Raw genomic sequence first — 121,896 nt, forward strand, 5'->3', positions numbered from 1 at the left:
GCGGCGTTCCATCACATGGTAGTGGAAGCAAGGTAGCTGGATTCAGGATCGTACACCGTTTTATTACAATGTGTGGTTGTGACAAAAGTGTCGCCGTGTACGAAAGGTGTCGTGCTGGTGAGAGCAAATTCATTTTGCTCTGCAAAAGTAGAACATCTACAGCATGTGGAACTAACAGCTCCATTTTGTGAAACAAAACTATGTCAGCCGACATGTTCACAGCTAACGCCGCAGCACAAATTGCTTGCACACAGCCTGGCAGAGACTGTGCTACTGGATCCAGCCTTTTTGAGTAGAAAGCCAATGGTTTTAGCTTATCACCATGATTCTGTAGTAACACGGAAGTCATAAATCCATTCCTGCAGTCTACAGTTTGAACAAAAGTTTTTTTATAGTTTGGAAGAATCAAAGTTGTTGCCTGCATTAATGCTTGTTTAAGTTCAGCAAATCTTTTTTCAGCTTCAGGATTCCAAGTTATTTTGTCAGTCATGGCCATTGGGGTGCCATGAATCAAATCCTGTAAAGCCTGAGTTTTTTCAGCATAGTGTGGAATCCAGGCTCTGCAGTAATTGCAAAGTCCAAGAAATGACATCATTTGCTTCTTAATTTCTGGTTTAGGAGCTTCAGAAACTGTCTCTTTTCTCGCTTTTTGTATCTGCTTCCCTTCAGCAGAAAGTGTGTGTCCCAAATAATTTACTTCTGCTCTGACCCACTGTAGCTTATCCTTGTTTACTTTGTTCCCTGTCTGACAGAGATGGTGCAGCAGAGCGAGTGAATCTGCTCTGCATGCTTCCTCGCTTTCAGATGCTATTAACAGGTCATCAACATAAATCAAAAGTTGACTTTTTTCCGATATTTGAAAATCAGACAAGCAGGCCATAATTGCTTCGCAAAATATGCTTGGACTGTCCGCAAAACCTTGGGGTAATCTAGTATAAGTATACCCCTGACCTCTGTAGGTAAATGCAAACCAAAACTGGGAGTCAGGATGAATGGGTACAGAGAAAAAAGCATTGCTGAGGTCAGTTACTGTGAAGAATTTATTGCTTGGTCTTAGCGAGTTTAACAACGTGTGTGGGTCTGGAACATTTGGTGCTCTCGTTTGTACTGCTTCATTGACTGATCGTAAATCTTGAATCATGCGCCAGTCTTTTTTGTTTGCCTTTTGAACAGGAAAAATAGGTGTGTTACAAGGAGAATCTGAACACTTTTTAATGATTCCTCCTTTTAACAAACCTTCGATTACTGGTTCAATCCCATCCAGTGCTTCCGTCTTTATAGGGTACTGTCTTACTCTAGGTCTCCAACTAGATTTTGCTTTAATTTGCACTGGAGGAATTGAACCAAGTAACCCAACATCAGAGGGACCTTTTGTCCACATGTGTTCTGGAAGCTTAGCTAATTCAGCTTCTTCTTTTTCTGTCAAAAATATGTTCATGTGTCACTCAAATGCATGAACTTGAGCTGTCCCTGTAACAACTTCACAAAGTGATTGTTTCCAGACATCACAGCTAGGACTGTAGCTCCAGCCATCTTCACCTTCTTTGAAATCAGTGGCTTCAACAGCCATTTTGGTTCTGTTACCCACATCTGCCCATGTATTATTATGCGGCTTATAAAGTGAAATGTATGGGTTTGCAGGTAATTTATACAGCTTTGTTTGACTAGTCGGAAGGAGCACAGTCACAGCTGCATAAGACCTCCGGTCTGTGAACATTTCAGTCACAGCAAGTGTCATAGGATTTGTTTCTAAAAACATTTGCACATAATCATCCTGTGGATCATTTAGGATGTTCATTTTTACATGCAACTGATTATAGTTCATTTCTGTTTCAGGTGAGTCCAGCTGTCCTCGAGCTTCTCTAAGAAGCTTTCCTGGGACATGAGGATTGTCAGCTGGCTTTAGATCATATGAACAGTAGATTTTTTCATCCTTGTGAACTGTGTACAGATCAGAATGTTTTAGTCTGACAGCTCTCATGCCATCTTGTACAGGGACTACTGCTATCCCTAATTTTGTCATTAGGTCTCTACCTAATAGATTTGTCGGACATTTAAGTGACATTACAACAGAAGCTTTTATTTTAATTCCTGTCTCAGGATCTTTAAAAGATGTGCCTTTTGACATATGTTCTCTATGTGTTTGTCCATCAGCAGATTTCACCCAAATGGACTCATTTGTGGGGTTTACACCTTCTATTTTAGTTTTTAAAACTGTTTTGCATGCGCCGGTGTCACATAAAAATTCAACTTTTTTCCCGCAAACAATCAGTGTGATATAAGGTTTTTCTTTTAATGCATTTAACATATCCCAAGCTGCACATACATCCACTATTTCATCAATTTGATCTGGTGTTAAGTTTTGTTTGGTTGTGGAAAAGTCTAGTCATGCTGAGGAGTTATACTTTTGTTTTTTCTCCCATCTGCCACCCTTCCGGTGATTTATTTTGTTTTCTGGGCAATGTCTTGCCCAGTGGCCAGGATGTCCACAAGTCCAACATCCATCTGGACGTTGTGGTTTTTTGAGGGGTATAGTTTCGGGGTGGCTGCTCATAGCGACCTCCTCTGCTGCTGTTTTTCCCTCGGCCTCTTGAGGAGCCGCGGAAAAAGACAGAGGTGTCTACTTCTCCAAAATCCTCCAGATGAAAAACATCTGATCCTGTTTTTGGTTTTTTAACTACTTTTTCTGCATGACGTGCCCATGTCATCAGCTGTGGGACTGAGGCAGCATCATATTCAACTAGGTGTTTTTTAATCCAGCCCTCAATTTCAGGGCGGAAACTTGACATTAAAGCGTTTTTTAACTGTTGTTGATATACACCCTCTGCTCCTGCGTCATAAGTGATCCCACTGTGAACTTTGAACTCCTTCTCAAACCGCAGACGAAAATCGTCTACGTCTTCTCCAACTTTTTGTTTAATTCCTGACAAATGACTATAATTCGCCCTTTTACGGAAATTTACTCTAACTCTCTCACACAACGGGTCCCATTGTGCTTTAAATGCATCAGAGAGAGCAGGGTTAGCTCCTGGAGGGTATGAAATTGGAACTAACATATTATTATTATTAGTTTCTTTCCCTGTATAATTTCCCCTCACTTTTGCCCAATCTTTTCCTAATGAGGACATGGCTGCTTCTCCTGCTTCCACTCCATTTAGTCTATATGAATGGATTAATCCAGTCATATCTTCCACCCACTTATCGGGGTCCTCTGATGCAGGTGTTATTCCTTCTACCGCCTTTCTGGCCTCTTTCAAGGTCCAGGGTCTAAAAACATAAATATGTGGCGACTGGGCATCTCTAGGATTAGGATTTGGGACCTGGATCATTGGATATTGTTCTGCCCCTTCAGAACTGTACATAACTCGAGGAGTTCTGTACTTTCTCAGATCATATGAATGTCCCAGACCACTTGGACCTGCACTATCTTCATTATATAATGGGGGTGGAGAGACTGGAAGAGGAGGGTAAATTTTGGTAGGTGTGAGAACTGACACTGGGTCTGTGGTCAGTTTGATACTTGGGGCGCGTGCTGGAGTGAGAGTTGGAGGAGCTGAGAGTGGTGGGGGCTGCATATTTGGAGGAGGGGTTTGAACTGCACTAAATATGGGCTCATTATCTTCTGGTCTTACAAATAAGATAGTGGCTTCCTCACTGGTATTAAAAGGTGCACTCGGCTGTCTATTCACCGAGCCTGGTGACACTGAGACAAAGGCAGACGAATCTGTCGCAGCGGTTGGGGGAGGAGCAGTCGGCCGTACCTGCTCTCCCCGTCCCACCGAGGCATTCCGCCTGTCAATATCTACTGGCCTTTTTTCTTTAACCTTTTTAATTTGTTCTTTCCGGTCTATGGCTGCTTTTAACCATAATTTGGCACACTTTAGTTCATCTTCCTTTCTAACTTTTTTTATCCCCTTTTTTCTTGCTACACTACTCTCCAAAATTCCCACAATTGCTTGCCATTGATCAAACTTTAGCTTCCCATCTATTTTATATTTCTTTTTCCATTTTTTTATATGTACAATGCTGCCAGGAAATCTGGACATCATGTACTTTTCATCCCCTTCGGGGCCCTCAATAAGTGAGGAATTACAGGAATTTGTGTTTCCCATTGTTTAAATCTCTTGCTTAAAAATACTAGTATCGCGTGCTCTCTCAGAGAAAGTGCTGTAAGTCAGCGCTCAGTGCCTCCTGAAGAACAGGCTTCTACTTGGAGCCGAGCTCTAAGCGGTTCTTCACTTTGGATTCTAATTCCGAAGGCAGAGTTTTACTCCCAGAGAGAGAAACACCATTCACTCCTTCATGCACACACAGCAACAAAACAGCAAACAAAACCAGTAGCAGCACAGCAAATAACAAACTTTCTATCTAAGTGAGGACTTTCCCTTAAGAGGTGTCCTCCTATTAAGGAAGCTCTAAGAGCCTGTCCTTTTGCCTTTAGTTGAAACTCTCTGTCAACTGGGACTCTAACCCTTCATTATTCTTTAGTCAAATTAAAATGTTAATATTTGACAAGGACTCAAACCTATATTTCTTTAGTCAAATTAATATTTGACAAGGACTCAAACCTGTATTTCTTTAGTCAAATTAATATTTGACAAGGACTCAAACCTGTATTTCTTTAGTCAAATTAATATTTGACAAGGACTCAAACCTGTATTTCTTTAGTCAAATTAATATTTGACAAGGACTCAAACCTGTATGACTTAAAATTCACCTACGTTTCTGTAGTTTTCGGGTTGTCCAGTCGGATCTCGTCACTCCGCCGTTAGCAGACAAAGTCGGATACGTCGCTGGCCCAGCGAAGAATTTGCTTCCTGGGTTTTCCTTTCCAGGTCCAATTGACTCTGGCCGTGCACGGATTCAGCGCGTCTTCCTCTGCCTGACAGCGGGGGAGGTGAGAGATCCCGGGTTTCGGCACCAAATAATGATAGGTATTTTCCTTTCGAACCTAAATAAAAGAAAGAACCACAGACAACGTATATGAATTTCATGTAGAGCTTTTGCAAAAGGAGAAGGCTCTGAGAACTCTTGGGAGAAGGCTCTGAGAACCTTTTCTCCGAGGAATCCACAGAGCATTCTGGGCTGCCCTTACAACGGCTCCTGTTTTTATTGTCAAATAAGGACAGGCAAGGGGGCAGTAAGGAAAAACAACAGAGGTCGTAAAGCTTCTAACCCAAACATCTAACAACCCAGGTCCAGATGTGATATCTGATCAAAGGTCTGAGCCCGGTTCAAATCTCGGTCAATACTGTCAAGAAAACAAAATACGACTGCTCACAGGTGGTTACTAAATTAGGAGGTGTTCTTGCAAAAGGGTTTAAAGTCTGAGAAACTCAGTGTTATCTATTTCTCGTAAAGTTGAACAGACAGTAGTGACCTCCAGGTCATTTAAAGAAGAGAACACTTTAAACAGAAAATCACAAAGATCTATAGACTTAATGTGAACTAGAGTACGAAAATAAAATGATAATATCAAAAAATCTCTAACAATCAGAGCAGTGGATAAAAACGCTGGGAGGGGCGACTGATGCAGCGGTGAACAGGTGAGTCTGATTACCTGGACATGGAACAGCTCAGGTTATGTGAAGTAAAGTGATTATTATGCAGATGATAATCTACATTATGATGTCACCAGGTGATTCTGAAGATCCAGGATGCGAAGAACAAATCAATCCGTGGAGACGCCAAAACTTTCTCCGGTTAAACAGAAACAGAACTTAAGTTATTAACTTTGGACCCAAAAAGGAACGGAGTATTAGTGCCACTCTAAGAACATCAAAAAATACAATTACCAGAATAATTTCATAAAATCACAACTTTATTCTTGTAACATTATGACTATTCTCAAAATATTGACTGTATTTTCACAGCATTACAACTTTATGTTTGAATTATTTTGCCCTTATTCATTTTTTTACTTTTTTGTTTTTCTTAGTCTGGCCCTAAAACTCCATCATACGATCAACAATCTAACACAGCTTCAGTTCCTCCAGCTGGAAACTAGAGATCAGGATGACCTCTGACCTCACAGCCGCATGAAGCCGGTTCCACAGTGGATCTTCTAGCAGCTGCAGAACATTTCGAGAACCAGAGACTAAAGTCTCGGATCAGAGAAACTCATCCAGGCTTTGATTCCTGCAGCAGCGTCTTCACAGGTCTGATTGACAACCCAACGGTCCAGAACGCTGCTGCTGGAGTTCTGACTAGAACCAGGAGGACAGAGACACCACCCAGTTCTACACCACCCGGTTCTACACCAACCAAAACTGTTGATATTTTATAAATCACTGAACTGCTGCTGTTGTTTCAAACAAACTTCCACAAACCTGTAAAACATCCGAATCACTGAGTTCCTTTAAGTTCCTGTTCAGATTTTCCTTTGATTAATAATAACTGGAGCTTTGATTCATTCTGGCAGCGTCCATGTTGAGTCCTTGGCTCATGTTAGCTGCAGCGTTTAGTTTTCCTGCTTTAGGTTTGGATATTTTTATAACCTGGTAAATGCTGGATGATTCCATCCCAAATGGATCCTTTTGTATGTATTTTTCTAAATGACATTTTTATGAAATTTGAAGACAGAACACATGGATATACATTTTGAAACTCTTCTGATGAGCGACAGAGCTTAAATATTCATCGCCTGCTCCACAGTCTGACACGGGTTTGAGATTTAGACATTTATTGTTGGAGGAGATTTCCATAATCTTAGGGATGAATGTGATGATGTTCTGGGTTCCTCTGGTGCCGTTTACCCACCGCAGGGAAAGTTATGGATGTGGGACAGTGAAGGTTACGGACATTAATCACAGAGTGCGCTGTTCGCTGCTTGTTCCTGTGCCAGACGGACCATTTCGCCGGACTTTGGCCACGTGTCAAGACTTCCCTCCATCTTTAAATTCACTCCTGGAAATGGATTACTCTGCCCTCCTCCACACCGGGAAGAAGAGCTGGGATTTATGACAGCGGCTCTGTGGGAAAGCAGACATGTTCTCTACTCTCCTCAGGGACGCCGGATTTGTAAGAAGACTGAACTGAACCTCCCAGACAGCGAAGTCCGCCGGGGGAACAAGACTCTGAAAACGCTCCACAATCTGCTTCCAGTCAAAGTGGGAAGATTCCAGATGCTAATAATTAATCACTTCACTTTCTGGAGTCTCTCTGACCTTTGCTACAAGGCATTTGAAACTGGTCTTTGGAAAATGATTAATTATCCCAAATTAGCCGACATCCTTCACTGGATCTAAACCAGGATAATCAAGGAAGTCAGCAGTTCAACACTCTTAAAGTCTCAGTTTGTGCATCTAATCTTTCCTTCTGGAGCGTTTCATAATATTCCTGTTTTCACTGGAGCCTGGACTTTCTGGGTTCATTCCCACCAGCCCTGTTCAGTCGCTTTAATCCGTTTGCAAAGAAAATTCAATTCGGTTGGAGAGGCTTGAATCTGTAATCGACCAAACTATCGAACTCTGGTCCGCCCACAAACCTCAGTCTGGGTTTGGAGCGGTTTGAATGCATATATGAACACCAAACAGACCAGAGACCGCTCAAACAGCAGGAAGTGGACTGCGGTGCAGGGCATTCTGGGTAAATACAACCAAAACAAATGTGCTAGCCTAGCGCTAGTGGGAGAAAAGAGAAATCCTCCAACCGCTCAAATCTGACACCACTCCATTTTGTGAAGAAGGAAGTTGCGCTCAGTGTTTTCTTCAGACGTCTTTGTTGTTTCCTTCAGTGGATCTTGGTGCAGCGCCCCCACAGGCCAGGAGGGGAACAGGTTGGGTTTGGTTGGTTTGACTCAGAGCAGAGAGAAAGAGAACCACAGCAGCTGGAGATGAAACAAATGATGAAGTTTATCTGGACTGTCGGGCGTGAAAACAACGTAGATCTCATCCTTCCTCTTCTAGGATTATGATTTATGAGACACGACTTCCTGTCCAGCATTACAGTGACAGGAAAGAGCATTATGTGGAAATATTGAAACCAGTTAGCATCAGGTTAGCATCAACTAGACACCACCGCCTGCCTGAGCATCGTGTCCAGAGTTTCCATCACAAAGAGAGGAAATCTGCAGCAGCCGGGTCTGGACACGGTGAGCCGTTTTCTGGTTAAAGTGTCTTTTCACGTCCCAGGAGACGCCGGCTGATGCAACCCGCCCGTCTGCAGCGTGTTGTTGTTTTCGACACGTGTTCCTGAGCGCTGTGGGGTTGTTGGGAGGCAGGCTGCTGTAGAGGTTTTGAGGAGGTTCTGTCTGTTTGTTTGATTATTGAGTGACGGGAGGCTCATGAGAGACGCGCCCCGCTCTCCCAGCTGGCGCCGCAGGGCTTCGAGGTCAACAGGATCAGCATTTTAAAACCTCTGATCTGAGGCAGGAGGGAGGCGCTGGAAGAAACGGCATCTTGCCGTATTTCAGCTGCTCCTCGTCTCTTTGAAATGTGAACAGGGAGGAGAACTTCACCTGTCTCATCAAACAGAGGGAACATCTACCTCTGCGGTTCTTTCTAACCCCTACCTGATCAGATCTGAATGTTTTCAGGAAGATGAAAAAGGTTCAGACACCTTTGGGTTCGCTCCAATCACGTTCAGTTTGTGTAAACAGCGGAAAGTGATCTCCATTTCCACCTGACTCAACGTTTCTGAGCTGAATTAAAGGAAAGCTACCGAATGTAGCTCAGTTCTGATGGCAGATTTCTTTAATAATGTCACAGTGTGAACTAAATATTTAGTTAGCAAGCTTAATATTTAGCTTTCAAACTAAATATTTAGCTCCAAACTATTATTTAGGTTATTTATAAATATTCCCAAACTAAATATGTCATCAGTTTTTAAACTAATTATTTAGCTTAATGCTAACTAAATAATTAGTTCCAATCTTAATATTTATCTGGTAGACTAAATATTTAGCTTTCTAATTAAATATTCAGTTTGAAACTACAACATGGTGAAGAAACCTGAGAAAAGACGGATTCAAACCCCGGATCCCCGTAGTTTTAAAGAGACAGCGCAGCGATTCCAGCCCAGTGTAGCGCTTCGTCTCAAGACCGACTGCATAAAGGTTAATCTAACTGGATAAACGGCAGGTAAAATATCTGATCTAATGCCTAAATGTGGTCATTTTTCAACATTTATGTCTGAGAAGAAGAGAGAAAAGAAGCAGTTCTCCTCCAGTTGCTCTAGTGAAATAAAAAGGTGTGTGAGGCTGAGGCCAGACGCTTTGATTGTCTCAGTGTGAAGAGATTCAAACCTGGCAGATTATTCTCTTTATTCTGCCAAACTAAACCCCCAGCAGCTCACATCCAGAACCGGCTCAGAGGTGGAGAACCAACCCAGATGAGATCAGATGCAATAAATGATGGAGGCAGGCAGGGCTCCCGTTCCCGCTTCAAAGTTTTACATTCTCACCTCAGAGTTGTATTTTTCTGAAAACCTAAAATCAAGCAAATAAAGTAGCTCAAATCTAAATTGATATTTATTTGTCGATCCAAAACTTTTTTTAAGACGGTGTATTAAAAAGAAAATAAAATAAAAGCGTATTTCCACCAGAAACTTCAGAAAAGTTTTTATTAATTTTCTAGAAAAAAACAAGTTTCAAAAGTCAAATATTTCCAACATTTGAAACTAAAAAATGTTCAGGTTTTTTGTATTATAACAATTTTTGAGTTTGTTTTTTTTTTTACAGAAATTTACCCTTTTTTCTCTACAATGACACTTTCCATCCATCCATCCATCCATCCATCATCCATCCATCCATCCATCCAGTTTGAGTTAATTTTACATTTAAACGTTTTTCGTCGTTCACCTGAACTGAAGAATCGTTTCTTTCCTCATTTTCTCCAGGTTTTCATTCAGTTACAGGAACTGAGGCTCCTGGTTATTGTGTGCTTTACTGATGCAGCTCATGTTTATATTATCGCTGTGTTAAACATTCCCTCCATCTGCTTATGAAGCCATTCTTATCTCCACACACACTGCACCACAAATCCCCAGAAATGAGTCGTAATCTGGGAGATCTGCGGCGGATTGAACACTTTCTGTCTGATTCGGTTCATCCAGGACTTCACCGGCTGCATTTAAATCCGGTTTCACTCAGAAACTGTCTCTCCTGTTTTCAGATCAGCCATTGTTTCACATCCATCAATGTTTCAGCTTCAGGTTTAACATAGACGTCGTTTCTCGTCTCTGCAGAGCATGATGGGAGAAGATGATGGGTTCTCCTCTGATCCTGAAGTGCTGTCATGTTGGTTCCTGTCAAACTTTGTTCTTTCTGCAGTCAGAACAGGAAAAACAAAAAAATCCCTCCAGCTACATGAAGTGTTGACGGTCCTGAGCGTCTTTGTTTGGAGTCATGGATCAGCTGCTTTAAGTCCTGAGCCTACAGACTGACAGTTTCTGCTCTCAAACCGTCACTCAGCCTCTGAAAGTCGATCTCCCTCAAGATCCAAGAGGGAGAAACTGGAGGTTTACTTCATCTCCTCAAATATTCACCTTGATGGCTGAAACCTGGACACAGTTGGTTGATTCTGAACAGTGTGTCCAGCATAAGCGTGATCTGCTAATTACTCTTTATGTCACGGATCTTGTCCAAATGATTTTATCTTTTCATTTAACCTGTAAACTGTCCTGAATTTATGAGCTTCAGAGTTTCAGCCTCTGCTTTCTTCAAAATCAGGTTTAAAATGAAGATTAAAATGTTCACGATCACATCTCGACTGATTTATCTCCCACCGACTGCACAGCAGACAAGTAGCTCCTGTCTTACAGGAGGAACATCACAAAAACAACTCTTCTTAATTGTAAGGGTGTTTTCACCCCAGACAGTTTGATAGACTCGGTTTGGTTAGCGACCAAAGTCAGAACATTTGTTACATTTTGAGCTGCTGTGGTCAAACGAACCAAACTAGTTGAAAAACCTGTTCCCCTCCTGGCCTGTGGGGGCGCTGCACCAAGAACCACTGAAGGAAGTGACACAAAAACCTCTAAAAAAAACTGAGCTCAACTTCCTTCTTCATCAAATATAAACAAAAATGGAGGCGTCAGATTTTAGCGGTTGGAGGATTTCCCTTTTGCTTTTGGCTAAAGACCACGAGCCATTTCGCCTGCTAGCGCTAGGCTAGCATGTTTGCTTTGGCTGTATTTACCCAGAATGCTCTATGCTGTAGTCCACTTCCTGCTTTCAGGAAGCAGCAGTCTCCGCTCCACTTGGCGTTCACATATCCATTAAACCGAACCAGAGTTCACTTTTATTATCCATATTAGAGTTCGATTACTCATTCACACCTCCAGAAACGAACCAAAGTTTCTAGACAAACGAACTGGAGTTGGGTTAAAGTGAACTAAACAGGGCTGGTGTGAGTTATAAGTTTTTTTCTACTTTTATCTGTGTTGCTTTCATTAATATTTATGTGACTTACATGCAGAGCCTCCTTTGCTTTCACACTGCAGAGAAATGTCAGAGTTGTTTCGCAGCGCGGCTCCTCACGCTGTGACAGGCTGACATTCGGCTCCTCGTTACCCTCATCTACGGCTCCTTATCTCTTCTTACAGCAGGTCGGCCCCACTCTGTGATTCTGTCGCCGTTATCAGGAGCCAGTCGGACTGGATGAACACGCGTGAAGAAGGAAAATATGCAGAAACAGCCTCTGCTGAGAAGGAAAGCAAAATACAACGATTCAGAAAGCTGATCACCCGTCTGGTTAAGGATCAGAAAACCTTCACTGGGAAAATAAAAGCTCTGCTTCATGGACCTCATGAGCTTTTGTTGTTGTTTTGTTATTAAACTTTATTCCACTTGAGGCCAGAACCAGATGTTTGAGTAAACCACCATCAGCTGGTTTCTCTTCTGCAGCTCAAGAACAAATATGAAACCATTTGGTTCCAGCAGTGATATGATGAGAATAAATTAAAAAATGAGTTTCATTTCTTTCGTTACATTTACTGCACTGGACTGGAGTGGCAACCTTTTCTGTGCGGAGCACCATTCGCTCTGTCTCCTAGATTTCTCATTGACGTCTTTTGGCTTTTCTTGATAAACTTCGTTAAGAGTTCATACTCCAGTTCGTTTACCCAGAAAGCCCGGTTCGTCTGGGGAGGAGTGAATAATCGACTTCTGGTGCGGGCCAAAAAAAAAAAAACTCTGGTCCAAAACGGCGGAAACGATGTTTTTCACCCGTCTGTAACTTCCTCTGGACTTCATCTGAGGACGAAAAGATTAAATCCAACTGAGCCTGTCGATACCGATTCAATTATCAATCTCACTTACAGATTCTCACGGCGTTAGGAAAGAAAATCTTTAATTCAAAATATGCATCATGTCATATTCGTTTAAAACTTGCTTAAAAGATAAATATCCTTATGTCAGATGAACATTTTAACATAAAATGTACAATTAGGCCTGTCATGATATCGAGTTTGCTGGACGATAAATTGTCCCAGAAGTTATTGAGATAAACAATAATATTGTTGATTTGAAATCATTTTCATGTAACATAAAAATGCACCAAAATATTCTCTCTAAATTCTAATGAACATTTAACACTGGATATTTTAAATATCCAAAATAAATGAACAAAACAACAAATAAAATGAATTCAGATTTGACTCTGTAAAGTTCTGGTGCTGCTGACGGCTTTCAAAAGTTTAAATCGACCAATCGGACGCCAGCCTCAAGCACAGAGCGAGTCCATCAGCGGGAGGATTGGAGGTTTTTATCACATCACAGGTTAATCATCCAACAGAGAAATTAAATGTTGAGAGAATCTACAGCAGAGAGATTCACCTCTGACCTGACAGGAATACTGTCTGCAGGTGTTTCTCTGTTTCCTCTGAACCAGCAGGAACAGCTGCGCAGCATTTAGCACAGCTGACAGAATAAACTCAACATTTCTCGAGCTGTCAATCAAAACGCCTCTTTCCTGACTCACTCATCAGACGTTATTCAACTGAATTTGCTTGGATGAGAGCTGGCAGAAACGGCAGAACGTCCTCTTTGGTTGTTTTTCCTCCTGACGACGTGCGAACCTTTGATCAATGTAAGAAATTACAGAAGCAACTCGCTGCTAATCTACTCTCTGGGAGAGTAGAGGGAGTCGGATGATTAATTAGTCCTGGCGCCTAATTACCCACGCTGCTCTGCAAACTCGCTGGTGCATGACTCGTCCTGTTTGGTGTTTTTACGCCATCGATATCGAAATGCAGGAAACACAGCGTAGCGTTAACTGCTCATTAAAGGCACTTTAATGACAACAAATTGGAGGCTAAAGAAATGTCAGAGATTAGCGTACTGCAGGCGGCTGCTAGCTTTCAGCTCTGCAAAACGTTTTCACGGCTTTCACACGCAGACCTGAAGTTTTCAGGTGTTTAAAAGACTTCGTGTGACCAAGGACGTCCATTTTCACATTTCACTTATTAACTTCTATAAATCTACTACATAGAACATTATTTATGAAAGCTCAGACTTCATATCAACCTTTCCTTACTGACTAAACCGTTAAAGCGCCTAAAGAAAACGGTCCAACACAGAGTTTACTTTTTGCACATCAACACGGATCAGAAATGAGTTCTGGCTGGTCCAGCATGAGGCGAGATGCTCCCTGAGTAGTAAACGGACTCAATCATTCTCAGACTGGCTGGAAACTGTGACCAGAGTCCAACTGCAGGACCAGTTAGAGACCCACTGAGCCAGAGGTAAAGGCACCATCAGAATGGAGCAGAGGTTAAAACCACGTTTTAAAATCAAGATTGCTTTCTGGATCTTTCCTGAACTTCCTCAGAACCTTTCTAGAACTTACCAGTAGTCTTTGGAAATGAAGGTTCTCAGAAAGTATCACATAATTTTTCCTCTAGTTCTGCTAAAAATCCAGGTCAGTAACCTAATGGACCCTGAAAAGAAAAGTCCACAAACCACCTGATAAGTTCAGAGAACTTTTTGGTAAAAATGTACTTTTACTACACTGTACTTTTTACTTTTACTTGAGTAAAATTATGTTGAAGTAGTCCTGCTCTTACTTTAATGCAGTTATTGGTACTCTGCCCGTCTGGGCGGATCTGATGTCGTTTCCCACACAACTGGTGTCGGCTGCAGTGATTAGCGACTGCTTTGCATAAAATAAATCAGGTTTAAGGCGGCGTTTTGGAAGAGGAGGAATTTAAGATGAGAAGGAATGAGCTCTGTTGGAAGTATTCACCCACGTTGAGAGGATGTTTAGAGGTTGTTCGTTCTAATGAGTTTGTTTTGCATCTGGTGTGGAGCAGGTCATCCTGCTCTGCCCACCAGGAGCAGCAGAACAAAGTTCAGGCCCGTTCACCGGCGGCCCGGTTCTGTGTGGGAGGGTGTAAGGAGGAGGAACCAACTGGCGGCCAGCTGGGAGGAAAGTTTCAGATCCTCCACTCAGACGCATGAAAACCAAATCATTTCTATCAGTAAACTTTATTCTGCAACAAGTGAAGGAGAACTGCATCAGTCCATCAATTTAACAGTTTAGAGAGGAGAAAAGGCAAATATAGAAACCGGGCGAATCAGAACCAGGAAGTAAAATCAGCAACAGGAAGTGTGAATAAAAACCTGTAACACGCTAGCAGAGCTGGAGAGTAATTAGACATTTTAATTTAGTAAATTTTAGGAGTATTTTTGTACTTTTTTACTTTTATTTGAGTAATTTTATTTTAGTATCTCTATCTTTGCTTTTACTTCAGTAAAATTTTGTGATTTTCTACCCACTGAATGACAAACAAACATGATTTAATCAAAAATTCTGCAGTTTTTAACGTTTCAAAAGTTTTTTATTGAAAGAAACTGATTTTAAATATTTTCTTTTACTTAATTTTGTTATGTTTTGTTACTGATATGAATTATTGCCACTTCGGTCCTTAAAATGCCAAATTTTCCACTTATGATGGACACTTTTTACTTTTAGTTGAATTACTTACATAAAAGTAATTCATGATTATACCAAAATTTCCACTTAAGTTTATATTTTGGTCCATATAATGATGTAAATATTAAATGATTGATTATTTGATCAGTCACACAGAGTACAGTAGTTTTTTTACCAAACATTTTTTACCTTTACTTGGGTAAACGTTTGGCACTCTGCCCTCCTCTCGCCCGATTTCATGGCAACAACAAAAAAACAAACAAACTGGCAAATGCTCATTTAGTCCAATTCAATTAAGTGTACAGGAAATCCAATTACAGTTTGTCAGCACTAATCTGGTGGCTGGCATTCTTCATAGTGTTGTTTGCCAGCGAATTATTGCTCCTTTCCAAGCTTTGACTCCCATTAAACCCTTGTTGATGCTGCACATTCAAGAGGCCACAGGCGCTAATTCAATTAGACAAATACAACCTCTGGAGTGCGCCGCGCCGCGCTGGAGGCTGGAGCCGGCCGCCGCATGGAGAGACTCTGGTGACTCCTTTCACCTCCTCGGCTGTCATTCCTACAGAAAGATGAAAGCATAATTAATGTTTTCTGGGGTCTGAATCCACTAATAGATACAAGGGCGCAGCGAAGCGCTGCGAGGCTGACGCATCAGAGGAGAGCGGCGGCTGAAACTCGAGCTTTAAGAGGTTACTGGGACTAATGACAAATATGTTTACTGCTGCTGTTACAGTACTGAGAATTACTAGTAATCTAGTTCACAATGAAACAGTCACAGACTGAGACGTAGATTAAATAACACAAACATTTTAAGGTAAATAAGATTTAATAAAGCTCATAGTAGAAACATAAACCAGTTTAAAAACTCTTCAAATTGGAGCTTATTGGGAAATATGTTGTGTAGGATGAGTATTTTAAATACCAAAAATGCTTTTGTTGATATTAAAAATGTATAAATAACGTCATTCAATGTGGGAATAATTTAAGATTTAAATGTTTGTAGGTTGATGAGAGGAGCAGCAGATCATAAGAGCTTATATTTCCAACCTGCTTCTTTTCAAACTAATTCTGTAAAATTGCATGATTACGTAGCTGGAGATGGGCACCAGCAACCCTCCCGACCCCATTAGGGACAAGGGTGAACAGAAAATGGATGGATGGATGGATGCATGATTACTTGTTTTGTTTTTTTTTTCTCCAAAGAGTTTTTGCGGCGCTAGTGGCTCCTATTTTTTCCACAGTAGGCAGACAGGAAGGAGGGCGGAAGACATGTGGTAAAGGTCGTCGGGACCGGGAGTCGAACCCGTGACGTCCGCGTCGAGGACTAAGGCCTCCAAACGTGGGGCGTGCTAACCCGCTGCGCCACCACAGCACGCCCCTGTTTTGTTATTTTTTATAAAATAAAAGATTTAAATGCAGTGGAGTACTAGGCCCATAGTAAGAAGAAAAAATAATATGTCTTTACTCTTGTATTATTTCTACTTTATTCTTATAATATTATGACTTTATTTTCGTACTTCTCATGTGACGTAACTGACAGCCATCTTGGTAGGTAGTTGCTATGACAACAATAAACAAGCTACGAACGTAGAACTTGCTCTGGCCTCATTCTTACGTAACTTATAAACAATATAAATACATCACAACTATTACTAGATCAATTTCTCAGTACTCTACCAACCTCTATGTAATACTGAGATGAATATCAGATACTGAACAAACCAGCAAAATTAGCTTAGCTAATGTAGCTTTTATCTGCTAGCCAGACACCAGAACCTTGTTGTTCACGTGAAGAGTTTGTTCGTCCTTCACAATCCGTTGAAACATTGAATGTTTTCGTCCACAGAGTTCAGGCCTGAAGCTCCTCCATGCCGTTCGCACTCTCCATGTTCACCAGGTAACTAATGATGTCATAGTAGGACATGGCGGCAGCTTCTCCACATCGTCTGACATGTTTCCATTCTCTGTCTCATACGGGTCGATCCCAGCAGCAGCCATTTTGTTCAGGTATGTTTCTTTGTACATTGGTCAGAAGTGTTGATATATTTCCTTGGCTGTTTATCGCACAAGATGGCGCCGATCATTTCCAGTTTAGTGAACTTAAGTTACATTTTCACATTTAGAGATTTATAGATATATGTTTGCTTGATGTGCTTTACCTCTTTGATTGTTTTTAGAAAGTTTTCCAGAAATATCTTTTGGTTTTAATGATTTTTACCCCAAATCTACAATTTAGTGTCACAAACCTCACTGCAACAAGCTACTGCCCCCTGCTGTCCAACCTTTCACCTGAGTTTTTAGTTTTGCTAAGTAGCTCCCGCTTTGTGTAGATGTTATATTTATTTGACATTTTAAAACTTTGAATTGACTTGACAGCTGAACAGAAACAGAGCTGCTAAGGGCGTATTTTAATTTGCTCCATCGCAGCGTGTGTGGGCGGCGCCGCGCAGCTGCAGGGTCGGACGGATCCTTTGTTTGTCTCACATCTCCTGTTGACAGCAGCGGGGGAGCCTGGTGGGAGAGAGGCCACAGCAAAACTAATTTCCTGTAAAATTAGAGGTTTCTGCTGCCTGAAAATTGTTCAAAAACACAGACTGGTTGTAAAGCTCCTGGGCTGAGAGAAAACAACAAGAGCACCTGCTTGTTGTGTTATTTCCCCCATTTTGGAGCGAATGAGTCGCCGCTCCCACCTGACCGACAGGAAGCTGACGAAGCGCTCCGCAGGGAGTCGGCCGTGGCCTCCAGAGGAAATAAATGCTAATCATCTTTCATTTGAGCCTCGTTTGTCTGTGTGGAAGAGGCTGTATTGTCGGTATGTTTCCTGAATGAGAATGTAGAAACATGGGCTGTTTTAGTAATCACCAACACAATTTCCTGCCACTGCCTTGACGGTGGAGGACCTGCGAAGATCACCTCTGCCCTCCTTTGATGTTTGTTTCAATTGCTTCCTCCTGAAGAGGAAAAACTCCAAGAAAAACAGAAAGAAAACAACATGTTTAATTTACTGGCCTGTGTATCTATTGTACTTTAAGACACTATTTCCCCACCTTAGCTTTCTGTTTTGCATTTTTGGTAACAATTAAATATTTCATTTCAAGGACAGTTTTAGATAAACTAAATAAATATATTAATCAGCCTTCAGAGTTATGAATGAAGGCAGCTGGATTTGTCGTTTGGTTTGGTTTGAACGCCAAGCGGACTGGAGACCGCTCCAAAAGCAGGAAATGGACTACTGAGCATTCTGGGTAAAAACAACCAAAACAAACATGCTAGCCTTGCGCTAGCGGGAGAAATGGCTCGTGGTCTTTAGCCAAACACTAGAGAGAAATCCTCCAACCACTAAAATCTGACTCTACTCCATTTTTGCTTACATTTTGTGTCTTCTTCAGAGGTTTTTGTGTTGTTTCCTTCAGTGGTTCTTGGTGCAGCGCCCCCACAGGCCAGGGGGGTAACAGGTTGCTCTAGGGGTTTGATTCATTTGACTCAGTGAGGTGAGAAAGATTTTTATAGAAGAGCGATGGATTCAGCCCGTTGGAAAGACTCACAGCTTTTTATGAACTGATGTTAGTGATGCTTCATTGTCCAAAAGAACCAAACAAACCGTCATCCTCACACCACTTCCTGTTGTCTTCTTTGTTTTTGTATGTAGTAACATCCGGCTGTTGATCACATGACTCGTGATGCAACAAAAGTGCTTCGGTATGTCTGAAAAATCACCCCATCCCAGCGCAAAAACTTTTAATCCAAAAATATGAGTTAAAATTGGCGTCTTTCTATTAAGCGAATTTATTTTCCTAATTCCAATTTTTACAATTCTATGGTTAATACAAACACAGACAGTGTTGGACGAGAAGCTAGGAGTTCTCTTCCAACATCAGTGTCTGACCTCATGAATGCATTTCTGGGGAAATGGTCCAAAATCCCCATAAACATCAAAACTGAAGAGCTGAAGGTGCTTTAGCTGCAGACGGTGGCTAGACGTCATATTATGGGATATCAGCTCTAGAATCAGATTGAGTTCATTTGTGCATCGGGAGATGAGCGAATAGTTTTGGGTTAGTCTGTTGCTATAGCAACAGAGTGTAGAAAAAGTACTTCTCATTGTTTAAATTAAGCAAAACTTATTTAACACTTGACGTTTCATTTTGATGTTTTTACATCAGAATAAAACAAATTCTGTTTTTTTCATGTTATTTTTATTCATGTCTGAAGCCAATCTGATTAACAATAAATCACCACCACTGTTGTTTTTAATGAATTAGCAAAACTTTTCTTTTTAATTTTGAAGTTATTCCTAAATGGATGATTTACATATTTGTGTGTTTGCCAAAATTCTTGTAAACCCACAACTTGTTTGATAAGAAACCAAGCTGAGCTGGATGCAGCCCTACATAAATAATACAACTGCGGCGGCCCAGAGCATTAAAACGATCAATATTTTTATCATTTATGACAAGAATCAATAGTTCTGTCCCAGCGCTTCTCTCCTGAATATTATTTCCAGTTACTCTCTTTCTTTTGTGGGACCAAATGAGGCTTCCCTGAGGTATCGGTGTTAGAGGAAGAGCCTATAGGTCGATGGGAATCGATCTGCCTCATTATTCCTCTGCATCGAACGCTCACCTCGGCCATTAACGGCTAAATAAAAACCAAACGGTCAGAGTCTCTAAAGTCCGGACGCTCCGCCCTGCCCTCCATCTCTTTTGTTGTTCAAAAGCAGCAGAGCTTCATTGACTTTTTGTTTAAGTGGAGGTCCTCGTGTTTGGGCGCTGTGTGAATTACCGGGTGTTTTAGTCCTGCCAGAGACGCGGAGCTCAGAGACGCGGAGCAGGACGGTCGATGGCGCCCAGAGGCCGAATCACGTCTACATGAAACTCTGAGGCACCAGGAGAGGAAAGTACAGCGGAGTGAAGGGATAGAAAAACAAACAGGGAGTTTTCTGCCAGAAAAATCTGAGATTTTGAGATCAATCTCAAAATTTGAGTCTTTTTTCTTTTTTTTAAAACAAATTCTTGACTTTTTAAGCTCAATAATTTTCTAGAAAAAAACAAGATTTCTGAGCTCCAAAAGTCAAAAATAGTGAGAACAGAAACTCAGAAATTTTGAGATCAAATTTTCTAATTTTGAAACGCAAAAATTTCCAATTGTTTTGTAGACAATTTCTGAGATTCATTAAAAAAATTCAGATATTTTTCAAGCAAATTTTTACATTTTTTTTCTGTAAAATGTATGAGGTTCGTCTCTAAATTTCAGATTTTTTTCTTGTAAATTTACAACTGTTCAACTTTTACATTATCAAGATTTTCTTGAAGATTTCTGAGTTTTTTTCGAGCAACTTTTCAAGCTCAGAAATGTCCATGATTTTTCAAAATAAAATCTGAAATTAATCTCTAATTTGTTTAGCTTTTTTTCTAACAAATTTTCGACTTTTCAAGCTCAGAAATGTCCAAATTTGTAGTTTTTCCTTTGAATTATCTTGTTAAAACCTAGGACAGGATTTGGACAAAGTCGACAGGCGTCTACAAATTTTGATTACATGTCAACATGATAGACTGAAGCAATAAATAAGTGAAAAAATTATCATTTGAGAGCAAATCAAAACAAGATATTTTTGCAGTAAAGTTGAGAAACAATGATATGATACAAAAACTAATATAAACATCAGGAGGGAATTTGAAACTAAAGCACAAATTTTCCCACACTAGTATTGATGTTTTGGATCAATCAATAAAAATAAAAAGTCAATAAAATGTTGATATATCCTTAATTTGAAGGAATTATATTTATTTTATAACCTGATGAATGCATATTTCTGCAACAGAAACAAGTGAAGCTCCACGTCGCCGCAGGGTTAAATGTATGGGCGTCTGTATTTCTGCTGCAGAGTTTGCATCATTTTTGCGGTGAGATAAAGCTGACAGCTGTAATATGTGACAAATTCTCCACTATTCCTGCAGTGTTATGTGTGCAGCAAGATAAGAAGTTTAATTTGAAATAAATCTGAGCAGCACAAAGCCACTTTAAGGTGTGGGGAGTCGGATAAACACATCTGAAGATGGGGAAGGTGGCGATAAGCTTGACGTGTTGCGTCGTGATCTGGCTGGAAAAGTAGGAGATGATAAGAAACATGAAAGGAAAGTGACTCCAGGGCAGATTCCTCGACAGGAACCCTGTCACCGGCGGAGATACTGAACATCCCCAGGGATGGAGGAGCTTTCCTGATGGGCTCAAAGTGACAAACAAACAAATAAAACCCTGAAAAAACCAACATTAAATAACTTAAATAAACACAAGATGTTTTCTTAACAAATTTGTGAGATTTACTGCTGTTGTTCCAACTCTGAAAGCAGATTAGCACTTCCTGTTTGCAGCTGGACTAACGAACTGAATAAATAATTACTAGTCTTTTATTCACCTTTTCTTTTGATGCATATGTACAGAAAAATCTAAAATATTTCAATCTATTTATGCTGATTTAAGTTGAGTTTTCATTGTGATATTGTGCAAAACGCAATTCCACAACTGCAGTGTTCCAGTTAAATAAGAAACGCAATTAAAATCACGTGAATAAGTTTGTTCACGCGACAACAAACGCATGATGACAAAGATTTCCTGTCGTCTTCTTTGTCATCTCAGCCAGTAGTAAAATCCGGTAGATAGTTTGTTAAAGTGAAACATTGTCTTTATCTGTATCCAAGTTTTGTTGTACAATGTTTCGTTGTTAGAATAAGAATAAATATTCTATTATATTCTTCAGAAAAAAATGGTGTTAGCTAACTTATTTATTTCATTTTTGTCATGATTTATGTTGACTGAAGGCGAGCCAAATGCAGAAATCTAAGGCAGGAAATGGATTTGAAGAAATAATAAAATAATAAGTTTTAAAATACAAACAAAAAACTAAATTTACAAAAAAGAAGAAGGGAGTACAGGGAGCCAGAGGAGAACAAAAAACAGAAATCCAGAAAAACTAGACAGTGGGACATCACATAGTGACGGAGAATGTTTTGTTTTTATCCTGGGGAGCTGGATCATTAAAACACAGAACAAATGACTGATTAGATTGATTAGATTGATTAGATTGATTAGATTGCTAAGGAGAAACAGATTGCAGGTGTGAGAAGAGAGAGAACGTGGCACCGGGGCGAGGGAGAGCACACAGGGGTCTAATAAATGAATCTAACACTAAAATATGACGAGACATAAGGAACATAATAAAACTAGACACAACAAATAAACATAATAAACTAGAATCACTAAGAAAGACCAAACTAAAGCAGGAACAAGAAAGAGACTAAAGAACAAAATAATAATGAAACTAAAATCAATCAATAAAACCTCAAAACAACCCAAGATCCCAACATTTTGAGATTTGTTCTGATTTTATAAACACCTACTCAATAAATCCTGGTAAATCTCAGACTTTTTGATGAGTAAACAGGCTAAAAATGCACGAAAAGACGGATTTTAGATCCTATTTGTTTTGTTTAGTCTGATTGTGCTGAAGCCCAAGATTAAAAATCAGAGTAAACATGAGGTGAGGCGAGTTAAATGGAGCGTTTTTCTTAAGCCGGTCGGCGCTTTCACCCTGAGTGGCATCCAGTTACAGACAGCAGCCTGATCCGTGCTGCAGGCGGGGGGCCTGGCGTCCGGGCAGACAGCCGCTAAGTGATGGAGCTGTAAGCTGCCAGGGTGGGGAAGCTTTTAAACTTTTAAAGAATTGCTTCCTCTGCTGCTGCACAACAAGCTGTGATAAATGAGACCTGAGCGGATCGTCGGCGGTTGGAGCTTAAATGGAGAAGTTTGACTTGTTTTGGTTCTCAGACGCTGAAGAATCAGGACAGAAAACCTAAACTTGTCATTCTCTAACTTTGTGAATCCCACTTTTCATTAGTTCTTTCCGTCTAAAAGTGTTTGAGCCGCAGAACGTGGGCGAGAGGCCGCCGACAACGCTTCGCCTTCCTGTGAATAATCTCCATCTGTTGTTTTTGTTGGTTTCCAGTTCGCAAGCAGCTTCAAGGATTTTCACATAAACACATAAAGATGAGATGAGACGCTGCTCTGTGGCTGAACGATTAAACCTTTAAAACGATTCAAACTTTCACCACTGTGAAGCGTTTCTGGTGATTAAATGTCTTACTTTACAACCAACAACAGCAGAACAGTTTTACTTCACTTCTAAATTAAATCCAATATTATAAAATACTTAAATTATTGTGCAAGTTTACTGTACAACTCTTATTAACCTGTGTCAATTCCCCACCATCTTTAAATTAATTTGGTGTCAATCCATTCTGCTACATTTGTGCAGCAAAAAACAGTTTGTGCTGCTTTTTTTGAAGATATTATTGAAAGTTTAAAGGTCAAAAGGTCAACCAGTCCCCCCACTTTATTGTAATCCAACAAAATTGGTGCCAATTTTGACACTAATTTTCAGAAATAACAATTTTGTTGCATAGAAAATGCAAGTTTTTTTTATTTGTGCTGCTTTTGCTTTGAAAATATAAATGAAAGCTTAAAGGTCAAAAGGTCAACCAGACTCCCCACTTTAACCAAATCAAACTAAATCGTTGTCAAGCATTTGTGCTGTTTCTGTAGCACAAATTTTAGTTTGTGCTGCATTCATTTTAATTTTAATAAAAGTTTCCAGAGATTATGAAAGGTCAACCAGCCACCCCACCTTCTTCAAATCAGAAAAAAAAAACTCTGCTATGTTTGTGCAGCAAAGATTTTCTGCTGAACTTGAAAGTCAAAGACTGAAAGTTAGAAAGGTCAATCTTTTTGACCTCACACTATTCAAATCCAATTAATTTTTCTAGCATTCATGTTACGTTTGGGCAGCAACATTTTTATTTGTGCTGCATTTTAAAGATATTAGATGTTTCCAGAGGTCATGAAAGGTCAACAAGCCCCTCTGCCTCATTCCTCAAAACAGACAAGTTAGGTGTCAAAAATCCCGGCTACGTTTGTGCTACGTTTGTGCCGCGAAATATTATTTTGTGTCGCCTTTTATTTTAAAGGTCAAAACCAAATCAAATGAAATTTTCAAGCATTTACGCAGCAAAAGAAATTGATGTCAAATGTTATGCAGCAAAAACTGCAGAGGTCATTAAAGGTCAACCCCCCACCTTCTTCAAATCAAACTAATTTGGTGTCAATCATCTCGGCCACAGCCATATATATAGATATAATTTTCATATTACAACTATATTTTTGGAATACTTTGACTTTACTCTTGTAATATTATGAGTTTATTCTCAGAATTTGTTTCTTAATTGTTTAATTTGTCTTAGTATGAGCCTAATACTCTGTTGTTGTTTGAACCTATTTCCACCTGTTTCCATCATCTTGATCTTTATTTATTAGAATTTGTAGCTCAGATTGTAAATATAATGAAGCATTTATGATCTGTTACCATCGACCCGACCGAGCCGCTGATAAACCCGAGGCGTCTTCGCTCCTCAGTGATATCCTGAGTTTCTGTAACTGTCCTCCTTTCTGACTCACCTCCAAAACAAATCCATGAAACCTAAAACAATCCTGGTTTCAGGAGAGAAATAATAATAATAGAAAGAAACGCCTGCAGCCAAATCCACATGTATGTACTTTGGGGGTTCGGTCTGTGTGCTCATTGATCCTCCGAGCGGAGCGGCGCAGCAACGTGGGAGCTGGAATCAATGGAGCGGGAAATTAGCCCTTAATTAAGAAGTATTTGTATTCTAGTCGCCCTTCGCCGCCGGAGGAGACACCTGTGTGCATAGCAACCACAACCTGACACAGGAAACTACATGATTTATGAGGAAATACAGATTAAAGCCCGACATTTAGAGAGAGAGAAACTCAAATAGAAATCATGCCTGGATTTGTTGGTCTGTAAATGCGTCTGTTTTCAGCTAAAAGTGTGTTAAAAAACAACTTTCATAGCAATTTCACAAAGGAAAAACTGAAAAGTGCGGTGTGCATTTAGATTCAACCTTCCTGAGTCAAACGTTTTAAAAAATGTTTTTCTGCAGTTCGAGCTGAAGGACTTTCCAAATCTAAACACTGAACTTTTCACTGATTCTTCTACTGAAAATAACATTTTTACAACATATTCTCACTTTGACTCAAGTCTAGACTTTGACTAAGCCACTTCAACACGATTCGGCTTTGAGCTAAACCGTTCCACTGTAGAATGAAAACCACTACCCAGGAAAAGCTAAACAGTTTTTACTGTAACAAGTTTTTATCAGTTCTGGTTCAGGTCTGACTGTGAAGAAATGACTGGCAGGAAAACCAGGACACATTGTGTAAACAGGAAGTAGTGATTCACCTGACAGAGGTTGTTTACCTGGAATTCCTTTACAGTGATTCGGACCTTGATGATCTTTAATCCTCTGCAGTATAAGAGAGGAAAACCTGGCCGTTTACTGGGGATTGTTCCACCCGCGGGATTTTCATACGAAAACCATAGAAAATGACATTTTAGACGCTGGAAACTGTAGGAAAGAGATTGGTCATTTCAAGCTGTTACTCTCCGAATTATCTCCCATTGTTTTTACAATGCTAAAACACATTATTTTAAACGCAGCTAAAATCTTATTTGTGCACACAGACTTAATTTAATTTCATGTTATGTTTGATGTGCTTTCACATTTTCTACATGTTCTGTGAAGCACTTTGTGATTTTATCTGTGAGCGCGTTCATAAGGTTGCTTGACAGTGTTAAGACCCGCCTCTTGGCTCTGATTGGTTCATTTTTGTTCATTTCTTCAGCAGTAACTCAAGGAGAAGATGGAGGAGATTGATTTTTTCACAGATTATCTGTCTCGTATTATACCGTCACAATATAGTGAATGTTTTAGCAAATACGTAAAGAAAATATTTTTTTAATAAAAAAATATTATTAAAAATTTTTTTTATAAAAAAAAAAAATTTGCTGTAACTGCAGCTTTTTTAATTAAAGCTGCAGTTACTTACTGCAGCTTTAATGTGTGAACTTTGATGCATTAGAAGGTCTATAGTTTGTCCAAGCTGCTCTGAATATCAAAATGAAAACAGCGTGAAGGAGAAAATGGAGGAGGCAGAATAAAGTGGAGAGGGTGAAGGTGAGAGCGCAGCAGGAAGTGATCAGTGTCAGATCTTTACCTCCACTCAGACGCCGCAGCGCAATCAGAAACCAGAGCTGCTTCTCTTCTCACGCCACAGGGGATTCTGGGAAGTCACGCTGAGCGGCGGGGGAAGCTGGAGAGCGAGAGGGAAACGGTCAGACTGGACCCTGCGGCCTGGAGACAGAGGGAAGGAGTTTAATCAGCGGGTCTGGTTCTGGTAGTCAGTAGTTACATTTACTCAGTTACATTCACTTGAGTAACTGTTTTTTGGGAAAATGTACTTTAAGTTTCTGGATATTCTATGAGTAACTGCAGTGAATGAAGAAAAAACACATTTTAGAGGAAAGAATTTGTTTTCAGCAGTTTATGCAGAAGTGAGACCTCTTGTTTATACGCCATCTTTGTTACTCCAGTCCTGTTTTCTGTCTGCTGAGGTTCGGATGTCAAGTGAACATAAGGAAAATACCATTCAACATAAATATAAAAAATATTTTAAAAATGTAAAATAAAAAAATTACAAGAATGTCGGACTGAAACGATTCCTCGAATTATTCGAGTACCTTGACTATTAAAATTCCTCGAGGAAAATTTACCTGCCTCGAAGCTTCGTTAATTAATGTTTTATTATTTAGCGCGCCATGTTCCGGCCGGAACATTATCTGCGTTGCGCGGAGCTCTGACTTCCGCCTGAGTTGTTGACCAAAGCTAAGTGTTAGCAGCATAACATACAATTTTCCAGTTCGGCCCGTGGGGATTTTATTGATTGATAATGTCCAGGTTTTCATCGTTTTTGGGGACCAATAAGCATCTTAAAATGACTGGCGCCATGCCTGCAGTACGGCAGCCTTTCTCCTCCGGGAGCTGCAGGTATTTATACAGGTGAGCAGATAGACTGAACACAGCGGGCGGCTGAGTAGCTGATGGTTACAGTGTAAGTGTAGCTTTACGGACGAACCGCACAATAAAATTCATATCATCCCGGTCTGAACAAACGGCTGGCGGAAATCATCGTGGCGGTTCATGGCTGGTAGGTCCGTTCTTACTTTCGTCCCCTGGTCTACCGGTCGTGTCTTCGGTCATTAGGTTTGTTTGTTCGTCTTTACCCCCCGGACTTCCGTTCGTGTGTCCCCTGGTCTATTCCCCCCCACAGTCTCCACCCCCATTTCTAAAATACAAAAAATATGAAAAATTGGACTGATATTGATATCCGATAGTAACACTGCTGTTATGCCAGATTTACCAATATTTCATTTAATAATTTTTTTATCTGATTAATCGATTAATCATAAGAATGATCGATAGATTACTCGTTTACTAAAATATTCGTTTACAACAGCCCTACAAGAATGAAGTCATAAAATTACTTAAGTCTGAATAATAGGATAATAAAACCATAATATTACAAAAATAAAGTCGGAAGAGAATAAAGTCAAAATAATACAAGGATAGTCATAATAATATGAGCATTAAGTCATAATATTTCAAGAATAAAGTTGTAATATTATGACTTTATTCTCTTAAAATGTGGTTCTTGTAATGACTTTATTCTCTAAATATTATGTCTTTATTCTGATTTTATTCTAACTGTATTATTTAAATTTTTTTTACTTTATTGTATTTGTATTTTATTTTATTGCAAAAAAGTCATAATATTGCGAGAATAAAATAAACATAATATGTCTTTATTCTCACAAAATGTCAACTTCATTCTCTTAATTTTATGATTTTATTCTCGTATTTGATTTAAATCCTCTGTCGTAGTTTTTTTAAATGTTTATTTGCATTATTTTGTCTCTGAAATACCAGAATTTGCACAAATCTTAATATTTTTGTCAGTCTCATTGCAACATTTATAAATGTTACTTCAGGTGTTACTCTGTACTTCAGTATCTGTCTAATCAAATACTTTTAACTCTTACTTGAGTAATTTATTGGGTGACTTAATTTTTCTACTTTTTCTTGAGTGCGTTTGTTTTTTGACAGACAGCAGCAGCGGTTTCTCCGTCCTGCTCATCTGAAGTAACATTTATCTGTTTTGAAAACCTGCAGAGGATCAGATGATAATTTCGTCTGTCACACTGAACTAAAACTGCAGAATTAGGAATTCAAACAGGCGTGTTCACCTCAACGGTTCACCGTGTTTGAACTTCAAACGGCAGCTGAAAGCATGAAGAACCACTGAGCTGATTCCTGCAGCTAGCTTCCCACAAAGTTACCTGAGAAATGAAAAGATTTAAATATCGCTAGTGGCAAACAAACAGAGGGAGATCATAGAGATACAATTCAGTTCATTCATATCACAGCAGTTCACAGCAAATGGCTCAAAGCACTTTACAAAAAATGTTAATTTCAATCCAATTATACGGGCAGATTAAAAATCTACTGCAAAACACACACCAAGTTAAGTTTATTAGTCAAACTAGTTACAAAGTTTTCTATTTAAGGAACTCAGCAAGTTGCACTGAGTTAGTTTGAGACTTTTTCAAACTAATCTGAATAATAAACCGAATTTAAGAGACAGAGAGTTAAACATTGAAAGACAGGATTGAGTGCATCATCTATTAGAAAAAAATAAAGAGTAACTAAACCGCAAATTAACGTTTGTGTTTAGCAGATAAACTTTCTAAAATTGTCTTTAAAGATACTATCTTTACATTACTGTTCAAATTATGAAATTTTTGTGTAAATTTTGTTTAATTCTGACATATTTTGTGTAAAACCAACTCAGTGCTGCCCCCTATTGGTTGAACGGAGGGTACTGCAGGTACAGGAAGTCAGATGTTGGATTAGCAAGTGGAAGAGTTTAATCTGTGAAAATGATGCAGTCATTCAAACTAACTAAATAAATAATAATATTTAAATAGAAATTATCTGACTAATGAAAGTTTCAAACTTTATTGAATTAATATGTGTAATTTAAGACATTTTCTTTAATGCTTTGTTATTTTTCTTCCTGTTTGGATTTTGTTGCCTATGAATATTGCCGTATTAATAAACTTGCCTTTCCTGCTTAAAAAAACTTTATTTTTTCTGTTTTTGGTTTTCTTCTCGCCCTCTAGCGGTCAGACTGGGTGGATTGTTTTGGATTTTTGTCCAGTTTTCCAACTGAAAACATTTCCTCTCCCTTTTCCATCTGGAAAAAAAGCTTAGACTCAAATAAAAAAACATGTTAATGCATTTTAGTTCTTCACTAAATAATGGAAACCTTTTAAATTGTAACTGTAGCCTTGAAGCAACAAAACACCATTATGGTAAATTGAATATCTTTGCCTGAGGGCAACAGCAAACCGGGAAGCGGTCTCCATGGCAACATGTGTGTTTAGGTACGGATGATGCTCAGCAAAATGTTTTATTTTTAACCATCTAATGTTAAAATTAAACAGGAACATCCCGAACTGCTGTAAAGTTCGGGATGTTCCTTAATGGTAAAAGTGAACTTTGACCTTGATTTGCTTCTGATTTCCAGACAATTTCCTCCCGTTTATGCAATGACTTTAGCTTCGTTTTGTATCAATTTAAGGAAGAAGAGGGTAGAAATCCCACTGGCAGCTGAGCAGTAATGAAGACAAAGAGCTGCAGGAATATTTACCAGAGAAACGCAGAACCAGGATGGTGAAGGTGAAACAACAGAGGCAGGTATAAAATAAAGAAGCGATGGGATTTCCTCCCTCATTAGTTGCCTAATTAGTCCACCTGGGCGTAATTTAGCCTCAGTATGAATGCAGCTGTTCAGTTTCTGTTGGATTACAACCACCTTTGGAAAACAACCTTTAAACAGGTTTTAAACAGATTTTCATTAAACCAACATTTCTGCGTTAAAGGGGCAAAAATGCCCCTTTAAAGCACATTATACTAGATTAAAATATTATGTGCTTTCCAGCCCCATACTTCAATTTTACAACACAATGTGTGCCTTCGTACCCTGTTTATATCTAATATGACTTTAAAAAATGTGACTTTGTAATTTAACAGGCATCTATCTCTTTAAAAAGGCCTTAAAACGTCAATCTGTGGGGAATTGATCTATATAATGTGTTGTGAGCTGAGTTACTGAAATACACAAACATTTCACTAATATTCTAATTTATTGAATATGACCGTAGTTGATGGTGATTGGCAGTTTTTCTCTTTTTTCAGGCTTATTTGTAAAGCACATTTTAATTTCATAGATGCTGCAATAAACTGGAAAAAACAACTTGGGAAAACAATCATTTCTCTCCTCCCTCACTTCCAGCGTCTGTCATGGCGCCTGGAGTCATTAAGCCTGATATTAAAAACGAGGTTTAATCAATCCGACCCAACTTTTAACAAGATTTAGAAATCAATAGTTATAGTTTTTATCTTTTACTTTGTCATGTTGTTTACATCTATTTATTATACATTTTCTTTCCCGCTCTCTTTTTCCTCTGTACAAAAGAAAATAAATGTTTGACTAAACAAGCAAAATTAACTTCCCAAAGTATAGATATTGAAAAAAGTTCTCCAGATTATCATATATGGCAAGAATGTCAAACTCAAGGCCCGAGGGCCAAATCTGGCCCGCCATAGCTTTCTATGTGGCCCTCGAGACTCCAAATTACAGCAATAGGCCCCTCCAGTTTTTCACAAATAACCACAAAATTCACACAGAAACCAACAAATCCCCACATTTTTCTGAGTTTATCAACATTTTTTCTCAAAATTGACCAAAAACATTTTGGTTCAAGTGAGCGCTGTCTCAGCCTGACCTGATGTCAAGTTATAGTCCATGACCGATAGAGCGATTAATAAAAGGTCACATTTAACATAATTTATTAGAGCAAATATCGTAAAAATTCCTTACAAATATTTCTAAATTAGTGCCACGAAATCTGTGATGTTGATGGCAGAAAACCACAAAAACAATCCTGGATGGACTGATTAGTGTGAAAAGATGTTCAATATGATGTTATTTTAAGGAACACTTTTAACAATTGAATTGGTTTTTATCAATACGATCCGGCGCAACAGGAACTTTATGAACATTCAGATTTTGGCCCAAATGGAAATGAGTTTGATGCCCTGATATTTGATTAAAAACGACTGAATCCTGGACTATTTTGAATGTAAACAAGAATAAAGAGGAAGATATTTGGTGGTGGAATGATGTCACTCCACCAGCAAAGGAAGATTCTGTGATGTCACTGGCGATTCAGTCTGTGATGTCATCAACTGTAGGATTGTATGCAACACAATTCTGCATATTTTTCATTGCTTGCAATATCACTGACCAGTTCAGACGCAAAGCTCTTTCAGGTAGTTTACCAATCGAGGATTTTAGCGATTGTATTTAGGAGAAAATGTCTCATTATACGCCGAGATACCACAGTGGGATGATGGGACCCCACGCGAGAAGGGGAGGCCAGCAAAACCCCCAAGGCAGGTTCCCTCCTGCACACCCGAATGCCTTACACGGGGAAATCCACAGGCTGAGTTACCTTCTGGAAATGGAGAGAGCCGGGAGGTTTGAAGACAACCAGAAACTGTCCCACCTGGAGGCCGAGCTGGAAGAGACCAAACTCCAGTTAAAAAAGCAAAAAGCTCTCAAAGAAACTTTTATCAACCAGGCCAAAGACACAAAGAGGGAACTTGAGAGACTAGAGAAGTTCAGTGATCCAGCAGTCCGTAACACTGCGGTCATTGCTTCCAAGGTTCACAACAACGTGAAGTACATGAAGAAGAAGAACTTGCAACAAGACTTGGAGGAGTTAAAGGTGGCCCACCTCCTCAGCCAGGAAGCATTTGTGGCTGAAATACAGGCTGAGAAGAAGAAAAGTCAGGGACTCCAAGAAGATCTGGACCAACTCCAGACTTCCCACGAGGAACTGCGCTCTGAGTATGAAGCAGCTGATGCTCTGCTGAGGCAGGAGGCCGAGACACAGAAGCTTTATGAAGCGAGGCTGAGTGAAGAACAACGACTGCTGGAGAACTTGAGAGCTGAGAAGGACGACATGTTTAAAGAAATGTCCCAAAAGATTTCATTCCTGCAAGATGGCGAAAAACTTTTGCAGGACGAATTAAATCTGATCAAACGTTCATACAATGAACTGACCTGCAAATATGAAAGCGAAGTTTCTTCACTAAAACAAGACTTGGAAAGATGTCGGCAGGAGGCGACAGATGAGAAAGACGCCAACATAGAAAGAACGAAGGAAAATCTGCAGCTTATTAACAATCTGAGAGCTGAGAAGATGGAGCTCTTCCATAAAATGTCCAGAGAAATCACAGTTCTGCAAAAGAGAGAGAAGCAGATGATAAAACTGGACCAGTTTAACTTCTTCTACGAGGAGCTAAAATGTAAATATGAAAGAGGCATTATGGATATACAGCAGCACCGTGAAAAATACCAGAAGAAGATAAACCAGGAGGAAACTGCTCTTTCAAACAGAGAAAAGAAAGACAAGGTTATGCATGAAAGAAACAATTGTGAGCTGCAACAACAAGTCGAAAACCTTCAGCTGCAGATAAATCAGGAGCGAAAAGATCATCTGGAGAAATCAGAGGAGGACAAGGAGCATCTAGAGAACCTGAGAGCTGAGAAGGAGGAGCTCTATCAAAACATGTCCAGAGAAATCACAGTTCTGCAAAAGAGAGAGAAGCAGCTGATAAATGAACTGGATCAGGTTAACTTCTTCTACGAGGAGCTAAAATGTAAATATGAAAGAGACATTATGGATATCCAGCAGCAGGCTGAAACGTACCAGCAGGAGAGAAAAGCTCAGCTGGAGAAATCAGAGGAGGACATGGCGCGTCTAGACAATATGAGAGCTGAGTTTGCCGTCCTCCAAGATAAAACAACAACTGAGATTCAATTCCTTCAAGACAAGGAAAGGAGTGTCCAGGCTGAGTTGGAGAAGGTTAACAGTTTGTACCTGGAGTTAAACCGGCTGTATGAAACTGATGTCACTGCATTAAAACAGGAAGCAGCAAAATACCAGCAGGAGAAAAGTTGTACGATAAATGATTTGGACGGAGAAAGAGAGGATGTACTGCTGCCCGACACTCTAACAGCTGAGGAAGAAGATCTCCATCAAAAACACGTCCCAGTTTTCAAAGAGGAGAAAGACTCACAGAACCAAGTCAACCCGGTTAAAGTCTTCAGTCCAGAGGTTTCTTCGGAGGAGGAACTCTCAGGAAAAACCTTATCAAGTTGTTCCACGGATCCAGAATCCACAGGAGAGACTGAGATCGCTGGAGAAACCATCCTGGAGGATTTAAACAATCCAGATATTAAAACCCTGCAGGATGGTCAAAAGAAAAAATCAAAATTTTCAATTTGGAACAAAGTCCGAAACATTCTGCGATTGAAAAAGCCAAAAAAAACCCAAAAGATTGAAGACGATCAAGAACATGTTTAATGTTCTTGATTTGGATATTTAGAGGAGAAAGACGTGAGAGGTCTGTGAACGGGGCGCCATGCCACGCTCCGTCAAGAGGAAATTTAAAAACCATGAAGTTTTTCCCCATCGACTAACTAGAAAATAGATCCCTTCCCGACCCGATTGGAAAAAACGTGGGCAGCACGGTGGTGCAGCGGTTAGCGCTGCGTCTTCACAGAGACCATCTGTGTGGAGTTTGCATGGTCTCCCCGTGTTTGCGTGGGTTTTCTCCGGGTGCTCCGGTTTCCCCCCACATCTCCTAAAACATGTAGGTCAGGTCAGTTGGTCACTGTAAATTGCCCCCAAAACACTTTAAGGAACTCCAACCATGTCCAGTATTATTGTTAAACCTGTAAAATGAATTGAATTAGCCGAACGTTAGCCCATTTCCCTTCGCTGGTTTAGTGGCAGACGGCTCAGTGCCGCAACTAGGCTCAGTATTTATAACAACGTATTGATTTAAGAATTAAAATTTCTTCTTTTAATAGTAATAATTTCTGTTTATTTTCACTGTACTTGTGCTTTTATGGTTTGTCCCTTAGTTTACCTTTTCTACTCACTTTTTATATTAAATTGCACTGAATTGTAGCTCGTTATTCTGTTTAAATCTGTATTTTAAAGAAGATTAGCAAAAGGATCATGCAGTGGCTTTTTTAGGGCGGCTGTGGCTCGGTGGTAGAGTGGTCGTCTTATGACCAGAAGGTTGTAAGTTCGATTCCAGCTTCCTGAGCCACATGTTGAGCTGCCCCGGGGCGGGGCACTTAGCGGCAAGTTGCCCCCCGACCTGCATGTGGGTGTAAATGTGTGTGTGTGTGAATGTGACTGTAGTGTGAAGCGCTTTGAGTGGTCAACATGACTAGCAAGGCACGACACAAGTTCAGTCCATTCACCTTTTTTCTTTGATAAATCCTGTTTCTTTTTATACCAAACATAAAAAAGCTGATTTAACAGGTTTGGATTCTTCAGGTTCCAAGATGTTAAATTAAGATTAGAGTTAATCTGTACAAAGTATTAGATTATAATTGTTATCATAATTTAATACTCCGGACCATGAAGAAGCTCAAACTTGTTATATCTGGTTTGTTTGTTATAAGAAAAAAACAGGTTTTATCATAAATAAAAGTTACTGTGATCTTTCTGTTAGTCTTTATTTAGAAATACAGATTCAAGATAGTTTAACAAACTTAACAAAAAAGTGCAATTTAACATGAAAAACTGTAGAAAAGGTAAAAAGAAGAACAATCTATGAAAGTATGAAAACAGAGAACTCAATCAGAAATTATTTCCATCACAGGAAGAAATCAATTCTTAGATGAACATTTTGTAATAAATATAAAGCTTTTGTGTTGTTGAGCTTATGTGTTGTCTGCTTGTATAAAAGAGAAGAAAAAAGGGCAGGAAATGCCTAATCCAGTTTTTCTTTTAACCAGCTTTATAGCTGGTTAAAAGAAAAAGTGTTTTATTTCTGATGTTACTTCTAGGTTTGGTTTGTCAACCTGGGTTCAATTCCCAGTTCTGGAGAATCTGCTGCATGTCTTTCCCTTCTCTCTCCTCCTAATTTCCTGTTCAACCTGTTAAATTACGGCCTAAAAAACTTTATTCGAGCCTAAAAGACTTTAAAAAACTAAAACATACATTTCACCTCACAACTGGACCAACAGTCAGAATATGCTTCCCACCACATTGTGCTCGTTTAAATAACAACTTTCTTCCTCTCTCTCATTTTCTCTCTTTCTTACATAATTAATAGGTTACTTAATATTTACACACACACACACACACATTTACACGTCCCCTCCATTGGCTGCCACCTTATCGTGGTGGGGGGGTTTGAGTGTCCCAGTGATCCTAGGAGTTATGCTGTCGGGGCTTCATGCCTCTGGTTGGGCCACCCAATGCAGACAGGTCCAAGGTGAGGAACCAGAACCAAGTGCAGCCCAAAGATCCCTTATGATGAATACGACCGTTGGAAACAGGGGTTCTGCTCGCCCCTACATGAGGTCCCACCCTGGAGCCAGGCCTGGGGGCGGGGCACGTTGGGGAGCCCCTGGTGGCCGGGCTTTAACCCATGGAGCCCGGCCGGGCTCAGCCCGAAAAGAGCCCATGGGTTCCGGCTAGAAATAGTCGGACTCACTGCAGTGCATGGCTCTGGTTCTGGAGCCGGTCTCCTTGAAAGGGGTTGGATGTTCTCCCACCCTGGAGTTGCCCCTTGTGAGAGGAGTGGGCTTTCTTGTTGCCTCCATCTTGGTGCCTGTACGTTGGGGTGAACAAGAGGATAGCCTCTCCCTCTACCTACGGGTTTGGGTCGGGTTCTGACTGTTTACCCACCTTTTTAAGTCCTTGGAGGGGGTACTGGAGAGTGCCCCTCCTGGGAGCTGCCTTGTTATACTGGAGGGGTTTTCTCCGTTGGGTCTCTGGGCTCCCTTAGAGACGGGGTGAGAAGCCCAGGAATCCAGGAGTCACTGATGTGTTTACATATATCCAGGGTTTCCCCCAGGGTATTATAAGCCCCCTGACCTCCTGCATCAAGGTAGGAGTCAAGATGAAACCCCACTGCGTTGCTCTGCTGTGCAGCTCGATGTGAACTGCAGGTATAACATGTGGTTGTGCTTGAAGAGGTGCGTTGAGTGAGCAGTGAGAATGATTTATCTTTGTGAACAAAGAATTATGTTGCCCAGCGTGGCTCTGTGTCTGCGCTGTAAACTTTATGTCTGTGTTCTTAACATCTTTTCATACAAAAACAAGATGGCGAGGGAAGAAACGCAGTTTAACCTAATTTGGTTCTAATTACAAAGACAGGAAATCCACCTGCCACACATACGGCTGAGAGAGAGCGAGACGGGGAGGCCGAACAAAACGAAGCGATTCTTTATGTGGGAGGATGACAAATAACCTGACTGTCCCAGTGTCTAATACTTTTAAAAATCATATTTTATAGGAAAGTATATTAATGTGGCAATAAATGGAACAATAATACCAAAGATGTATCTTGATTTTGACCTTGAATTTCGAACTAAACGTCAAAAATGTCACATGGACTGTTTGGCATATGAGAGATTATTTTAAATACTTGACCATTTTCCAATGCATATACTGCAGCATATCACTGTAAAAATCTTTAGCATTTGGATGTAAACATAGAAATGTACTTATTGAATACAATTTGATTCCTATTTACATGCATGTTCACATCTAAATACAAGCTGCTCTTTAATATTCTATCAATCAATCAAGTTGATTTGTTTTGCAAATTTCATCAACAAAATGGCAGATTAAAGGGCGTTAAATAATAAAAACACAAAAATATGTTTAATGTACAATTCAGTTCAAATCTTTACATTTGAACTGAATTGAAAACAAAAATTAAGTCATAAAAAAAACATATAGTCACCAACTGAGGAACCAGAAACTAATATTACATTTTGTCATCATTGAAATCATCAATACATCCGATTTGTTGGTCAATAGACCTTATAACAGGGCCGCTTTTCATTGGCTGATGCCCATTCTACCTGGTCTCACAAACACACTTAGCTTCCCGTTAGCTAAGTGCAGCATAATGGTAGAACTGATACAACTTCTACACCTTGAAGCCTGTCTGCTACACAGTCTGACGTTAGCTAAACAGATCAATATGCAATGTGTCTGTATCTGACATACACTAAAGATTTTATTTTAGCAGAAAAGGCTTTGGACTAAACTGTTACTCCTGTTAGCCACGTTAGCACCAAGTACAGCTAGTAGATCAACCATCGCTGTGTTCAGGGAAGCGCTGATTAATAATCGATAAATAAATATCAAGCCTGGAAACTTGATATCATAACGGACTGAATGTTATGTTTTTACCGTAATCTTTGCTCGTCTTGCGGGGCCCAGGCGGTTGCCACGGTAACAGGTGTGCTTAAACTACAAAGAGAGAGAGAGTAAAAAGGTAGGAGTGGTTTTGAGTTGATCACCTGTTCAGGTTATTTTACCTTTGTTTACCTTTGCTGTGGCTCATTACAGCCGCTGTAGTTTCTAAACGTTGGACTAATTACCTCGTTAGTTTGTGAGTTTACGTCATTCACAACAAACATCAAATAGAACAAATATATTTCATTAAATTTTAACAAACAAATGGCTTCTACCGCGGTAATTATGTGAAATTAAATTAATTATATCCCAACTTCAGAAGATTTGCCTTTACCTTTACAGAGCTCTTTGGTTCCTCCTATCAGTCTGTAGCTTCTCATATTGAGGTCAAAGTTCAGATCTACCATAACTGACTGACACCTGCTGGCCTCAGGTTTGCAACCAGCTTGTGACTGAGAAACCAGTAACCTCCTCCCAGATGATGACATGAACCCGTTAGTTCCTCTGTCCATGTAGTAGCTGATATATTGTGAAAATCCAGTAGAAATGATTCACTAATCAGTCATGTTTCCATAGAAACAACTTGACATGTTTCCATAGAAACAACTTGTCATGTTTCCATAGAAACAACTTTGTTTGTGAGACTTGTGGTCAGGTGGGTCGGTTGTGGGCGGAGCTTGGTAAGGTCCATTTAGCTGACCTTAATATTTCCTGTGTTTGAAATGTTGTTTTCTGTAGATTATAAACCTTTTATTTAATTCCCATGATGATTTGAGATTATTTTATAGTAATGATGAATGATTCTCCTTCCTTGGATTGTTTACATCATTTTCCTCTGGTTTTCAGAAAACCTGCGTCTCCTGCAGGAAATTACGTCCAGCGCTGCCTTTCAGGTTTTCTACTTCCTCGTGAGATTTCTCTTTTTTATGAAATGTTTGCATTTTCAACCTAAAGGAAGCCATGACAGCCGACGGGTTTGCTTCTAAAACATGAGGAGGAAAATGTAAAGCCGTGTGGAGGGTCAGCATGTCTGAGCGTTTACACCCTGTGCATTGAAAATGACAACAAAGTCAGTCTAAGTCTAAGTCGAAGTCTAAGGAACAATTGTGCAACTGTGAGATGCGCTGAGGCCGTTACCAGGGTACTTATAAGGTAATGGCCCTACTTACAGAACAAAAGCACCTGCTAGATAAAATCCTTCAGGTCATTTGGCCTATCTCTAGACTGTATAGGTAGAAATGCTCAATGGACTAACTCCAGTACTTCCAGTGACCAAAGGGTCAATAATATGGAAAAATATCTTGTTTAACTAGTAAAGTTTTAATCAGTATTAAATAAGGAATGATTGACTAAAAACAAGCTGACTTTAAGATATTGGCACTAGAATCTAGACTAAAAATATTTGGTAATATTTAGTATTTTTGCAGCATGGGCCCAGATCGCAGCCTGATCTCTAGTTTCTTGCTGTAGTCACTGAATCTGTGCGCCGACTGTAGATCGTCCCTCTTTGGGTCCAAAGATAATAACTTCAGTTCTGTTTCTGTTCTCAGACGTAAAGCTCAGTGTCATCTGTGTATTAATGGCAGCTCATCTTACTTCCTGTTGTAAGAGGTTTGGTTCAGTGGGAAAATCAGGAAAAGGAAGCGTAAATTCCTGCAGGAATGCGTCTAAAGAAGCAGAAAGTTCCTGTTGATCACTGCATTGCTTCCTGTTGTGTCTGGAGCTGACAGGTTCTGTTAAGTCCGTTCAGATCGGCGCAGTTGGACACCAGCAGAACCTTTATATTCACAGCCAGGCTGTAAAAAAACAAAGTCCGCTTCATCCGGGCCTGCGGCTCTAATTATCGGGCAAACAGCAAGCGGCCGGAGCGCGGCCTTCTGGGAGGTGTGACTGCTTAACGAGATGGATGCGAGCTGGCAGAGAGCGAACACGCATCAGAACCGGACCCGCGGCACCGGCTCTGCATCTCACGCTTTAACGCAGGAATTATCCAAAAGGGTTATTTAGAATTTGATATTCATGCCCAACAATAAACTATCCATGAAATATTTTAAACAAATAAAGTAGTTTTTTGTAGGAATGTGGAAATTATTGTAGTTACTAAACTTCATCTATTTTGGGTTTGATTGAATAAAAATGAAGATTTAATTTATTGTTAGAAATAAAAACATGATTTAGGTCATCCTCTATTTGAAAACACTTGTTATATTTAGTCAAGTTTTAATAACGTAATTAAAAGCAGATTAGATAAAACTGGTTTTATCTGCCAGGACATTAAAGGGACAACAGAAATTAATTCTTTGTTGTTTCATTTGAAATAGTTATTATAACTTTATGACCTTATTCTCATAATTTTGACTTTATTATCAACTAGTCATAAATTTGTTTCTCAAAATTTTATGACTATTATTAGTTTGACATTGTTTTCATATTACTTCATAGGAGAATATAAAACATACGTAATTTTATTATTTTATTGTAAGATTTATGGCTTCTTGTACAATTTTGACTTTATTCTCTACTATCCCCAAAGGTTTATGACTTTATTCTGATAATTTTATAACTTTATTCTAATATTATTTTGACTTTCTTCCAGTCTGACTTCATTCATGTAATTTTATGATTTATAATAAAACATTTCTTAGCCTGCCTCTAACACTCTGTCAGAGTAACTAACATTCATGTGATGATTTTAATTTTTGGTTCATACCTTTGTTCTAAAATTGAAGAAAATAATTCTCCATCGGGACAAATTTGTTTCATTCGCGGCCGCAGAGAATCCACTCTGGGGGCCTCCAGTGGCCCCCGAGCCTCACATTTGTAAAGCTTCTCTGCTACGTTTCAACACAACCAGCCTGAAATGTTTGGATCCAAGCAGTTTTATTTCCTGAGGCATCAGAGCTTGAAGGTTTGCCGGATGGATCTCCTCAGGATGAAGCTCCTGGACATGCGTCCGGTCGGGTAGATGTCGCCGCCGTCGTCCATCGCCTGGCAGCTTCTGGAAACCAAACGGCTTTGATTAGGTCACATTCGTCCCACGGCGAACCGGCGCTCCTGCAGGTACTTACTTACTCGTGTCTTGCACGGCCAGAAGCCGTTTTCAGTTTCCTGGACGGGCTCGGTCTGCTTGTGACCCAGTTGTTGACGAGCACCGGGCCCAGTTCGGCCGGGCGCCGGGTTTTGGTTGGCAGTTTGAAGCCGGTCTCCCGTATGGCGGCCTGCAGGCGCGTGTTGCTCCTCGGCGAGGCGCCGCCATCACCGCCCGGCTCGTCCTCCTCACTGGGGAGGAGCAGCAGCTTGAAGAGCTCGTCTTTTGGGTTAGACATCGTCTTCCTGGTTCTCTTTTTCACTGGGAGAGCTCCCAGTTTGGGCTGCAGGTTTTTGTTTAAATATGGCCGGAATTCTAACAACAGAAGCTTTTGAAAAATGCAACAGAATCCATGCAGAACTGCCAGCCAGGGGCCCGTTGTGTGCAAAAGAGGATTCCTGGGAGCCATTTGCATCAAAATCCACTTTTAAATAATTCATTAAACTGTCTGAAAACTACAACAGTGTTTTATAGAGAGGAAGAAAAACAGTAGGAGGGAATTTCTGCCAAAATGTCTCTGAAATTGTTTAGAAAAAAAAGACAGTTTCTGAGTTCAACGTTTGGAAATCAAAAATTTCCACATTATTTTCTCCAATATTTCTGATATTAATCAGTTTTTTTCTAGAAAATTTTAAACTCAAAAATTTTCTTTTTTTTCTAGAAAACTTTTCTTTCCAAAGTTGAAAGTTTTGAGATTATTGTCAGAATTTTCCACAAAAAATCTGTTTCATTTTAATCTCAAAAACTGCCTTGAAAAAATTTTGCACATTTCTGAGTTTCAAAAGTCACAAATTTTCTAGAAACGATGGATGGATGGATGGATGGATGGTGGATGGATGGTTGGATGGATGGATGGATGAATGGATGGATGATGGTTGGACGGACGGATGGACGGTTGGATGGATGGATGGTTGGATGGTTGGATGGATGGTTGGATGGTTGGATGGATGAATGGATGGATGATGGTTGGATGGATGGATGGTTGGATGGATGAATGGATGGATGATGGTTGGACGGACGGACGGACAGACGGTTGGATGGATGGATGGATGGATGGATGGATGGTTGGATGGATGGATGGATGGATGGTTGGATGGTGGGGGTTGAATATTTCAGGTTGCCAACTCTGTTTCCATAGCAACCACATGACATCATTTAAAGCTGTTTGCTGAAATTACCTCTTTCCCGAATGTTTTAATAATTGTTTTATTTTATTTTATTGTTTGTTGCTTTTGTTTCTGAATGAAGCTTTTTAGCTTTTTATGGTTTATTTGAGTAAAACTACCTTCAGGAAAACTGAACCGTTTTTTCTCTCAGCTTTTCTCTGTTTTTGAAGCAGAACTCTGAACTGAAGCTTTAAATATTAAATCAAAACAAACATCTTGATTCTCCTTCCAGTCATTTTACCAACAGGGGACAAAAAAACATGATCCTGACAAACAAAAACCAGCCAAGCAGTTTGTGCTCTGCAGATTTTACCCCAACTCCTCCTCTGCTGCTCGTTTCAGTGAGCACTGCTGAACTGCACTGCCATCTACTGGCGGGAACCGGAACTACAATGATGCAGAAATTCAGTGACTATTTTTAATAAAATCCAGTTTGATTCACAACAAACCTGCTAAAATATGACAAATAAAAACGTATTTTCTGTTCAGATCCCAGTGAACGAAGCTTTTCTTTATGCTAAAGGACAAATAAACCCACTTAAACAGAAATCAGTTGTTTTTTCCTTTATTGCCTTAGATAGTAATAAAACATACAACATAATGTAGTTAAATTAATACCCTGATAACAAAAGATGAGTTTACAGTTTCAGTAAACTACAAAAACTGTCCTCATAAACAACATAAAATAAATTATGATTAGTAAAAATTTTCACAGAAAACAAAAAGTGGCAAATTCAGATGTTTGACATTCAGTCGTGGTTAAAATGTCATTATTTTTAAGAAAAACATTTGAAACGTGGTTGACTTTTCATTTCCAAACTATCTGAGCTTTATACATTTGTTTTGTTCTGTTTTAGGAAAATCTGATACTTTAATTTGCATTTAATAAAATGAATTCTGCATAAGTGGAAAGTTTTAACACAAACGTTCACATCTGGCCGTAAAACCCAACCTGAATAATCAGAAAGATAAAACGCTAACAAGGACCATCCTTTGTCTGGACCAGGGGGGTTCAAGGTGTGGTGTGGGGGCCATTTGTGGCCCCAGGGCTGATCATGTGCGGCCCTCCGACTTCAGTTCAAGAATTTTCCAAATTCGGCCCCCAATAAATGGCGACTCTATATTTTTAATTAGGACATAATTATCACAAAGGAAAATCTTCCTAAGGTAGAAAATATTGGAAACATCACAATTTATTTCTTTGAATAATAACACTTTTTCCATGTTCTTGCAGGGATCAGTGACTTTTAATCAATTTAATAAAGTTGGCTGATCACAGCAAGCATTTAAAAAAAACAAAACCCTGATTTTACTGATTGATTAAACTGCAAAATTACTTTTAATAAGCTGAACGTGAATTTTTCATCTAGAATAATTAAATTTATGCTCTTCTAACAACAAATCTGACTACTGTATATTTTAGTTAAAGTATTGCATGCTTAGTTTATTGTTGAAAAAGTAGAAGAAAAATCTTTTGGACACCTTTGGCCCAAAGTGTGGAACTTAGTAAGAAATGTTGGAGAAATGCAGCTAAGAAAATCTTGATAACTTTAATATTGCACAAAGCGACAATATCTCCCTGATGAACTGCGCCGCCTAAATCCTGAGTGGATTTTTTCTGCTTGTTTTATTTGTTAATGGAGCTGACTGCACCCACTGGGGTGACATTTCTTAAAATGCACTTAAATGTATTTTTGATTGACCTTTGCTTTTAATGGCTGAGAGCTTACAGGAGAAATCATAAATCCATTTTTCTTCTTTATTGGACCTGTGAGGCTACATAATTAATATCATAATGAACTATTTGGAATGCATCATTTGTTGGGTTGTGTATTCCAAGTGTCAGGAATTATTTGCGAGGCAATTTTATATTCATGCTGTTGGCCGGAGTCAGACGGAGAAAGGAGGGAAATGTGGCCAGCGTCCCGGCAATTACCGATCAATATAATCTTATCAAAGCTCCAAATGGGACCTTATCTAATTAATTTATGTTCTATTTTTAGAACATCAAACTGCAAATATTACCTTAAAATATCTGGATTGTTGTTAACTTCCACTGTTATAAAAGCCAACAACTTCGAACACCAACTGGATTTATTTAAAAACACACAAACTGGCCACCTGAACTGGATGGATGCCTGAATGCTGCCTGCTAAAAATGCTAGCAGCAATCTTTTTTTATGTATAAAACAGGCACAAAGTTATTCTTTATCAATATATTTATGTACACACAACATCCTTCAAACTCAGGATTTTCAGTTTACAATAATTTATATGAAAGAAGTTCAAAATTTGTCTCTTTTTCAGTTAGCTAGCTGCTACATGCTAACCTAGCTCACCTGTAGTTCTGTGGTTTGAATTAGCAGCACAGCATCTGCATGGTGGCCTACTGAAGATATATTTATGCTTTATTTTTTGCAATTTAAAGTTTTAATGGCCAAGTTGTAAAATAAATAAAAACGCAATAAGCTGATAAGGTACCGTAACTGTTTAGTGTAGCTGTTTGCTAGCATGTTAGGTGAAGCTAGGTCAACACAACTTTATAACTTAGCTGAAAATAGCACATCAGAGAATACATTTATGTTTGGACAATGTTTAATTTAGTCACACAATGAGATAAACTTTAATCTGTCTGTTTTTATCTGAGATTATGCAAAGTTTCTGCAAATAATGACGATTACATCACTTAGCTGTTTGTTAAAGGCATTTTAAATCATGTTTCATAAACTGACTGGGTCGAAACTGAATTATAAATAAACACAACAATTAACAAAAAGCAGCAAATAAAACCCAGATATCTGAATTTGAGTTTTGTCTTTTAGTACAGGACAGAAGCTAACGTTTTGTTTTAGCTCTACTGCTGTGCAGAGGGTCTATTTTAGCAGCAAATCCTCATCTGTGTGTAGAAAATATGTTTTTTCCCTCTTTTAGATCTTCTTAAAGGTTTAATTTTCATTGGAAAAGTAGTTATTTACCACTTTAATAGTGGAAAATAACCGTTTGACCATTTGATAATGGTTAAATCATGTTCAAGAATCCGGTTTGAGATGATTTGAGCTCTGTGACGCGTAGGTTTGGATTTCTCATACAGAAAGGGAGTTAAATAATATCAGCTGATATTAAACCACCTAAAGGTGTGCCAAGAAAATATCCCCACAGCACTACACTGCCACCACCAGCTTTGATATAAGGCAGCATAAATATTTGCTTTCATGTTGGTTAGGCCAAATTTCTGCCATCTTAATGTTGCACCGACCAACATTTTTCAAAGCTGTTATGAATTTAGCCTTTGACTTCCCTATCCTGATCACATATCACCAATCGTGCTGCATTTAAAGTCACGTTATTTTCTGTTCTTTCTGGTTCTGAAGCTCAGTTTGAGTTTCAGCAACTCGTTTTCACCTCGTCCGGATAAATGCATCAGTTAGCTGATTAGCTAGTTATGCTAACAAGCAATTAGATGTGTCACAAACTTACTTTGGGAGTCTTTTATTTCATTGATTAGCGTTTATAGCAAGTATTTACAGTGGTGTATTTGGACCATTGTAGACAGAGAAATGAAAAGTTAATTTTTGCCAAAAAAACTCAAAATTTCTGAGTTTGAAAAGTTAAAAATTTGCTAGAAAATGTTTTAATTTTCTATTTTAAAACCCGGGAAATATCTGAGTTTCAAAAGTTTAAGACTTGGTTTTAGTTTATAAATATAACAATATAACTTTTGAAAATATATTGAACATATGTTGATATAACCTATTAAATAATACAGGTTTTGAAAGTTATATTGTGATTTAAAAAAAAAATAGTTTAATGCATAGCTGCAAGTAGTTCTTTTTTTTCCTTTTGCAAGAAAGGGATTCATAAATCATTTTGGATTTATTTGCCGTATCAAAGAAAAACATCCAGTTTGTAAAATCTTTTAGGATTTTACAAACTGGGTAAAATCAGAATCTGGGTCACATTTTCTTTAAAAAATGCACAACAGCGTATTTGGGCCACTATAGACAGAAAAAAAGACACTTAGATTTACACCAAAAACTCAACCTCTTAAATTCTCTATAAGCCAGAGTGCATCTTATCCTTAAAGGTTAAAAAAATGACTTTACAGAAATTGAATAATTTTCTAAAAGTAAAAGTTTGGTGGAATTATGTGAGTTTTGAATCTTTACTCGTTTAAAGAATCTCTCTACCTTCAGTGTTAATTTGGATTATTTTACATACAAATGAAATCATAATGGAACAAAGTGACTCGTTCTGTGGATGTATGTAGGTTTAGAGAAAGTGCAAATTAATTTAAATACGCTTTTTTATATTCAGAAGATTTAAAATTTAAAATCCTGTTTAAGACGTTCCTTAACCACCAACAAAGAAGAATCTGGACTTTCATGTTTTGATCCTAGTTTAGGTTTAAATAGTATATGCATCCAAAAAATCAGAAATATTTATAATTTATTGAATATTTCACAGGTGATGTTTACTGATTATAAAATATAATTTTTTCTTACAGCTTATTTTTCATATATTGCTAGTAAAACTATTGACCTGAGTGGAGAGATGCTGCATGTTTTTGATTCAACAGAAAACCTAAATGAAAGAATGATTTACAAATTAAACTGAAAAATGATCAAATGAGGAGGAAATATTGATGTTGCACTTCAGTTCCAGCAGGGGGCGCTGCAGGTTTGCTGCTGCTGTCTGCAGGCCTGCAGTAAATATAAAATAAATTTGCTTGATTTCAATATTTCTTAAAAAAAAGTTTACTTTTAATGCACAAGCATTTAGAGAAAAAAACAATTTCCTGCTAATAATTTGTCGTTGCTTTCAACAGAGAAATCCTTGAAAACTGTTAGGTGTAATATTTTAATTTTTTTATCAATTGTCAGAATCACTGAAATGAACAGAAATAAACTTTTTGATTACTGAAATAAAACATTTATGACATCATAATTTATTCACCTGAATATTTGTGGAAAATGGAAGAAGACATTTGCTTGAGTTCATTTTGACTCAAATCTGAGCATTTCTGAGGATTTAACCTGGAACCTGGATTAGTTTGGACATCAATATTTAGATAAATATTTAGTCAGAAATGCAGTTTATTAAATTACCTAAATAAAACTCTGGATCTGCTCTGTGTTGGAACAGCTGGGATGGATGAAAACCTATTAAAAATCTATAAAAGTACACATTTAATCCTTACCACAAAGATTATTTAAAACTAGACAATATTTTTATCTTTTAAACATTTTTACCAGAAAACAATCCAGGTTGGAGTTTATTGCTTTATAATCGTTGCAGCTTTTGCATCATAACTGAAAGGTTGTGTGAACTTTAACCTCATCTAGAAATATTTAAACACTTTTAGGAGGAGTTTTGTATGAAAATGAATAATGCCAAATGATCAAAAACATTAAAAATATTAGTAAATTCCTGGTTTTCAGATTAATTTGTTGTTTTACACTAAAAGATTTGCAACTATGACACAAAACCTATTTATTTAACTGCTAAACATTTTGAATATGCGAAAACATTTTTAGAAAAGTGGAGGGAAAATTCGTTCTTCACTCTTGCAGCTGCATCTTTGAACAACATGGCTGCTGATCTACGGAAAGCTGTTTTGGACATTTTCAGCTGCTAACAATCAGTCATCATGTTTTTCACTCACTTATATATTTCCTCTGTAATGTCACATTTTCAAACTAAATATTTAATTAGGCTAAGTATTTATTTGCTAACTAAATTAACTTCAAACTAAATATTTAGCTTGGTGGCTAAATATGTACGTAGCTCTGATTTAAACAGTTAGCTAGTTCTGCGTTAGCTACTTAGATTACTAATTAAATATTTAGCTTATGGTAGCTAAGTAGTTAGCCAACTTTAGCATGATTTTTAAGTAGCTAACTAGAGACATTTAGCTCAGCGTTAGCTAAACACTCAGCGAAGCGTAAGCTAAATTTTTAGTTAGCAAACTAACTATATGAAGTAAATATTTAGTTCAAGGCAAACTGTGACATTTAAAAATGATTGAATAAAATGGAGAAAATATAACTTTGAAAAATGAACCCCTGTTTTTCTCTCTTGGCTAAATATTGCTGTTAATTATGGAGTCGAGGAAACAGAATCTCAAAGCCGAACATGAAACCAGGTTCAGTAGGTTTTATAAAATATCCATCAGGTAAATAAATGAGCTTAGTGTCATTTCTGGGATTTATTTTTGCCTGGATTTGCATCAAAAGGGATTTGAAACTCAAAAGCAGAGAAATTTCAGCTGGAGAAAATGAATCTCCTCCAGCTGAACTTCGATACGGAGAGAGAAAGAAACTAAAACCGCTTAACAATCTGTACAAGAAACTGGGTTTTCTGTATAAAAGCCTGAGTTTCAGGATGAATCAGTAGCTCGGACGTTATTGCTCAGTCAGCGCGGTGCGAGTCAGCAGTCCTGCAGTAGTCCACATGTTTCCAGCACCAGAACCTCCAGGGTGCTGCTGCTCCCGGATCAGTGCAGTAGTGCAACCATAAAATCAGATTCCTCAGGATTAGTCCTGCTGGGACCGGACTGGTTCTGGCGTTCAGTGCAGAGTCCCGTCCAGGTCGGCAGCAAACAGCTCCTTGTAGAGCGGAGGGAAGAGCGTTCGGACCGCGTCCGGGTAGACGGTTCTGAACGCCGCGAGCTTCTCCGAGTGGAGGCCGCAGAGAGCGCGCAGCGCCGACGCCTTGCACCGCAGCTGAGCAGGAAACGCAAAACAAAACAGAAAAAGTTTTTACTGAAATAACGAGACCAGGAAGCGTAACGGAGCGTTAGGCCCAATCTGGGAAAATACAGAGATAAAGAGGAGGGCAGAGTGGAAACATGTTCTACTCAAATCAGAGTAAAAGTTCCCATTCAAGAACTAAATTACTCCAAAGTAAAAATTATGAGAGTTACTGAAGAGTCTACTCAGTCATACTGATCAAATTATCAATCACTTAATATTTAAGTGATCCATCATCGGATGGACCAAAATATAAAGTTAAGTGGAAATGTTGGTATTTAAAGGACCAACATGACAATAACTAAAAAAATAAAATAAAATCAGGCAAAAGAAATGTTTCCAAAATGTATGAAACTTTAACCAAACACAGATCAGGCGTGTTTCTGAGTCCGGTGGATTTCTGGTTAAAACATGTTTGTTTTTCTTTCAGTGGGCAGAAAATCCAGAAAGTGCAGTAAAAATACTCCAAAAAGTTTGTTTTTCAAAAACGTTACTCAGGTAAATGTATCCAGTTACTCCCCAACTCTTCATCAGACTGAAGTGATAATATTATGAGAATAAACTCATAAAATTTTGATTTTAATCCCATATTATTCTCATAGAGTTTACAGCTCCAGTTCCTGGTTGGCTATTTTTAACCATTAAAATACATATTTATAAATAAAATACAGTAAGAGTAAATGGATATTCCTGCCTACATATTAATATAATCAACCTTGCAACCTCCATATTCATATAATAAAAATTGTACATTAAACTACAAAGAATTTGTATTTGCATATTTGGTTGTGTGATCTTATGTCAATAATTCCTTAATATTGGTGGGAAACGTGAAAAAATGTCATAAATAATGAAATAATCTGAGTGAAACTTGTATTTTTCGTCAATATTATGGAATTATTGATTTAAAACAGGCTCCTATATTAGATGAAAAATTACCTTAAATTTAGTTTTGTCTCATTTGAAGTGAGCTAAAATATTTGTAGTAGAAACTGGAGAAAAATACTTTTTTGTTTTTGCAGTGCAGCAAAATCCAGTCAGTCAAATCCGATGAACTGAAGCGAACTCTATATATTGGATTATTTTTTACAGTATTTTCATGCAAAAGGAAAAAAAAAATCTTAATCTTTTAGAAAATAAACACAAAGTGTAGAGAATGTTGCACTGATTGTGTCTTTGTGTCATGTTTTATTTTAACTGGATTTTCATTTTATGTTTATTCTAATGAAACAGACTAACAGACAAATCATAATAATGATTAATAATGAAACTTAAATTGGTTGCAATTCCGATATTTTCCACTAGGAGGCAGCATAACCTCAGTTTCATTTAGCATGCAGGATTTTTCTCTTTGAAATATTTTCAGTTTATTTTTTATCTCATTCACTCAATAATAAATATGAACAGTTCAACTGGAAGAAATTATGAATGAGAAGGAGCAGGAAGAAGCATAAACCTAAAATATATTCCTCAACTTAGAAAACTATTAGACATATTTTAAAAAAACACAGAAGATATCAGATTATTTAATGACATATCTCTTCATAATAATGATTTTCACATTTCTTTTAAATGCAGAAATAGATTTTTTAAATGCCTTATTTTAAAACCTGATTGTTGGCACGTTTAGCTCTCCGTCATACCTTCTCCAGAACTCCGTCGTCTCTGCGGTTCTTCTGCAGGACGTGCTGCAGGGCCGACTCGGTTTTCCGCTGCAGCTTCTCCACCTGCAGCTTCTCCCGCAGCCACGACCGGTCTGCAACGAGCACATACACACAGATAAACACTAAAAAACAGAACGGTTGGAGAGAGCGGAGCGAGGACGTACCTGCAGAGAGCAGAACGAACGCGGAGAAGAGGGCGAACTCTTCCTCGGTCAGCTGCAGCGAACACATGCTCTGAGCGAAGTCAAACACCGACGAGATCAAATCATCGCAGCCTGACGGAAAGATGCAAAGGATTCACTCTAAAAAACTGACTTAGATTTATAATTTAACTCTAGCTTGGGCTTAATTACTTAAAGTTTCAGCACGATATTTTGTGATAACGATGAAAGTGATAAGAACTACTTATTGAGAAACATTCACTGCAAAAACACAAAATCTTACCAAGTATTTCTGTCTAGTTTTCAGTGCAAATATCTTAGTTCATTTGAACAAAAAGGATACAACTAGACCAAATATATTTGGTAAGATTTAGCATTTTTGCAGTGTACCCATTTGTAATACACTTCTTTAGTCACAAAAATAAGTGTGATATGTATAATTAAACTGCACATACTAACTCAATTTAATCATATTTTCAAATTAATTGATATTTATTGGTACTTTCATTAAACAAATAGTGGAAAAACTGTAAAACCTAACAATCCCAACAATACAGAGAGTTTAAGGAGGTTTTAAACAGCGTGACAATAATAAATCTGAATTATTACACTAAGAAATTTAACACAATAAGTGATAAACAATACGATAAATGGACAACCAAATGTCTAAATCTGCAATTTTCAACCCAGAGACATTAGAAAAACATTTAAAAGAAGAATATTTTTTACATTTTCAAAAATAAATATGAGTTACTCACCTAATGATTTGAAAACGTCAGGACTTGCAAATTTCCCATCGAAGTAGACGGTGTTGTTCTGGGAGTCAAAAACCCGACACATTCGTACGAAGATGACCTCTAAAGATCCTGTCAGGAAAAAATAAAGAGTTCAGTCCAACAAGAGGGAACAGATTTAGAAAACCTCAGTCCAACTGATTCACATGCAAAGTTGCAACAATTTAAATTGGAATAAAAAATAAAATGATTTAAAGTATCTGATAGTGTATGAGGTTTATTTTTTTATTTACTTATTCTCTTTTTAGAGCTTTATTAAGCAATAAATAAAAACTCAACTTAGGCTGAAACGATTAATCAGATCAATTGTAATCGATTACTGAAATAATCTGGAACTTATTTAGTATCGATTAAAGGTTTGCTCACCGGCTTTCAGCAGCACGATCTGGTCGTTCTGGCAGAGATCCATGAAGCCGTCGATGCGCTTGGCGAACTCCACCACGTACTGGACGGCGTCTGTGATCTTCACCGCACAAAGCTGCCACATCGCCTCCTGTGGCTGAACGGGGAACAACAGGAAGCCGTTTCAGAAAAGAGGCGGAGCAACAGTAAAAACGGGCTGACAATGGAAACAGATTTAAGACCCTCAGGGTTTTATGTGTTCAAAATAACCAACACAAATCCAATTCTGATTAAAGTCAAACTTCTGAGAAAAAAGAGATTTTTTTTTTTTTTGTTCCAGTGGCTTCAATCCTATTTCATACCATTTCAATAATCTTGGTATCAAAAAGGTTGGGAGACTCCATCAGAAGTGTATTATCACAGCATCTGCTTTAGTTTCAGAGAAAATTAGGAGAAAACAAAAGTAATTTGAATTTTGTCCTTCAATTTAGGCTGAAGGTTGAAGTGGAAACAATGAAAGACCTTGAGAATTTCTTTACATTATGCAGTTCATAAACCTTTCAGGCATACCGTAAATAAGGCCGAAAACTTTTGGAAACCATAGATCCACATTACCTGTGCAAAGATTGATGCAGCTGCAGGAGACATTAGCAAATTTATAGAAGTAAAAAGAAATACCTCTGCATCATCTACAAAAACTGGGGGTGTCCTGTGTTTTTACTTACTAACCCTTAATAAATTTATTTTTGCATGTCTAAAATTGCTTGTTTTTGATCCAATTCTAATAAAACACTAAGAAAATATACTCGTCTCCAATCAAGTGTAAAAATTATTTTTACTGCTAAAAATTAAAACCATCAAAAAAAAATTGGCACTAGCAGAGCTCCATACAATGAAAGTCAGAGCATTATCTAGAAGCTACACAACATTTCGTGGGGTCTGGATGGAGCGAACGGACCTTGTTCTGATATTTCTCCACCTCTTCCTGCAGGAAACTCTGCCAGCTCATTTCCTGCAGCTCCTCCCTCAGGTACTGACACGTCTCCAGGTGAGACTTGCAGATGATTTGAGCCAAGTGATCTGAAGCAAAACAAAAACAAAGTTCAGAATTATTCAGAGCTAAAAATGGACCGATTCTGTTTCTCTGAGTCATTTTTCGCTCGTTTTCAGTCCAGATCAGGACCATTTTCAGAGGAAACTAACGGCTCCACACATCAAAAACAACGTAGCAAAGACATATTATGACATCACACTGCAAAAGTACAAAATATTACTGAGTATTTTTGTCTACTTTCTGGTGCAAAATATCTTAGTACACTTCAAATAAGATGAAATTAACTTACAAGTAAGAAAATTTCCCATTTTACAAGTGAAATAATTTGCCAGTGGAACTAGTATTTTTCATCAATGTGAAGGAATTATTGACGTAAAACAATCTTCTATACCTTGCTGAAAAATTATTTGTAAGTTAGTTTTGTTAGTGTATTGAGATATCTGCACTAGAAAGTAGACAAAATACTTGGTGAGATTTTGTTTTTTTGCAGTGCAGATCTTCAGGATGTTTTGATATGAAGAGATTTTCACAGACATATAATTGGTTTGCAAAATATGCTTTTCTACTAAAACAATTTTTGTAATATAACCAGTTGCCTAGAGTCCATCCAACAATATCTATTTTTTTTAAGGCGTTACAACATGAGCGGCAGAAGTCGGCTCATTCAGTCAGGTCAGTCAGGATAAACTCGGTCTCATTAGGAACCAAAACTGCAACATGTTGTTTCATCTCCAGCTGCTGTGGTTCTCTTTCTCTCTGCTCTGAGTCAAAGCAACCAAACCCTTTGAACAACATGTTCCCCTCCACACCTGCGGGGGGCGCTGCACTAAAACCTCTGAAGACACTGAGCACAACTTCCTTCTTCACCAAATGGAAACAAAAATGGAGTGGCGTCAGATATTGGCAGCTGTGGGATTTCTCTTCTGCTATTTTTCCCAGCATGTTTGTTCTGGTTATATTTACCCAGAATGCCCTGCACTGTAGTCCACTTCCTGCTTTTGGAACGGTTTCCAGTCTGCTTGGTGTTCACATTTGCATTCAAACTGCACCAGAGATCACTTTTATTGGCATATTTTAGAGTCTGAATACTCCAGTTGATGACTAATCAATTACTAAATTAGTTGACGATTATTTCAAATAGCGATTAATCAATATTAATCTGATTAATCGTTTCAGGTCAGTTGTTTTGTTGGTGCAGTAAGATTGGTGGAAAAAATCCCAAATTTCTAAAATCATTTATCTTGATCTGATGAGCTGAAATTCAGAAATAAATTAGAAAATGAGTGAAAATGCAACAAAAGTCCAAAGAAGAAACTTCAACAAACCCCCCAAAAATATTGAAAATCTGCCTGAAAAATAAAAGTGACATCATTTACAATAAACCTCCATTTTTCCTGTCAGCATTATTTTAGCCTTTTTACCAAATAAATATTCATGAATGGAAATTAGAGGGAAAACTTATGCTTATGCAGTTAATTAGATGAGAATAAAGCTGAACCTGCAGCCATTTGTTGTTTTTAGTTAATATAATAAAACAGAGAAAGAGTCCAAGCTTCAGTCAGATGATGATGCACTTCCTGTTTGGTGAGTTTTGGAGTTTATCGTTCAGAAAATCTCCAGGGAAAATAAAATCAAGCTGCATTCCCCAAACGAGTCGATAACTAATCAGCACACTGAGGTTTTAATGAGCCTCGGACCTGCAGCCAATCTGAGCCGAACGGCCCGCAGTCAGAACCTCCAACTGCTTTCTTCCTCTGTGGTTTCTCAATCTTTCCTCATTCTTCTTCTTCATCTGCTGCTGCTGAAACAGATTCACTCCATGTTTGATTCCCTACAGCTGCAAAAGTTTTACAACCTGTGCTGGTTCTGTAACGGTTCCATGAGGGAGACCCAACCATCCGTCTCCCTAGCAACCATCTCCACGTGTTCTCTCAGAATGGACTCATGTTCTGGTTCTGTTCCAGTTTGGATCAGTGGCTCCAACCTGAAAGTCCTGCAGAACCCGGCCAGCCTAAACAGGAAGCTCATGTCTGCTGCTTCTGTCCAGCGTCTCGTTTTATCCTGATCCTCTGGTTCTGGTCAAAGATTCTCAGGACGTAACAACCGTTTAGTTTCTCTGAGGAGATGCAGGATGGACTCACCGTGTTCGGCCAAGGTCAGGGTTGGAGAAGCGTCTCCGTTGCTGAAGGAGCAGTAAGGGAAGAAGTCGTCGCCGTGTCCGTAGTCGTACAGCGGCTCCGGTTTGATTCCGTTGATGTCGAGTCCGGACTGGTCCGGAGACGGCTGGATGTCCAGGTAGAAACCTCCACATCTTGTGTCTCCTGCTCCCGACTCTGCCTGTTTACAGCGACATAACTGATGCAGAAATGGTTGCTAATCAGATCAAATGTGGGAGTTACAGCTGCAGACCTTGGCGGTCAGAGATACTCCGTCTGGTGAGGTCCTGTCCGTGTAGCAGGCCGGGTCGTCTTCCGGGTCCGTGAGGCCCGCGGAGCACAGCGTGTACGGGGGGGACGGCGGCTCGGCCTCGTCCGGGCTGGGGCTGCCGACGCTGAGGGAGGTCCGGCTGGGCGCCTGCTGCTGCTGCTGGAGCCGGTGCTTCTGGACCTCGGCGTACAAACTGTCCCGCTGCTTCTTCGACATGCGGCCGAACTTCACGGCTGCCAGAGAGCGGGACGAGAAAACATCTATTTAACTCATGTTTGGAACTGGGAAATATTTGGATTTATAGTTCAAACTGAAGTGGCAGAACTAAAAGCTTTAAGGCCCTTTGGCGCCTCCTGGTGGACCAGCTGCCCACGGCTCTAGGACCAAAAAAGATGGGCTATTCCTGGTGCGGCGTGCGTACTTCCCCTCCTGCTGGTTTAGGCAGGTGAGAGTGTGTTGGGTGGGTCGGTTGGTGTTGGGTGGGTCGGTTGGTGTTTAGGTGGGTCGGTTGGTGTTGGGTGGGTCGGTTGGTGTTGGGTGGGTCGGTTGGTGTTTTCAGTGTGTGTGTGTCTCACCGTCTCTGGACATGCCAGCAGCCAGGCATTTCTGCAGGCGACAGTGCTGGCAGCGGTTCCGGCTCGTTCGGTCGATCTGACAGTTTTTCTGCCGCGGACACGAGTACGAGGCGTTGCTCTGCTGACTCCGCCTGAAGAAACCCTGAGACCAGAGGCAAAACACTCAAGTTATCCTTCAGAGACAATGCTTACCGGGTCCTTCTTCAGAACCAGAACCAAAGTTTTAAAGGGGACCGATGATTTAAAATTAACTTTTTGGATGTTTTTATTCTTCCATTTGGGACTCTACTGTTTCCAAAAACAATCCAAGCACTTTAAAAAAATCATCCAGTGTTTTTTTGACAATAAGTTAAGAATGTTTGGTGTCAGGAAAATGAGCCATTTCAAAAACCTGCCGTTGTTAAGCCTCATTCACCGTTACCTAGCAACCTCATCGAAGGCCAATCAAGATACCTAGCAACCCCAGTGAAGCCCAGCCCTGTCACCTAGCACCCCAGGTGGAGTTCCAGCATGTTTGGTCAGCTGGTTTTAGTGTTTTGTTTTTGATTTACCATCCAGAACCTATTTGCTGCTCTATTGTTGGTTGTGCAGGAAGCTCTACTTCTGCTTTTCAAACATGTATGTGAGATGTTGATGTTGAGTTGGAGGGGGCGTGGACAACAGCAGTTTATTTGAATGTAAAGTGACAGATGCCCTAAAACAGCTAATTCTGAAAGGAGCTCAAAATAGATTCAAATCTCATATCTAAGGATGATTTTGTGCTAAAAATGTGAACATGTTTTATATAGACCATAGATCGATAATAACCTGTTCAAGGAAGCATAATATACCACCTTTAAGATAATAAAAGATCTGCAGAATTACACAGTTTCCATAAAATGAGAGGACGGTGTCATCCATGATCAAATTACAGCCTAAAAGTAATGAAATATCAGTAAAAAGTCTCCAAATATACCCAACCGACTAATTAATCAGGACATTGATCTTAGTAGATCATTATTCAAGCTGGATCTTGGGTTTGGGTTTGCGTGTCTCTCCGCCTTCATGGCTTTTCAGTGAAACCTCCATGAAGTGGCTGATTGTTAGATGAGCCTCCAGCTGTCAGAGTGACTGAAGCCTTGTGACTGATAATCCACATGGAAACGCCTGCAGCTGCTAACAATTCAGACCCAATTCTCACAGAAACTGTAAACAAAAGCTAAGCAGGAGCAGCTAGCTGGACGCAGGGGCGGTTTCCCAGGGCAGCAGTAGGAGGGGGAGGCAGCAATATTTTACCTCTAAGTTGCATCCTGACTGATTCTTTTATTTTATTTTATTCATTCTCCATGAGGATGAGGTGCAACCTGTTGCCAGATCACTGAAGGAACATTCACACCAAAAATCTCTGAGGAAGACACTAGCTGCATTTCCATTACAAGTGCAAAATTTTGTCGGTATTCCAGTAACGTTGAAAAATCCATAACTTATTCCCACGTAAATAAGTTTGTTTACGTGATAAGTCATTAAAAATCATCATTCTCAGACCAGTTCCTGTCTTCTTCCTCTTCTTTGTTGTTTCTGTCAGTAGTAACATCCGGTCGTTGATCGTGTGACTCGTGTTTCTGTTGCAGCTTAGCGAAACACACTAATTTTGATACAGTTGGAAAAAAAACACTTCATCCAAAACGTTTTATCGAAAACATATTTTCAAAATTAGCGTGTTTCTATTAAACAACTTCATTTTTGTAATTCCAATTTGCAACATTATTTGGTCAATAAAAATGCAGATAGTGAGCGCCACTCCTACATATAATAAAAATGAAGTAGCATCAGATTTTAGCGGCTGGAGGATTTCTCTTTTCTTTGGTAAATTACAGGAGCCATTTAGCTGTAGGCTAACACATTTGTTTTGGTTGTATTTACCCAGAATGCCCTGCACTGTAGTCCACTTCCTGCTTTTGGAGCGGTCTTTAGTCTGCTTAGTGTTCACATCTTCATTCAAACTGAATCAGAGTTCACTTCGACTGAATCCAGACCGAGGTTTGATTTTTATGATCCGAATCGGACTTTCTAAGGAAACGGACTGGAGTTGGATTAAAGCGACTGAACGGGGCTGGTGGGAACGCATCGTAGGATTATCTTCAGAGCTTTCACTTTAATTAGATCATCCTTTTTTTGTTGGAAGGAGGAAGATCTTTAACTCGCTAAGGAATTATATGCTTCTGTATTTATCTAGGAAGAGTTAGAGCAAAAGGTTCAGGATCAAATGGATCTTACCTTGCAGCCCTCGCAGGTAATGACGCCATAGTGGATCCCTGAGGATTTATCTCCACAGATCTTACAGGGGATGATCTCAATCTGAGCTGCAGAAAAGAAACAGTCAGGGACAAAAAACTTTAAAAAGCTCCCAACAGTTAATCCAACACAGTCCACATTTGTACCGTTTCCTGTTTGAAACATTGAAAACAGTAGAGATAATCAATGATTATTTCTCTTTATTGAATAAACTGAAAATACCAAAAAATCAATGGAGAAGCCCACAGCATCACTCCTCCTTTAATCAGACACGAGTGGAAGAAATTACAACACCTTGGTGTATAAATTAATGAAGTTTGACATCATCTCATTTCAAGTTCATCATTTCATGGTAGAAATCTTTAAATAAGATTTCAGCTACGATTGTATAAAAACCATACAAGGAAACAAAAAAACAAGTTTAGTCGAAAACATTCCGGCTTTAAATTCTGCAACAGATTATTAGGGCCATGCTCAAAAAAATGAAATAAAATAACAATAAATTCATATTATTATGACTTTATCGTCTTATTTTGACTTTATTCTCATAATATTATAACTTTATCTTGTGATTTTTTTATCATTTAATACTTTGTGATAAACTTCGGCTCTGTTTCTAATTCTTTTTGTTTAAGTTATATGTAGTCATTTCACATCATTTCCAACTATTTCAACATGTTTTGAGGTATTTTTATATGAGAACAGGGAGAATAATTAGTCTGGAAAAGCTGTAAACATTCTTTTAAGGCCTTGATTCTCTGATAAAGGACCCAAACGGTTTTGATAAAGTGTCAGTGCTGTCAGAGAGCTCAAAGCCAACCTGAGTGTATTTATACTCTCAGAGTGACGGCTCGCCTCTCAGATGCTATATTAAGCAGAGGGGCGTTATGTAAGAGCGCAGCAACATTAACACAACAAACAGGAACGTTTTCATCCACAGACAACAAAGAAACGGTTCATCTGACGTATCAAACGCTCCTTTTTAGCCTGACTTTACGTTCCGGGATCAGAACTTGTATGTTTGCTTTAGAGATCTAAGAAATTCAGTTTGGATCTGAGGATCAACATGCTGCCTCTAAAAAGATATAAAATGTCGTCTACAGTTACATGTGGAACGGTTCTGTGGCCGCCCCGCCCGTCCTGATGCGTCCATGCTGCCACAGCGGGTCGGTACTGCCCAACTGGCTGCCGCTAATACGCTAACAGTGGAGCTAATTATTGTGTATCGCTTTTTGCTAAATGCCATGTTGGTATAGCAATTTAACATTAGCTTCAGCTAGGTACTATGTTAGTATAGCACTTTTATCTTAGCATTAGCTTCAGTTAGACACCATGATGGGCTTTCATCTTAGCATTAGCTTCAGCTAGATACCATGTTGGTATAGCGCTTTCATCTTAGGATTAGCTTCAGCTAGATACCATGTTGGGCTTTCATCTTAGCATTAGCTTCAGCTAGATACCATATTGGTATAGCACTTTCATCTTAGCATTAGCTTTAGTTAAGACACCATGTTGGGCTTTCATTTTAGCATTAGCTTCAGTTAGACACCATGTTGGGCTTTCATCGTAGCATAAGCTTCAGCTAGATACCATATTGGTATAGCGCTTTCATCTTAGCATTAGCTTCGGCTAGATACCATATTGGTATAGCACTTTCATCTTAGCATTAGCTTTAGTTAAGACACCATGTTGGGCTTTCATTTTAGCATTAGCTTCAGTTAGACACCATGTTGGGCTTTCATCGTAGCATAAGCTTCAGCTAGATACCATATTGGTATAGCGCTTTCATCTTAGCATTAGCTTCAGCTAGATACCATATTGGTATAGCGCTTTCATCTTAGCATTAGCTTCGGCTAGATACCATGATGGACTTTCATCTTAGCATTAGCTTTAGTTAGACACCATGTTGGGCTTTCATTTTAGCATTAGCTTCAGCTAGATACCATATTGGTATAGCGCTTTCATCTTAGCATTAGCTTTGGCTAGATACCATGTTGGTATAGCACTTTTATCTTAGCATTACCTTCGGCTAGATACCATGTTGGTATAGCGCTTTCATCTTAGCATTAGCTTTAGTTAGACACCATGTTGGGCTTTCATTTTAGCATTAGCTTCAGCTAGATACCATATTGGTATAGCGCTTTCATCTTAGCATTACCTTCGGCTAGATACCATGTTGGTATAGCACTTTTATCTTAGCATTAGCTTCAGTTAGACACCATGATGGACTTTCATCTTAGCATTAGCTTCAGTTAGATACCATGTTGGGCTTTCATCTTAGCATTAGCTTCAGCTAGATACCATATTGGTATAGCGCTTTCATCTTAGCATTAGCTTTGGCTAGATACCATGTTGGTATAGCACTTTTATCTTAGCATTAGCTTCAGTTAGACACCATGATGGACTTTCATCTTAGCATTAGCTTCAGTTAGATACCATGTTGGGCTTTCATCTTAGCATTAGCTTCAGTTAGACACCATGTTGGGCTTTCATCTTAGCATTAGCTTCAGTTAGACACCATGATGGACTTTCATCTTAGCATTAGCTTCAGTTAGATACCATGTTGGGCTTTCATCTTAGCATTAGCTTCAGCTAGATACCATATTGGTATAGCGCTTTCATCTTAGCATTAGCTTTGGCTAGATACCATGTTGGTATAGCACTTTTATCTTAGCATTAGCTTCAGTTAGACACCATGATGGACTTTCATCTTAGCATTAGCTTCAGTTAGATACCATGTTGGGCTTTCATCTTAGCATTAGCTTCAGTTAGACACCATGTTGGGCTTTCATCTTAGCATTAGCTTCAGCTAGATACCATGTTGGGCTTTCATTTTAGCATTAGCTTCAGTTAGATATGTTTGTAAAGCGTTTTAGCAATAGTGGAGGTACTGTTCCTGATTCGTGGTTTCTGGGCCTTTTCCTGCGCTGGGGGTCATTTTAGTGCTGCTAGGTCGGGTTTTGGCCCAGCTAGCCGCCCACCTGGCTTTTGCTGCTCCTGGGTGCTTAGCTGTGGGAGCTTTCAAACCTTTTTACAACAACTTTGCAGCTCCAGGTGATAAATTCTTGCAGTCAACATCCATCCAAAAATCATTGCAGAGCACAAAGCCTCGTTATCTGGGTGAGATGTGGAAGGAAGATGCTGAGACCAACTTTAAAAAATATGAACAGATTTATGAAAACCCCATAAACGCAGGCGAAGCCTCAGACGTGGCAGCCTCCTCTCTGCTGTAATTAGCTCTCCGAACGTTAATCCCGCCTGAATTCAGCATTTCAACATCAAAGCAGATGTTGAACAAAGCCTCCGCCTAAAATTAGAGTGGATGTGGGAGCAGCAGATATTTATACGTACAGCTGCAGACCTCTGATTGGGCTCTAGCATCCAGCAGCCTCCCCCTCGGACGGCGCCGCCGAGCCTTGAAGGCCGCGCCGCTTTCTCTGTTCCGGCTGATAACAAAACATCCGAAGAGGAAGAGGAGTCTAACTGATGAGAGGAAGGTGGGGGTCTGAGGATAACCTTGGGTTCGGTCGCATTTAGAAAAACAAAAACATTTTTTATTCACATCTTACTGCAGCTGAAATAATGAGGGATATGGCTGGGCATTTATCAGATAATATTTATCGTGATAAATATCTTATTATGATAATAACTTAGATTTATTGTTATGATAAAATCCAGTTAATGCTGTTTGTCAGGATTGTTAGTTATTTTTTCCACCGATCAATAATTTTGAAAATACAATTAAATGCATAAAAAATTAAACTTGTAACAATAAAAAAATTTACTGGATGATAAATTGTCCTGCAAGTTATTGCGGTAAACAATAATACTGTTGTTTTTAGACCATTTTTAAGTAATAAAATGGTAATAATGCCATAATAATAATGCCAGAACACATTCTCAAGGATCAGTAAACTTTAATTGCTAATGGAGATCTAAACCTGGAACTGGAAGACAGTTTAAATATCCAAACGAAAACCTCAAAAACAGAAATAAAAACCTCTTACAACTGAAACCATTAATAAAATGAATTATGGTTTCTGTAAGAAAATTTTCCCTTCAAAAAATAATCAGAATAGAAATTATCAAGCTGATATTCATTTGTTATACGACTGATGGATTATTGCGACAGGCTTAATTATCATATCGTTTATCATTTATCTTGATAAATGTCTCATAATAATTCAGATTAATCATTATGATAAATCCCAGTTAATGCTGTTTAAAATCCCCAAATGATCTGTATCTGTATCAGGATTTAGTTTTACTATTTTCTCCACTGTTTATTCAACGAAAGCATCAGTAAATATTAATAAATTTGGAAATGTGATTATTACATCATATTGGTGCTATAAGGAAGCGTATTACAAATGGAAAAGTTTTTTAACAGTATTTGTGTTAATTGATGTGTCACAGCCATACAGCTGCCTCTGAAAGAATAATAAACATTTTACTGTCACTTTTTTGTTATTACAGAATATTGTGGTATCATTTCTCAGTGTTTATATTATTTGTTATTAGCTCATATTATTTGTAGTGGATTTCTTTCTACACTAAACTACTGTAGTATTTACTGTAGTATTCTAGTGATTAGAATAATGAATTTATTCCTTTCCAGGGTTTCTTTGTATTTTTGTACATAATTCAGGCTGAGAACATCTCTGTCTGATGTAGCTGAGAGTTTTGATTGAAAAAGTACGATTCCTCTCTGGTGAGTTTTTACACGAGTCAAACTGAAGGGAAACTCGTTTTAATGACTCGTCAGCCGTCAGAGCGCCGTCCATCAACCGAACTGAAAACTTTCATGTTCTCCTCCTGAATCTGCAGCGAAAGCACTCGTAAAACAGCGGCGCACGCAGAGCCGCCGTTTTACTGAATGGCTTTGAGCGCGGGCTGCTCCCGTTTTCATCATCCCTCCGCTCAGATCGCTCTTCCATCGAGTCTTCCCAGGCTGCTGCTCAGAGGAGATCTGAGACGGAGCCAGACTGCAGCCAGGAGAAAAAAAGACATTTTCTGAGTTTTATCTGCAGATTAAAGGGGACCTGATATGCAAAATTCACGTTTTGTTCTTCCATTTGTTTCTAAAAACAGTCGAAGCTCTTAAAAAAAACATCAAGCTGTTTTTTGGAGACAAGTTGATGCTTTTTGGTGCTTGGAAAACGAGCCGATTCAAAAACCTCCGAAATGTAACGTCACAAATCTGCTTCCTCTAAAACGTGTTTCAATGTTTTTCTTGTTTATAGTTGCAGAAATTCAGCATCGGATTGGTTTAACTTTTATTTCAGTGTCTTTTATTACAGATCCAACCAAGAACTGGGTTTGCTATTAGCCTGTGTCCACAGCCACAGCTGTTGTGTTTTTATCATGAAACATTGTTTAACATGCTGTCCTTGATTAAAGAAATTTTAAATTAATTGTAACCACTTGCGATGCACAGTTGAATAATTGCTCATCTGTTTGCAGCCATTTTCAGGTCTGAGTGTAAACACTGAGTTTGGGGGCGTGGCCAGCAGCAGCTCGTTTGGATTTAAAGTGACAGAGGCCCTAAAACAGCTCAAAATAGGCAGAACTGATCAGAATAAAATCTCGTTTTCTAAGAATGATTTTGTGGGAAAAAAAGTAACGTTTTGTACAGGTTATCCTGCATAACAGCCAGGTCACCTTTGAACAGGTGTGGAGGTCAGATCTCTGTCTGAAAGCGATGCATCGTCGACCAAAAACATCCTTTGAATCTTTTTTCTTCCCGCGCTGAAGCCAGTTCCAATCAGGACCTTCCAACGGCGGACATATGGCGGCACACACGGCGCTCCAACACGACCAGCAGACGAAGCAGCAGCTTGTTCATCCGACAGAGAATCGACTGCTGAATCCTCCAGCATCCACTCAGGAGATCTTGCTGTTTTACAGGATTAGGATTATAGATGGGGATTGAAATAAAGTCGATCAAAGTGTTTGGTGTGAACTTTTTGTTCTGACTGAATGTTAAAAGTGAGGCAGCAAAACGACATTCATGACGGTTTTATACCACAATATTAAACATAAAAGCTTTGAGTCTAAAAAGTAAAAGCTTGAAACTCAGCAATGAAAATTCTCCTCTAACGTCCGTATGCCTGTCGCAATAATCAATAAATCGCATGATAAATTAAAAGAAGCTCAATAATTTCCATTTGCATTATTTATCGTTTTTCTCTTTCTAACAAACAAAAGTCTCATCCTTTTTTCTCAACAAGTTCCTTTTTTTGAAAGACTTTATTTCAGCTGAGATTTCATAATTCATTTTATTTATTGATTCTGTAGTTTTGTGTATTTATTTTGGATATTTCCTCCAGTCTCAGTGTTAAATGTTCATTAGAATTTGAAGTTCTTCGATCTGTGAGAATGTGTTATTCCATGACCATTATATTACTGAAAATGATCTCAAAACAACAACATTATGTATTATAGCAATAACTTCTGAAACAGTTTAACCTTACAGGTCGAGTCTTTCACAGGAACATTTTGCAAAATGTTGATTCTTGTTATCTTTAAATAGTCATTTTCGGTCTCACTTACAAAATATTGCCAAAGTGATCATATTATTTCACCAACAGATATGAAAACTGTTATTCAAGCTTTTTTTTTTTTGCACATTTCCAGATCTTATTCGGTTTATATCAGTTCCACCTGTGCTCTGCTTACCGTTTCTCTGACCATTGCAGTAGAAGATGCTTTGGCGTCACATTTTGGGAAGGTTGACAGAAATTTTAAGTGTTTTTCTCCTTTTAGGATGTTTTCCCACCTGACAGTCCGGTAGACTCGGTTCAATTGGAACCAAAACATCTGCTCCATCTCCAGCTGCTGTGGTTCTTTCTCTCTGCTCTGAGTCAAACCAACCTATTCCCCTCCTGGCCTGTGGGGGCGCTGCACCAAGAACCACTGAAGGAAACAACCCAAAAACCTCTGAAGAAGACACTGAGTAAAACTTCCTTCCAGATGGAAACAGAAATGGAGGCGACAGATTTTATCAGACCACAAGACATTTCTCCCGCTAACGCTAAGCTAACACATTTGTTTTGGTTGTATTTACCCAGAATGCCCTGCGCTACAGTCTGCTTCCTGCTTTTGAAGAAGTCTCTGGTCCGCTTGGTGTTCACATATGCATTCAATTGTATCCACCTGTATGCAGATGACTAATTAATTAATGCATAAAAATCAGCTGCTTGTTTTCCTCTTAAATCTTTTGAAATAAGCATTTTGTTCCCATCATTGTATTCATGAACCTCTGTAGATTCCTTCTTTATCTGATGTCCTGCAGGCTGATAAGCCAGTAAACTGATACTGTTGCAGCGCAGCAGCTTGAAGCAGACGATTTATTCTGCATCCAACACTTGAACTTTTAAATTTGCTCCCTGTGGACGCTGCACTCGGATGCTGCTGCAGAAAGTGTAATTAACAGGATAGCGGCGCTAAGTGGAGCCTAATGAGCAGGAAGAACTTCACGACAGCCACCGCTGCTCACTCCAGAAACACTGAAGCTCGGGCGAAGCGATTCCCTGATGGATAAATTATCTCAAACTGAGCTCTAAAGAAATAATAACGTTCAGATCAAAGACGGCTGCGCAGACGGCGCCGAGGATCTGAAACAATTCGGTTTCCCTACAACAACAACAAAAACAGCCTCCTGCTTCAAATCTGCCTTCAGTTTCCGAGTCTTTTCTCACGACTGCAAACCAAGAGCTGCTGAAAACATCAGAGTAAAGATGGAAGTCAGTAAATCCTGGGTGCACTTGAACGCACCACAAGCAAACTGGATTAATTAATAAAGAGGCTTAAGAAACAAGAACATATGAAGCAAAGCCATGAATAATTCCTGGATGACAACATTTCAGTCCCATTTGTACGGGCGGCAGCGACTAATTCCTGAGCAACAACAGCTGCAGACCGATGTGGATGTGGATAAATCCTGAAAATGATCAGCTCTTCTGCACGTTTTTAGGCAACATCAGCTTTTTTTGGTAATATTATTAAAATGTGGCTTTATTTTATTATTCAGTTCATTTCTTGCACTTTAAACGTTTATTCAGTTATTTATTATTGAAAATTGCCAAACATAAAGGGATAAATTTGAAGGGGGGACATTTCTTAGGTTATAAATACATTTTTTTCATATTTCAGTTGTTGAGACTGAAATGATGTCACCTCTTCCTCTTCCTCCTCTTCCTCCCAGTAACAGTTAAATAATCTCCTGGCTGTTGTAATCCTCTGACATAACAAGCTGGCTGAACGCCTCCTGCTGCCGTTTCCCTCAGACTGAAACTCTGGACAGGACGGCAAAAAGACGAACAAAACAAAACCTGCAGCAGCAAAACTCAACGTACTCTGACTAAAACACAACGGTTTTCAAAAGGAAGTTAGTTTATCCTCAAGGGATATTTCAGATTTACTAAAGACGGCTTCCGCTGTAATAAAAATTAATAAAATAAATAAATGATGTGAGGTTTGGTTAAGTAATAAAATAAAATAAAAAGTAAAAAAAAAATAAGTGAGGTTTGTTAAGATATATAAATATATATGAAAAGAATAAAACTAAAAATAATAGAAACAACAATAAAAACTGAAAAATAAAGAAGTACCGATGTGGGTTCAATTTAAAACTGAATTTAAAATATATGCTGTATTTTCCGGACTATAGAGGGCACCTCACTACAAGCCGCACCCACAAAGTTTTTTTTAAAAACTGTAAACGTGCATAAATAAGCCGCTCCCACGGACTCGTTCACGCCGAGTTTACGTGCAGCGGATATCGATCTGTCCTGCCAGGTCGATAGCCTTCAAATTAAAGCGTCATCATATGAATTTCTTCGTGTTGTTTCCATGATGAGGGGTCTGAGTTTGAAGACATTTCTCCATCATGCCTGCCGCTAGCATGAGCTTGTGCTAAACGAAAATGAGAGCTTTCTTCTTTGATTTCCAATTTTGACTTCTAATGATTCACTTCCTGCTGAAGAGCCCCCTGGTGGTTGAAGAAAAATCCACACAAAGCTTCACTGGGCTACAAGCCACATGGTTCACAGCGTGGGGGGAAAGTAGTGGCTTATAGTCCGAAAAATACGGTAATTTAAATAAAAAAATTAAGAAATGGTGTTCGTTTAAAAAATAAATGAATAACATAAAAAATAAAAATGAAGAGTAAAAAACATACTAGTGTTCTGTTAAAAATAAAATGAATAAATAAATTATTTCAATAATAAAATCAAAAAGTAAAAAAACAAAATAAAGAAATGGGGTTCAGCTGAGAAGCTTTCAGTGGTAAATGTCTTACTCTCATTGCATATTCACTCCCTAACCAGGCAAAGGAAAACCACCTGAAAACATGTCGGTTCATTACAGGCCACAAACTACCACAACGTTCCCAGAATAAAACCATCTGAAGGACAGAAATGCATCACAGGTACAAGATGCACTTCAAAAAATATGCAACTCTGTTGATTCAGTTAAGACACACCTCACACCTGGACAAACTTCACACAGTTTGTTTCTTCACTTTGTGCTGAAACTCTCACACATCAGCCTGTTTTTCTGCTTACTGGTGGATATTATTCATATAAAACATAACAAGAAACACCAAAATAATACAAACAACTTCTTCTGTTTATTGTTTCTTTAATCATTTATCATAGTAAATTCAAATTAACTGTGTTTAATAAAACAAAACTGTCGGGATTGTTAGTTTGATTATTTTCTCCACTGTTTGTTCATTGAACACCAATGAATTGAAAAATGCAGTTACCATGTGCAGCTCACAAACCACACTGGTGTCCTAAAGACAGTGTATTACACATGGGAACGTTTTTCAGGGGCATTATTTGTGTTTGTGGGGCTGTAATTACTGTGACACACACTTACAGTCATACATTGGCCTGACGAATAATCAATAAATCAATTAATAAATTCAAAGGAGCTCAATACTTTCCATTTGCATGATTTATCATTTTACTTTTCTCCATCTTAATACCAAAACCTGGATGGTAAAAGTCTTCAGTCTCATCTAGTCATTTTTTGAAGACTCAGTTTATTTTATTTGGAATATTTAAAATGTCTTCCTCTTCCAGAGTAAAATGTTTATTAGAATTAAAAGTTTATTAATTTTTGGGAATGTGTTTTTGCATTGCTACCATTATAAAACTTGAAACAATAACATTATTGTTTATCACAATAACTTTTGCATCCAGCAAAATTTGCTATGTGACGTTAAAAAGATCGTTACTTTTACCGATATCACGCCTTTATCACAAACTACAGTCCACATCGCCACCGCTAACAGAGATGCTTCGTTTGTCACTTCAGCGGTGCACAAAATAAATCTGAAGTTGGTGAATTTTCTGTCACAACCAAAACAGCTGGATAAAAACGAGCTTTCAGAAAACTTCAGAGCATATTGGAATCAGCCCGGTCTGAGAAACACTTCCAGAACATTCATGTCCGACACGCATCGTCTCACATCACACTCTCCTTTAAAGTCGGACTCCCAAAATAAGCGAGGCGTCGCGCTGCGGGGCTCCGCTGTCAACAACCAGCCGCGGGGTTCAAACAGGCGCGCAGCCCCGCAGGAACAAACCGAAACGCCCACAGCAGAGAGACGAGGCCGGAGCCCAACTCACCTTTCATGGCGGAAATGACAAAATACATATTTAGAACAATCCAGACTGATGGAGGGAGCTGCGTGTGACCCGCGCCGCTCTCCTCCCGCTCTGTCATCCTCTGGCTGCTCCGCACAGCGTGAGGGGACGAGTGGCGGTGACGTCATCGCACTGGCCACGCCCCCGGCGTTCTGAACGCCCCACCCACAAGCCTCTGGGCCAATCAGAGAAAGCGCCACATTGTTTCTAAAGCAACATTTTTTTTCTCTTTCAAAAAATTCCAAAGATTTAATACAAACATGTAACTTTATTTCTATAGACTAAAAGTTACACATTGTTTTATTTACAAATTTATTGATTCCAAAGGGAAATTAAATGTTGTCATAACTTATATTAATTCAAATTCTTCATAGAGTTATTGTAGATAGCGATGGCTGTTGGCAGGAAAGCTCTCCTGTAGCAGTCTGTTTAACTGTGACTCTGAAGACGCCTCTGACTGAAGACACTCTGTTTTCCTAAAACAGTCTAATGAAAAGATGGTCAGGGTTGTCCATAACTTTCTGTAATAATAATTTCCCCATTTATCTCTAAATTTATTCAACTTTTGTTTTTTGTTTTATCTGTTCTACTTTGTAGATTTTAAGACTTTAACACCAATATTGTCAGTGTTGTGGTAAGGTTCAAGTATAAAACAAATGGAATAAAAAACATTTTAAAAATATCTTTTATCACCAAAGGAAACAGATAAAGTAATAATCAGTTATTCTGACGATTAATTCTGCACCACATAAGGTTTTTTTTCAGTATTAGAACTAGATTAAGGTGATTTTAACTCTAACTTTCTCCGTGTAAAACAAGTTCAATAAACATCAATGTTCATGTCTGAAAAATGGTTTTATCTTTGGTATTCTTAGAAGAAGACGTAAATATTTCATAAAATTGCAAAAGAAAAAAAATCCATATATTTCTATATTAAAACAAGTGAACTTACAAGCGTGCGTCTTCTTCACAGCTGCTGACAAACCTGGAAGACAGAAATAAACAGAATCTTATTTTTGATTTCAGGTTATTGTGTAGCAATTGTAGGATATTTGCATGATGTTGGATCTTGAAACATTCAAACCTGCCTTATTTATTTAAAAGTAAATTAAATTATTTAAAAACCCAGCCGAATGACTTTACAGCAATTCTTCCTCCTGATGTGAAAACGCCGATTGCACAGTTTCAGATAATGTGACAAATTATTTCTTCTCAAATCCACTGGAAGCTGCAACTTTCTCATCATTTTGTCACCACAACCGAAACTATCTGCGATTAGTAGTGAAGATAAACTGGAAGCTTAAAAAAGTAGAACTACACCAGATTTTCAGGAGTTCACTCAGCAGTCAGCCTCCCTCAGTTCCTGATGGTGCTAGATAAAACTCGTAAAGTCTGCGTCCGACCACAGGGGAAAACCTGAACACGGTGCACAGAGTCACGCAGGCAGCAGCCAAGACAGAAAAAAACAAACGATCCGGTTGATTTCATTGATCATCTGAGTCTAAACCTGGAAAACAAAAACCTTCATCAGCAGAAAAACGCTCTGCAGAGAACGCCTGCTGTTTCTCCGACTGTCCGGCAGGATTAATCCTGCTGGAAAAAACACAAACATTCCCTTCCTGTCTCAGAGAGACGCTAACAATCCCGCAGCTTCGTCTTAGCAGATGATCCTTCCAACTCCGAGCTGCAGAACGAGAGGAAGAACTTCCCCGTTTCAGGAACAGAACTGCCCGAACCATGATACTCGCCCTTCAAACATCTATTTTCTCACTTTGGTTTTTTTGTAGTTACTTTATGTCATTTTAAAGGGTAAGTATCATGTAGAATCAACGTTTTTGAGCTTTACATCATGTTTCAAAGTTTTTCCCTCATCAGAAATATTCCTGCAGTGTTGATTTGATTCTTTCATGGATGTTTCAGAAATCCTTTAATCTCCATGGCAACCATTCAGCTGTACAAAATGCCTGGGTGGACATAGCCCCGCCTTCGAGGCACAGCTCCTCCCCCACTCAGCTCCTTCAAACTAGCCAACAGAAATTAGCAAACACCTGCTGAGCTCATTATAAGAGCTACTTCTGAGGTTGATAGAGGAGCCATGTTGTGATAATTTCGTGAAGTTTCAGAACGAGCAGCAGTTTCTTAAAGAGACAGAGGCCCAATTTCAAGATGTTAATTTAAGAAGTCTAATTACTTTTAAGTCATATTTGATATATGTAGCATTTTCAGAACAGCTGAAGGTAACATAGCTAATTGATTATGCTATAAAAACACGGTACTGCCCCTTTAAGAAAATATTTGTGTGACTGTTTGAAAATATTTTGCCAATCTAATTTGTTTTCCCATCTTTTCTAATTCATGGACGCATCACAGAAGACTGAACTCATATTATTCTGCTCAAATGGGTCATCTGGGGCCCAGCAGGTAAATATCAGCTCCATATTCATACTTTGACTCCATATTTAAAATCCACAGCCACCAATCTAAGATGGCCGTCTTAGATTTGAGACTCGTCAAAGTAGAGATTACTTTGTCCAAGCAGGAGTTTGCACAGATCATTCACTCCTATGTCTTTATTATTGCACTTTGGTCAACCATTTTGTTTTTAAATGAGCTTTCTACATAAACTGGACTGACTTTGCAGATATCAGCAAATGTTTGGTGACAAGAACTCAATTAGATACACTAGTTGCAAACAGAGATGCTTGTACAAACTGTTCTAAGCATAAGTTTAAATAATAAATCATAATTCATGGCGCAGTTTCGGTAAGCGTTATAAAACCACAAAAAATAAATGTTTGATTGGCTCGACATCCTTCTGCGGCTCTGAGGAGCAGCTAAAAGATTTCCCTCCCAAACTCAGAGCGCAGTCTGTCACAAAGCCTGGCTCCCCGACACACTGACCAAAACCTGCAGCTAGCTGCTGGAACATTTAGAGCCACAGGGGGGCGACGGCTGCAGAGCGAGGACGGAGGAGACGCTGCAGCCGTATGACCTGCAGCAAACCAGGCAGACAGGAAGTCCAACCTGTCATCTCAAAGATCCATTTAAACAGAATTAAATATTTACCAAACCTATTCCACCTTCAAAGCTGCAGTTTGTAATCTCTAAAACAAAATATGTTTACATATTTATAAAAACTAGTTTTTATTTTGACTAGGAATGACAAAATAACACATTTTCCTGGACGATAAATTATCCCAGAAAAGAATCTTGATAAACGATAATATTGTTGTTCTGATTTTATTTTTAAGTAATATAATGGTAATGCAAGAACACATTCTTAAAGCTCAATCAGTTTTATACAGATTATTGAAAAACCTTGTGATTAAATGAAAAATCTTCGTTGTTTCTCTTTGATCGCTGCAAAAGCACAAAATCAAGTATTTTTAGTCAAGTAATTTGTGCAAATATCTTAAGAGAAAACTAAAGATATTTAGTTCTCTCAGCAAGATAATAGGAGGTTATTTTGAGCCAATAATTCCTTAATATTGATGAAAAAGTTCTTGTTTCATTGCCAGATTATTTCACTAAAAAACATGGTGAAAATATATTGTTACAAATAAAATAATCTGCCGATGGAACAAAACGTTTCTAATCAACATTCAGGATTTATTGACTGAAAACAAACTCATATTTCTGCCTGAAAATGACTTAAGTCTGTAAGTTAATTTTTTCATATTTCAAGTGTGTTAAGAAATAAGAGCAAAAGTACTTGGTGAGATTTTCTGTTTTTGCCGCGATTAATCGATTAATCATCAGAATAATTGATTAATTGTTAGAATAGTAGCATACTAAAATAATCGTTAGTTGTAGCCCTATTTCATGCCATCAACACTCGTGATTTTACATCTCTGCGTGTTTCCTGTAAGAATCTGGATGCACTCGGCTGTTCCACTCAAGTTTTGACACCATTGTTCCGTCTTTGTGTCTTTTTTTAACGAGGAAAGCAAATCAAAGACAGGATGCGTTTCCTTTTTCACAGTTTTTAAGATTTCTGCTGATAGTGCAGAACCTGAGACAAGACGAAGCTTTGAAATGAAAATTATACCATGTAGTAACTAAGAGGAGACGGGATGAATGCGCTCGGTAACGGGCCGCTTCTGTTCCGCTCGCCTCCATAATTCATCGGCGGCGCTGAGCTGAAAGCAGCAGACATGAGGGACGTGGAAGCTGCTTCCAGCCGGATTCCCCAGCGGAGAGACGAGGCTTTAAGACGAGGAGCCGGCGACAGACTGAGAACCTCCCTGCGGGCGCTGATGGATGGAGCTGCAGCTCAACAAACAGAGCTGGAGGACGGCCGAGATGAAGGGGAACTGCGCCTGCAGCAGCGGCTTTACCACAAACACTTCATATGTCTGAACAAACCAAGCCGCTGAGCATCTTCTCCGCTGCATCCAAATGAGAACCCAGATATTTTCATAAATAATGAGTTAAAAGATGCTGAACCAGTCAGTGCAAAACAAAAGGAACCTCTTAAACTGAATGGCATCTGGATGAAGCTGCATTACGCTTTAAAAAACTAAAAATCATCCGGCCCAAGTTTCCATTCAATTCAGTTTATCTACATAAAGCCGATTCACATCACATGTTGTCTCAAGGCACTTTATAAAATATTTACCCAAACCATTTCCCTCAGATGAAAGAAAACTGGTTTGGATCAGAGAAGCTACTAATCCAGTAATGAGTTAATATAAAGTTAATTGATCCTATCGATTAATTGATAAGCGTCCATTTTCTTAAAAACACCAACAGATTTTTCTCTGCAATCAAGATGGCCGACTGTCTTTCAGCATTTCATAATTTCTGAATTAAACAAAACATAATTAAATCGTAACATTATTTTGTGTCAACTCTATTAAATACTGAATGAATGGATAGAAAATTGTGGTTTTCTTACGTTTTAAACTTACTGACTTGTCGTCAGTCTGGTGCTCTGATCTCAACCAGAACCTTTTATTTTGTTTACAGATGATTAGTTTTATTTGTTGTTTCTGTTTGGGTTATATATTTTGGATATTTGAAATGTCTTCCAGCTCTGGTGTTTCATGTTCATTAGAAATGAAAGTTTATTGACCTTTGAGGATGTGTTCTTGCATCAATATGATAGTAATTGAAAATGATCTCAAAACAACGATGTCATCTTTTACCGCAATAACTTCTGGCACAACTTATAGTCCAGCAAAATTTGTCATAGTGATGGAAAACCATCAACATCAGATGGAGCTCTAGTTGGGTTGCTAGGCGACAGGCGGATGGATCCCTGCTTGGGTTGCTAGGTAACAGTTGAATTTGACCAAACAATCGGGAGAGTTTTGAAACGCCTCATTTTCCAAACACCAAAAAAACATGAACTTATTGCCAAAAAACGACTGGATGTTTTTTTAAGGTAGGGGAGGAAAACATCTCAAATTAATCAAACAAATATGAACTTTGTTGAAAATGGTGAAAATCTGAAACATTTGAATTGAAATGAAGGTTACGGTGAATCCTGAGCTGCTGTTTCCCAGTTGATGTGAGGAAAACCTCCTGAATGCGACGCCTTCAGGCAGCAGCTGCCTCCCTGCGCCTGTTTCAAAGCTCCTAAATATGTACAACACTGCAGGCTGAAGCTCCCAACATGACAGCGACCCGTCCCCGACTCCCCCAGCGGAGCTTGGAGATCCAGCGGCTCGTAATTGTTCGGAGCGAGCGTCTCCTCGTGCCAATTATAAGGCATTAGCAGCAGCCGCCAAAGTCATTTCCCCGCCGCTCATCAGGGAGCTCAGCGCAGGAGGAGGAAAAGCGGAGAAGCGGCCGTCCTCTGGCTGCCTGCAGCATCAGATGAGCTGCGGATTTAAGATGGAGGTGATAAAAGCAGATTTATGGATTAGACAAACGGATATGATTGAACTTTCAGTGACTCGCTGGAGCAGAGCTTCACTGATTTACTCTGAGGCACAAACTCTGTTTGCTACTGAACCTACTGCCTCACATCTGATCTTCAGGTCGGTAACAAAATCTAACAACGAAAACTGAGATCAAGAAAACATTTTTGTTAACTGGAATACATAAAACCAGCTCATGAGGAAATGCTACAACTATGACAGGAACAAAGTTTCTTTTGCCCCATCTTAGCCCCTCCTCTCATCCCCACACTTAGACACGCCCCTCAGTGTCTCTTAGCTCCGCCCACTTTAGGGGGCGGGGTTAGTTACACTTTTTTCCGTCAGGTGTCACGGGTAAACAGACCTTATATCTAGCCAACACTAACAAGATAAAGAAAAATAAAATTTATAAAATGTTTTTGTTATGTGAAACAAATAAAAAGGGGGTTAATGGTAAAAACTATAACTACTTGGAACTCTATTGTGTTTATAAAACTAAAACATATTGAAATTATAGATATAATATCCTTTATTTTTGTGTTTATGAATTTATTCATTAGCCTTACAAATTGATGTGTAATTTATTTTTTGTTCTGCCACACAAACCGTCAGCTGTTCTCAAATTACGGCACTCCATATGCGCTTATACAGTACAGACCAAAAGTTTGGACACACCTTCTAATTCAATGGGTTTTCTTTATTTTCATGACTATTTATAAGGCAAGAAATCCCACTTATTAACCTGACAGGGCAGGTTGACCTATGAAGTGAAAACCATTTCAGGTGACGACCTCTTGAAGCTCACCAATAAAATGCAGAGTGTGTGCAAAGCAGTAATCACAGCAAAAGGTTGCTACTTTGAAGAAACTAGAATATAAGGGCTATTTTCAGTTGTTTTACACTTTTTTGTTTAGTGCATATTTCCACATGTGTTATTCATAGTTTTGATGCCTTCAGTGTGAATCTACAATGTCAATAGTCATGAAAATAAAGGAAACTCATTGAATTAAAAGGTGTGTCCAAACGTTTGGTCTGTACTGTGTACGACCCCAAACTTTTGGAAATTCAGTGTTTCTACTTTACTTAATGTTTTGAATCTTTAAGGATTTATGGGCTTCATTAAAATTCTTTATTACCGAGCAGGTAAAGCAAAACAAAACAAAATTACACTATACTATGTCCAGAAGTAGTTTAAATGTTTTGTTTGGACACCACTGGTGTAAACAAATCTTTAGTTTTTCTTCTTTCCACTTTTTAAATAATTTTTATTAACGCTTTCGTCCAACGACACAAAACACAGCAGCCAGAAAATCCGTCTACGTTGAAACGATCCGGTAAAAGTCAAACAGCCTTTCCTTCTGATCGGCTCTAATGAAGCTGTTTGAAACTCATCTGTGGTTTTTCTTCTAAATGCAGACAGAACAATGCAGTGAGAAACACTCGGGGAGCTGCTGTTAGCTTCCTGTCTGACCGCAGTAACGTTCGCTGCCACCTCAGATGAAAGAGCCGCAGCTTATCACCAGCAGCCAAACACAACCGACTCTCTGCTGCAGTAACTGAAGCCGGGGAAGCACCGCCAACCAGGCCGAGCGCCGACAGCCGCTGCTGCAAGGCGCTCAGCCCCACTTTCATCTGAATTCATCACACCACAGCTGGATGTGTCGGTTTCTTCTGTCTGGTGTTTGTTTATAGGCAATAATTAACTTTTATACCAAACATCTTCTTGATAAGCAACCAAATAAACTGATTTCTTCAAACGACATGATGCCCTAAAACCACTAGAGTCTATTTTTATTACAGTGAAGGAGCCAAATGGAGACGACCTCCTTGATCCAGGTTGTTTTACTATTTTAGAGTGTTAAAATATAAAGGGGTAATAATATGTAAAATCTACTTTTCATATCTTTATTTGATGCTATGATGTTATTTACTCATCAAGAACAAACTAGAGTGTTGATTTGATTTTTCATTATTTCATAAATCCTTTAATCTCCATGGCAACCATTCAGCTGTGCAAAACAGCGGAGTGGACCTCGTCCCGCCTTTGAGGCGCAGCTCCTCCCCCACTCTGCTCCTTCAGACTAGCCAGCAGCGGTTAGCAAACACCCGGTGGAACTGCTCAGCTCATTGTAGGAGCTACGTCTCAGAGCAACATGGCAATAAGGTTGTTAAAGGGTTAATCAGCAGCCATGTTGGATGACTTCCTGAAGGCGAAGCTTCAGAAAGACCAGGAGTTTCTTAAAGAGACAGAGGCCCTGACATTTTGAGAATAATCTCAGACATTTTCTAGACAAACAAGAAAATGAAGTATGAAAACTTGAAAATTTGCAATTTTTCTAAAAGTAAAAGTATTTACAACTTTTGAAACTCAGAAATCTCTGGGATTAATCACAAAATTTCTAGAGTTTTTTCTATCAATTTCTTTTACTTTCCAAGCTCAAAAATTTAATCGTTTTTTCTGGAAAATTTCTGAGATGAATCTAAAACTTTCTGAGTTTTGTCTAGCAAACTTTAGACTTTCAAGTCTCCAAATTTCTGAGTCTTCAGAAGTTTACTCCTTTTTCCTTGTACAATGGTCCTAATATGTTCATCTGCAGAGGAACCATGCAGCTGAAATGAAGATCAGAGCCTCAGATGACGGCAACAGGAAGTAAACGGAGGTCAAAACCAGAACAAATTAGGTTCTAAAATAAAATCTGGTGTTTATGGAGGTAAAACTACAGGAACAAAGCGAGGCTTAGAGTCTGGAGGCCTCAGGGGTAAACATCTCTGACAGAACTGTGAGTTGTATCTGTTCTGTTTCCCCCTGAACATTTCCATGAACCCGTCACTGTTTGTGTTTTTCTGCTCAGCTGGTGTTTTTTTCACATCTTTCTTTGCATGTAATCGAACTAATTTGGCAGGCGGATGCAGCATAAGCCCCGCCGGCGCGATTAGACGGCTGTCTGACTCAGCAAACTGAAAGTGACATTCGGTCATGCACGTATCTGCCTGCAGAGAGTCACGCTCTCAGGCGGCTATCATCTAATCCATCTCAGGCAGAGGGGGATTCTCACTGATATCACGCTGGATTTTCTGTCCGTCGCGTGGCAAATCGGCCGCAGCGTGGGAAACGTTGCTCTCTGACCACCTGATGTTTCCAGGTGTTGTGGATCCGTTCGTCCCAGAGACAGTTTGGCTGTTTCTTGTCCTGGCAGAGCACCTGCTGCTGGTGTGAGCGAGTTGCATCAGGGACAGATTATGTAACGCTGACATCTGCTGGGAGCAGAAGGAGGCTGGGGGTTCAAGCTGCTGCATCGCTGATGTCTTTTCTGGTTTCTGCAGGATTTACGTTCAGGAAGGTCGATTCCTGAACGTGTTTTTACATCTGATAGTCTGGTAGATTTGGTTTGATTTGGGATTAAAACTTCAACATGTTGCATCTCCAGCTGCTGCGGTTCTCGTTCTCTCTGCTCTGAGTCAAACAAACCAAAACCTCTAAGCAGCCCGTTCCCCTCCTCGCCTGTGGGGGCGCTGCACCAAGAACAACTGAAGGAAACGACACAAAAGACACTGAGCACAACTTCCTTCTTCATCGACTAGGAACAATCATGAGTGGCTTCAGACTTTAGCGGTTGAAGAATTTCTCTTTTGTTTTTGGCTAAAAACCATGAGCCATTTCTCCCACTTGTGCTAGGCTAGCTTGTTTGTTTTGGTTGTATTTACCCAGAATGCCCGGCGCTGTAGTCCACTTCCTGTGGTCTCTGGTCCTCTTGGCTTTCACATATGCATTCAAACTGAACCAGAGTTCATTTCAACCAAACCGAAACCAAGGCTTGTAGGACCAGAATGAGATTTTTTTGGACTGGAGTTGGACTTTTATTTTTTTAACTCTGTTTTTTCTTCTTCTTTTTTGTATTTCAGGGTCTTATATTCTAATAAGAAGCAGGATTTTCTCTGCTCAGTGGCCAGCAACCTGAGAGACAATGATAAATATGTCAATGTTAGACTTATTTAATAAACGATCATTTCTTTTATACATTTTGTAAAAACGGAAATAAATAAATGAATAAAGTGACTGACAAAATAAGCTCTCCATTAATATTTTTTTTCATATATTTCTTTTGGTTTTTTATGATCTACTTAATGGTGTATTTATTTAATTTTTATAAAATGGGTCTCCATAGTTACTAGCTTGACTCCATCAGAATTTCTCCCTGATTCTCCAAATTGGAAGCTCCAGGAAAGATACTGACTACTCAGAACTCACCCCCACAACCCCTTTTAGACTCATTTGGGCCTTTTAGATGTTTTAAGTTCTCTTTCTATCAGAAATGAACTTTGAGTGTTCATAAAGAACAGTTTTATTTGGGTCTAGAACCGTTAATCAGCCTCTCAGCTCCAGCAAATAAACACAAAACCACATTAGCCACCCGCTGACAGACGGAAATTTACCCTCCATGTTGCTCTTGAGGAAAATAAAACATAATTTGATCCGTAATTTTATTTAAAAACCGCAGAGCTTAAACGCGGCTCTAATTGCAGCTGCTGCTCCCTAATTCGGCTGCAGATTTGATTCTTTTTTTCCTGTCCTCGTCTCGTCAGCCTCGCAGCTCTTCTGCTTCCGTCAAAACCCTTCAGAGTAACAAACTGGGGGAAATGAATTTAACGAGAGCCTCTCTGGCATCCGTCTGCCCGATGTTCAGGGGGGCCGTCAGGTTGCGTTTAGGAGCTCTAAACTGGTGGACGATAAGTTAATCCATTTATCCGAATCGTTGCCGCCAGGCGGCAGAAATAAACAGCGCAGATGGAGCTGGAGGAGAAGGAATCACATCTGAAGGAATTAATTAAAACCAGATTTAAGGCACAAAGTCTGAAATATTTAACACACAGCTTCTCCCTGACTTCATCGTCTGTAACCTGTGATGTTGGTTCAACTGGGTAACAAGGAAAACCGGGTAAAAGGTGATCAGTCCTCCATAACCGAACCGGAACGACAATATCATCAATCAGCAGGAACAAAACCAGAACCTGGACTCCAAACCGAACCGCAAACAACAACCAGGAGCTGGAAGCTGGTTCTTCTGGCTGAAATGTTAATTCTTTTCTTTTAAACTTCTGTTTCACAACAAAACAAACCGGACTTCACACCTTCTGTAAATTCATGGTTAACTCAGTTATTGTTTCCATTGACATTAAAATTATGCAGTTTCACATTTTGAAACCGTTTGCTCAATTGAAGCAATTTAAAAACAATTTTGATTAAACGATTTGGTTCTGGGTCTTTTTAGTGAATCGAAACTGGTTTATTTCACAAACCTCCAAAGGAAAATTTATCCTGAATCCACAACAGGATGTTACTACTGGCAGAAACCACAAAGAAGACGACAGGAAGTAGTAAGAGGATGGTGACGCAGCATGTTTTTTAATGACTTATTGTGTGAATAAATTTATTTTTGTGTAATTTTATTTAATTTATTGTTTAATCTCAACACCATAACTGCGAAATTGTGTTTTTTCAGAGTATTGACAAAGTCTTGAGCACATGGAATGGAAATGCAGTTAGTCACTATTGGCTCCGTTTTCTCTTGACTCAGCCAATCTACTGGTGCAGTACAAATACTTTTCATCATGTTGTTATTCTGCCTTATTGTTCAGTTTGGTGCCTTGAGTTGTGTTTCCGTTAACCTTTAAATTGTGCAATTTGGAATTACAAAAATACATTTGCTTAATGAAAACACAGCAACTTAGAGAAACCTAGATTTTTGCTAAAAAAATCTTTTACTCTTGGTTTTTTTGCCATATTAAAATTGGTTTATTTCACAAAACTGAAATGGAAACACTTTTTTTGCATCATATGAGTCACATGATCACCAACAGATGTTACTACTGGCAGAAACCACAAAGAAGAAGAAGACAGGAAGTGGTATGAGGATGATGGAGTAGCATATTTTTAATAACTAATTGTTAGAACAAACTGATTTATGTATGATTTTAACTGAATTTCTTATTTAATAAAAACACTGCTGTTGCGAAATTATGTTTTTTTGACTTTATTGGAAAGTTGGAGGCACATTTGTAATGGGAACGAAGCTAATGGCGGTTTGGTCCACGTTCCTCTGAAATCATCCAATCAGACACTTCCATCTGGTTGGTACCATCAGCTGTGTTTCCGTTACAAATGTGAACAAAACTTTGTTGATATTCCAGTAAAGTCAAGAAAACACAATTTTGCAATCGTGTTGTTTCAATTAAATAAATTAAATTAAAATCGTGAATAAGTTTGTTCATGCAATAAGTCATAAAAACACACATTTCACATTTTATATATAAAAAAGTCTAAAATATGTTCTTGCCAAGTTATCAGGCACATATTAATAATTTTGGTATTTCTAGTGAAGCTAAAACAAGAAAATCTTCATCTGATGTAACTTTGGAAAGTGAGAAAAAATATGTTTGTGTTTTTTTATTTGGTTTCAAATGTAGTTTTAAAAAAAGTGTGTTCTTCTAATATTGGTGCAAGTCGTCCTGTTGGGTGTACTTTTTATTTAGCACATAAACTATAAATTAAAATCATAAAGAGAAAATATATTTTAAAATAGTTTGTCTCTTCCTGTGTGAACAGAAAAAGCCGATCAGAGGAAACAACATGCAGGAAAACAGTCTGAAGGAGCAGATTTCCCCCAAACTTTCAGATTTTGATCCAGACTGCTGCCAGTCTGACGGAGCGCCACCGTTCTGCTCAGCTGTCAGCAGCCAGTAAATAAACCCGCCGTTTGTTCCGCCTGCAGCCTAAAATAAACCTCCAGCAGGTGTGACAGCCGCTCATTCATCCAGCCGTCATGGCCGACCCTCACCTCTGAGCGGCTGAATAAATCACAGCAGCTCCTCCAGACGCTCCGCTGCTAAAAACAGGCAGAGAGACAAAGAGCGGTCCGATCCCAGAGGAGACCCGAAACATCCTGATGCATCTGCCGCCATGCAGAGGCTGCAGCTGCGCCGCCATAAACGGACCCACGCTTTCCACTGCTACCACCTTCAGTTCTAATACTGGGCCTCAGACCGCTGGCTGAACCCACAATGAAGCTTGCTTGATTTTTTTTTATTGAAGCATCATATCCTGGCAACATTAAATTTGAGGAAAGTGTTGGTCAAAAATCACAGCAACTAAAAGTTTCTGTTAAAGGTGACCTTGAAGAGGTTAGGATCGGTCTACAGGCGATCCAAAGCATCTTCATACACACGGTCATTCTTAGATAGCGAGATTTTTACTCACATGTTAGAAAGGCTGCAAACAGATGTGCAATTATACAACCGCACATCCTCGAAAAGCAGAAGTGGGACCTCCTGTACAACCAACCAGAATGCAGCAAGTGGTTTCTGGATGGTAAGTCAATAACAAAACAGTCATTGTGCAGCGCATACAGCAGCAAAACCAGCTGACAAAATGTGCTGGAGCTCTGCTGGGGTTGCTAGGTAACAGGCTGGGCTTCGTTGGGGTTGCTAGGTAACAGGCTGGGCTTTGTTGGGTTTCTAGGTAACGGCGCATTGCCTGCTGATTTGTGACGTTACATTCCGTGGATTTTTGCAACGACTCATTTTACAGAAAGTACAAAACAAAAACGGTTTATTTTAAATACTTGGGCTGTTTTTAGAGGCTGTTGAGACCCAAATGGAAGAATAAAAACATGCAAGTACATTTCCACAGAAAAACTCAGACATTTTTTAATTAATCTCAGAAATGTTCTAGAAAATACTTGGAAATTTTCTCCAAAAGTCAAAAATTACAGATAAAAAACTGATTAAGACATTTCTGAGGCCTGAAAAAGTCAAAAACATTTCAAAGAAATGCTTGAAATAGTTAGAAATGTCCATGTTTTTTTCTTGATTTCTGAGATTAATCTAAAAACGTCTGACTTTTTTGACAGACATGTACTCCGCAGTCGTCCTAATGCGCTCAGAGTTACAGAAATGACTTAACTGAGAGGAGAACAGATCAAAATTTACAAAAAAAATCTTAGAAAAATCATAACAAGAAGTAATTAGAAGCATGTTGCACAAGCAAATCCAGACTACCAAAATAAAACAGGAAGAGGCGCCTACATGGGGAAACTTAAGAGTAAAAAATTATATCAGAAACTTAAAAAAAACACAAAATGAACACAAGTCCCACAGCGAGGAGGAGGATGAGCGTTTTTAAATCAATTTTCACATCAGATTTTTGAGTCAGAGAGAGAAAGTGCAGTAATTAAGTGTCGGATGAAGCTGCAGGTTTTATCAACATTAAAGCGCCGACATTCATTAACCCAACAAAACGTTTCATCGTTCTGCTGGGAGCGATGGTTCTGCAGAGGCTCAAACACGAGCCAAATGGATGGACAAGGTGGCTTTCAGCCACTAGTTCTGATCAATCTGATCAATCTGATTGGTCAGGATTTGTGATGATCATTTAGAAAATGTTAAATAATTAGCAAGTTTATTTTAAAGTGTGTTAAAATGTTTTTTGACTAAACTGAGACATAAAAATCAATTAGTGAGGATCTGAGTATTAAAAGGAAAGTTATTCTAAGATGACAGATTTCTTCTGATTAAGCATTGCTTGGGTAGGAACTGTGGCGCCCCCTCTGGTGGGGTTTGGTATTAAATCAGTGGCAGAAAATCAATCTGTTTTCTTTCACCGCAGCTCTTAAAAAGGCTCTAAGAAGTTAGAGGGACTATTAGGACGTCTGTGGGTCAAAAAGGGAAAGAGGAGTCAATTTCCAACAAAAAACTCAGACATTTGTAGATTAGTCTCAGAAATTTTCAAGAAAAAAATGGGAAATTACTGAGCTTTAAAGGTTGAAAATATTTGACTTTTGGACATTTTTAAAAGTAAATAGCTCCATCTAGATCAATCTCCTTCTAGAAAAGTTTTGACTTTTGAAACTCAGAAATGTTCTTGTTTTTTCTAGAAAATTTCTAAGATTAATCTCAAAATTCATGAGATATTTTTCTAGCGAATTCTCAAATTTTCAAACTAAAATTTCCAGGCTTTTGTGTAAAATTTCTGAGATCAATCTCAGTTTTTTATTTGTTTTTTTGCAAGTTTTTATTTTCTCAAATTCAGAAATTTTCTGAGCTTCATATCAAAATTTCAAATCATTTTCTTGTAAGTATTCGACTTTTGAAGCTCCAATACTTTTCCAAAATTTCACTAGAAAATTTTTTAGTTTAATCTCAAAATGTGAGTTTTTGTTTTGGTTTTTTTTTAGCAAATTTTCAATATTTCAAGCTCAGACTTTCATTAGAAAAGTTATTTACTGAAATATTTCTTTAATCTCAAAATCTTAAAGGTTTTATTGCACATTTTTGACTTCTGAGCTGTAGAGATTAAGAAGCATATTTTAGGTCAGTCTGGCAGCTGCTAAACATCTGTCGTCTCCAGGTTGATAGTGTGTGTGCGTGTGTTGGGGTGTGTGTGTGTGTTTGTTTATGTTCGAGGTGGATCTGTGTGTGTTTCTGTTACTTCAGGGTTTCATCAGCCTGAGATCAGAGTTCGGCAGCCGGCGCTCCTTCGGGAGGCCGAGCTGCGTTTGGATCTGATCTGTCATAATTCAAAGGCCGAAATATTTCTCTTCATCCCGGCTGAGCAAGGCGAGCTGCGGATCCCATCCTTTCATGCGGTCCGATCGATCCGATTCAGCTCAGGAGGACAGAACCTGTCTGCATCCAAAGGTCTTTAAAAACCCAAACAAACACTTTCCTCATTAAAGCCATTAAAGTGCAATTAAAACATAATCAGATCAAATTTGACTCATTCTACAGATTTTTTATGTAACCATTTAAGCCTTTTTAATTCAAATATATAAGCAACTTCCTTTTCAAAATAATAAAATAAAAATTGTGTTGCCCAAAATGCAAAACCACAGCATTGCTTTTGTGAATTTGTTCATATTTGTTAATATTATAATATTAATATAATATTAATATTAACAAATATTGTTCATATTAACAAATATTAACAGTCAAAAATGTGCAATAATGTGAACCAGGTGAAGCTAAAACTTCCCTAAAGTTAAACTTCAGGAGTTTTGCGTTTTATTTACAGACAGAGAAGGTTGTTTTTTGTATCTTAAATAAAAATGTATACATATTTTGTAAAGCCATTAAATCCCAGAAATGTCACATATTCGTCTGAATGCGGCGTTTTTCTCACCTCCTCCATCTGCTCCCAGCAGACTGCGGAGGTGAAAGGTCACACTCCGCCCACCTCGCCGTCAGGAGGTGAAGAACCCAACACCTTCGCTCTTACGCAACCGGATGACAGTGATCCGGTTCTGATGGGCCATCCGACCCAAACCAGCAGAAACACTCAACGCTTAAATATAAATACACACAAGAGCAACAGCAACTGCACACAGAAACAAGGAGTAAATTTATACCAAAAACCCAGAAATTTCCTAGAAAACAAGGAAATTTCGGAGTTTGGAAAAATGAACATTTTCTAGAAAAAAATTGACATAAATCTAAAAAAATAAAAAAATAAAAAAACTTCTGGGTTTGGAAAATAATTTTAGAAAATATTAGACAAAAAACTTAATTAATCTGAGAAATTCATGAGATTTAAAAGTCACAAATTTGTAGAACTTAGAAATTTTGAGATTAATCTTAGAATTTTTTTTCAGAAAAAAATTCCATATTTCAAAAATGCAGAATTTTATTTTCTTTTTTAATTCTAAAAGAAATTCACTCTATTTTTCTATACATATTGTCATATATTCAACCCCTACCCTATATTTTTGTTCAACAACAGAAATATTTACAGTTTTTAATAATTTTGTGACTAATCTACCATCAGATTGGTGCAACGTGACGTTACAGACATTCAGTTTTCCAGTGTTTCAGGAATTGGATCATTAATGGGAATTCTTTGAACAAATCTTTGTTTTATTATTATTTTTGACTTCAGCTGTGACCCATATGTTGCCGTTTCATCCAGTTTAACCAGTATGTTTGATAAAATGGGAACGCATTGACTGGTTCACCTCCAGCTCTGCTGCTCGGCAGAACGGACAGAAATATTAACAGCTGCAAAATTCAATTTCCACATTTTGATTCGTCCTGCGAGGTGAGCAGAGGGAGAAAATCAACGAGGAGGAAACTCGATTACAGAAACTCAGCTCAACAACATCTCCGGCGTTTAAGAACATTTATGGTCATGTTTGTAAAAATAAAATAAAAAACAATGACCAAAAAACTATGGAGGAACAAAACAGGAACGGCTGCAGCTGGAAACAGAAACTGGAAGGAAACAAGGAAAATGTTGGTGAAAGAAAGAGAGGAAGGAAGAATGAAAGGAGGAAGGAAACAAAATAAGAGAGGAAAACAAAGAGGAAGGAAGTAGCTGTAACAAACAGGAAGTAGCTGTTGCTAACTAGCATGAAACATCTCAGTAAAACGGAGAGATTCTTCTGATAGGAACAGAAACAGAAACATGTTTCCGTCTGTCTTTTAAAGCAAAGCCCAAAACATCAACTCAAGCAAGCGTGAAAACTTTTAATTTAAAAGTTATTTAAAACTTTTCTGTTTTCATCAACCTTTTCTAATGCAATAGTTTAAAAAACATTTATTTACAGTTTGTACGATCTCTTTTTCATCCTGTAAACTTAAAAACCGACTTACTGCAACTACAAATGTATTTATACCTCTTAAACCTTTCCATATTTTCTCACTTTAAAACCCCAAACATGAATTTATCTAACTGGAATTTAATGAAAGCTCAACACAAAGTGGTCATTCGTGAAGTAGAAAGTAAATTATTCATAATTCAAAACATTTTTTACAAATAAAAAACCAAAAGGTTTGTCAAAAGTATTCAGTTTTGCTTCGACTAAATTATCAATTAAATCAAACATGCAAATAAGTAAAAATGTTAAAAATTGTCTGATAAAAACTGAGGATAAAATCTAAAAATCGTTCCTTATTAAACGCCACGGCTTGTTTGTTGAACATAAACCTGGAGAAAACCTGACTTTCACTCACACTGTGTGACTTTGTCCAAAGTCACGGAGAAAAAAAACGTCCTCAGAAATCACGAGCAAAGACAACGTGCTTTAAAAACCCAAAGATGTTTATCTGAGACGGGTCGGTCTAAGAATACCGACCCGCTGTGGAAAGTTAGCGGAAACTTCTTCATCAATCACCGGGAACTCGGACTTCGTCCCAGTTCCAGCAGAAGACGGCCGGAGACTCTTCGCTCCACTTTCCGCAGAAAAACCGGCTCAAGGTGAAAGAAAAGTCATGGACAAGAAATTCAGCAAACCGCTCTGGTTCTGATGCAGGACGACGTCGGACACTTTAAACTCTCATCTGGAGCCTTCAGGTGTGTGTTAACACACACATCAATCTGGAAAAGGTTATATTAATGTTTAGAAACTATTTGAAGTCTATCAATCCTCAGGGAGAAATGTTTACCTATCATTTTTCTCTTTCTACCAAAAACAGGATGAGCAAAGTCTTCAGTTTGAAGGATAGTTTTCTTAACAGACTTATAATTAATTTTATTTGTTGTTTATATTTATTTTTGATATTTAAAATGTCTCCCAGTTCCAGTGTTAAATGTTTATTAGAATTTTAATTTTATTGGTTTTTATGGATGTGATCTTTCTTATTATTGTGAAGCCAAATTGGAGAGTAAAGATCAGCAGACGCCTGATTATAACGTTTACATTTCTAATGTACGAAGGTGGAAGCTGTGACAGGAATCTGTTTTTGGATATCTTGGTCTCATCTTGCAGCAGAACCGTCAGCAGAGACACCAGACAGGTAGCCGGGTCCAGGTGAGTGATGACGGCTGATCGGATCCAGCAGCAGGAAGCAGGAAGTCCATCAGGAAACACCGGCTTTGATCCCAGCTGCGCCCGCTGAACATCTTAAAGAGCTGCAGGCAGAACGTCGCTGCAGCCGAGGAGGAGATGAAACGACGGAGGTCACCGGGTTCAGCGTTACGTCACTCCTGCAGCTGGATGTTAGCGCCGCTTCGCTTTAGTGGACAGAGTTTCTCCACATGAGCTCCTGACTGAGATGCAAGGAAGATATGACTTTAAAATTTTGTTAAATTAGACAGAAAAATGCTGATTTTGCTCAATAATGTTTCTGTATAAATAATTCGCTTCATTTTTTCAAATTTTCTCTGCATTTCTTTACTACTTTAATTTGACATGATTCTTTTTCCATTGTATTCCATTCATTGTTAAATTTTTAATATTAATATTTGAATAATATTTTTACTAAATATTTAAATGCTTAATCAGTCTTGTGTATTTTTATTATTTATTTTAAAAATGTTTAATCATCATAATCTTATTCATACCAATAATAGAGAATTATTTTAAATGTTAACATTTTATTTAATTTTTATTAATTTTTTTCCATCATTCTGTAATTAAGGTGTCAAACTTATGGTCTGGGGGCCAAATTCGGCCCGCCATAACTTTTTTGTGGCTGTCAAGACATTAGAGTGACACATAAATAACAGTTTTATGCCTAAATATTATTTTGACAATCAAATCAAAACAGTTTTTATCTGTTTCATAAACGTGAAAAGATCCCACTCCTTTTTGAGCAGATTATGAAAGTTTTACTTTTTTGTGTTTGATTATTATTCCCTTTCTTCTCTTGGCGTCACTGGGAGACGTTCAGCCGCTCTACAGCACGTCAGTCAGTCAGCAGATATCATCGTCTGCAGTTTTCAAACCACCGCAACGTCAAATCTGCACCAAATAAAAAGAGATAAACACGTCTGACTGATGAAGACAATTACTCATTCTGCGCTCTGCGCGAGAACAAAGAGAAAGCAAGAATAGCTTTGTATGCAAATCAAGCCCAAACGCCTACTCCACCTCCAACGAAGGTGGGAAAAAAACGCAGAGATCAAAGGCGGCGGCTGACATGCCTCAGAGTGCAGAAAAGAGGCTGATTAGTTCAGCAATAAGTGGCTCTAATCCTGCGGCGAAGCTTCAGCTGAACATCAGAGCCCTCACGCATCTCAGACGTCAGAATAATGCAACATTTATGCCGCATCATCGCAGCAGCGTTTCAGAGCTTCAGCTTCTTGAAACAGAGGTTTCAAGAATAATCTGACACAAAGAGAAACTGCGGGACGTCTTTTTATTTTCCTGCTGAAAGCTAAATATTTAGCTGATTTCCATAAGTAATGCATTGTATGGTCACAGCTAACAGCTAATAATGCTATAAAGCCAAACCAAACACCTGGGACTGGCTGTGAAGCACGGTGGTGGAGGGTGATGATTGGGGGTTGTAGACCAAAATGTTCCAGAGTGAAATGTGAGTCTGTCTGTCTGGCAGCTGCAGGTTGGACCAAACTGGGTCAAGGAACCGAAACGCAGAACCGGGTCTACAGCAGGAAGTTCAACAGAAAATATCTGAGATTTATTAAACGAGATTCAAAGAGTTTCTAGATCACAGAGAGTAACGGGGTGGGAACTGAGAGCTGAAACGATAGATCTGCTAATGCTAAAGCACTCCACAAACACTGCACTAAGCTAAGCTAATGCTAAAGTGGTACACCAAGACAGTATTCATTGGAAGCTAATGCTAAAGTGCTACAGCAACATAGTAATTAGCAGAAGCTAGTGCTAAAGTGCTACAGCAATAAGATATTTACTGAAGGCTAATGCTAAAATGCTAAACCATGACGCCCCTCAGACATTGTATGAATATTTTTATCTGATCCTCTATTGTCTTTGTTTTATTTTGTTCTTTAAGTTGAAACAAGTTACTGGAAAAAAGAGATTGAACATGAGGACAGGAAACAGAACAGTCTTCACTGACTTCAAAATAAAAGCATGAATAAAAACGTCTGACCACCTGAATATTTTGTAACAGTTTATAACCAAAACTTTAACACAGGTGTTGAAGTTTATTCAACAGAAATATTTTAAAAAACAGAAGTAAATGAGTGTTTCAGAATTCATCTGGAAAATTAATTTAAGGGAAACTAAATGCGCTAAACATTAGCAACAGTTAGCAGAAACGCTACGAGAAGAATTAGCTCCAGGTGCGCAGCATCTTTCTACCTGTACCACTACTGGAAATCAGAACGTGGTTCCTCTGAAGGCTGCGGTTATCCCTGTTGCTACCATGGTTTATCCTTCCACTCAACTTTCTATAATGATGACTGGATGCAGAACTTTGTCAATCAGCTTAATTAGCAATGACCCTTTGGTAATAAAACATAAATTTTATTTCCTTCACATTATCTGACAAACTGAATTTTGTCATCATCTGTAAGCCAGAATCATCAAATTTACAGAAATGAATTAAAAATATATCAGTGTTTTTCATTTAGTCTTTATGAGCTTCAATTCTGAACTAAATAAATAAACTTTGTAATGATGTGATTATTTACTGACATGCATCTTGACATCTGTGTTATTTCTTCCTTTACTCCCAGAATCAGGTTTTGTTAATAAGGTGAAAATATGACATTTCTGTTCATATAATTCACCTTTTTCATGAAAATCATTAAAGCAATTATGCAGATCTGATCATCTGAAATGATAACAGCAGAACTCTGTTATTGTTTTGACGCAGCTCTGCGTTTCTGACACTGTAAATAATATTTAGTGACATCTACAGCCGCAGAGATCGTCATACATAACAAAGCTCGTCTTATCTGACGCGTTTCTCTGCTAAAAATCCATCATTAGCATTTCATGACAACAGCATGTCGAGAGTTTCAGCGGGAAACCCAGAGCTTCACTGTTTCAAGGTAAAAGTTTTAAGATTTATGGTTTTGAAAAACTACTAAATTAGTTTGAGTGGAAAATCCCTGAAGCAGCATTATTTTCTCCATCAGAACGAGTTCTTGTCACTTTAGATCCAAATAAGCTGCTGCTGGCGACGCCCCCAAACTCAACACTCGCACGTGAAAATGGATGCAAACAGATATGCAGTTATTCAACTGTGCATCTTTGAAAAGCACAAGTGCAGCCTCCTGCACAACCAGCAAGATTGCATAAAGTGGTTTCTGGATGGTAAATCAAAAACAAAACACTTTGTCTTTTCCAGCGGCCATTGTGCAGCGCATTCAGCGGTAAAACCAGCCGACCAAACATGGTGGAGCTCAGGGTGGGTTGCTAGGCAACGGACCGGGCTTGCCACATTTTTACACAGATACATAAATGTCTTCATCATGTCATCTGAAACCACTCAGAAAGCTGATCTGAGGTCAGCCAGACGGAAACTTGTGGAAGGAGCGACAGGTGCACCAAGGTCGTCATGTTGCAGCATGTTTTCAGTATGTGACCTTTGACCCTTTGTTCTTCCCTAGAAAACATGTTGATTTACAGCCAGAGCAGAAGAAGCCCATGAAGATGTATGATTAAACAGATTAATCACAGTTAATCAAATGATTTGTGATTAATCATTAATCGGATTAATCACAGTTAATCAAATGATTTGTGATTAATCATTAATCGGATTAATCACAGTTAATCAAATGATTTGTGATTAATCGGATTACAGAAAAGCTGTCAACTAGTTTAGTAACTGATTAATCATTAAGTGACTCAAAAAAGGCAGAAAGAACAACTAACTCAGAGACAAAATATACAAACATTTTTCATTTAAGATAAAAAATGCTTTTTTTGTCTATGAATATATTTTAGCAGTTTTAGCTTCAACCTATTAATATTCTACAACAAAAAAATCTGCCAATAAGTAACTTTTTATATCCAATTATTAATTGATAATGCTAAAATTCAAACATTCACTAAATGAGAGCTGTGATTACATTCCAGGCAATAAAATGTTAATTTTCTGATTAAAAAATGGATTTAATTATTTGTTTAGTTGCATTTTTAGTGTATTTCTAATATTGTATTAAAAGGCTTAAATGTTTAAATAAAAACCTGCAGAATGAAATAACTGATCACTAAAACAATCATTAGTTGCAGCCCTGCAGAGATGCTTTGTTTCATAATCCTCTGGTTGTGATTATATATCAGAATGATGCGCAGCCTCAAGATATCGGTGAAAATTAGACGCTTTTGGGGTAAAAATATATTCAGATCATTAAAAAAAAAACAGAAAATTAACAAAAAGGAGGTGAATTTGTTTGAACAGAAGGACGAAACATTAATTTATGCAGCAACTCTGGAAGCATTGTCTTGAATTAAACCCACAAACCTTCAGACTCGGATTCATTACGAAGAAAAACAACACGAGACGCGAAAAGATGCCGAACACTGAAGGCAACCTGGAGATGAAGGTTGAAGCAACGTGACGGCGAGAGCAACGTGGGCGAGACAGAGAACCCTGGAGGGGCTGAGACGACTCAGAGAAGACGAAAAAACAGGAAATAAAGGATGAAAATCCCTGAAATCACAGAGAAAATAACATGAACTGAGAGAAGGAGGGTGGAAAAGGAGGTTTTTCTCTTTTCCTGCAGGACAAAGAAGAGTTTAGGAGGAATTCAAATTTGATTGAACTGGAGGTAGAATTTACAGTGGCGCATTAGGACCATTTTAAATAGGAAAAATGAGTAAATTTGAGCAAAAAAATAAATAAATAAAAGAAAACAAAAAAATTTCTTGAAAAGTTGACATTCTCTAGCAAAACTCGTAAATTTTGAGATAAAGATCATCAATTTTATAGAAAAAAAAACATGGAAATATCTGAGTTTGAAAAAGAAAAACTCAAAAATTTTGTAGATTAATCTGAAATTGAGAGAAGAAGCTGAAAAATGTCAGAAATATAAGTTTTTTTAGATAATTTCTATGATTTTTTTGTCAGAAATTTACTCCTTTTTATTTTTCTATGTGAAAATTTGCAGTCATGATAATTAGTTTCTCAATTTTTACAATTTCTTTTGAAATTAAACACATACATAGATTATTTTTATCATTTATCCACCTACAATATTTTTTGTAGTTTGATAGCAGAGCTACGATTAGAAACTTTTTATTTCCAAGTTGATTAAAAGATGTCAACAACTGAAGACTTGTTTATCCAGGCTTACAGACAAGAGCCAGAAAAATGTTGCCACAATATGAATTAACACAACTTGCAAACAAGGCCTCTACATAGTTAGCGAGTTAGCTAATGCTAGCGCCAAGAACGCCACTGAAAGCATTCAGGTCCTGTGTAGCCTAACAAAGTGCATTTAAAAGCTTAGAAAAGTAAATTTAAAACCATTTATCCTGTTTAATAAGTTATATTTGAAGGAATAAATGATTTTCTAGATCAGTTTTTTCTGTACAAGTCAATTAGCAAGTTAGCTAATGCTAGCAGCAACAGCGTCACTGAAAGCATTTAGACCAGGATGTGTTCCCCAAGGAAAGCAAATGGCAAAACAATGTAAAACTGTTTAATAATATGATTCAAAACACGAGTACGGTTATGTCCTGAAGGAGATCAAAGCTAGCGCACAGCGCTAACATTAGCAGAAAGCACACTGCTAGCTGCTGCTAGCTAAACAATTCTGTAATGAATTGTGAGGATTTGCTAAATTTTTAGCGCAGGTCTGTGACCTTGTTTAGCAGCAAATGCTGTGACATAATAGTTAAAAAACATAAATAGGGAATAGAAAAAACTGAATAGATTGAAAAATGTGAAACATAATATATCTATGCAGCATCAAGAGAGGCTAAATGTTTCTGCATTTCTGGAGACTCAAAGTACACAATGTATGTAGAAGCTCAAACAGTGGATTTAGAATAATTTGTCCTGTTTAACAAGTTACATCCGAAGGAATAAATGACTTTTTAAAGCAGTTTTTTCCAAAGTCTCAGCTGCCACTTCAAATGTGAAAACAGTCGTGTCCAAATCAGAGTAGCAAACCCCCGAGCGTTAACCTGAGCTGCGCTCTCATCATCGCTCAGATTGGGTTAGCCGAAGTGGCTGCAGGGCGGCCTGGTCAGGCAGTAAAACCATCCGTCTGCAGGAACCGGCTCGGATGTTCTGACTCGTTCTGGTGCCATGTGGGTTTTCATGGCTGCTCAGTCATTAGGCTTTGACTTCCCAGTTCCAAGTTTCCCCCTTCCAGTAACAAACTGCAGACAAGCTGGTTTGTCTACTGTCAGTTCAAAGGAGAAGCGTTTTTCTCAGCAGGAAGTCGACGCAGTTTGTTACATAACGGATGGATCAGTGGAAAGTTTCAGTCCAAATCGCTTTCGTCTGCATCACCAGCACTCCAATTAAACCAGGTCTTAACGACTAAAGGGTGGGTTCATGGAAACCAGTTAAAACGCTTGACCTTTACTTTATTTACTGGAGAGCAAAAACAACTGGATTTTCTAGCAGTGAATCCACAAACCCTCATTTCAACTGATTCTATAAACGAGACGTAAACTCTGCCAGATCTTGTAAATAATGAGGTATTTCTTCTTCTTTTTCTGTTTTTCTTTTCTGTCACATTTCAATGTTTTAGATCAAATGTAATTAATCTGAGTAAATACAGAGTTTCATCCAAACTAACCTGACTGTGTATGGAAATGTTACACACACCGTCCTGTTAGATGTAATAAACCACAATTTTGCTCAATTTCACAAAACAATGCAGGCCTGATCACCACCAGACTTACTGAGTTAAGAAATCTTTTAAATAGAACCTGTCTGACAACATGAAGTAGGCGAACAGGTCTCTAAAGGAAGCGCGTCTTGTCCTCATCTAAAGAAATTCGAGAAGAGGAAACAAAGTCTCTGCTTTGTGGAAAGGGTTGGAAGCCATTTTAAGACTTTGGGCCTCCAGAGAACTACAGTGGAAACATTAATACACAAATTATCAAACATTGAAACTTTTTAGGAAAATCCAAAATTACTTCGAGAGTTTCAGCAACTCATCCAGGAGGTTAGAAAACAACACAAATGCACAACTGCGCAAATTGGAAATTACAAAAATAAATTTCCTTCATGGAAACAATCCTGAAATACAACGGAATATTGAAGCCATACGGAAAAAAATTAAATTTCAAGAATAAAGTCGTATGAGATTAAAGTCAAAATAATATGAGAATAAAGCAAGTCGTTGTATATCGACAATAAAGTTGTAGAATTTGGATAATAATGTCATATTATGATTTTTCTCATAATGTGACCTTATTTAAATTTTCATCTAAAAAATTTCTGAGATTAATCTCACATTTTCTCATTTTCTTCTAGTAAATATTCAACTTTTCAAACTCAGAAATTTCTAGAAATTTTCAGAGATTTTTGGTTGAATTTTACTCCTTTTTATTATTATTTCTGTCCTGATTCGCCGTGGTGGTTTTCTGATTCTGTTTCTTTCCAGGTAAACATCGGGGAGCTGATCGGACCGAACTCGCCGTCTGACCGCCGACGTCCCTCTGGACGTTTTATTTACCCCTCTGTATTTACTTTCCTCCGGCCTTCGCCGTCAGTTTTTGGCTGAAAGTCTCGGGGAGAGAAAGGCGATCCGCTCGTCTCCAGTTCCTCCCAGCTCACACACTCACTGGGAGGTTTTTTTTCCACTTCAGCTGCTGTTACGTAACCGGCTCTGCTCTGAGAAACTCAATGAAGCTCCGTGTGAGCGGCGGCATACCAACGCCGAGCGGCAGCAGCGACTGCAGGGGTCGTGACCTCACAGGATGCCATGTGGGTCTGACAGAGATGATGGGATTCATCAGCAGAAACAGACCAGAGGGAATTAAATAGGGACTCCGTCTCTTTAAGAGGCTGATTATGACATCAGAGCAGGTTCAGATCTATTTAACACTCCATCCTTATCCTTGCAGGTTGACCCCGGCCAGGTCACCAGTCCAAAGGTCAACACAGAGACACTCTTATGCTCTCACTCTCACCTATAACCAGGTTCAGATTTAATTTCTCATGTTTTTAAACTGGGAGGCACCCAGGTACTCCACATTGTCTCCATTATAATTAGTCAAGCAACTGGATTAATGTTGGATTAACCCATCAGTCCAATAATCCCTCCATCCATCCCTCCAAGATTAGATCCAGGATTATTTACTGAGCCAAGCTAAACGACGCAACAGCATGAAAAGAATCACAGCTCTGAAACCACATGTTGTTATGTCAGAAACTGAACTAATTCATCATCATCAACTGCACAGCGGGTTAAGGCGTCGGTACCGTCACTGCGATGGTTGAATTAAAGTCCAATAACTTGGAGAACTTAACGGTCCAGCCGGAACCCTGTGGCCGACCTTCATGGCCTTTCAGCGGATTGGACAAGTTCTCGTCCGTCGGAGCTCAGCAGGAGTCTGCGTGGCCCGTGGGGTCGTTAATGTGGACACAATTAATCATTTCCTAAGCTTCACTTCAGCGGGTTTGGAGCTGCAGCTGCTGCCTGGCTCATGTGCGGTTGGGCGGGTCATTCGGTCCTACCTTTGCTTTGACTGGACCCGGAGGAGTCGGAGCGGCTGTGCGTCCTGCCCGCTGCGGGGAGCGGGGTCTCCGCGGCGGCTTCACCGGGCTGCGAGCGACTCCTTACCGCGTCAGTCACCGAATCCTGTCGGGACGACTCCATTCAGGAACCGAAAGAAGAAAAATCCCCCACAGCAACAACAAAAAGCAAAGAATCTGACAGAAATCTAGAGGAAGGAGGAGGAAGCAGCCGGTCCGGAGCGGCGCAGCGCGGAGGAGAGGCAGCCGGGCTGGAGGAGAGGGAGGGCGGCGCTGTGGAGAGCTCTGCCCGCCCTCCCTGGAGGCTGAGACCCCAACAGGAGCCGCGGCCGAACCGCGGAGTTTTAACTGGAAAAGAGTTTGACATGCGGGTTCAGCTGAGCAGGGGCGACCAGAAGATCTCAAAGGCCAGGGGGCCTCAGCTCAGCTCATTGTCACTTTAATTACGTATATAACATTAAAATGTTCTTTTTTTGCATCTTCAAAATAATAAATTATAATAAAAATATTCAATGTAGTAAAATATATAATTTCAGAAATATATAGAGAATTTTATAAGAATTTAATAAATTTATAATTAGTTTTGTATTTACATATTTACATTAAAGAAATATTTGCTTAAAAATCATTTAGATGTTTTGATAGAGAAAATCAACTTATGAATTTGTGCCTTAGGCCATTAAATTATGTTTTTAAAAAAGTGAAATATTTTAATTTAATGAAAATATATATCAACATGAACTCTCACTGTGTGAACCTCATCATCATCTTCATCTAAAATATTTTTTAAAGTCCAGCTGATTAGATGAAAATACTTTGGAATCTAACTTTATTTGAAAAAGTAAAGACACCCCCCATAAATATTCAGTTTTTTATTTAGAGTTGTTCACATACTAACGTTTAATTGTAACTGTTTTGTTTGATAAATGGAAAGTAATTTTTTTTTGTCTGCATGTAAAACAGTTGACTTTGTTTTGCTCAAGCAAAAGACAAATGAAAATGTGTTTTTCTAACCAAGGAAAAAGTTTGTACACCCTCCAGATAGCTAGTCTCATCGTCTTTGTCCAAAATGACTTCACTGAGATGCTTCTTCTTCTCTCGCCCACTCATTACCGTTCTTAAATGTTCAACCCATTTCAAGTCACACCACTATATCTCGGTGAGACCCAAACCTGGGCTTTGACTAGGACATTCCAGAGCTTTCCATTTCTTGAGAACATTTCAGGATGTTTGGAGATTTCTTTTAGCATAGACAGAACCTTAGCACGTTGAGAGTTGCTATGAATATTTTCAGCAGCTCTTACTTTAAGTCCTCCAGAGTTTCTCACTGATTGTTCAAACTGAGACGGTTCAGCTCAGAACTGCTCCACATAAAATGTAAATGAGAAGATTGTGGAAAAATAACTATTTCCTTTTTGTTTTGATTAATATAAAAAATGTGGTCCTTCATGATATGATGAAAAACATTTTAATGCTTTAAATGTGCATTAAATTTTTTTTTCACCATAAGTTGTGTATCAAAATCCAGTTTGCTTCGGTTTTTTTGTTCAGATTTTTGTGTAATTTGACAAGTTTGTGTGTTTTACATTAACTCTCCTGTAAATTTGTTTAATAAAATACACAGAGCCTAAGATCCTCCCAAAGGACAACAAACAAGCACAATATGTTGCAGGTAAACTTCCTTAACTGAACTGCAGCCTTTCTTACTGCCTCCACCTCCACCTTTTCATCATCGTTGTTTCTTTTTCTTTTTTTGCCAAAAGCAAGAGTTGCCTGGAAGAATTTTGCGGCAGAATATTGCTCCAGATTTCATCATCCTAATTAGTTAAGATGAAATAAAAGAGCTGAGTTTTATGATTATTTAGCAGAGTGAAGGGCTGGCAGTTCTCTTTCACCTGCAGTAAACAGCCCAAGGAGATCTCCTTGCATATTTTGCTCATTTCTGTCTCATCAAGATGTAAAAAAACTTGTCCAGCTTGTTTTGGAAGCCAGATTCAAAAGTAAGAATCTGAATTTTTAGAGCTGAGGTGACATTTTGTAATTATTTAGTCTAAGCTCTTAGTGCATGTTCATCTCCACTCACTCGAGGTGGGCAAAGTACCCAAAGTTTACGGTAACACTACTTCAACATATTTTACTCAAGTAAAGGTAAAAAGTATCCAACCAATAAATTACTCAATTAAGAGTAAAAAAGGCAAAAAGTCAACTCAAGTAACTGATCAAATTATTAATCATTTAAATTACATCATCAGACAGACCAAAATAAAAATTCAAGTGGACGTTTTGGTATTTTAAGGAACAAAATGACAATAATTCATATAAATATAGAATAAAATCAGGCAAAATAAAATGTTTCCAAATCAGTTTCTATCAATAAAAAACTTCTGAAACTTTAGCAAAAACTGCAGGTGTGTGTCTGTGTCTGGTGGATCTTTGGTTAAATCATGTATGTTTTTCATTTAGTGGGTAGAAAATCCAAATATTTTACTCAAGTAAGAGCAGAAATACTTCATAATACAATTACTCAAGTAAAAGTAAAATGTACAGCATAGTAAAAATACTCCTAAAAGAACACATTTTCTAAAAGTTACTCAAGTAAATGTAAATGAGTAGATGTAACGAGTTACTACCCAACTCTGCACTCACTGCAAAAAACAACTTTCATGCAACTTGGATGCATATTTTCCTCTCGTGGTGGCGCCCCCTTGTGGTAAGCTGTCCTGCAGGAATTACTCATGTCAAAAAACAAGCCAATGCATACACCTGAACTTAATCTAGACACACTCACTTGTATTTTACACTGTAGATCACAGACTATCACTGAAGAGAGAATTTTGTTCCTAAATGTTGGTACTGAAACGCTTCCTGTACCAATCTGAACTCCCTGCAATCCTAATTTATGCAATATGACTTATTAAAATGCATCTAGATTCAAAGAGACCCACTGAGCGCTTATGCAGGGCATTATAATTTTAAAAGTTCCCTTTGTAGTTTAGTGTTTCATCAGTGCAGGGTGTGATGAAATGATTGTGACACTCTGTTGGAGAAGTGAAACCGTGTGGCTCGGTTGCAGTGCGGGAACATCTGAGAAGGTTTTAATTTGATTCTCAGTGAAGTTATGCGACTATCATCCAACAAAAACACAGCAATCAGCTCTGAATAAAACTCCCATCTTCCGTCTTCACAGGGTTCTGCTGGTGCTTGAAATCCTTGAAAATGCTTGAATTTCTTAATAAAAGTCCTTGAACGTGCTTGATATGCAAACTGCAGAGTTTGTAGTAAAGTGTGATCTAACATTTGATTAACAGCCAAACATTTACAGTTATATTTTTATTATTGTGACATTAAATCAGACTTAACCTTTATTGTTTCAGGTCAGAAACAATTACCAAAATTATTTCTATTTGCTAAACACAAGAAAATCTAACATGAACATTTTTAGAGTGGTTTGTGTGACTGTGTATTCTGTTTAAGCATTTGAAGGTGATTTACATTAACAGGATTTGTTTGGATTGTTTCTATGTAATAAATGTTTATTATTCCTTTGGTTCAATGACTTATTGATTCGTATCATTTAAATAAAAGTTAGCTTTTATTTTAAAAGTTGTACAAACATATTAAAAATAATTGTTAGTGTTAAATTAGTGTTTCAAACCAGTCAGGTGTATGAGAGACATTTGAAAATGTGAAATTTTGTAATATTTTAGTTTCTCTTGTCTCTGCTGTACAGTTCCATCACAAGACATTATTAATATCAGTGATAAATTAAACCATAAAATAGTGATTTGAAACTGTATTTTTTAGTTCATTTGTATTGTTTTTATCTCCAAATTGTATGAAACGTTTGAAGACTTACGATTATAATGCTTGAAAAGTGCTTGACTCTCACAGTGGAAAAAGTGTACAAACCCTATTTTATTTAGGCTACAGTCAATAATTTGAGTTATTTCAAGATTCAAGTTATTTGTACTTGAAACAAGACAAAATGCTTGTATGTTTTTGCCATGTACATTTAGACTTCCAGATTGCAAAATTCAACAGAATGAACTTGAAGTCTGAATATCTGACTTGGAACATCTCCAATAGAAGAGATAACATGCTGACAATATGTAGAAATAACCTTTTTATTTGTATTTCTAATCACTTCTCATTAAACCGGCCAGTTCTGTGCAACGATGTTCCTTCACACTTTGAATAAATGGAGAAATGTTGCTCTACACACTCAAAGTCAGACGTCGCTCCCAGATCCGACCTCAAACTGCCGTCACGAACTGAAGGCGGCAGAAACTTAAAGAACAAATCTATTCTCCTGACGGCGGGAGCTGATTGCTTCAGAGGAGCTGGATGTTCCTGATGAGAGCAGAGATATTCAGCCAGGCGGTTTCACAGCGCAGAACACGGTCTGCAGACTCAATAATTCATACAGACAGAGCAGCGCTGAATTATTGAACTGAGCTGTTAGTACAATGAAAACTCCAGCGCAAATGTCCTGAGAGCCGCTCTGTTTCCGGTGGAGATTCACAACAAGAAACCGACAATAGCTGTTTATCCCTGACCTTTGACCTGTTGGTGAGAGACTTTAGACACTAAAACCAGACCGTCCATCCCATCCTAAGACAGCCTGAGGTCAAATAAAATGTTTAAAATCCAACCAACTTACTTTGTTCTCTTATTTTGAATAAGGTGCAGACAGAGGAATCTGTTCATTCACAGAAACGGCAAATTATTTTTAATAAAACTCAAAAGTAGTGCTGCGACTAGCAATTATTTTAGTCATCAATTATTCTGATAATTAATCAATTAATAATCAGAATTCATTCAACCACTCGTGCTAAAAAAACTAAAGTGTCTATAAAGTTACTCCTTGTTTTAAAAAAGTGGTAAAATTGTCCTTTATTGCAGTTTCACAAATCAGATAAAAGTTTCACAAATCCCAAACATGGTTTTAAATATTCTGCTACTAGAACAGAATAATAATCCAGTATAAAATATAGTTTTTATCTACCGCGACAGCCCATTGGTTGATTTCATTGACGGACACTGGGCTTATCCAATTAAATCCCTCGGTTCTCAATCAGAATCACAATCAGATTCGACCTCCGGTCCATCCAACCGTCTGGATGGAACCAGCACCAAAGACAGACGGGTTGACCTGAAGCCAGGTGGGCATCACCTTCCAGCTGGCATGCTGCCTCATGTACAAGGTAAAGGTATCTAGTGGATTCATTTCTTTTTCAGATTAGCAGTTAACACAGTGGCTTAGATTATACAATGAGTTGAAACCCTAATATAACATACGAGGCATTTTAAATGTGGGACTTGCATGAATTATCGATACACTAAAATGTAAAATCATTTAAACACCTTATTTGAAACAAAATTGACATTTTAATGAAGACTTTGTCGCCCACCTTTATTCTTTATTTTTATTGAAGCTATTAAGACAAGTCAAAGCGGTGGCAGCAGATGAACTTATAGTCACATCAGTAAACTTCAAAACACAATAAAACTTAATGTCCCATGTTATCACTAATGTCATGATTGGTGAGATTTGGCAAATGGCTAACATACATATATACATGTACATGTATATATAAAACATAAATACAGAATGCCTGTGTTGTCATAACTTGTAGTTTACTTCATCTCCACAAGGTGGCAGCAGTTAGCAAGAGATGTCAAACTAGAATGAGTAGAAGGAACATTTTTATATTTAATCATAGTACATTGGAGCACTGTTGCCTTGCAGCAAAAAGGTTCTGGGTTCAATTCCCGACCCGGGTTCTTTCTGCATGTTGTCCCTGTGCATGGTGGGTTCTGTCCGGTTTCCTCCCACAGTCCAAAAACATGACTGTCAGGTAAACTGGTCTCTCTAGATTCTCCCTATGTGTGAGTGTGTGTGTGCATGGTTGTTTGTCCTGTCCGTCTCTGTGTTGCCCTCCGATGGACCAGCGACCTGTCCAGGGTGACCTCACCTCTCGCCCGTTGGCAGCTGGAGATGGGCACCAGCACCTCTCCTGACCCCAATGGGATAAGGGTGTTCAGAAAATGGATGGATGGATAGCACATTGGTTCCAGTGTTGCAAAAAGGATAAGATTATAACTATTGTACAACTATATAAGGATTACATTAAAGTGGGAAAAGCAAAGCAAAGTCTCAATCCTAAAAAAACAAAAGCAATGTTCAGGGATCATTACATAAAGCCTTTATGGACTCATTCAGATGCATAATACCAGGTGTTTATTTTAAAAGCCCTGGTTGAAAACCAACAAGAAGTAACCCAGATGGTCATCAGCTGGTTTTTGGTGCAACAAGGAGGATTATCAACATTGCTTTAAGGCTTTGTGATCTGAAAACGTCTAACCTGCTCCTTCTTGATTCTTCCAGGCGGGTGTTTGAAATGCAAACTTCTTGTTCAGAGACGACCTGAAGGGGGAAGGACTGGGAGAAAGTGTTCACAGGAAGCTAGAGAAGCCCTGCAGAGTTGGGATTGCTCCCCCACTGGTTGGTGGCACCAGGACAATGGGTGGGTAAAGTTTTGCCATTACCTGAATTTCCCCCTTTGTGGGACAATAAAAGCTTCTGACTTGTTCCGTCTTCATGTTTCCACGATGGCGTGAAGCAAAACACAAACGTACGTAACGATGTGCGTTATGGATATTTTCTAGAGTGAAATGAGAAAAACAATTTCAGGATTCTTATTTTTGTATAGATGTGAGTCCTTCATAAGCATCAATAATTTTTGTTTCATAGTCAAAGCAGAATAAAGAATTTAACTCAATTATGCTGGAGAGTTAATATATGAAGTTTGCAATTTGCTAAGTGCTAATCAGTATGTTCTAGGCGAGTGAAATGATTTGTGTTCCTTGACCAGAAAGTAACCTGGGCTGCAGTGGTGAGAGCGAAGCAGCAGACCATCAGGGAGGTCACCTGTGAGGTTGGTGGTCTGCTTTATCATCTTACACCTTGGTTTATACTATTGCATTTCACAAAATTAGAATATTGTGTAAAAGTGCAAGGTTTCATTCCAGTTATCTCAGAAAGTGACATGGTCATTTTATGTAGAGATGCATTACACAGAGTAAAATATTTTAAGACTCAATTTCAGTTTTGGCTTAGAGATATAAAGGGATAGATGTGTTGTCCTTAGAAGCTCTTGAGGCAACATTAAACTTAGGAGCAGAAGAAGCAAAGATTTTTTTAGAAGAATTTAAGTAAACATGCAACTTTCACCTCCCCACCAAAAAAAAACCAAAACACTAAAGAAACTCACAGGCCAGGTTAGAGATTAGCATGTAGGTTGATCAACCAGCAGAGCGTGAAGGTCCTGCAGCTCCTTCAAGCTGCTCCAGGCTGCTGATGAGGTGATTATCACCAGGTGTGCAGCCTGCAAAGAGCCTGACCCGGCAACAAAGATCCTCTCTGAAAGAGAACTCTCACTCTCATAAAAACACACACACCAGAATCCTGACACAAACTGGGTCATCAATAAGACATTGATCCCAAACACAGCAGAAAATGTATTAGAAAATCATCATGATGCTGCAATTAATCAAAGTTCAGACCACAACCTAATTGAAATGCTTTGCTGAAACCTTCATAGAGCTGTGGAGAAACACATGGAGAATTACTGTATATCCACATGATGTCAGTGTGGAGCTTCTTAGCACACCGTCCATTTGATACAATTAATTATATTTCACCATATCTGAAAACAAATGTACTTTTCTGCTTAAACAGAGTCTACAGGATGGTCTAATGATAAGATTATTGAAGAAAGGTCTAATTATTTTCTTGATCAAACATGTTAAAGAGCTGGATCCATAGCTATGGATTCCAGCCACCCGGGCCACAGACTGTTTGTGCCGCTGCCATCAGGCAAGCGGTACAGGAATATACGGACTACAACAAATAGACTGAGAAACAGTTTCTTCCCCACAGCCGTCAGAGCCATTACTCCCTGCCGCCCCCCCCTCCCACACATATCATAACCTCGCAGTCACACATACATATCCCCCACCCCCACACAGCCATATTGTTCTGCACTTTGCACTGTCACATTATCTGTACTTTGCCATAATTGGACCTGCTGCTACTTCTTTGGTGTGGTTGAGTGCCTTTAGTTCCTTTAGTTAATTTAGTTGTATATATTGTTATTATTATTATTGTGTGTTTGCTTATTTATACTGTATATATTTGACCTTTTGCACGGGAGCTGCAATGGAAATTTCGTTGAATTCTGTTCAATGACAATAAATGCTATCTACATAAAACTGATAAGCACTTTAGAATAGCCATGAAAACAAAAACCAACAGATAATGCATGAATTTATTCTTCAGCATCTAAAATTTCACCTGTCCGCATCACTCAAGCAGTAATTAAAGGTGTGGGAAGATTATCTGAGTTTTCCGCTGTGTTTTAACATCCAGCTGAGTGATTAAATATTCATCAAACAGAGCAATCCTATTTTAAAAAATTAAATCCAATATTTCCCTTAAGACCAGCAGAAAAGTCTGAATGCTGTGCAGGTACATGACCTGAAGGAGACATTTACAGTCAGGTGAAAACAGAAGACCAGGACTGCATCCAGCTCAGGCTTTTTACAAGGACCAGCCTGAAAGATCTGAATGTTTGCTAAAAAAGGCAAATTCTGTGTAGTTTAACCTTCAAAAAACTGGAAACAATTTACTTTAGCCACTGAAAACACAGGATGATGTTTTCACTGATTTAATAAAGAAGATTTAATTGAGGAAAAGGTGAATTTAGTTAATATAAATAAGCAGATTGTACTGATTGATAGCTCCAGTTATGTCAGGAAATTGTTTCTTTAGGCAGAATTAATTCAAATATCACATTATTAGAATCTGGCTAATATTTGGGTGACTCCAACCCACACACAACATTTTCAGAAGGTTTTATAAAAAGACAGTATCATTATGTTTGGAGTGGAAACAAAAAAATTATTTTTATGAACATGATGTTCATAATGCTGATGTTTTAAAAACGACTTCAACCAAACCACAAGCAACATTTTATAAACTGACTTTCAAATACGAGAGCATTTTAACATTTATGTTTAAAACTATAAATGTTTGGGTTGTTTTAATAATGTCCTTCCTTATTTTATTATTTTAGACCCACATATCTGAGTGTCTTCATGTCCGTTTCTCACTAAACTGCTGAATCTCTCAGCATTTTGTTGTGAATTCATGTTTAGCTGAAGTTAAACATACAGTCACGCATATTCAAAAAATAACTTCCACAATCAGCACTTATTCACACACATTCTTTAGTGATCGCTATAATTTTTACCTCTTCACTCAAAATACAATACAAAATTTAAAGGTTATATAAAACCAGTTGACATAGTCTCATGTTTTCTACCTGTTTTCTCACATTTTGTTACGGAAATCATATTTATGTAATTTTATGACCAAGAGAAAGAAAAATAGACTTGTATTCATGGTTACAGAACTAAAAGTCAAATGAAAACTGGTTTTACTGGTAAAAAAAACCACAACTTTCTCCTGCACGTGGCAAATTCCCAGAACAATTTTCATTTATCTTTTCTGCACTGAACTAAGATTAGCTCTTTATTCTTATTTATAATATCCAAGTTTCATGGAATATAGAATCATCAGCATAGGATGTTTTTTACCGATCAACAGTACCGACCCGGTTCCTTAAAGTCTCTCCAAATCCAAACACGGTCCATATTTTCCAGAGTTGTGGTTGCGATAATCTTGGAGTATTCACAGCGACTGTATTTTATAGGAATAACACGGAAGAGGATCCAGTTTGGGGGATCTGTTGGACGGATACCCAGGTGTCTCATACATAAGCCCAAATATACATCTTCAATGTAAAGAGGTTTAATGTGTCTGGAAGCCTCAATGAGCTTTTTGGTGAGATCCAAAGACAAAATGTAGCCCAGACCCAAAGCATAGAAAGGGTAAACATCTTCGCTGATAAGATCCACAGGCACGTAGAACTTGGACTTGGGATCCCTGGAGACTCGTCCTCCATGTGCCACCAGGCCGGTCATGTAGTTTGTCCTTGGAGCTTTGAGGAGCAAGTTGACCAGATTGGGAACATTTAGAAACATGTCAGAATCGATTTTCATGGCGTAAGCGGCGCTGGAGCAGTAGGAGTTCAGCCACTCCAGCATCACCATGGTCTTTATGGTCAGGTTCTTGTAGCAGTCCACAAAGTCTCCCTGGATCAGGTCCTGATGCTCTTTGCTCTCCTGCAGCAGCTGCCGGTGGACCTGCTCTGCATCGTCTCCAGTCTGCATCCCCAGCAGGAAGAACAGCGCCACCACTTGGTTGTTAGCCAGCTTCTCGCTTCCCCAGCTGTTACGGATGATGTCGCGATGAGCTCGGTTGCGTGGCGCCACTTGTACGATCAGAACCACAAACGGCTTCTCCTGCTTACATTTCAGTTCCTCATTGATAGTAAAGTGGTACTCATAGGGGTACTCCACCAAGTACGGTCCAGGAGACACATAAGGAGCCGCTGTCCGTTGGGCAGTCTGGGTTTCTAGCGTCTTCTTGGTGACCCGTGATGAAACTGTCCTCTGCCGTTGAGTCGCTGGCTCCTGCGTTGTGGCGACACTCGTAGTTTCAGGAAGTTCAGCAGCGGTGTTTGTTGAATTATTTTGCGTCAGCCGTTGAGTCGGTGGCTCAGGTTTAATGTCCTGAAGGTGAGGAGGTGCAGATAAGTTGTTTGTGACAGAGCTTTGGTTCCTGAATGAGAAGAGTTTTGTCAAATTATTTTGCATCAACCATTTAAAGTTCCAATCAGGTGCCATGTTCCTTATGTTTGTGCAGCAGAAAAACACCATAACTCCAAGAACCAAAAATAAGAAGAAGCATTGGTTTCGTGACAGAGTGAAAGGTCTGTCACTGTTCTTCATTTTCTGTCTGGAAACGAAATGAAAGAAATGTAAACGTTATATTAATGTTTGTCCTGCTCAATTACCAAAGCATTTAGTTTACTGAATAGAAATAAAAAAAAGTGGTTAAAATAAATCTTTTATAATAATAATGTATTTTATCTGAAAGCTTTTTTCAGGACACTCAAGGGACAATTTAAAGCAAAAGCAACAATTAGAAAAGAAGTGCCATGAAAAAGAGACAGGAAGAAATGAACTAAGAAGAATCTAAAAAGATGAGTTTTCAGACCAGATTTAAACAAAGTTAAGGAGCAGAGCGACTCAAAGCTCAGCTCCCCATGGTGGACAGATGAGCAGATGAGAGGAGGATCTGATCTATGGGATCGGGTCCGGCGAGACGACGAAGGGCTTTAAAGGGGATTAGAAGAAATTTAAAGACTACAGACATGCAGAGGTTTTCAGAGGCAGAACAAAGCAAAAGTGAGAAAAAAAAATCAAAAAGAAATAGAGACTGAGCGTTTGAATTGACAACATTTCAAACTGTAGGTCAGACCTGGTGTGTGAGTTAATCTACTTTTAAATGTTTGAAAGTGTGAATTCCTGAATACTAACGTCATGTAGGCCATTGGAGAAGAACCAAAGTGCAGACAGAACAGAGTTGTCATATGAGCCGTGATTTCATGAATAAGGTCTAAAACACTTACAACAGCTGGGAACTCAGAACATGAGATGGGGAGCACCAATGGCAAACTGAAGGAACCGATGGCCAGTAATGAGTCTGAGAGGAAGATATCCAGAGGAGAGAGTGGAGATGGCAAAGTAACTCATCAGGGAAACTGATTGCAGCTGGGAAGGGAGCAGTGACGCTTAATGAGGAAGGGGAGAAAATGGCAAAGAGACTAAGAAAAAAGCTAGATTAAAGTACAAGGAGAGAACCTCAATAAAAGCAGAAATAAATGCCAAATGTAACAAAAATAACACCTAAAAGGAGAAACTAAGCTAACAGAACGAGAAGATAACACAAAGAGCAAAACTCAAGTACTGAACAAATTGAAAGAATAAACTAGGCTTGGTGAAATATGTTGAAATAAGAAATTATTTTTCTAACTAAGGAAAATCTTGGGGTTTCACCAAGAAAAAAAAGCCAGCAGGGAAGCAGGGCTGAAATACAAAAGACACTTTATGTTGTGGGTTCATCAGACCCACAAAGGCTGAAGATTTTCATGAACATAAATTCATAAAATACAAATAATTCTGACCAATCAAAGCTATTTCTCTTTTTAATTAAGTTTCTATTCATTAAAAAAATATGATCTACATAAGGCCTAATGTGGGAGTTAGTTAATCTGAGGTGGTTTTTATATTTTTCAGACCAGAGTGACCGTCTAAACCTCACGGTAGAAAATGTTTTGCTCAAGCTGCAACCGTCACCGTCAGACATATCAACGTCCTCCAGCTGCAATTTATCATTTGTATAAGATTCTTATCTACCATATTGTCACCTTCATAAAATAAGTCATTTTCTTTGCCAAGGTCAGGTAACAACATTCAAAGTGCAATGTAAAATATGCAAATGTTAAAGGTCACTGCAAAACTCGCTGCTGCATAGATTCAAATCTGCAGCACATAAATAAATCATCCTGCCTGAAAACTCCCCTGATCTCAGTTTGGTAGGACTTGTGCTGAAGTTCTCTGAAATGGAAGCGTGCAAATTCACACACAGGTAAAAAAATATTAAAAACAAAATCTAAGAATGACAGGCCAAATTTACAACATAAAAAATAATACTGTATGATTTTTGAAAAGAGCATAATTAGAATGACAGAAAACGTGTCACAAATCTGGGAGGCAGAATCTGTGATTGACCAGGTAACGTCACTAATTACATCAACGAGGTCTGAAAACTTTACTGCTGCAGCTCCAGCATCCTGTTCCCAGAGTAAGTCTGTCCTGGCACACCAGCTTCTCTGTATGGAACACCTTAAATGCCAAGACAAGATAGTAAAAAAACAAAAGGAAAGCTTTGTACCTTTGTCCAGCCATCACAGAGCTGCGCTCCACTGTATGCAGCGTTAAACCAGGACTCTGTGTTTCTGCTCCAAACAGCAGGACGCCAGCCGCACCTTTATTTGCTCTTGCTTTAAATACAAATCAAAACTTATTTTCTTTGACTCAGAAAGGAATCTGTAATATTTTCCTAATAATAATCTATTTAAGCCAAACTACTGCAACACTTTACAGAACCTATTTGATAAAAACCCTCTGAAAACAATTCCTTCCCCAAACATGAATCTGCTGACCATTCCCTGACCTGAAGCTAATGCTGTAGATTTACATCACAGCAGATTTGCCTTTGGTTCACGTTTTAAAGCAAACACCAGGCAGCTGGAGCTGCTCAGCTGGGTTTTCGTTTTTCACTTTAAAAAGTGTCTTGTAGAGAAAACCTTTGGAGGAATCACTTCTTTCCTGCATCACTTTTTTGTTTCAGGAGTATCTACAATTAAACAAAACAGGTAAAATAAGTGAAATTAAAAGTCAAACTAGAATGAAGTTAAATCAAGGTTGCAGAAAGGAATGAGAGTTTGTAGCTTAGCTGAAGGTGTAATCTGTTTGCCTCAACCCGGTGAACTTTCCATCTGTAACCAACCACTCTACATCTAACACATTTTAAAAAGTTACCCATTATTTTAAAAGCTTACCTATTTGAATCTTACGGCTATACTTTAGCAAAGTGCATGAAACAATCCAATGAGTTGACAATAAGTGTTTTCCTTCCCTTAAAGATAATTAATTATTTTGAAAAAGATTTGATAAAAAAAAAACATTAAGCTTTCTCTTTTATGTTTGTAGGTTGAAAATGCAACAATAATAAATGTTTCCACATGAAAAATAAAATGTTTATTCAGATCAAAATCCAGTCAGTCAGTCCAGAGGGAGAACGTAAAATCTGCTGAAGAGAAGTTATGAAGTTATGTTTCTCAGTTGCTTTGGTGCTTTTCTCTGATCAGAATAAAAAATTCTCATGACTGTTAAATCAGCCTCAACTTTAAACCGAAGCTGATGTGATGAACTCAAATTTATTTATTTGAGTTCATCACATCAGCAGTTTCTCTTTCCTTCCAGTATTCAGAGATCCTTATGGACCTGGCAGTGGAACTAGTATTTTTGATAAATATTCAAGTATTATAGACGTAAAACAGGCTCCTACGTCTTGCTGAAAGATTACTTGTAAGTTAGTTGTCACTTGTACATAATTTCAAGTTTACTGAAATATTTGCAAAAGTACCTGGTAAGATTTTGTGTTTTTCCGTCTGACATCGTCCTGCATTTTACTAGAAAGAAATGAAATCAAATCTTTGAATTAACATTTTTATTGTTGGTATTTTTGAAAAAGTCAAATGAATTAAAAATGTTTAGTTTGGTTTTGACTGCTAAGAATCTCATGTTGTAAATATTTATTTGTGTTTGTATTTTAGAACCATGCAGAGAAACAGAACCGTTTAGAAAAGCTGCCGACATGATTCACCTGAGGCCAGGTAGCCGTGGCTCTGCGTTTATTCAGGACTGCAGACATCCTACAGGTTTGACCCAACTTCTGCTTTTAATATTCCGGAGGTCCTCAGGGACGCCTCCTCCCACCGGACCTGCCGGTCCTGACGCTCACCAAGTCAGAACCACACCAGTTCAGAGTGGAAACGTTAACCATGCTGCACTGGGAGCTTCCAAGTGTCTCTGTTGCAACGTCTGTAAAACCATTCAGTTTGCTTCACTTCCTCTGTTCTTTGGGTCGACTTTGGATGAAATTCCAAAATTAAAAGTAGAAACAGAATTAAAGGATTTCAGAAGGTTTATAATTTTATAATTTAGAAAACCTGCCGACATGATTTTTTAAATTCTCTGCTAACAGAAATTAGCCATAATAACATATTTAGACCAAAAATATGCAGATTTAGTTTCCAAACCCTGTTTAAAATTCCTGTTTAATATTTTTAAAGGTTTCCAGGAATGTAACATGGAAGCTGCATATCATGTTTAATTATCTAAAATCATAAAAACTAGAAATTAAAGCAGGGGTGGGCAATCCTGGTCCTCGAGGGCCGGTGTCCTGCAACTCTTGCAAGTCTCCCTGGTCCAACACACTTGAATCCAGCAGCTGAATCACCTCCCAAGTGCAGTCAGGTTCTCCAGAGTCCTGCTAATGACCTCATTATTTGACTCAGGTGTGTTGAAGTGGAGATGCATCTAAAAGTTGCAGGAGTCCGGCCCTCGAGGCCTGGAGTTGCCCACCCCTGAATTAAAGACAACTGAGCCGATTTGCTTCTGGATTTTTTTATTCAAACCTAAACTCAGAACCAAACCTGGTGAGGCAGCATTTAGCTTAGCTTAGTTTAGTTTAGTTGTTGGCCATTCTGCCCAGGTGGAGTGACTCCGACCGGAGATCAGACATTTATTATCTTTATAGGCTCCAAACACAGAAACAGACCGAAGTGAGACCTCTTGTTAATACAACAGCTTTGTTCTGTTGTTTTTTTGTCTGATGAGCCTGAAGTTTAAATATACAGTAAACAGAACATATTGTAACTGAAATACTTTGAGATGTTTTAACATAATTATTAGCTACTGTAAGTATTAGATAGAGAAGCTTTATGTTTATGAAAATATAAGTAACAAAAAATGTTTCTTCTGAACTTATTTTGTGATTATACTTGTTTTAGTGTTATGTATGATTAATTTTCTTCATGCAAACTATAATGTAAACATGTAAAGCGCTCTTTTATTTTCTTCTGCTACCTTTTTTACCGATCAACAGTACCGACCCGGTTTCTTAAAGTCTCTCCAAATCCAAACACGGTCCATATTTTCCAGAGTTGTGGTTGCGATAATCTTGGAGTATTCACAGCGACTGTATTTTATAGGAATAACACGGAAGAGGATCCAGTTTGGGGGATCTGTTGGACGGATACCCAGGTGTCTCATACATAAGCCCAAATATACATCTTCAATGTAAAGAGGTTTAATGTGTCTGGAAGCCTCAATGAGCTTTTTGGTGAGATCCAAAGACAAAATGTAGCCCAGACCCAAAGCATAGAAAGGGTAAACATCTTCGCTGATAAGATCCACAGGCACGTAGAACTTGGACTTGGGATCCCTGGAGACTCGTCCTCCATGTGCCACCAGGCCGGTCATGTAGTTTGTCCTTGGAGCTTTGAGGAGCAAGTTGACCAGATTGGGAACATTTAGAAACATGTCAGAATCGATTTTCATGGCGTAAGCGGCGCTGGAGCAGTAGGAGTTCAGCCACTCCAGCATCACCATGGTCTTTATGGTCAGGTTCTTGTAGCAGTCCACAAAGTCTCCCTGGATCAGGTCCTGATGCTCTTTGCTCTCCTGCAGCAGCTGCCGGTGGACCTGCTCTGCATCGTCTCCAGTCTGCATCCCCAGCAGGAAGAACAGCGCCACCACTTGGTTGTTAGCCAGCTTCTCGCTTCCCCAGCTGTTACGGATGATGTCGCGATGAGCTCGGTTGCGTGGCGCCACTTGTACGATCAGAACCACAAACGGCTTCTCCTGCTTACATTTCAGTTCCTCATTGATAGTAAAGTGGTACTCATAGGGGTACTCCACCAAGTACGGTCCAGGAGACACATAAGGAGCCGCTGTCCGTTGGGCAGTCTGGGTTTCTAGCGTCTTCTTGGTGACCCGTGATGAAACTGTCCTCTGCCGTTGAGTCGCTGGCTCCTGCGTTGTGGCGACACTCGTAGTTTCAGGAAGTTCAGCAGCGGTGTTTGTTGAATTATTTTGCATCAGCCATTTAAGGTTCCAGTCAGGTGCCATGTTCCTTATGCTTGTGCAGTAGTAAAGCAGCACAACTCCCAGAACCAAAAAGAAGAAGCAGCACCGACTTCGTGGCAAAGTAAGAGACCTCTTGTCTTCTGCAGGTTGATCAGTATTCCTCATTTTCTGTCTGGAAAAGAAAAAAAATTAATACGTTATTTTAATGTTTATCCTTCTGAATTGCCAAGTGTTCAGTTTATGGTCTATGAATTAACAAAGCGATTAAAGAAATCTTTTATTCTCTAATGCATTACATTTAATAATAACTTCACAGTTTGACTCATTCAGAAAAACAAAAGTTCTATCTTCTTTGTCTTAATGTCGGCTGATGAGCCAAAAATGCCTCACCAAGCATCTAATGCAGTGAGCTTCACTATTATAACCCTGTTTGTTGGAGATTTGCTCTGCCTCAGTTCGACATGGTTTCTCAGGTGAATGCAATGTGCTTCTGTACTTTGTCAACAAGGTACTGAAGGTTTGGTGCAACCTGATTGGCTTTGAGGTGGAGGTCATTTTGCAATATTTGGATTTCAAATTATCCAGCAACCAAGCTGAACGTTGCACTGAGCTGTTCAGCAACTCATGTTGTGTCCTTGATCATGAAAGGATTGGAGATGAATGAAACATGTGGCATGGCTCAAGCTGATCAATGTCACAAAACCTGTTCTTGCCCAAGTCTGACTTTCCTGCACCTTTGTCAAATATGTCAGATGCAGAAGCATTGTGTTTCAGCATTATCCGCACAAAGGGAAAATGCAACACGTCATGTTGGTGGTAATCTTACCTTTACCTGGCAGCTCACATTTCAAATGGTTCAGTGTTCCAGTAACGTCCATTAAAAACCTGTTGTTCCCCAGCAGTGAGGTGTATTTGCCTTTGGATTGCATGTGAAACCCTTCCTTGTTCATCTCAGGTCCAGAAAATCAAGATGGTGGTTAACCTCAGTCCACCAGCTTCTGCCCCACAGCTACAGAGAAACAGGAAGACGATCATGGGATTTAACAGAAATTTACATCATTAGCACACATTACTAACCTCATCTTTAACATAATTCATATATATTTTTAGTACAGAAAATAAAATGATGCATATGACATTCAAAGACTATCACACAGTTGATAACTGAAACATTACTTTGTGTCAAAAATTAAAACATACCTCAAAGAGAGAAAAATCGAGATAGTGGTTCACATCAGTCCAGCATCTTCTGCCCCTATACCGATGGGTCCCAAAGGTTGTCTTCTGGGCCCCCCAGTGGGTCCCAAAGGTTTTCTTCTGGGCCCCCCAGTGGGTCCCAAAGGTTGTCTTCTGGGCCCCCCAGTGGCTGCCAAAGGTTTTCTTCTGGGCCCCCCAGTGGCTGCCAAAGGTTTTCTTCTGGGCCCCCCTATGGATTACAATAAAATCCCCCCCAAAAAGATAAAGAATCAACTGGGCTCACATCGTTCAACCAGACATGAACCTAAACACATATTTTGCTTTCAAACTCCACTGAAGTTTATTTCACACTTCAGGTTGTCACAAAACAAACTACAAACCATCTTTACAGTGAAATACTTCTTTTGTGTAACTGTTTTTATTGTGTTTTTCATCCATACCGCTTACCGCACCCCCCGCCCTGCAATGGCACTGCGCCCCCACTAGGGGGCGCGCCCCTCACTTTGGGAACCGCTGCCCTATACATTAAATAAAATACAAAAAATAACCATAAACAGCAATGGTTCCCAATGAAGAGTTGACAGAAGTTAACAGTTATAAAATTAACCACATAAAATGCACAACATTAATAATGTTAACAGTGAAAAACAAACAAAACATGGCAAATTTACACATGAAACCCTGGACTCATCGGAATTTGTCAGACAAAATATAATATTTGTGAATAAAACAGCTGATCCTGACACAGACCATAGTTACTGATGGCAAAGGAAAAGGGGGCGGAGCTGTCGGTTACCGGTTGCTATGGTAACCACTAACTGCCTAGAGGCAGCGTAACAAAACGCCGATAAATATCAGGAGACCTAACACAAGGAATTCAAAGAATAAATAAATCCATTTTAACAAACTTCACATCTGTAATAACTTTAAAATAAAACCCTGTTACACATTTATAGCATAAAATTACCAGCGTAAATTTTGATTTACCAGTAAAATCCAGTGTGGTCAAACTGTTTTTAATTCATTTTAAGTTCACTTCACACTCAAATTAATTAATATTCTGAGTCTTTTTGCCCAAGAAACAGTCTTTGGTTTTGTTTTATTACATTTTTTCTAACCTACCAGGATTTTTAAAGTCTCTTCAAAGGCCCGTATTTCCCGGAGTTGAGGTGGCGATTATCTCGGAGCAAAAGCCCGTCTGACATCGTCCTGCATTTTCCTAGAAAGAAATGAAATCAAATCTTTGAATTAACATTTTTATTGTTGGTATTTTTGAAAAAGTCAAATGAATTAAAAATGTTTAGTTTGGTTTTGACTGCTAAGAATCTCATGTTGTAAATATTTATTTGTGTTTGTATTTTAGAACCATGCAGAGAAACAGAACCGTTTAGAAAAGCTGCCGACATGATTCACCTGAGGCCAGGTAGCCGTGGCTCTGCGTTTATTCAGGACTGCAGACATCCTACAGGTTTGACCCAACTTCTGCTTTTAATATTCCGGAGGTCCTCAGGGACGCCTCCTCCCACCGGACCTGCCGGTCCTGACGCTCACCAAGTCAGAACCACACCAGTTCAGAGTGGAAACGTTAACCATGCTGCACTGGGAGCTTCCAAGTGTCTCTGTTGCAACGTCTGTAAAACCATTCAGTTTGCTTCACTTCCTCTGTTCTTTGGGTCGACTTTGGATGAAATTCCAAAATTAAAAGTAGAAACAGAATTAAAGGATTTCAGAAGGTTTATAATTTTATAATTTAGAAAACCTGCCGACATGATTTTTTAAATTCTCTGCTAACAGAAATTAGCCATAATAACATATTTAGACCAAAAATATGCAGATTTAGTTTCCAAACCCTGTTTAAAGTTTCCAGGAATCTAACATGGAATCTCAAGTTTAGTTATCTAAAACCATAAAAACTACAAATTAAACACAACTGCTTCTGGATTTTTTATTCAAACCAAAACTCATTTTCAGAGACTCAGGAAAACGCAGAGACTGAGGTTCTTGTGAATAAAGATAATCTTTATTCACACAAGTTTTTCACTGGTCTTTGACTTCCACCGTTGTAAATTAAATGTAAAGACTAAAAGATCCCAAACAAAACCAAATGCAATGCTTATTAGGGAGGAAAAAGCAAAAGAAAATTAAGATAAACTATTTTCCATCACATTTTGATATAAACCTAAAGGTTACCTGAGCTTCTTTTAAAACAAAAACCTGCAAGAAATTCAACTCTTTTCTTATATCATGTTTTAATTTTACCAACAGAAACTAAATAAAACAAGTGGATGAAAACATTAAACTATAAAACATCTCAATATATAAAATATTTCCTAGTCAACATTGCAGTAGGTGCAAATTGTTTTTGTGCCTAAATTCACATTAATAAACGTGCAGCTGGAATCAAACCTGAGCTGAAAAACGGCTGACTTTCACAAGAAATACCCACAATATTTAAAAATATATTCCAAAACCTACACATATTTTGGCACATTACATCACCAGCGTGTCTTTTATAATTAAAAATGTTCTAAATTAATTCCTTCCAGTCTGCCAGGTGTTTTAAAAAATGTGGCTGTTTTTATTAAAGTTTCCCCAGGATGTTTATCACTGCCTGGCAAACAAAAATTACAACCATGATCCTGTAAATTAATTTGTAGACAAAGCAAAAAAAACCCCAAACAAAACTGAATTGAAATTAAAAAGGTTTGTGTCGATTTTTCAGTGATGATACTCAGACAGGTTAAAAGAAGAGTCTGGCAGAACCAGAACCAACCCAGGTGATTCGGTATTTCTCTGGAAACCCCCGCTTTGTTGTTCTGTCATTTTCTATCTGCTGATCCTGACTTGCCCTTTGCAGTTAACATATCGTCACTTTGCAACGCTTAAACATAAATATTACCTCCTGTCATTATTAGATACAAAAACTTTATGTTTATAAAAAATATTAAGAAAAATAAGATGTTGAAAAATGTCAATTTTCTGCATAAATCCAGTATTTTGCAATACTTGTATATATCAGAATGTGTGCCTGGTTTTTTGTCTAATTACATCTTTTTTTTTAACAAATTATATCAGATCTTATAATCAAACTAAATACTAAAGTAAACATTTCATCAAATATTTACTTGATTAAACTGTTTGTGAAAACGGTTTATTTTAGGCAGGAAAACCTCATCCTGAATTACATTTTTGACACAAATACGTTTTCTAATATAACATGTAAACACAAAGTGTTCCTTTGTTTTAATTTGCTACCTTTTTTACCGATCAACAGTACCGACCCGGTTTCTTAAAGTCTCTCCAAATCCAAACACGGTCCATATTTTGAAGAGTTGTGGTTGCGATAATCTTGGAGTATTCACAGCGACTGTATCTCACAGGAAAAACGTGGAAGGAGTAACTCGGAGGTTCTGTTGGACGGATACCCAGGTGTCTCATACATAAGCCCAAATATACATCTTCAATGTAAAGAGGTTTAATGTGTCTGGAAGCCTCAATGAGCTTTTTGGTGAGATCCAAAGACAAAATGTAGCCCAGACCCAAAGCATAGAAAGGGTAAACATCTTCGCTCAAAATTTCACGAGGTAAGTACCATTTGGACTTGGGATCCCTCAAGACAGCTGCTCCATGTGCCACCAGGCCGGTCATGTAGTTTGTCCTTGGAGCTTTGAGGAGCAAGTTGACCAGATTGGGAACATTTAGAAACATGTCAGAATCGATTTTCATGGCGTAAGCGGCGCTGGAGCAGTAGGAGTTCAGCCACTCCAGCATCACCATGGTCTTTATGGTCAGGTTCTTGTAGCAGTCCACAAAGTCTCCCTGGATCAGGTCCTGATGCTCTTTGCTCTCCTGCAGCAGCTGCCGGTGGACCTGCTCTGCATCGTCTCCAGTCTGCATCCCCAGCAGGAAGAACAGCGCCACCACTTGGTTGTTAGCCAGCTTCTCGCTTCCCCAGCTGTTACGGATGATGTCGCGATGAGCTCGGTTGCGTGGCGCCACTTGTACGATCAGAACCACAAACGGCTTCTCCTGCTTACATTTCAGTTCCTCATTGATAGTAAAGTGGTACTCATAGGGGTACTCCACCAAGTACGGTCCAGGAGACACATAAGGAGCCGCTGTCCGTTGGGCAGTCTGGGTTTCTAGCGTCTTCTTGGTGACCCGTGATGAAACTGTCCTCTGCCGTTGAGTCGCTGGCTCCTGCGTTGTGGCGACACTCGTAGTTTCAGGAAGTTCAGCAGTGGTGTTTGCATCTGTAAATCCTGTGTTTTTGGAGACGGTGCTTTGTTTTGTGAACACAGTGAGTAGTTTCATTGAATGACTGTTCATCCACTCTTTGGGGTTCCACTCGTGCCCCTTGTCCCGGATGTTGGTGCAGTAGACAAAAAGCACAACTGCGAGAACCAGAAGTAAGAAAAGGCTGTGGCGCCGTGAGAAGCCAAAACATCTCCTGTTTTCTGCTGGTCTGACGCCATTCTCCATTTTCTGGCTTAAAAAGGGATTTAAAAATAAAACACTTTAATTGTCAGTAAAAGTTAGTCAACTGCTTCAGTACATTTGCTAATATAAACATAATGATGTTGTGCCTCCATGTTCTGTTATTCAATAAAGACATCTTTTTTTCTTTGCCACTAAAGGAGAAAGTCTTATTTTTTGTTAAACTAAGAAAGCAGCAAAAACATTTAAAGGAGCTACATACCTTTGTCCAGCCGTAGCCGAGCAGCGCTCCGATGCGCTGCCCAGACTTTTAATTTGGGTGTCAGTTTGAGTCCATTTGCAGAGGGAAGTGTTGCTCCGTTAAAAAATGTATGCCTCTGCTTCTGCATTCTGTTTCACCCATGTGTGAGGCTCACCTGCTCATTATGAGGCACCAGAGGTTTGATAAGCCAAGAGAAAAAGGAGAAATGTCAAAGATACTTTCCCTGTAGCTCTGCTCTTCAGGTAACAGGTCTCTGGTCAAACCTACAGGTCTGCAGCCGCACCTTTGTTTGCTCCACCTCCTCTGAAATACTCAGGAGCCCCTAGTAACACCTCCCATATATGAGGCGGCGCTCCTTTGTGCCAGGCGTGTTGCTCTGCCGTTTGTGGCGGGTAGAGCAAGACATGATGGTTTTGCTGCTGATTTGTCAGACTCATTGTCTGTAAATCCCCAGAAATATTCTTTTTTAAATTAATGCAAATGTGTATTTTAATACAAACGTTCCTGTTTTGTCTTGGGAAGTGTCTTCACCACAAGTTCTGTAAAGTCATTCAGTTTGTACAGTACAGTCATGTTTTTTGCACCTTTTCATCATTTCTGCAGTCGGTTTTGTAAGAATTTGTAAAAGTCAAAGAACAATGTTGAAATTTGAGGAAGTTCCTGTTCCTTTTTTTGTCATTTTACAATAACTTGCGTTTGTAAGCAGTGTGTCATGCTGAGAATAACATTTAAAATTGTATGTGTTGATGCCGGCGCTAATGACATCCGAGTCCTCAGATGTTTGGGTTTCGTCTGACTCGGAGGAGCCGGTTTTACCCTGAACAGGTCCAGAACTGTAAGGCATTTGATGAAAAGAAAAACACAAACTGGAGTTTTGAAGATTTATGATTTTTATCAAGGCCTCCAACACGATAAGGTTCAGCCTTTGGACTGCAGCCCTGATGGGAGGGCAGAGTCTGCTGGCTCTGCTGCAGGAGCCGTGCAGCAGACGCAAGTCTCTGACCTGCTGCTTCAGTTTGTCTGATAGCATCTGTGGCTTTGGTGTATCATACCATAGCAACTTTCTTTTTGAATAGAATTACTTTATTCAACCCAGGAGGGAAATTATTGCATAGCTTGGGAGCTGCCACAGAAAAGCCCGGTTCCCTCTGAGCTGCACTTTGTCTTTGGCGCCTTCAGAAGCAGCTGATCAGCTGACCTGAGGGAACGGGACGGTGTGTACGAATGTAACAGCTCAGACAGAAAGGGAGGGGCGAGGCTATTAAGAGCTTTAAAGACAAATAAAAGGATTTCAAAATGAATAATAAAATGTACTGGCAACAGGTGTAATGTGTAACCAGTGTAATCTATACAAATTTTACTGCAGAAGCTTTAGTTTCCCTTTTTTTTTCTTCAAGTCGGTTCTGGTTTTGGGAAGGTTTTTTTATTCTATTTCCCTTTGTAGCCTAATGTTTGACTTTCTTGGTTATATTTTATCCAAGGTGTAACCGCAGTAAATACACGCCTACATGTTCATTTTGACTGAATTATGTGCTTGTTTCTATATTCTGCCTCACATTTCTGAAACCTACCTGCAGTTGATCCATTTCAAAGCCTATAATCGTCTCCATAATCTTCCCTCTTCTAAGAGAAAACACATTTTTATGGAAATATTACAGCTTTCTAGTTTTATTTTCAGTCACAGCAGAAACAGCCAAGTCCAACCTGGCAGGGCCATATTTTCTGTCACAGCTAGACGGATTCAGAGGAAACTATTATGAAAAAGTATTTCAGCTCAAGCTTGAATTTGTCATTTTAACCAGATTTTGGTAACAAAGATCTTCCAAAAATTAGTGTATTGTACAAAATAATACTAAAACAGGCAGGTCAAGCTAAACCTTTCATTAATTTCAGTCTAGCTTTAACTTTAGCTTAGCTTTATTATTTTAACTGTACACAGTAAGAATATACAGTAGAGGAACAGTATAGCAAAACAAAACAGGAAACAAAGATATTTTCTATAAAGTTTAACATTTAGCCTAGCTTAAGTCACAACTTTAGCTAAATGTAGCCTTAGGTTAGCTTTCACCAAATTTCAGCAAACTCATTTTAAGCAAATTTTGAAGCTAAAAGGTTTTTGTGCTACACATGAAACAGGTTGAACTAATTACATGCAGATCAGGCTAAGCTTTGTTTCAATTAAACCCAGTGAGTTTCAGTCATTTTAACCATAAACAGTAAATATATACAGTAATATTTATGTAGCAAAACAAAAACAGCAAAAACATTTTACATAAAGATTAGCTTAGCTTTAGTCAGATGTTAGCTAAATTTAGCATTAGCATAGCCTTTACCTAAAGTCCGCTCAAGTTCAAGTTGGTAATTTCACCCAAATTTTGGCACCAAAGTGAGCTTTAAAAAAGCTTTAGATCAGCTGTAAGTGGCTAATAAACTGTTAATAATGTCCTCTTTTCAAAGTTTTTATAGCAGGAAGTACTAATCTTATTATTGTAACCTTACAGTAGTAAAGTTTAAATTGTTTTACATTTGCAGCTTTATTGCAACAAAACTACTGTAATATGTTTATGACAATGATGATAGTAACATGCATCCAGCATCACCACCTCCAAAGGTGAAACATGAGTCACCACCTGTACTGCAGGTACATGATGTTTGCTTAGGCGGGTCTGGTTTCTGAGAAACTGTAAAAGCTCTGAGAAGCCTGCTTTTGTTTCAGTCCTTCCCCAGGTTTGGCCCACAGAGGATTGACATTAGGGTTCTTAGAATTGCAGAAGCAACAGAGAGTGCTCAGGCAAGTAGATCCGTGGAGAATGAAAGGAGAATATAATAGCTGCAACTTCCTACCACTACTGCTGCTTTGCTTTAGACAAATATATCCTGAGGAAATACAAAGAAATTATATCATTTATCAAGACAAAATGTAGAGAAGCCTGTAGACTGCAGGTAGGCAGTCAAAAAAACACTGGAATAACATGAATGAGAGGAAGTAACAAAAGACGTGTTCTAATTATTATAATTAGTGAATTGAAACTGAAAACGTAAAAATGTGAGGGGGAAAATAGAACAGTTTGAAAAACGTTATGATTAATCCAAATTAAAAATGTTAAAAATGATTAGACGCATACTTGTGAAATACTATCTGGGGAAGTTGTAGCCACAATGTGGAAATTTTTCACACAATGATTACACGACTTAAAGAGGCAGTGTCCTGTAAAACCGACTTTTCTTTTTTAAAACTTTCTATCATGTTGTAAAATTATTCACTCATCAAAACATACATTGAGTGTTGCTTTGATTCTTTCATGCATGTTTGAGAAATCCTTTAATCTCCATGGCAACCATTCAGCTGCAAAACGCCTGGGTGGGCCTAGCCCCGCCTTCGAAACGCAGCTCCTTCAGACTAGCCAGCAGTAATTAGCAAACACTCGGCGAAACTTGCATCAGCGGAGACCATTATAGGAGCTTCTTCTCATTGAAACGCTGGTAAAAACATTAAAGGGTTAATAGAGGAGCCATGTTGTGATGATTTCCTGAAGGCAGAGCTTCAGAAAGAGCAGGAGCTTCTTAAAGAGACAGGCCCAATTTCAAAGCATTACTAAGTAAAATTTCTTGTAAGTCGCATTAACTGAAGATAACATAGTTATTTCAACCTATAAATGATTAAGAGCTGAAAAACACATAATACTTTCCCTTTAAACATCAATCAGACTTACAAGACGACTGTTTTGTGCACAAACTCTGAGAGAGAGAACTGATTTTATAGCCTTTATTATTAGCTCATGTTATTAGTTTACAATTATTATCACCTTGTAATATTAGTGAAACATTAATTTGCTGAAATGGATGATTTTTCAATGGTAACCATAGTGAAATTCTGTTTGTTTTTTGAACTTTAAGGATCCGCTCTATATTTT

General features: G+C 38.6%; 3 protein-coding genes and 3 long non-coding RNA genes across 9 annotated transcripts; 3 read left to right on the forward strand and 3 right to left on the reverse strand.

Moving 5' to 3' along the window:
* Positions 1–42,018: 42,018 nt before the first annotated feature.
* On the reverse strand, positions 42,019–95,801 carry LOC114143417 (nuclear receptor ROR-alpha A-like). Of its 2 annotated transcripts, XM_028015439.1 has the most exons (12): positions 95,380–95,801; positions 69,120–69,152; positions 57,492–57,577; positions 55,236–55,377; positions 54,643–54,893; positions 54,375–54,570; positions 52,138–52,259; positions 51,204–51,336; positions 50,802–50,909; positions 50,047–50,157; positions 49,862–49,974; positions 42,019–48,191 (listed from the first exon to the last, which is right to left on the reverse strand). In XM_028015439.1, the coding sequence occupies exons 1-12, from the start codon at positions 95,519–95,521 to the stop codon at positions 48,036–48,038; spliced, it is 1,593 nt and encodes a 530-aa protein (XP_027871240.1). In that variant the 5' UTR covers positions 95,522–95,801; the 3' UTR covers positions 42,019–48,035. The 2 variants fall into 2 exon arrangements, with proteins under 2 accessions (XP_027871240.1, XP_027871241.1); XM_028015440.1 differs by lacking the exons at positions 69,120–69,152; positions 95,380–95,801 and adding an exon at positions 68,150–68,394.
* Positions 56,778–74,439, forward strand: LOC114143418 (uncharacterized). The gene is made up of 3 exons (XR_003595243.1): positions 56,778–56,832; positions 61,415–61,419; positions 74,427–74,439. It is a non-coding gene; the product is annotated as an uncharacterized LOC114143418 (long non-coding RNA).
* A 5,046-nt stretch (positions 95,802–100,847) lies between the features above and the next one.
* LOC114143319 (uncharacterized) lies at positions 100,848–108,029 on the forward strand. Its single transcript, XR_003595217.1, has 2 exons — positions 100,848–102,335; positions 107,665–108,029. It is a non-coding gene; the product is annotated as an uncharacterized LOC114143319 (long non-coding RNA).
* Positions 104,672–121,282, reverse strand: LOC114143313 (beta-1,3-galactosyltransferase 1-like). Of its 3 annotated transcripts, none has more exons than XM_028015202.1 (3): positions 106,998–107,111; positions 106,583–106,701; positions 104,672–106,321 (listed from the first exon to the last, which is right to left on the reverse strand). In XM_028015202.1, exon 3 carries the CDS (start codon positions 106,312–106,314, stop codon positions 105,061–105,063), a length of 1,254 nt encoding a protein of 417 aa, XP_027871003.1. In that variant the 5' UTR covers positions 106,315–106,321; positions 106,583–106,701; positions 106,998–107,111; the 3' UTR covers positions 104,672–105,060. The 3 variants fall into 3 exon arrangements, with proteins under 3 accessions (XP_027871003.1, XP_027871006.1, XP_027871005.1); XM_028015204.1 differs by lacking the exons at positions 104,672–106,321; positions 106,583–106,701; positions 106,998–107,111 and adding exons at positions 113,712–114,502; positions 114,697–117,772; positions 117,983–121,282; XM_028015205.1 differs by lacking the exon at positions 106,583–106,701 and having other exon boundaries at positions 106,998–107,176.
* Positions 110,607–113,402, reverse strand: LOC114143314 (beta-1,3-galactosyltransferase 1). Its single transcript, XM_028015206.1, has 3 exons — positions 113,287–113,402; positions 112,913–113,095; positions 110,607–112,258 (listed from the first exon to the last, which is right to left on the reverse strand). The coding sequence occupies exon 3, from the start codon at positions 112,249–112,251 to the stop codon at positions 111,097–111,099; it is 1,155 nt and encodes a 384-aa protein (XP_027871007.1). The 5' UTR covers positions 112,252–112,258; positions 112,913–113,095; positions 113,287–113,402; the 3' UTR covers positions 110,607–111,096.
* On the forward strand, positions 113,311–113,552 carry LOC114143316 (uncharacterized). Its single transcript, XR_003595215.1, has 2 exons — positions 113,311–113,362; positions 113,396–113,552. It is a non-coding gene; the product is annotated as an uncharacterized LOC114143316 (long non-coding RNA).
* Positions 121,283–121,896: the final 614 nt, after the last annotated feature.

This window comes from Xiphophorus couchianus, chromosome 4 (genome assembly GCF_001444195.1).
Source record: "Xiphophorus couchianus chromosome 4, X_couchianus-1.0, whole genome shotgun sequence".
NCBI lineage: Eukaryota > Metazoa > Chordata > Actinopteri > Cyprinodontiformes > Poeciliidae > Xiphophorus > Xiphophorus couchianus.

Coding starts and splice junctions, on each gene's coding strand:
- LOC114143313 (XM_028015205.1), bottom strand. CDS start 106,314: ATGAAGAACAGTGACAGACCTTTCACTCTGTCACGAAACCAATGCTTC.
- LOC114143314 (XM_028015206.1), bottom strand. CDS start 112,251: ATGAGGAATACTGATCAACCTGCAGAAGACAAGAGGTCTCTTACTTTG.
- LOC114143417 (XM_028015439.1), bottom strand. CDS start 95,521: ATGGAGTCGTCCCGACAGGATTCGGTGACTGACGCGGTAAGGAGTCGC. Junction 52,260..54,374: donor CCTGACCTTGGCCGAACACG/GTGAGTCCATCC, acceptor GTTTTGCTTCAG/ATCACTTGGCTCAAATCATC. Junction 50,910..51,203: donor GATCGTGCTGCTGAAAGCCG/GTGAGCAAACCT, acceptor TTTTCCTGACAG/GATCTTTAGAGGTCATCTTC.